At 39.6% G+C, this 144,179-nt stretch overlaps 3 long non-coding RNA genes across 9 annotated transcripts; all 3 read right to left on the bottom strand.

Moving 5' to 3' along the window:
• Positions 1-4,306: 4,306 nt before the first annotated feature.
• LOC115607386 lies at positions 4,307-7,608 on the bottom strand. Its single transcript, XR_003991223.1, has 3 exons — positions 7,491-7,608; positions 6,531-6,799; positions 4,307-5,359 (listed from the first exon to the last, which is right to left on the bottom strand). It is a non-coding gene; the product is annotated as an uncharacterized LOC115607386 (long non-coding RNA).
• Positions 7,609-12,347: 4,739 nt separating this feature from the next.
• Positions 12,348-80,524, bottom strand: LOC115607385. 7 transcript variants are annotated; one of them, XR_003991222.1, is made up of 10 exons: positions 76,736-80,524; positions 74,678-74,817; positions 73,940-74,117; positions 59,578-59,629; positions 55,726-55,805; positions 20,807-21,011; positions 20,134-20,169; positions 19,387-19,466; positions 14,702-14,809; positions 12,348-13,411 (listed from the first exon to the last, which is right to left on the bottom strand). It is a non-coding gene; the product is annotated as an uncharacterized LOC115607385 (long non-coding RNA). The 7 variants fall into 7 exon arrangements; XR_003991218.1 differs by lacking the exon at positions 20,134-20,169; XR_003991219.1 differs by lacking the exons at positions 55,726-55,805; positions 59,578-59,629.
• Positions 80,525-80,655: 131 nt separating this feature from the next.
• Positions 80,656-106,861, bottom strand: LOC115606771. Its single transcript, XR_003990997.1, has 6 exons — positions 106,614-106,861; positions 105,025-105,168; positions 87,196-87,361; positions 86,714-86,884; positions 84,965-85,079; positions 80,656-82,982 (listed from the first exon to the last, which is right to left on the bottom strand). It is a non-coding gene; the product is annotated as an uncharacterized LOC115606771 (long non-coding RNA).
• Between the last annotated feature and the right edge of the window lie 37,318 nt (positions 106,862-144,179).

Here is a 144,179-nt window from a genome sequence, read left to right on the forward strand (position 1 = left end):
TGATCTCTTCTTGAAATGTCTTTTCTGTCCTTAACAAAAGCAAAACTATGCTAAGTATCCAGGTAGGTGATTGGTGAATTTTCAGTACGCTGCTTCCTCTGTTAAACCTCCACAGGTTAAACCTCCAGATCTGTAACCTTAGATTCTCTCCTTATATTAACATTTCTAGGTATGTGGCATAATCCACTACTCATCTTTTCATTTAATAGTGTCACTCTATATCCCTGTTAAAAAGGTTTCACCTAAAAGACATGCATACACAGAAAACTACATAGACATCCATTTATCTGTTTCAGGAGGATGAAGCTCCAAGAAAATGATGACAGAATATGAGTCAGTACCTCCATATTGGCTGAGTATTTCAAATCTGAAAGGCAAGTGCCAATCCTTTTATTCAGAAGATAACCTGTGCATTGCATTTGGGCTGTAGGTTTTGCTTTTATCCTCCGCTGCACAGAAAATAGAATTGGATGCAAAACTGAATATTTTTTAACCAAGCTTTTATAAGAAACTGCACATAAGAATTTGAGAATTGTTTTTCCCTGATAACACAGCAGTCAAGAACATACACACCCTGCATCTCAACTCTCCTGCCAATTCTTCCATCCTTTGCAAGAGACCTGTGACACTGAGGCAACATAAAGGGGTTGTATGAAACACCCAAGAGGAGAAAACTCTCCAGTGGGCAGGAAACACCCTTTCAGCTCCAACCATCAAAAGCTGACTCCTGTCCTGTACCTCTCCCCTGGTCTGGGAGAGGTGCTATCACAGGGCCAGAGCCTGTGACAGAGAGGGGTTACACTAAGAATTTTTGTTGGCACAGAGCCCATGAAAAGATTTCAGCTAAGCAGGTAACTGACATCTGAATTTGGGCTGGCCCTGCTCATAAGTGAAACATAAATAGGCTTATCAACATTGCAGTAAGATTACAGAAGGTGGGTCCCATGAACATACCTTGATGTGTCAAAGGAAATCCCTCGATTTCCATTTATTGCCCAGTTTTTATCAGTATTTATAAACAATCCCATTCTTATTCTAAAATAGAGACATATATGGTCAAGCCGCTTCTGTTCTCCTCCACACCTCCCTACATTTTCCTGGAGCAAGATACCCTCACATGGGTATGAGAACAGAGAACATGGATATGAGAACAGGCTGTGAATTACAGGACAGTTTCAAAAAAAAAAAAAAACCAAAAAAAAAGTAGAAAAAGAAAAGGAAACAAAAGAAGATGTTTTCAGCTAGATTTTGTCATTCTTATTCTGGAAATGTATGCATGGTCAAGAATTACTAGAAACAAGGCATAGATCCTGAGTGAAAAAAAAACAAACAACCCAGCTTACATGTATATATATATAGGTGTGTTTATATATATGTGTGTGTGTACATTTATATCACAAGCAAAGCTGCCATTGTTTGCACTACCCACAGCCATTCTGAGTAGAGGTCCAACCTATGGCCAGTCCCACTCCAGGACAAGCTGCAGCTATTACCACCTTGAGAAATTACCAGTGCCACAACCACTAACACATTTTTCCAATTAGTTTGAGGGAGGAAATGAGACATTTTTCTTCGTTAATGCCTCTCCCTTTTCCTCTCTTTGCCCATCCATTTTATGTTTCCTGATGGTGCTCGGGAGGCTGTTGGGTTCCCTCCAGCACACTTCCTGCTTCCACCCAGCAGGAATTAACTGTTACCGCTTTGTTTGAAGTGATTCCTAAGAAGTCTGATTCCTCTCACCAAAATGTGAATAATTGTAGCATTTGACTCTCGGCTTCCTCCTTGGGGATCTTTCTGAGTTAAAGAGTTATTGAATTTATCCTGACAGGGATTGCCAAAGAAAACTTTATTTGAAGGACAGAGGGCAGAACAAACTGTTTGCTGAACTGAAAAAAGTTTGAAATACTATAAAGGGAGAGAAAAAGTCCCATAATGGAAGGTGGAAATCTGCGGCAGACAAATCAGGCCATAAAATGTACGACCAACACAGCAGTGGGAAGCAGGAAAGCATATCCAGAGCCAAACATACCAAACGAGACTATTACACTGATCTCAGATGTCATATACAACATGCATCTGCAAACCTCCTCATACTTCAAAGTACCACATTACACTAAGCTTGACAAGTCCACGCTGGAAAGGAAGAGGGCCTGAGTCAACACTGTTATGTGTTCAGTGTATGAATCTTAGGTATAGACATCTTCAACCTCATATATCCAGTCTTTCATTTCTAAAGTCTACTGCTTTTCCCATTTTAAACAGCTAGGACATGATTCTAAGTCAGGAAAATGGGGTCATCTTACTCAACACATCTGCTTAATGCATGCCTGTCAATCACACATCCAGTTCAATGAGAAGGCAGAAAAGCATGGCAGAAAGAGCACAGCTGTAAGAAAGAGAGCTTAACTCTCTTTTGGCCCACGCATCAAGTATTAGCAAGGTTCCTTGAATAACACTAAAGTGAAAGTGCTAGTGAGCTCCATGAAGACAGGTGACTTTAAATTTCACCCTCACTTACATGTGCAAAGCCCAGATGTGATTTTCATCCCTTCTGGTTTCCATCTGAACAAGACAAGCACAAGTACTTGAGAGAAAGTTGCTCTCCAGGTGTTCTAGCAACCATTGTTGGTAAAAGGTGTCAGAGATTTTACAACAAAGCCTGCTTTCTGTTAGATTATTAGCTTAGCTGTGAAATTGGTAGGTGGTCACCTACACTGAGTAGTAATATCACACTTCGACTTGCACATAAACCGAGTGTCACCTGCCAATGGTAATGGTGCAGTAGGAAAAATCTAATAGAAGATCCCTTCCAATGGAACTATTATGTTCTGTTCTGTTCTATTTTTTCAAGTGAGCTGGTCAAATGATAGCAGATAACATGCAGTTCTCTTGACTTGGAAGCGCAAGACTTTCAGCTTTATCTCAGCAGCCCATCTTTCCAGGTGTTTCCCCATGGTTACAAAATGCACATATGTGCAACAGTGGGCTGGAAGACTTTTCTCTGCTTTTGCAGGAACACCACAATGCTTATACACATTAGCATGTAATGAACTACTTCAGACCTGCATTGCCACAGAACCTGAATGGCTCACAAACTGATTGAAGTGTGTATCCTCACAATTCTTTAGTGATGTAAAGAAACACTGCTGACACCCTGGAACTTAGCATAATGAGAGGCAAAAAATGCATCATCAGGCATGGGCCCTGTCACCTGCCTTATTCTATATACTAGAACATCAGAGGTGTCCCTCATAGCCCATCTGCAAGCACTGAGAAGAACCCTGACCAACAACAGCTATTGTCTCCCTTGGCAGTCCGGTGCTTTCTGCAGTGAGAACCAAAGCTGTGTCATGGTCACTAGGAAAGCAGTCAACATGAGCACTGCCCTGCTCCACACTCATGGTTTTTCGGACTCCCTGACTGGGCCAGTAGCTTCAATCCAATGTCCTTTCCTCTACACTCACAAGTTATTTTCCTCTATTACAAGAACTAGTAATGGCACCCCAAAGCATTTTGCAGACAAAATCTTCCATTTTTCCCCAGAATTTTCTGCACCAGCTGACACAGCTCATGAGAACTCACAGATTCCTTCAGAGGCAACAGTGAGAGCATGGTGGTGGGGAGATCCACCCCTGCTGACAGATCCGCTTTGCTGTATAAACCCACCATAAGGCAGAAGGAGGGCAATGTAGGAACCAAGATGTGTATGACAGAGCTACTATAGCCTGGAGGTGTCTTGTGTCTTCCCCAAAGTTTAGCTAACTAGTAGGAATGCCAAATCCTACAGAAAACAGTGGCAAACATTGTTAGCTCTGCTGACCTTTCTTTTCACACTTACCTATAGTGCCCTGGTATTTCACTTAGAGAGTCACACCCTACCTTGTCTTTCATGTGTTACCTCTCCTGTTAAGGAACACTCAGCACAGTGGGTAGACCCTGAAAAACCTCCTCCATTAGGAATAACTAGAAATGTCAGCAGTGATGTCTGATCTGAGAGAAACACAGACCTCTGAGGAAAGAGAAAGTGTAGGAGTAACAATTTTACTGAGACTAGAGATACGAAGATTTGACAGTCAAGCCCACAGAACCTGAAATTTCTTCCTACCTCTTGGAACTATTTCTTCCCACTTCTTGAAGTTATTTCTTTCTACCAAGATGTGACCATATATACAATATATATACATTATATATTATGTAGACAATATCTTTTATATATTAAATTCAATATATACATCTTTCTAACAAGATGTAACCAGGTTGCAAATAACTGTAAATAGTTGGACATTATAGCAAACAGAGTTCAAAGTTCTGTTCTGTGGCACATATTGTCATTTAAAAAAATATTTTCACTAGGATTTCAAGGGATCTCTATGAAGAATTATATTTGTGCATGAGGAACACTGGTTATGGTGGTTAGGAAATGGAGGCCTTTAGGTTACTAGGGGAAGAAAGGGTGGTGACAAGATGTTAGACCAGATATTGTCAGTCTGGTGGTAGGAGTCACATGTGAAATACAAAACCCAGATCAAGATCAGACACATTTTCAAAAAAATTATTTCACTACATACAAAGGTATAGTCCACTGATAATCAGGTCCTTTCCACAGAATACTCTTCCATTATCTCTTATAATTTGGAGTTTTCTTTCCATGATCATCTGGGAGAACGAATGAAAGTGCCAAGGTGGCCAGAGGCAAGGGCATGGGTCCAGTCTGTGTCCATGGTGAGTTTAGAGAATTCACATGTTAGGGACCACCATCTCACCTCCCAAAATATCCATGAACCAGAAGCAGAAATATGAGGCCATCTCCTGAACTGGTGACTTGCTGGAGCAATGGAGTGACAATACAAGAACAGAATGGCCATAGCTGCTGTCCCCCTACACCACAGCACTTTCATGTTGACCATTACTTTGCCAAATACGAAGTGCTTTTTCAGCAAAAGCCATTCAAAACCAGTCCTTTTTCTATTGCAGAGCAATTAGTACACAAAAATGTAAGAGCAGTCATGCTAGATCAGATGAAAGGTCCCTCTCTGCTGATACGTAGGGAGGAGAGTAAGGATCCAGCAAACGTGATTTCCTCAGCGTCTCTTGCAAGCTTTAGTAATGTGAGACTCAGATACCTCTGAAGCCAATATGGCTTTTATGAATACAGTGACTCTCAATCGGCTTCTCTTCCAAGAACTTATCCCATCTTATATTGAACCTATACCAGTTTTCAGCCTGTGGCAAGGATCTCTGTGCTCCAAGGATTCAAGACCCAACTCTGATCTGTCACAGTTGTGTCATCTTGGCTTAAAGTTCTCAGGAAATCACTTACCTCTGAAAAACAGCTGTGAGAATGTCTGCCTTGAGAGGCCTGCAAGATAAGAAAGGAAAAATTACAGAGGTAGGATTGCTGGGCCAGGGACTACAGGTAGCGCAGAGATTCAAGACAATAAACACTAAAATGGTATAAAATGGTATAAAATATAAGGCGAAAAAAACAGGGAGATAGCACCTCATCAACGTAAAGGATTGACTTGAGGGTAGCAACAGGGATCAACCCTTTCCTTCCTGGCCAGGAAAGACTCTTTGGGTACTTTATCAGGGTGATGAGCCTGCCAACATTTAGCCTAGCAGCTCTGCAAACCCCTTCTCTCTTATGTGTGTTATCCAATTAATAGTTTTTTTATGCTGTTAAGTTCTGCTTGCAGAGTCTTTTTGATTACAACTAAGGTGCCAAAATAGTGTCTCAGAGAAGGAGGGTTGTACTGCTCAATGTAGAAGTAAGGTGCTCAGAGATACATGCAGCAAATTAGCAGACATATGGAAGTGAGCCAGGCTTTAGCACTTGAGACTTCTAAGTGAATAACGGCAATAACATCTTCCTAATCCAGGATTCTTAGACAGTATTTCATCTTTTTCTGTTTGTACAGTCAGTGTGCATAAATAACAGCCATATTCCTGGAGCACTATCAAGACTGACAAAAAAGATTCACAATCCATGCAGATTTTAAGGTCAAAATCTGTTTGGTGGAAACCAATACTGTTGTGGAAGCAAATACAGTATTTTTGAGAATGAACACTACTTCCTAAGAAAGAAAAAAAAGAGCAACTGTCACTGTAATGTACCCACATTCATCAGATGGAATTATCTCAGTCATTTGAGATAACATCATAACACAGCACTGTCAGAGGATCAGTGTCTCCTGCTCTGACAAATAAATGTTTTGGCTGTTATGTAGCAGCAGGAGATGACCTCGAATGCATTAATGCATTAGTCCATTCTCAATATCCCTCAACTCATAAAAACATTAGAGCTCTCTTCATGGTGAAAGTTCTACTGAAGTATCCGTGGGAGATAAAGATATGTATGGGGCATGGTGGCAGAGAGAGGGAAGGCACTGTTTCGTATGCCAGCAGGGAAATTATTTAGTCATGCCTCATGCATGTGGTAAATGTTGCTATAAAATTTCCTTCCAGATAATAATTAATATTCTAAAGACAAACATGTTCTCTTCTCACAAGAGAAAAGACACTGCACTCACCAGAAACCTCTTGCCTGCTCAAAGTTTCCCTTTACCCCTTTTGTAAATCGTGTCCACTGGAATTCTCTTGTAGCAGTACCCTTCAAACAAATATCCCTGTGCTGCAGTTGTCCCTGTGTACAGGTTGGATCTCAACCAGCTGTTAGCCATGGAGGGCATGTGTCACGTAGGGTAGGCATATAAACACTTGCCAGTTCATTATTGTATCTGCTAGCTTGCTTTTATATAATTCTCCAAAAACGATTCTTCAGTATGCGCCCGGACAATCACTGTGTACAGAAACATTAAATGTTAGCTTCCATAAAGGCTTGAAAACATTGTTACTATCAGTAAATGTTGTTAGTAGTTCCAGCAATAAAAGAAGGAAAATCAACATGGTATTTAATTAGTTTTTGCTTTGTTATAGATTATAGGAATGCAGTTACTGGGCATGGAGATGTATGTGAGACAAGGCACCAGCCTGCAAGGTCATAGCATCCCACCTGGGGTTTCTCACTTTGATAGAAAGTAATGACAGTTTGGCAGCTTTGGCCAAGTATTCAAGTGCTCTTGTAATTTCTTCACAGTCCCCCAGTCAATCTGCCACAAATGTGTGTTTGGGATAGCAGAGTCCCAGAGCTAAAGCAGCAGGGTTGAGGTTAAGTCAAAATTGACTTTCACAGCTTCTGGCTACAGTGGCCCTCATTCTTGCAGCCAAGACTCAACACCTTACCAATAAAAGGTACTAAAATTCATCTTCGAGGTGCTAATACAAACTCAGGGGAAAATGCCCGCACAGTAGACTCTCAGCACTTTAAGTGCACATGAACTTCCTTGATAGACTCCATGTACTTCAGCTAGTGATCTCTTAATAGTCATTTTCCTGTCTGTATGTTACAGAAACCATAGTCCAAATATAAGGGGTTGGACTTCATAAGAGTTGTTTTGAGTTCAACAGTTCAATTTAGAGATTTGACTTACTTTATGTGAAGCATCTAGGTGTCCTCTGGATTGCTCAGTCTGAAGCAATGTGGAGTCAAGACTTCTTGGCAGTAGTCGATGCCTCCTCCTAGAATGATGAACTGAAGCATGACCAAGACACTTCCTTTACAAAGAGGGATGGAGATGATGAGATCAGATAATGTTGAGATTTAGACTGAGATGAGAAAACTGTGATGGTAAATGGGAGATAGGAGACTGAGGCTTGCTGTTCCTCTGGGGCCATGGCTTGATCATGTTGCTGAGGGGACCACCAGCATACCAGTGGCCATCCTGTCTCACTCAGCAGCAATCTTTTCAGGAATCAAGCACAGAGAACACAGGCAGCTAGGCTGTGTTGCTGTCAACTGCTGCTTTCGCAATTGCCTGCTTTGTCTGTTCCTCCTTTTGACCCTTTGTGTTTCCGACTCCTCCAAAAGGACTGTGTAGAAGTTATTGAATATTATTTCAGGCTCATCTAATATCACTGAGCTATCAGGTTTTGTTGCCATATGAGGATGCCTAAGTTAATGACAGGAACAAAGGCTGCCTAAAGTGCAGACGTAAAATCCTAGCAGACAGCTACACTTGCTTATTCGGGGTCCCTACAGTTCACAAATTGTAAGTTATCCTGGTTTGAAAATTAATTTCTATTTTTTAAGATTAATTTTCAGTCAGATCAGTTTCCTGAATTGGTTCTCTAAGAAAACTAAACACCAGGAAAAGGGAAAGGCAGGAACATGTGCAGCAGCCCAGGCTTGTATCAGCTTAGGCTGCCATAGAGACACACATGTGGTTGTATACACAGCTTCACATAATTGCTGGATTATGGTCTTAGACCAAATCTAAAAACACGCTCCACTAAAGTGGAAATCACCCTACTGCTCATCAGCACCATCAAGCTTCAGACTGCCCAACAGCGTACACGTCCTTTAGAGAAATGAAAACATTAATACACTCTTGATCAACAGTTGGTGAAATGGCAAATGTAGCCCTTTCAACTCTTGGTGTCATTTAGATTTCAGCGTTTTATTAAGAGATTTTTTTTCACATGAATGCAGAAAAAGCGATGTTCCAAATTTGGTTGATAGATGAAGGTATCTGAGCCCGTCATAGGTATTCAGCCTGTGTGCTCTGCTCTTGGTGCACTTCGTGCCCAAATAATTGGAAAAACACAACTTCATAGATTTTTTTCATGACAGGAGAACGAGACAACTGAATTCCAGACTTTTTAATAGGAAGAATTATTGAGAAAAAGAAAGAAGACTGAAACACAGGCACATTCCTCCAAGGAAGCTGCTTTTCAACAATAGTAAAATAGTACATATGATTTGTAAAGCCTTTGAATATTTTGGAATTTAAGATGCTATTCTCTGTGGGGATCATCATGTTGTTTTTCTTTCTGATTATAGGTTTTATGATCTTTTTCAATTTCCATTTTTTTTATTTAAAAAGAGAGCAAAAGGTTTATCAGCTTTTTATTCATCCAAACCAAGCAATCACTTATATACACTAACTGGCTAAGGTAAGAACTTCTTTTTAAACTGATCTTGATTTCCATAGGTAAATCTGTGCCTATGAATTGTACGTAAATTTACCTTCATGCTAGTCATTCACAGGGTATGGTGGATAACTTGATGGCATCCTTTCTGATTCCCAGCTGAGTGAAACTGTTTAAATACATGAATAAGGGATACTGAAACATTTCTATGCACACACACGCTCTTGTTCACAACCCAATATCATCTTAGGAGCAGGCTTTCTTTAGACATCCAGTTGCCTGAATATTCATGAATAGCAAGAAGTGGTGTGAGTGAGCTAACCCACCACCATGAATTTGTGACCCAGCTGCTTTGACTGGGTCTCCGTTGTCTCTTTGACAGCCTTTCCATCTCTGCATTTTCTAATATCCTCATCACTCTGACATGGAGCGCATTTTTGGCTTGCTGCATTGCTGTGGAGGGGGTACATTTCTTGTTATGACAGCCTTGCTGACATTTATGGTTTTGCATTGAGTAGAATAAGCAGGCATATTACTAGCCATATCCCAGTCAGGACACAAGAAGAGAGGAAATCTAACTCTCTCTTCTCACAGTGTTCAGCTCTCTGGGGATCCATTTATTTCATCCAAACCTAAGCTGAAGCCCAAGCAGCTACTTGAGGCTTGTAACACAGATAGTTTGCAAGTAATGAGCCAGTCTCTCCATTTTCAACTTTTGGACCAAGTGTAAGTGGGAGTGAATGTTGTTTTCCACCTCTTTTGGCATAGCATGGCACCACAAATCATAACTTACCCACTTACTCCCAGTTTAAGCTCTCATGTAGGCTGCTGGCAACAGAAATAAGAATCCTAAGGCTCTTTACATAATTTCTCACAATGTTAAAAAAGCATTAACAGAGACAGGAATCGTAATGGACTATTCTTTTCCAGCTGTGCCTGAAGCCTATATGTTCTCTTGATGCATTAACAGTGGAGCACGAGAATACTAAAGAAATCCATGGATTACAACTGTCAAAATGAAGCTGCTTTTAGGAAATGAAATGGAAGATCACTAAAAGTGGCCATACTAGTTAGGCCAAGAGAAAAAATTACTCAAACTTTCTTCTGAAACCAACTGGGATACTCAAAGGGCTTTAGCAGGTTGGCAGATGTTAGAAAGGGAAGGTGCATTAGGGATGCCAATGCATTGCAGCTTCCATGGCTCCAGCAAGATTGCTCCCTACACAAGACTTCCTAGTACATCTAGAAGCCCAGTTTTAAATGGGCCAAGTGAGGGGTCTGTTGCAGCAACTTTCTTACGGGAAATGATTTCACAAACCCAGGAAATTTCACCATTAAGAATGCTTCCTGACCTTCACAGTAAATTTTCATGGGCCTTGATCTTCATATATAGAAGCAAATTCACTTAGCCTTTTTTCTTTCATTTCTTTGATGCAGAGACTATAAAATCATTATAGGAAAGGTATCAGATTTTTTACTCTAATCCCACGAAAATGGTGGAATCGTGTCTCTTTGACCAGCTCCACTCCATCACCTCTGCCTTGAAAGTTCAGCAAAACTATCACATTTTACCCCATTTTCTGAGTGATGCTGCTGTCATCAGCCTTTTACTTCTTTAAGCCACTATTACCTACATAGCTTGGCTTTAATACCTAAATAACTTTTCATTCCCAATGCTCTGGGCCTTCATCAAATAACATTCAAATCTTTCTTAAAGACTCATTTCCTTGTAAGATCATAAACCTTAATATTCATCAGTGTATGGCATGGACATAATTTGATGTGACACACAGATAGATAGATAGACAGCATCCCAAGTTAACACCTTTCCAGAGACCTCCCCATACAGTTTTCATTTTTGGATGTATTGACTTTAAATCTCTCCTCTTGGTACAGCCTCCCATTATTTGCTCCTTTCAGGGGGGCAACCCTTTGTTTACTAGACATTAAATAACATCATTAATGCAGACAACAAAGACTCTTAAAGAAAACAGATGCAACCAAATTGCTGTGGCTGCAACCTGTATTTGTCATGGGTGTTATATGTCTGTCTCATTCCTTCTTTGTTCCAGGAGGGCAAAAGTCAACAGCAACAACAAAACCAGACATTTTAGTTGTCTGGTACTAAAGTCTTTGTATTTCATTGTCTATGCCTCTCTTCCCTTGGGTTATTAACAATATAAAAGGCAATATCATGTTTGTTGGGGAATATTGAACCAATGTCACCCAAAAGATCCTGGTCTTACCTGTGTACAATTACTTCCCATTTTTATCTTCTCTCTTTGCACCCAAGCAATGTGCTTTGTGACTCTAGTCAAGTGAAATCCAGAATGTCAGGTGGAGGGAGCGATAGGAACAACACCACCACCTACTCAGAAAGGCATATTTGAGCTCTAATTTAAACTTGTCAACAAACATAAAAGCACAAAATCTTCTCCATCATTTTGCAACTTTTCTTCCTGTAATTTTCTCAGTTACCTCATTCTGCTCTTTTTATGCACCCCTCTTCTTTCAGTGAAATTAGCAATGGCTTAAAATAAATAAATAAATAAAAGGCTATTTGATGTTTTGGGCTGCTGAAACACGAGAGCGGGTGGTAGCAGAGACTAACAAGAGACCTCTGCAGACAGCCCAGGAAAAAAAAAGGAAGGGCAAAAAATGTTTAAACCACCAGTGTTAACAGAAGAAAGAAAGAAAGAGAAAGAAAGAGAGAGAAGGAGAGAAAGAGAGAAAGAGAGAAAGAGAGAAAGAGAGAAGTTCCTATAATCTGCCTCGAAAATAAGCTGTTCACTCTAGAAACATATGTTTATATTTATTACCAGTAATTTTATGGTGGGCAAAGCTAAATGATCTCAGATTTGACATAGGCTAAAAGCAAGAGTTACCATGGGTCAGCTGACTTCAGGAGATTGTTCAGCTGCGCTAAATCATAAATTTAAGATCCAACACAGATTAGTTAATCCAATGCAATACCCTCTTGACCTCTATGGCTGATAACTCACTAACATCTTTAAAATTGTCTGCCCAATTTTCTGAACAATACAGCTCACAAATCTTTAACTCCAAGACAGATTCCCATTACCTGAGTCCTGCACAAAAATACTATTAGTAGAGGAAAAAGATAGAAAAAGATATCTATTTTCTAAAAAAAAAAATAAAAAAATAAAAATTTACATTTGCACTATATATTGTCTGATCGTTCTTCCTGCATACCCAGGCTTATCTCTGCCATATTCTAAAGTGACTTCTTATCCATATTTTGAGTTACAAATATCATTTTAGACTTGAAAAACTTCTCCTTACAATTTTCATTGAATAAGATAACTTTTTATGAGAATGTTTATCTCAAAGAATAAGCATTTACTGACCAACAGAAGAGCTTTATTGGATCACCTCTATATTAGTTTCATATTTTTCCATCCTCAAATTGTGACAAAGCAACATACCAGATCTTACACTGTGGAAAAACATACAGCTGTGCATATCAGGAAGAGCAAAAAAATTCAGAAACTGACAACAAGGGACTAGCTCTCACTCTGTCTCTGTTATGAGGCCACGACGTGTATGAAGTACCATAACATGTAGACTTTTTCTTTCCATCTTTGGAGTGACCTACAAGAATGAAACCCTGATACATCATTCAATTGTATTATTATTTCTTCAATTTCCACAGAAGTTATTTTGCAGAAGAAATTTGATCACATACAATGATCCAGGTTGCTTTCTCCATTTTCAATCCCTGTCAACTTCTAATCTGCACTCCTATTACCAATAAGTACAACTAATTGTACCTGGGCAGAAGAGAAGAATTATGCTTCAGCTTCTCAAAGATCACTTTCTTTGAACCTTGCTAACAAAACCCCAAAAAAACAAACACATAACCCCCAAATTCTAAGAGGTGACTCATGAACATGTAACCTCCAGGCATCTAATGATTTCCAGGTGCACATCACCAACTAGCTCATGCTTAATTATTTAGCCAGCTGGCCTGGTTTGTCCGCAGTGGTGTACACACAGCTTCAGGGTGGGATGTGTAGTTGGACTTGAAGCTTTATCTGCAATCAGAGAAAGCAGGCAAACTCCTGCTATGGAAAGAGTGTTTCCTATAAGTAAAGGCATGTCAAAAATCCAGTTATATAACAAATCCAGTGTTGTCCTTGAAAAGTACAGCAGTAGTCTTGGATAAAGACAAATGCATCACTTTCATCTTCTCATCTCAGTAATCAGATCAAGGAACATAGAAATTGCAATAGGAATATCTGAATATCTTCTAGGGTAAAATAAACACCCTGCAGCAGACAACTTACTTTTCGTTAGAATGTGACTAATGAGAACATTTGCTGAGTGTCTTCCTTATTCAGTTTGTTTTTCTTTAGTTTTACATCTTCATGTCTCTATTTATACATCATGATACAAGCTGAAGCTAGAAGGAAATGATTAACATTTGTATTAGAGATGAACCACAAAGAAAAAGGGCAATATTACAAATCCTCAAGAAGATGTTTTTGATGATCCATTGGAGCATGAGCGTCTGAACTTAATATAGAGAAGGGGAAGTGCAATGATTATTTTTGAGCAATCAGATCTACGTTCATTACTCGATAGAGGGTACGTTGTTTAGAATTATCAGGCACTGGATACCAGTGATTTACCCCAACCACAAATGAGAAACAATGCCGGACCAGTCATTTAGTGAAAGAGTTTGCTTAACTGCAGAGGATGCAGCTGGGTAGCATTTTGAAATCAGCAAATTCAAACCAGTCATGTTGCATCACGTTTGATACAAAAAAATTTAAATGTGAGAGCTGGGAACATCCTTACATTATTTAACCCTTTAGGGATTTATTTTTTTTAGTTACTCATTGGGAGATAAACACGGACTTTGCGATAAAAGAACATACGACAACTGTTTTGTGTTTTTACCAGAACAAAACCCCAAAGTGAGACCTGGTTGTTCTGGAATTTCCAGGGGTTCAGTTACCAATAAAGCAAATATCCCTTGCTACTTCTGGTTTTATTTTGATCTGGGCTGGAATGGATCCCAACAGCTTCTCTTTAACGAAAGTACATTTTTGCTAAAGAATCATTTCAGGAAGGAATATAGTCTTGCTTTTGAGACATCAAGGAACAGAGAATCCACCACTGTCCTTGTTTATTTTTCTCTACTGCTCAAATTTTTCTTCATATCTAATTTGATCTGCTTGCTTCCCCCCCCCTCCCGCTTACCCCCCCCAGCTTCAGTTTATACATTCTGACTTTCATGACATTTCCCTCCACTAGAATAAAGAACCCTTTACCACTAGGCATTTTTTTCTTGGGAAGGTACACACTGCAATCAAGTCACTCCTGTAGGAAAAAATAAAGAGATCGAGCTCTTTGTCTCTCAGTATAACATTTTTCTCTAGCACTTTAATTATTTTTTCAACATTCTGTTTAAAATGTAGACACTTTGGCTGGACTCAATATCCTGGTATTGGCTCTCACTATACTGTGTACAGTGTAAATCCCTTCCTAATCCTACTTGTTACTCCTTCTTACATTTTGATGGACTGAGCATTTTTGTTGTTTGGTTTTTTTCCCCACAGGAGTGTTCTGGGAATCTCATGTCACATTGATTTTCAGCTATCCCGGGAACAGGGCCTGGTTCTGTAACCCCTGCATGCATTCAGTTTTCTAGACATACAGCTCTGATTTAGCTTATTTGAACTTTTACCTCTCTCATGAATGGGCCTTATTTTCCAGGTAATTTAGATCACTTCTCATGACTGCCTTCTTCTCACTGGTGTTTACCGTCAGTCAATTCTTTGTGACATCTTCAAATCTGAAATCATGAAGGATTTCATATTTACTGCTTGAATACATCAAAAAATGCAACTGGCTTGCATCTAATACTGATCATCACACAATCCCACCACAATAATTGTAGGCAATGACTGGAAACATAAAAGTTACCATCACCTCTTTAGAACGAGAAAGTGTGTATCTTCCATCAGTCATGAGGCTCTGCAACTCAAAGGTGATTCTTAACGGAACTGGCTTGAAATTGAAGATAATTTTGTATGAAACTGACATGCTTTTGGGAAAAAAAAAAGTCTCAATTCACAGTGAAGATTTTGTAACTCCTTCTCTTGTCATAGTTGTAAAAAAATAGAATTTCATGTAGAAGCAACCAAAAAAGAGTCTTCTGGCTTGTCAGCTGTTTATCTAGGAAGAATTTTCAATACCAGAGAAAATAAAACTGGCTCTTGCCTGGTAACTCTATTGAAGAAAATGTGGGGTCCTGGGTTTACCCTTCATCCATCTTCCGTGGTAAGCCAGAAAGAAAGAGCTTAAGACTCCTTCAGTCAGGCAGCTGACATCGAGCTCTTAAACCAGTGCTGGTATACATTCTCAAGAGGCAGCTCTTGTTCCTTCCTCAAGAATATCTTCCATAGTAAACTCATCCGTTTTTATTCTAAATTATCTACCACTATGGAATAACAGAACAGGAAATATTTTCACTGGCTCTGGGAAGAAGATTAAAACCTCGTATTTTAATGGAGACCTATCACTCATGTTGGTAATTAGGCAGCTTAATGCAAAATTATTGAAAGACTGAATCTGGCAAATGCAGATGCAGATTCAATCTCCTAGAGAGTCTTGAAAGGGATTTCTGGCTCTGAGAGTAAATGAAAGATACTTCAATAAAATCACAAGGGGTGGAAATCCAGGAGATCTCAGTCCAGTTTACTTTGAAATTATTTCTTACTGTTCACATATGTATCTCCAGTATCAAAGAAAACACCTTTGTCACTAAGCTTTTTTTCAGAGATTTTGAGTATACTCAGTCTTGGCAGCCTCTCTTTAAAATAAAAATCTGTGAGGCTGATTTTCAAGGATGGGTTCCAATTCCAGATGCATCAATTTCAGCTGGGAAAAAAAAAAATAAATGTCCACTGCGTTCCTGGAGAGAATATCCTTAACTTCTGCTGTAGCTGTGTATGATCAGTAGTCCTGAAAATCTGTCACTGAATACTCTGAAGATGAGCACCCAAAACTGAAACATTTGTGTCCTCATTTGAAATATTTTGCCTAAGTTTTCCTGTGTCTTCCCTTACACTCACATCTCCCAGCTTGGCATAACCTATTATTAATGTGAATAAATTATTTAAGTCTAAGATCCCAGGGAAATGTACTGATTTGCTATGCAAACAACAGGTTTTGTGTGTCATCATGAAATGCCTGAAAAAGACTTAGAAATATCACCAAACCATTATTCTAGCCATGTCCTACTAAGAAGGTATTCTACTGCTACCTGTAGGAGCAGTTATGTGAAATTGATGGCTACAGTTCAACTTACTTTCAACTCTTAACATCTCTGGTTTAGTTTAAATGTTTAGCTTTCAAAGCTTCTGAGCAGGATGAGAAGTAATTTCCTTGCTTATATTTGTTAGGGTATTATACTGTTTGAAAGCAGAAAGAAGAATAAAATGGGCCAGAAGAATAAAAATGGCTCATAGATTCCATAGTGTTGACACAACTGAAGAATGCTCTAAACTGAAGAATGGCCCATTATCATTTAAAACTATTTTTTCCTGTGATTCTAGCAGATTTTGAAAAAATACAAATGAAAAAAGATCCATGCTGCTGTTCACCTTTCCTGTGGTTTTGCTTTGTTTGATTTAAGTTTCACCTGGTTTTCATGCAACATTGACATCACCATCAACAATGCAGGTGGCAAGTATACCAAAGCTGTGTTGTACATATTCTTGCAAATGAAATTTCCTTGTGCTTACACTGCTGTTTGTTCATGGTTTTCTTCCTGAATATGTAATAGCATGGCAATACTCACAAGGATCCCATCTTCCAAGATTTTCCTTGCTCTTAAAGTCATCTGGACATCTGCATTCATTGATAGCTCAGCAACTCATTGTGTGCTCTGCCAAAGTTTGCAAATAACAGCAGAGGAAGGTGGAATTTCTGTACATTTTTCAGGCTGAACCACATGACATTACAGGTAAACACCACGATGGAAGGGTGCTATTTGCCCACCTAACCATGAAGTTTATTTTCAACACTTGATTTAGTTCCTGTTCATGTTTCTAGTCCACATCAGCTCCACATGATCCAACCGTGGGTTTTTTGTCTTCTTCAGCATATGCTCTATGTAGACCATTGACTATATAGAAAGCTAAGGCTCCTTATTTAAGCTTTCAAGTTATACATAAGCATAAATTAATCAGATCAAATCTCAACCTCTCCCAATCAGCCAATTTCTTTAAAAGTAACCAAATCCCGCAGTGGGATTTTTAGCCATTTCATCAGGTTTGGAAATTAGCCTGCAGTCAATCAGAAATAGTTTTTCATGCCTTTTTCCAATATGCCATTTTGTCATCAGAGCCTGGCAAGTCCTAAAGATCCCTGGCTTAGCCAGTAGGAGAAGTCCCCCACATGAAATCCTCACAGCATAACCTTAAAACCCTTCCTGAAACTTGAGATTTGGATAAAACCATTTTCAACTCTGCTAGCAAGGGACACTGCAAAACAATCTCCCTCAAAACATTTTGCGGGGATATGTGTATGAGTGCCTGCTTGTAAAGCGCTCTCAGCCCTGGGGAGAAGGAAGTGAACAGGAACTATACTTTAATATCAGGCAGAGTAAAAAATGTATGTCACGTTTCACGCAGATTGTATTTTCCTGTCTTGTTTAATCTCCATTGAGGGGGAGAATGGAGATTTGTGCCTTGATTGTTTGCTTTTCTCTTTGTCATTACCCATATAACAGCTTAAACTCTCCCCTTCTAAATCTGAGGTGACTTTTAGAGGTTCCCTATCAAACACAGAGACTATACAACACTGTATTAGATTACACACTTTGTCAGAAAATCGGCATTTTACATACTAAACAATAGCCTGTGCTCTGCAACCATGCTATCATTCTTGCTCTAAGATCTTGCCAGAGCCTATAAATTAAGCAGGATATGGCCCTGGAGTTACATGAAAGGAAGGGCTGTAAGCAACAGGAAGATGCTGCCTCAAGTCTCAGGACTTGAATAAAATCCTCTTCTATCTGACCCAGGACAGGACTACAACCCCAGCACAGGCTGTCCATTTTAACCTATGCATTACTGAATGAGCAGCAGCATTAGGATGTTACCTAATGCTATTTCCTGAAGACTCTACATCATGGGTGTCTCCATTCATAGGATCTGCATCTCTTATCATACTGCTATGGCATCCAAGCTATAAGAGATGTTATGGCAGCCAAGCTGTAACAGCTGCTGCCCGAGTATGCACTAACTCTGAAACGATAGCTCTGACAACAGCTTATCTCCACAAGGGAGTAGGTCATTACTCTGACAATCTGAGCCAACATTGCCGAGTAACAGCATGAGTTACTGCAAAAAAAGGAAGATATAGCCAGCCGGCTCACACCTCTGCCACATTCCCATGTATGTTTTAACCCCAGGGATGAGAATTGAGGAACCCTTACACTTCAGCCCCTTGCTAGTCTGCTACTGAGATGGAAAAAGCCCTTTGGCACTGCCTATAACTACGAGAAAGACTCAGTGAGAAAATGAACAAAAATATGATGCTCTGGTGTGGCATTCCTGGGATCTCCAACACTACTTTGATTCAGTGATGAATATCCCACAGCAATTCGGCATGAAACTAAGGATGAATATAAAAGGTCTGGCAGCCTTCCCAGAAGGAGTACCTAAATGCTGTCTTCATATCTGCAGGTATGTTTACCTCAGGGACAGGACCTGCACAGGACATCTACAAGGTTCTTTGCTATCCCTAAAAAAGGAGACATCTGATTTCAAAGTCATTATTAGGCTTGCATGGTGCAGTGGTTTCAGTGCATGCAAACCACATGAAGGATCACAGAACACCTCATTGTTATTATTTGTTTTGAGTTACAAACACCTTGTAGAGGACAGGGAACAGGGTGTCAAAGCTTTCTGGTTTGGGGCAGCCGCTGCATTGCCCTTTCTTCTGGTGGTTGAGCAACAGTGAGGGATAGCACTCTGGCAACAGAATGAAAGCAGTGCCACTTTCCCAGCCCCCAGCAAGATGCATTCAAGCTGTACATACACCTCAAGTTCAAGGTTAATGCAAAGGGCTGTGCAAGTGGCCGGTTGCCCTTTGAAAAGGTGGAGCTCCCCTTGCCCAGCACTTGCGAGGGTGCGACTCAGCCCCGGTCATCATGGATTCACAGAGCACAAAACGGTAAAGCCGTCACAGAGCGGTCTTGCTCAGGGTCTCCTTTAAGAACCCTCCTGCCGCTGCCAGCTGGAAGGGAAAGCTGGTGAAAGGACCAGGCACCAGCAGGCAGCACCTGCCCTGGAAGCCCGCTCGGCTGGCTCCAGCACATAGTTCCAGTGCTCTCTGGTGGTAGATGAAATCCTTACCCACCTTCACAGCCTGAAAAGAAAGGGGTGGATGTGCTGAATTTCAAGCCCCTCTTCTTCTGTGCGAGTACAAGGTGATGAAGTCTAGGAGCATAAGCAAATATACAGACAATCACAGACATGCAATTTAAAATCCATTGAAGAGTTGGGCAGATACAACTCCAACTAAAATTCTCAGCACAGTAACAGTTTATTTTTAATAACTTTGTGAAAAGCAAAGGCTTTTCTGCTCTGTCATGGGCACATTTGTTATATGGAAATGGATGCCACAAGCAAAAAAGAAATACTTTCTTGACTCTAAGTGAATGTCCGCGTGCCAGTTTCAGCAGCACGAAAACTCTTGTATTTTCATTTCTCAGTGTCTGCTCCGGCACCTCTGCCAGGGATTTGGTGGCAGACCTGAGCCTGCACTGAGTGTGTACTGAATCAAGCAGAGTCAAGCTGGGCCATAAGCAGAGACTGCAGCTCAACACAACATCAGCAAGCAGGATACTGCTGCAGAAATGTGACCTATGATATTGCTGGTTTGGAGGGCAGGCAGGCAGAACCTGTTGTAAGACTTCGGCCTATACTGAATATAGAATTAGACATTTTAAAATAAAGAAAACTCTATTAGGACACAGCCAACTACCAATTATTGAATTCAGTCATGTACATTTTACACCAGAGAAATTCAGCTAAAAACATGAGAAAAGCAATAGGCATCATCTGGATTCACAAATGTCTGACTCAGTGCAGAACTTGCTCTCACCTGTGAGGGTGAGACTGAAACAAGCTGGCTGGAGAGCTAAAATAAGAGGAAGAAGAAAAAGAAAAAAGTTGAAGGTACTTTCTGAAGCCCTTTTCTAGCCCAATCCTAGAGTTGTATCTAAAGAGTTAGACACCAAGTCAGTTCAGAGTTAAGCTGCCACACAGCACCTGAGTCTCACTTGATGTTCAGCTACAGGCTTTCAGCTCAAGGCAAGTGCAAGGGAGCTCAACTTACCTCCCAGTCAAAAATATTTAAGTTACACTGAAACATTTTGTGTTTGCTGTAGGCTAAAAGAGTACCTAGCCCAGCTGAGTTTTGGTAACCTTTGCATAGATGTGATTTTTTTCCCGCATCAGGTCAGTCACATTCCTACTGAACTCTCTGAAGGGGATCCAGTTTCATTCTCCACAAAATACACACACTTCTTCAAGCATTTGTGTGGTTTGCTTTGAATACTCAATATTAAAAATTAAACATTTCACACGGATGTCTTTTAAATAAGTCATAGAAAAAATCCATAGCCAATGCATGAGGAATCAGAAAAAATGAAAACATAATAAAATTGAAATATAACCTATTTGTCAGAATCTGTTCACTTGCTTTTACATTGAGCTCTCTAGTATCAATCTGGGAGAGATGGGGCAGGGGGAACAACATCACACAGAAGAATTACCCTTGACTGACTCCTTGATCCCCAGAAGCAGACATCTGCAACACTTCATGCTGTAAGACTCACAGCAGGTTCTACTGTTGCTATGGTTATTCAAAATCTTCTTTTCAACAGACGAGAAAGAAATTCTCCAGGTCTCTGCAACGCATAGTAACACAGGCATCTCACTGTCCACATGGCGGTGGGCTTCAACAGCATCACCCTAAATCTAAAGATTGAATTAAAGTCACTTAAATAGGAAGGAAGGCAGGAAGGCAGGAAAGCAGGAAGGCAGGAAGGAAAGAAGCCCACATCTTTGTAAAGTGTCCTTTTCCCAATTTTGCAAGTGTAGCCCCAAAACACTGAGTGGGATACAGATCTCAGGAGGTACAGAAATACATTTGAGTTCTATCACTAACCATAGTGTTTTCTTCAGCATCTAGATTGTAAATTCAATAGAAGTGCTAGCATCTGAATGGAAGTATTAACCAGGAAAGTCAGTGCTGAGTAGGAAAAGGCTTACAATACGTTTGTTATCCCCTCAGGTGGCTGATTAGCAGTGTAATGTGATGAATTATTTAACTGATGCATTATTTTCTTCCCCACCCATTTCTTTCTATATTCTTACCCACTCCTTCAAGCAGGCAATGGGCTTGAGTTTTCTAGAATATGGATCAAATCATGAGCCATGATTTCACCACTTCTATTATTCAGCAACATTGTATCAGACGCTGGACAGTTCTGTTCATTATTCCCTAGCTGAGACTGACACTTCAGTGCAAAAACATGGAGCGACTTGGATGCTACCATTTAAATGCAGATTATATCATGTCAAGGAAGGCTGAAACTCTAACAGATCCCTGGTGACAGAGAATTTCCTCAGGTGTCTTCACTTCAGCGTACCGTGTCAGAGGGCTGTACTGTGCACTGTTTTCACCTCCTACAGTGTAGGTTCAACTCCCAATCAGGGATGCATTTAATGGTCTTATTCAAGACACCGTAAGAGTACACCACTATGTAGAGCCTGCTTTCCTGCTCCTATTCAATAATTTTCTGCTTATTCATCTGAGGTCACATTAGTTTTCAGCAACAGCCTCCCACTGAGAAATCTTGTTCAGCCAATTAACCACTCCGACTTCTGACTCCTTTCAGGGTCACCGTTTCCCTGGAAGCAAGCACTGGCTCTGCATGTGTATCCTATTGTCCTTGTTCCCAGACACATGACCTTGCAGTTGGCTACATCAACATTTGTGCTGGTTAAACTAGACTCACTTCCCAAATGAACTAGATTGATTTGTCAAACTGATTCAGCTTTACCACTGTTTACTCTTATTAATACCGTACCCTCTTCAAATTGTACAGGCACTATTTCCTCATTTCTGAACCATAAATAAAATCACTGAATTGTACTAGGCTGGGAAAGATCCCTGTGGAACTGTACTGGAAATACCTTCTGTGGACTATGAGTCCTCATTTACAATTCTTTTTTTGAAATTCATCAGACAATTATAACCTATTTATTATGCGCTACATTATTTTGCATAGTTTTAATTTTTTAATTGGAATGTCATGTGGTATGAAGACAAATGCTTTTGAGAAGTGCAGGCAGATATCAGCACAGCTCCTCTTACCAGCCAACCTTGTCATAGTTGTGTTTGCTTAAGCAGATCTCTTCTCCACAAAGAGAGATGTACAACAGTTGCTGCTTAGGACTGTTGTTTGGAACAAAATGCTGCATCTGGACACTAAATGAGCAATGAGGAACTGTAGAAGCAAGATTTTGAATGGGAAGCAGAGCAGTTGTATTTTCTCACTGCCAAGCCCAAAGGTTTTCAATCACCATTCACTGCATTTACTTGTAATACACACTACGTTAAAAAGTGTATTGGAGAAAGGACATTGCACATCACTCAGCACTTCAAGCCACAAACACTTACCTTCCCCTCTGGTATAAGGAAATGAACTGAACAGCACATTTTCTTACTCCCTTCTCATTCTGGTTCACTAGCTCCTATCTGTCTCCTCTAAGGAGACCTTGTGGAAGAGTCTATCATCTCAGCTTTTATCTCTGTAGAGATACATGTCCTGGGAGAAGCAAAGAGAGTGTCATGGCTTGATGACACTTAATGAGAAATCTAGAAGATAGCTTTCAGCTTAAGGGCATAACTGAATTACTGTTTGAGAAACCCAGGGGCAGGACCTTCACTGATCAGCTGATCTCTGAAGCTATAGAGGGCTGTCTCATCAGTTTCTGAGTAACCTTCTAGAAGAACAGGTAGATTACACAACATCTTCTGTACAGTCTGATACTCTCACAGAAGTCCTAGCCACTCAAAAAATAGTTACTTGACATGGGGTGTCAGGACCACTCCAAGCTGCAAGAGCGGGCTTCCTCTCTTTCTCCTTATTCCCATCCGCCCATACACACCCCAAAGCAGTGCTTGCTGGACTCACAAGAAGATGATTTAGTTTTCAAGATTGTGAGACAACTAACCTACAGAAAAGTGCTAGCAAGTTGGATTACCTCAGTAAAGCACTGGACAGAGGGAAACAATTGGACTGCATGACAGCGAAGGTGAAGGTGAAGAGATAAACAGAAGAGTAGAAAAAGGGAGACACATTTTCCTTCAGTGTTAATGAACTACTAAAGCCAGATGCTGCTGATGGGCAACAGTTTGCAATACAACTTGGAATGCTTTCTCTGAAATTGCTAGGCAGTCCAGCTGTGGAATATCAGGGAGTGACAATAATAATAAATCAGCACATAAGAATTTACGTAAAATTAATTTTTTCAACCATAATTTATAAATACTCTTCTAAAATACCAAATTTTTTTCAGTTGTTCATTATAACAACAATTTTTTCCTTTTTTTTTTCCATGGAGAATGCATATTTTCTAACCCCAAAGTCAACACAAAGCAAATAGACAAAAAGCACTGTATATTATCTGGGCACAGAAATGAAATTGTTGCTAGGATCCAATTCTGAACCCCCAGCTTGTAGTATTGAATACCTCAGGTTTAATACCATGTGGTTCTACATGCTATCAGTAACCAAAGAATCCACATAAAAAATACAGTACTTCTCTTGATGAATAAGAAGTATCTGTTACTTTGAATCTTTCTGTGTGACTTACCATGTGCAATTACAGTCATATTTATGCAATCTCATTGAAATCAGTATAGTAACAGTCACCATATAAAAGATATCATTGGCAGGCACTGTGCATAAACTTGAAACAGATATCTGTAATGCAGGACAGATTGATCTAATACTGGAAGTCTCTCCTTCTAAATTTAATACCAGACCTGACTTTGATTTGCTTTAGTTCTCTTGGATATAATAGCAGCCTTGTGATCTCTTGCTCATGATGCTATTAACTCACTTAATACAGTTTTACTCACTTTTAAGAATTGGTAATAGCTCTCTGTGGTCATTTTGGTCACCTCTTAAAATCGAGGTCTCTCTGGACATTCCTTCAAGTAATTTATGAATGGGTCAATGAAACTGTTAATAATTCCAGCTGTCTTCTCTCACTCTCCTCATGTTTCAAAGCAGGGAGTTTTACTCCCTTCTAACGTAGATAGCAATGTTTCTTGCTTGGCTTAAGGTGGGTAACTGCCGTTGTTTCTGAACTATTGTACAAATAAAATGTGGATTTGGAACAGACTTTTCTAACATCCTACAACATACTATTTAAGAGGACAGGAAGTGGAGGAAACACTTAATGTTGCATAATTCACTGAAATGCAACCCTGTACCACTGCACATGCCTGTATTAATGAGCTTTAGAAGCAAATGGTTTAACTCCCTGTTAATGCCGTGCTAACATAGCTACAGTCATTGTCAAAAGCTGCTTCTATAGATTACAGAGTCTATAGTATTGCATTTGCTAACCATTGACAGGACCTGCAAAATACTAGATGTGTACTGCTATAAAGAAACTGGTATTTGTGATGGCTGGTCTTTAACTAGCTGCTGTATTAACTCAGTTCACAAAATGACTGTTCAGACAGTAATGCTGCACATCAGTTCTGTGAGCTGTGAAGCTGTCTGAACTACTGAGAAAACTCACCCTCACTGCTTGGTTTGCCTTTTGAGAACTTGTGAAAGCGGTGATGAGCACCTATAAGGCTGCAAAACATGCATTGTCTGGAGAATGTATGCACAGCAGGGAAAACATACAGAAAAACAAACTGTAACAGCTTGTCAACAAAGGTAGTTGTCCAAGCTAGCCCACTGTAACTGTACAATGACCTGGGCTTGCCTGCTGATGCATTGTTGAGCTTGTAAGCGCAACAGTTTCAAAAACAGGACCAGGAAAATTCATGGCTTAGAGTTGGAACATTAAACTCTTTCAAGCTGAGTTAGAACTTAAACCCTAGGTTTCCTCTCAGACAATAAGCAGATATGTATGTCTACAGCCATATTATTTGATATTCTGACCAGGTTTACTTACTCTAAATCTAAGATGCGTTGACTTGAAACAGAGGTATTAAGATTAGCACAAACTAGGCATGAATGGAAATGAATGTGTGCAAGCACCAGAAGAAACAGTAGAAGTGTTTAAAAAAATATAAGGATTCTGTTCCCAAAAATAGAAATGAGAAGAGCGCTGTTCGTGTCAAGACCAGAAAGCCTGCACTCTGATAAGACCATAGCACAGATGAGTCATCAGGGGGAGATCCTATCCTTTGCCAACAGGAAGATGGCATCAAGGTCACGGCCCACCACATATGCCATTCCTTTTCTTCTTAGCCCACAAGGAAAACACAGATGTGTATATATTCCAAACATATGTTACAAACAAGACAAAACGGACAATTAGCAGTAACCTTGCCTAGGATTTATGGAGACTTCTGCAAGATTCCAAATCAGAGGACACCCCCATAATAATGAGTGATGCCTAATGACTTTAAAAGACCAGCCCCAAGACTAATTCAGCATCATCAAACAATAACTCCAGAATATGATGAGTGCTCAATAGCTGGCATGTCTCATCTTCCATGTGGCACAAAATTGATCTTGGGCATGCACATCCTAGAATTTGTGAGTATGTGGGTGTGACAGTGTGAGTGGGTTAAATCAACTTAAATAGGTTGATTTACAAATCAACTTATTTGTTCAGAAACAAATAAGTGTTTCTGAAAAGAAGTAGCAACTTCCCTTTCCATATGTTTTTTGACAGTAAAGTGTGGATAAACTGCTTCTTGTACTGGCTATGCACACTTCATTGTACCATACAGATATGTCCTCTAGGGCAGCAGCTCCTGATGGTTTAAACAGGAAATAGAAGAAGATAGCATTTAGGGAACACTTAAATGCTATCCTTAGGTTAGTCTCAGACATCTTAAATTTGATGTTGGCTTCTTCAGAGAAACAGAGAACAAAGCAGAGTAGAAATGGGGAAGAAAACAGATGTATAAGCAGCCTGAAAACAGGCTGAGAAAGTTGTGGCTGTTCAGCCTGGAGAAGAGAAGGCTGTGTGGAGACCTCATAGCAGCCTTCCAGTATCTGAAGGGGGCCTACAAGAATGCTGGAGAGGGACTCTTTATTAGGGACTGTAGTGATAGGAGAAGGGGTAATGAGTTCAAACTTAAACAGGGGAAGTACAGGTTAGATATAAGGAAGAAGTTCTTTACTGTGAGGGTGGTGAGGCACTGGAACAGGCTGCCCAAAGAAGTGGTAAATGCTCCATCCCTGGCAGTGTTCAAGGCCAGGTTGGATGGAGTCTTGGGCGATATGGTCTAGGGTGAGGCGTCCCCTCCGCTGGCAGGGGGGTTGAAACTAGATGATCTTAAGGTCCTTTCCAACCCTAACTGTTCTATGATTCTATGAGTCTATGATTCTACGACTGAGACTGTCCCCCATCTAATCTTTCAGTACCTGATTATGGTTTCAGACGTCCTCTTTAGATAATCATGTTTTTCTATTGTATGGACATTTGGCAATTATCACTACAGCTGCTTGTTCAAAAAAAAAAAAAAAAAGAGGAATAAGAAATAGATAGAAGGCTTAGGATAACGAAATATATCATCCACCCATTATCCCTTCAAAGTATGCAGCCTGCTGGCATGGTTCAGAGTTAATTTACATGATAGATGCTTCTGCTTCAGCCTGAAACAAGGCTGGTCTGCATGCCATTTCCTGTCAGGAGTTGTTGAACCTCAATTACTTATTTGAGATAAATGATGTAATAAAAACACACTTTACAGTCCAAAAAGCCACCTCCATCTACTGTACGATGCTGGTTTTCTGTTTGATTTCCTGTCCTGTCCCCCCCTCAAGACACTAGCCACAGTAAAAAAAATTACTCTAGTATCTAAGCAACACAACACCCCCTTGTTTTGTTCCTTGTAAATGACCAAGCTGCCTCAGCCATCACAGTTGCTTTCCTGTTCACTCCCAACTGTCCTTACAAAATGTAAGATAAAGAAGAAGAGAATGGTAACTTGTAAATGCTTTGGCCAATCCACTAGCTGAAGCTTCAGGAGCTAAAACTGGTTAGGCCTTCTTTACCTGGCCCATGTTACATATATTTCTCTGCAGATTGGACAGCAACTTAAGAAAGAGAGAGGAAAGGGGGTAGAAAAAGAGTTATTTCATGACAGTGCCAACTTCTTTACCTTTCTTACTTTATCCAACCTGCCTGTGAAGTAACTGAGGGTTCCCAGTGCTGGCTGAATTCAGTAAGAAGTTAAAATCACCAGAAAGCAGTTATTCCTGTCATAGAGCAGTTCTCAATGAGATCACAAGCTGTTATAAGAACAAATTAAATTATAGTCTATCTATCTCCTCTGTGAGCAATTTCTCAGTTTACATATATAGGAAATGCAAAAGAAAATACTTCATGGGGTGTGGCAAAGATCAGTCCACTAATGTGTTGCATTTGAAAATGCTAGACTGATTATTTTAATTGGCACTGTTTTCACACTCTTTGCAATTCTATGGCTACAAAAGTAGCTGTGGAATTATATTCCAAGTATACAGAATCTCTACCACTCAACTCATACTTTGTCATTATCACAGCATCCAAATGCTTAAAATGAAATCTCTATGCTATCACATTTCTTCTTCTGCAGGGCCCAGACTGGCATTGTCAGATAGCCAATTGAACATATGAGACATTCTTGATGTATTCAGTCTTGATACTCTTGTATAAAAGCCAGATTTGGAGGGGCATGGTAAATGTAGGTTTTTTAATTTTCCTCAGAGAGATGCGGTAACTGATCTATAGAAAGTGATAAAGCAAGCTTTAGATGGAAGGCTTTCAGCTCTGAAAAAACAAAAATTTGCACACTTTATCTTTTTCATTTACATGTTAACACTTTAAAAATAAAGAGGATTAAATGTTTTATTAATTATACACACTGAATACCTTTTAAGTAACCTTAAAAAGAAGAGCAGGTAGGTAGTACAGAACTCAACAGAGGTTTAGCAAGAAATCTGATAGTGCTTGCTAAAGAACTAGCACAGAGGTGCTAAGGAATTCTGTGATAATCTGCATCACACCCTGAATTTCCTCTGGTGTTGCTCTACTCTGCTAAACGGCTCAGGAACATGCTCCTGTTGGTTTGTTACAGCTGTGGTAGCTCTTGACCTTGACACTAGAGGGTTATGTTACTCTTTATAAAGCAGTCTACTGATCAAAAGTCAGCCCCCTCTCTTTCTTTTTGTTACTTTATACCATGGAGCCAGAGGTTCACCCATTACCAAGTTCATCTCTGATTCAGCTGATAGTGGCCAGAATGCCACCTGCCATGATGGACAGCTGGGCACCTGCACCAACTCCTTCCATAATGCCCAGCTCCTGCCTTTAGTGGGGAGCTACAGGGGAGAGGGAAAGAAAGTCAAGGATGAATTAACAACCAACCAAACTACTGCCACACCGACAGTCGCAGAGTGCCATGTTTACAGAGGAAGTAAAGCCCTGGCAGGAGTACAAAATCCAGACCTAGCCCACATCGGTGTGGGCAAATAAAAGGGGAACCAGGGTGCCAAAGAAATGCAAGATTTTTTCCCTTCCCTTCCTTTCCTTTCCTTTCCTTTCCTTTCCTTTCCTTTCCTTTCCTTTCCTTTCCTTTCCTTTCCTTTCCTTTCCTTTCCTTTCCTTTCCTTTCCTTTCCTTTCCTATCTCCAGAGTTTAAGTCCTTTTACTATACAGACACATATATCAAGAAGGCTGGAGATTTCTGGCCAAAAATGTATAGAAATTAATTTGGACCTGAATTTACATTTGCAAATCTTCATAGGAAGCAGCCTGTGTAACTTCCATGAATTTAACACACTATAGTCAAACCCGTTGTCATCAGTGGGGGATTAATGCCCAACTAGAAAGAAGATGTCTGAAAGAAAGCCGAGCCATCATTAAGCCAGTGTTCTGTGCCAAGATTATTGCCATTACAGGCCTTTTTAAGAGCACTGAGGAAAATAAACATTTGAGAGCAAGCAATTTCTTATATTGAGCCAATACTCCTCCTATGGGTTTTTGCAGTTTTGAAGGGTGCTGCTTTTACTTTTGACATACATTTTTCCAAAAGTCTTTAGGAACCAATGCTTGGATTGCCTCATATTTTATGTTATCTGGGGCACAGTCATGAACTTGCCATCTCTTCCAGAAATGTTGAAAGAAAAGCTCCAGAAATGAGCCAGCAGTTGTTCTGCTTGAGATGGACCACTGTAAATTATGGTCAATAGGTAATGGTTGGAAAAGCACCATCTCTTACACCCACTTTCTCATGCCCAAATGGATTATTGCAGTCTAGAAAGTCTGTTTCTTGTTTGGAATGATTTCTAGGAAGGCTGTGGGTTTGTGTAAAATTTACTGAAGCTATAAATGCTGAAAGGCCAAGCTTTTGTAAGTGGCCGTATCTTGGCTGTATGGACAAGAGCTGGATGACTAAAAGGAAAATACGTAGTGATGTCAAGTTGCAAAAGACATGATCAGAGAATGATACATCAGCTTTCCACTGGCATAAATCTAAGATAATTACTGCTTTTTTAGACCAATACAAGTGAGAAAAAACATAGGTTCTTGTATATTCAGACTATTTTTTTTTAAACTATTTGTAACTCTTTATGTAATCATTTTTATCTGTCTCCAGCTGTAAAATGATGCAATCCATTCTTACTAAACTAGCATGTTGTAAGTACCTCACTATGTTATGTTCCCTCTGTTACCCACTCTGAAGCAATTATTACAGCCCCTGCTTTGCTGTGCCATTGTAACTTTCTGAACTTAATCATATCTGAACAAAACCAAGATTACATGAGAATATGCCAGTGGTGATTGCACAGTATCAAATCCAAATCATAAAATTGGGATCCATATATCATAAATCAAGTAATGCAAATACTTAGATTAAAAAAAAAATCAGGTAGGGATAAAAATCAAAATCCATATAGCAGTCCAAAACATTGAGCCTGACTGAGAAATGTGCAGCAATTTTAAGGATGGGCGTCCATTATAGGCTTGCACATTTTCCTACAGTATACCTAGATGTTAATCTATAAAAGGGCTTTATTTTGCATTCTGAAAAGATTAGTAAACACACAGAATTTAACTGAATCTTTACAGATTAATTTTAACTTTACTTTTTCTTCATACATGCAACCTTCTCCCCAAGTTCCCTATTGTCCTTTTACCTATTGTCCATGTAATTCTCCCATACCTAGACAAGGTTAGAAGAAAACATGCCTCAGTAATGGGTGACATGGCAAGACTCACAGCAAAGCAAGAGTTAACACATGCTACTCTCTTCTAAGCAGATAAAGCCATATCAGAATGAGAACATTTTATCTAGAGAAAGCCTTCTCATCCATGGTTAAATCAACTTAATAATTGAAGAACACAACTTAGGTCTTTGATGTGGGAGAGAAAACATTTGACATGCGGCCTCATCAGACTGAAAAAGACACTTTTATTTCTGCTTTTGGGTCTTCTGGCAGTTGCTTAATTATCTGCAGCACCTCAGCTGTTGGCCGCTACAAATTTCCCCAGCACTATTCACATAAGGAATAAAAACCTAGTTTTAATTCGGAATAGAGCCAATTCCAAAGCTACCACTAGCATTTTCCCACCACTTCTTCACCTATATGCAGTCACACTCCACTTATAAGCAAAGCTTCTGGAGCCCGCTGAGGACAAGAGTGAAAAAATAAAAAGTTATTCACTAGAGAGCTTTTGAGCTTCCCCCACTCTTTTTTTTTCTTCCTTTTTTTTTTTTTTTTAAATATTATTTTTATGTTGTAAGGCTTGAAATGTGCAGGGATAGGAGATGAATCAGATGGGATTTCTTAACTGGGATTTCTTCTGTCTGGAATATAATCCGGAGATTATTTTCCAGAGGAATCAAAGTAAAAGACTGAATAGAAGGTGAGTTCAAGTTAAAGCACAGTTTGTGTTTCTAGAGGAAATCTACAAGCTTGCGGTACTTCGCTTTTTTTTTCCAAGCCCTTCATTGGACATGTTAGCTGGTATATTCTTGTATAATATTAATATACTGTAGTCCCCTTCACTTTGTTTTACACATATGAAGAAAAAACGGGTACCTCATTAATCAGCTTCAGTCCAGGAACCAGTAAGGCAGGAATTTCACTGACTAGATTGTATCATATTAGCTGGGGAAAAAAAGATCTAAAGCTAAGCAAAACTGAAAGGGAATTAAACCACATGATGTATAATTCCTCCCAGTATGGGTAACTAATTAGTTTTAATCATTACTAATTACAATTCAGCCTTGTTTTCCTTCTACATAACCAATATTTTCCAGTCTTGTAGAACTTCTATCTTTTGAAAATAAAAGGGATTTCACATCCAGTCAAGGTATGCTCATGTTGACAAGCGATAGGCAGAAATTCTGTAACAATAACAAAAAACAAGGGGAAGGAAAAATCAAGGTTTGGGAAGTTCTAGCTGGCAGTTGAAACTCAAAGAACTGCACTAACAAAGTGGCAGAATTAATCCCATACTACCTGTTTACTTTGCTTAAATCAGCTGCTGGAAGAAATCACTGCTGATGCCTATGGGCAAATAAAAAATGTTCATAATGGCTAATTTCTGAAAGACAGTCACAGCAATCACAATATTCACAAAAATAATTCGAATATTTTTCTGGGAATATTCTTTTTGCAGATTTTTTTTTTCATCTTGAATTAGATGTGGTTGTCATGACACAGAAACTTAAAATACCTGCTGATGGACTGGGCAAGTTATAAAAATGAAATGTTTAAATAAACAGCTTTTACTAACATAGGGTCTTGCGGCAAGATCATCCTATGCAGCTGGAAACTGGTGGGTTCTTCAAAGACCGGGAAGATTACACTGTTGTAGAAATGATGCAATTACATTTTCCCAGAAGGTTTACCAAGCCAAAATGTATCTGTTTGCAGATCAGTACTGGCATCAGCTAGAAAAGACAATTATTTTTAATTATATTTTCACTTTCTTGTATCTCTCTGACAGGGTATATCTCCTGCTGGCTACAACCCTATGAAGTAGGTAAGTGTCATCAACCCTAATTTCCAGACAGGGAAAATAAGGCACAGAGATGGGATAGCAAGTGAGAGAAAGACATATAGTGAGCCAGTAGCTAAACAAGAACAAAGCAACTTCTACTCCTATTCTGCCATTCCAGCCACTGGTAAATACACCTTATTTCTTGATTAAACACACATGCTACAGCTTCTGCCACCAAGGGAAATGTGAAAGGGTAACCGTTAAGAGGCAATCAGAACAGCATAGTTACTCAATAAATACTACATAGCTACTGCACAGTCTATGACTTCAACTTCCATTCTGTAAGACCTCTGCTTTCATTTCCCCTACTCCTCTCTCTCTGCACTCACTGAGTCTGCATGCAAATCTATGCATATCTATTTAACTTGCTTCTGATTCCTAATCTTCTATTGGAAAGATTTGCTAGTTGACATTAGTGCAACTTCTTTCAATGTAAACTTCTGTCATTACAGAATAATAATACAATCATTATATTATAGAAAAATAACATCAGTAGCAATCCAGAAGTATAAGCCTTTCAATGTTTTTCATGTCCCTCATTTTTTTCACATTCTTTTCTATTATTTTCTTTTCCATTATTTTCTTTTCCCATGGTGTGTCTACTAAGAATCTCATCTAGTTCTATTTTAAATATATCACTGATCCTAGCTCCAGTCACCTCCCTTCTCAACATTTTTTCATATGTTTATTACTGTTTTACATGAAATCGCATTCTCTGAAAGTCTGTTCCCAAGTTGCTCATTTTCAGGTGATTTTTTCCATGCTTCCTGCCAGTAACAGAAAATTGTGTTCCTTATGTTATGTACTGGAGTACGCACTCCATAATTTAAGTCAGTTCAAGCAGGGGTCACCTCAAAATTCTCATTGTTCCAATTGGAAAAGAGACTAGAGCTGATCACACCTCCTCTGTATTACGCATGCCTTTGTGATTTGGTGTCACTATCAAACCCTCCTATTGTAAATTGCCTGCTAGAGCAATTTCTTCCTGCTCTAGCTGTGTAATCTTTTGCCATCCTATACTAAGTAATATTGATAACATTGTTCACCTGGGGGAAAATTTGAGATTTCCTATCTGGAGGAAAAGCTCTCACAGAAACAGAGACAAATTCTCTTGACAGCGCTTATATAAAGTCATCTAAAACATACATCAAAGAAACAAAAGAAAGCAGAGTCGAGTTCTTCTTTACTGTGCCACAAGTCAGACTGAAGAGGTATTATGGGCTTTCCTAGCCCTTGTGAAATGGAAAGTGAACACACTGTGTTGTAGGAAAAAAAGGAGAATATGTGGGATTTCTGGGGCTAATTATAGGATAAATTTCGTCCAGGCATGAAAAAGTTTGCTATTTTACTTTTTCTAGTTCACTAATTCTGAAAGCCTCTTACACCTCAAGGCCTTTTGGAAATAGGTATGCATTGGAGAGCATCACTGGAGGTGAAAACATGGACAAAAACAATAGATACGAATGAACAAAACCAATAGATATGAACACTTCCATATGACAGTGTAGTTTGCCTGTGACTTTAAACTTTGAAACATACATTTCATCTTTGCACTCTTGTCAACAGGAACCTTCTCTCTCACAGCTTTTCCTTCCAGAAGCAACCTATCCATAGGGCAGAAAGGTAGGTTATGAGTGCTGTACCTCCCTTAAGAATAAAGGCAAATGTTAAATATATCTTCACAGCCTATAGCCTCTCAAATTTTATTACAGGAGAATTAGCAAAAGTGGCTGAACTGCTCTAGTCTGTATCCTACAGCCAAGTTTGAATGCTTCTGCAAATAGTATAAAAACTGGTCTTACTGGACATCTGGAACTAATGGAGAAGCATCGTGAAAATCCTGCAGAGCAATAAAAGGTGATTCAGCTGTAGAAGAATCTTATCCAATGGCATGAGATTTTCCCAGTAATCATTCAGATTCAGATATAAGCCATAAACATGGTAGTGGACCATATCAAGCAGATTATAGTCCAGAACTGGGCAGAGGGGAGTTGAAATGCATCACTTTAAGGAGGGAATGGAGCCAAAGCATATAACATATCCAAGCAATGGTATTCTTTTGATTAGTTCATAGAGACTTGTCATTCACTGACACAAGGTAGAGCTGCCAAAGCAGAACTATTGTTTAAACCAAATTGTCACTCATATCTCTCACGTTTGAATACAAAATGGAGATAATGAGATTGCTTTAGTATCTGATGGCTTTTAGGATATTTGCACTACCATTCAGGTGACCCACAGTCTGTAAGACACACAGAATATTAAAATAACCAATTAAGAGAAGTATGAACTTTTTTATTATTTCTTTGCTTTCGTTTATTTTAATACGTAGAGTGATAAAACACACTGCAAGGGGACAGTGAGGTACACATAATGTTTTAATGTTTATATACAGTAAATATTGTCTGAAATTTATCTCCACTAGACATAAAATAATAACTCATGACAACTCATAATTTCAAAAGAAAAATGTCATATCAAATTTGAGCTATTTTATATATTCCCTAATAGATTACAAGGAGAAAAGAGATATCACAAGGAGAAACCTTCTACAAGTGAAGGCTAATCCTCTCAAAGCTAACTGATCAAAACATTTTTAAATTAGGGTGAGACTTCTTTTTAATCTCAAGAGACCAGAGGAAGTAGAAAAGGAACAATGACTGTTTCCTTATATAAGAGCTATAAAAATTTCCTTTTGTGCTTTTCTAATTTTTATGTTGAAGAGTATATGTAAAACACTGAACAAAAATAGCTAGAGAGTCACTTCCTTGGCCAAACGCACTTTACAAAGAAAGTTTGCCAGCACAGCTGAATCACTACAGTGAAGTGAGGTAATTCTTTGTGGAAAACATCAAATCCAACCTTTATGCTTTTCACAAAATGTCCTTGACCCATCACCTCTCTCTTTTTTTCTGAATAAATGTGTAGGCTGGCATATGGATACTAATCATCAGAGAGAACAGCGAGGTTCTGCAACGATATTAAAGACAGAAGTACCATTAAAAAACACAAAAAGCTACTTCTAAGCAGCAGTTGGTAAACACTTGAAATGGTAGTGGATTGCAGTAGGTACCCTCCACCCACAATGTAAGTTCCAGTCTCATATTCTTGTATGTTCACCTCTAGCATATCTACCAGCCATCAGATGTTTTTTAGTCCTGCATAGAAATCTAAATAGCATATGGTCCCTGCTTAACAAGGAGAACCACATTAGTATAAATCCTGTGTAGAATATCAGTACTTAGAGTTGTTGATATCTTTAATAAATTCTTTCCACTTAAGAAGAATATTATTCCACAAATCAGTCCGAAATGTAATACCAAAGAAGAAATATGTCAACAGACCACCTACAGTTCTCTGTGGTGTACTCTGCATTTTTTTCTCATGCATTTCCTGAAGTTAATGAAAATCCTAGGGGGAAAAAACCAAAATATTTTTCAGAAGCCCAGAAGGCAGATAAGGGAAAACTAGTCTCCACAATTCTAAGCAAATTTATTTATTTTGTAAACCAGTTCCAGGGTTTTTGTGCCATGCTCTTAAAGCCTTAGTGGGTGAAAAATTCTGTAGACTTTACCAGAAGTTTACCTTACTACATAAGGATTTCAGATCCTGATTCTGAAGGATTGCAAAATATTTTCTCTTTTCATTTTATAATGGTCTCCTGAACTTTGACACTGCATTCACATGATAACCTCTTATTTAGGTGTTGAACTGGCAACTCCCAGTGTCTGTGAAACGTTCTTTAGTTATCATAGTCAAAGGATGCAAAAATTTAAAGGTTAATTTGATTTAACAGATGAAAATATCTTTGAATCAAGAAGTGCTTGTCAACATATACAACAATAATGTCTTAAAATATTTCATTATTCTTCATGTGTTGATTTAGGAGATTAATGAGGTGATTCTAAATTGACACTGAGATTCTGCCAAATATCAGAGCCTAGAAAAAGGACAAAACATAAGCTATTAAGTGAACAAGTCAGCCAGAGGCCAGTCAAATAATCTCTTTCCAATACAGTTTTTAAAAACTTGGACAGTATTGTTTCTTTTCAGTCCTTGGTGATATCAGGTAGCAGGTATTTCAAGAAGAGAGATTTCTCCAATCTTCTTTGATATTGACTATGGTAACTTCTAGGCTTTGTTGGCTGGCTTGCTTGTATGAAATCAACAATATTGCTCACAGCTGAACAGCTTTTAAGCTCTAGAGATTTTTTCCCAGTCCACATAACTAACAGCCTTTCTTAGTATAAGGTCTGTTGGTTACCTGGTGGGTCCAACAAACTGAAGAAAATTCTGCACTGATTGTCACTTTGTTGAGTATGTTACAAATTCAGAAGTGAATTAATGGTTCAAACTCAACAATCCTCTCCTTGAAGGAAACTTAATCTTTGACTGAAAGGAATAATATCATTACAAAGACTATGTCTTTTGTAGGTTTGGGTCGGGTTTTTTCACTTAGAAGAGTGAGACAGTTTGAGCAAGCAGTTTCCACTGTCATACTCAGAGATACAGTCTACCAGGCTCTGACTCTAAAATTTCAAACTTGAAGACAACTGGAGAAATGTTTGGACTGTTCATCATCTCTGTATGGCACTTACTCAGATATGAAAAACAAAACAGGAAGTAGAAAGAAATATCAGTGATAGTTTAATGTAACTTAGAAACTTGGAGAAATCTAGAAGTTTAGACAAATAATTATGAGCTTCATTATTAAATGAAACAGTACGTCAAGCTAACGGCTTCATGAATAAAAATGAAGCACTAAAGATACACTGTATAGGAAATAACTAGACAGGAACCAGTGCTATTTTCATACCTACATATTGAAATCCTTTGATGAACGTGTATTTCTGACATTCAAGACACTGGAAGCAGGTGGCCTTTTTGAGTGATTATTTACATATGTAGACCATGGACTCCAATACTGCAGGCTTGGATGTTACAAGGACGTATTTCCCACTTGGCATCAGAAGTGACCAGTTTATATCTGACTTGGTTCTTGTTTTACCTTCAAGCACACAGGACTGGCCTCCAGCACAAGCAAAATAACTAGTGAGTACTATAGCCATTCTGCAGAGTGCCTGCAAGCCCTCATGAACTACAAGAGAGTGGGCACCTTGGGGTGTAATCCATTAGCTTGACAGCAGCAGAAAGTACTGAACACAAACCAGGCAGGTCTGCTGTCCTCATACGGGTGATCTGTAAATCAAAGATTTCAAGCTTTCTGAGCTTATTTTGTTGATAAACTAAAAGAAACAAACAAAAAACAAAAGCAAAGCCAAACAAATAAAATCCTACCACAAAACCAAAGCAAAAAACAAAAGCATAAAAACCAAAGCTGAGCAAACACACAGTTAAAAAGTACCCCAACCCCCCACAGCTGAAAGTACCAAGAATACATAGAAAATGCTGCTGTAATGTCTCATGAAGTCTTACTAGTTTTCATACCCCAAGTTTCTAAGGCTGGAGATTTTTCACAATGTAACACAATCTCAACTTTTCAAGAAGGAAAAAAGAGCCTTACGGCAAGTAATAGCTGTAGGAAATACAGTCCGGGAGTACAATTTTTTTTATTTTTTTCTCCTAGAATGTGGAAAATATTCTTCATGGGGGAAAAAAATGCAGTTACATTCAATTTTCTTGTTCAAAAGACAAAATATAAGCTATTTTAACATCAGCTTTGTTGTCAGCTGAAAGGTCCTGTGTGGCCTAAGCCAAGCCTATGAGCAATCAAGAAATCATTTGCATTCTCTAAAAGGATGATGTCCTAATTAATGGAATTTTTTTATCATTTTCATCCTAGTTTTCTGAACAAAAGAATGCTGTAGTCTTCCACAGGTACAGCCACAGCTAAATAAATTTGTCTACAATACAGGGGAACTACAGTCTTGAAACATGCAAACCTGATGCTTGTCCATTTTTTAATACTAGTTCATTCTGAACAAAACTTTGAAGCCTTGTGAAAGAGAATAAAAAGCTTCTGAAGTCATAGAATCATAGAGTCATAGAATGGTTTGGGTTGGAAAGGACCTTAAGATCATCTAGTTTCAACCCCCCTGCCATGGGAGGGGACGCCTCACCCTAGACCATAACATCCAAGGCTCTGTCAGCCTGGCCTTGAACACTGCCAGGGATGGAACACTTACCACTTCTTTGGGCAGCCTGTTCCAGTGCCTCACTACCCTCACAGTAAAGAACTACTTCCTTATATCTAACCTGAACTTCCCCTGTTTAAGTTTGAACCCATTACCCCTTGTCCTATCGTTACAGTCCCTAACAAAGAGTCCCTCCCCAGCATCCTTGTAGGCCCCCTTCAGATATTGAAAGGCTGCTATGAGGTCTCCACACAGCCTCCAGGCTGAACAGCCACAACTTTCTCAGCATGTCTTCATATGGGAGGTGCTCCAGCCCCCTTATCATCCTCATGGCTGTCCTCTGGACTTGCTCAAAGAGCTCCATGTCCTTATGTCGATGACAACAGAACTGCACAGTACTGCAAGTGAGGTCTCCCAAAACCAGAACAGAGTCAACTGGTTTGTGTTGAGAAAAACCTTGCAAATGGAAAAACCTTGCAAACGTCAGCTCAGTTCTGCCTCAATGTACCGTATAATTACAGTCTCTTCTCCTCCCCCTACGATTAATATAATCAACATCTACATATTTTCTTGTTGCTTTTATTAGTGTTATTAAACAAAATAATACTCAGAGCTGGTATTCCAAAACTGATCTAAGAACATTAAACAGCACTTGTGACCATTAAGGACTGATATGGATGATATTATGGTGCTCATATTTGTTATCAGTGTATGAAAGTTATTATAGTAATAAACCTACATAGTTTTGCAAGTGATTCCATTTAATCTCAGCACAAACAAATAAATTGTCTCTCAGAGTACTTTACATTATTAACCCACTGCCGGTGGAAAGTCAGAAAAGCTGTAACTGTCATTCCTCATTTACTCCTTTGTGCAGACAGACTGCCATTCTCCGCTTGGAAAACTGGCAGTCAACAAGCCCCAGCAGGCCTGGAGGACCACACAGACAGCAGTCAGGTGCTCAGATCATATGAAAGCATTCTTCTGAAAAGAGAAGAATGTCTCCTTTCTGAAAAGAGAATTGCAGAATAAGTGGGCCATGAGAACTGGGATGACAGTTCAATGATTGCATGTAAGCAGTGCCAAGGATAAACAACAAGGTGGTACAACAATCTTACAAATACCATTTTTCTGATTATACAGGGAGGGAAACTGAGGCATGGCTTCTTACACTCTTGGTCTTGCATTTTGTAGCAAGTCTGAACTACGATAGGAGCTTTCTACACTCGAAAAACAACTTTCTGTGTCCAGCACAGTGGTATGTGAATTCAATACCAAGACATCATTACAAAGTAATTTTATCATTATCATATAGCTTGTCCCAAGCTGTGTACTTTCTTGTGCTCCTTTAAAGCAGAGAGCAAAAGAAAGAGCAAAACCTAGACCTCCTAGAAATTCTTCTGTGCCCCAGCATACTTCATATTTATGAAACCATATGCCTGATTTGCTCTATACCATACTGTTCACAACTTGGGATTCACTGTCTAGTTCAGTGTTGATCACTTGTATGATAAGCATACCTATAATAAAATGGGGAGAATTGTATCATATAAATAGACTTAAAAGTATTATTAGTATCTATGTTTAATCCAGGATGGTGTTTTGGAATTAATGTGCTTGGAAAGAAGTATCTTTAAAAGGCTCCTCACCTATTATATGATGAAAAAAGTTTTAAAGAAAAGACTTGTTTCATTTCTGAGCCAAAGCCTATGGGTAACCATAGCCTGATTTAAGCTGGAAAATATATTTGAACTGTACAATTTTGCACAGCTTTTCTTTTAAGATAATAAACTAGGCCTTTCACTTTGCATGGAAGCGTGACTTTGATTTTTCAGGCACCCATACTGTTCATTATGTAGAAGGACCGCATGAGATTCTCTCCAAAGGCTATCCCTGAGGAGCTTCTGAAGAAGTGAGTTTTTGAGAAGCAGCACTATTTCTGGGGAGAAATTACTTGCTTTAAGGTCACGTGCCAACTCAGTAGCAGAAAGAACATGTGAGTATTAAGAATTTCTCCCTGGTCCTGTGCGGCCTACGGTCCTGTTAGACCATAGTCCAGTTTTCTGCAAGTCAGTTAGTCCCTGTCTGTCACAAGTACTTTCGTCTTTTTATGAACTGATATCTCGTTCCTACACTAATAAGCACAGACAGAGTAGAGTTAGTAATTGAAATTTATGACTTGTGTACCCTATTTTAACACTTTTCCAAAGACTCATTAAATCTCTTTTATATGTATTTTTCCCTGCCTCATACTTTCATTAACTGGAAAAAAGAGAATAAAGTCCCATTTACAACACGACTGCAGCCATACAGGGTCCTTGCTTGACTGATGTTCTTCTAATGACTTATGTATTGTAAACAAGTACTGCAAACTAGACCAAGGTCTTCTCCATTAATTTTTCATTAATGAAATGCACCACTTAGCTTGTTTGACACTTAAGTGATTCCCATAAATTTAAAATAGAGGTCACCATAAGGAAAGCATTTGAAAGTGTCATTGAGGGAACAAGCTAATGAACTATTCACCTTCCCCAAACACTTTTAAAATCACAGGCTAGTCAGCTGTAAAATTTGAAAACCAGTAATATTTTAATTCTTAAATTAGCTGCCAAGATTTAATGAAAAAATACTCTAAAATTGAGCTTTTGCTCAGGGGCATTTTCTTTTCTTCTGCTTTCTGCTTTTCTCTCCTTTTACATTCTATGTCGGGAAAGTTCTTCTGCCTTATTTAGCTTAGTATATCATGAAAAAAGAATACTTATATGAGACAGGCAAAGGAAAAAGTGGGGTTAATCCTTGACATCCTGTTTAGGTGGATTGTAATTGATGGTGGGGCATGTGAGACCATATTAATAGACAATCTCTCTTCCATGTTCCAGATAGAGGAAAGCTCAGCCATAATCTTTGACACTACCATCTCCCAGGAAAACTGCAATACAAGCCTTGATCTGGCCATCATTTTCTGCTAGTCAGCAATGTAAATGCTAAACAATAGTTTACCCTAGCTATATCAGGAAGGTCACTTTGTGATCTAGTTACAACTCTACAATTAGGTAATAGAGCAGAATCGTATGCCCCTGGGCCTGCAAATGAAGCTGAGGTATTGATATTTCCCTCCAGACCAAAATCTGTTTTGACAGCCTAATAAATAAATAAATAAATAAATAAATATAGAAGAAGAAGAAGAAAGGGAGAAGAACACCACAAGTAACCAGAAACCTTCTTTTGGACAGATAGAATGTGAAAGCCTGTCTGCTTGGTTAGGCCCTAGATGACTTCATTTTTTGTGAAGTTTGGTGTGTCAGAGTACAGCCAGCCAACAGGCAGTCTGAAACTGCCTCTGAAACAAGCTCTGTGCATTAAAGATTGCTTTGCTTCAACCATGCTACTCTCTCAGCAACTCCATGCTGCAGCGGCCATGCAGAGATCTCCCCCAGGAGGCAGAGAGGACCATTTCACCAGGAATAGTTTCAGTTGGTTGGATGGGTCCTACAACAGTCTTTACTCTCTCAGTAAATAAATGTTTCCTCTCGTCCAGTCTGAACCTCCCCTGATGCAGCTTTGATCCATTCCCACATGTCCTGTTGCAAGATGCCAGGGAGAAGAGATCAGTACCTGTACTTCTCTCTCCACATCCCTCCTCAGGAAGCTGTAGAAACAATGAGGTCACCCCACAGCCTCCTTGTTACCAAACTAGACAACCAGTGTCCTCAGCTGCTCCTCACAGGACATGCCTTCTAGCCCTTTCATCAGCTTTGTTGCCCTCCTCTGGACACATTCAAGGGCCTCCACATCCTTCTTAAATTGTGGGACCAAGCAGTAATCAAGGTGAGGCCACACCGATGATGAATACAGTGGGATAATCACCTCTTTTGACCATCTGTTGATATTGTATTTAATGTACCCCAAAACTCAGTTTGCCCACTTGGCTGCCAGTCTCATAAATAAAAGAAGACAAACAAATATAGTAACCCTATTTCTAATGTTGTACAACACTAAAAGTTACTGAAGAAATTGCAAAATTAATACTTTAGTAATAATAGCACATATTAAGTGCTATTAACGTTGGCAATGTTAAATTTAAAAAATAAATAGAGATCTGTGGTGTCCCTGACCCCACCGGCAGTATTGTGTTCAGCTCTGGGGCCCCCAACACAAGAGGGACATGGACCTGCTTGAGCAAGTCCAGAGGAGAGCCACAAACACGATCAGAGGGCTGGAGCACCTCTCCTATGAAGACAGGCTGAGAGAGTTGGACTTGTTCAGCCTGAAGAAGAGAAGGCTTCTAGAAAACCTTACAGTAGTTTTCCAGTACATAAAGGGGGCCTACAGGAAAGCTGGAGAAAGACTTTCTACAACAGCATGTGATGACAGGACAAGGGGGAATGGCTTTAAGCTGAAAGAGGGTAGATTTAGATTAGGTATATGGAAGAAATTCTTTGTTATGAGGGTGATGAGGCACCTAGAGAATTTGTGGATGCCCCATCCCTGGCAGTGTTCAAGGCCAGGCTGGATGAGGCTTTGAGCAACCCAGTCTAGCGCAAACTGCCTCTGCCCATGGCAGGAGGGTTGGAACTATATGATGTTTAAGGTCCCTTCCAACCCTAACCTTTCTATGATTCTATGATTTATATTGTCTTGTATAACTACTGTATTTAAGAGGCACTGAATTGTTGGAAGCATTCCTTATCAAGTGTTGTGAAATCAAGATCTTAAAACACTTGAAACATAGATGTACTGTAGATTGTATTCTAATTTGTGCAAAGAATAATGTTACTTTAAGCATCCCAATAAAACACAGCCTACACAAAAACCCCTAGACTACTTGTTTTTCTTACTATTCTCAAATTCTTCAATCCCGACGCAAAACTTGTTTTTTGTATTGCCGCTGAGCATTGGCCATTTTTTCTCATCTTCCATCACAAACAATTCTATATTGATGCACATTTTAATTAATAGTAGTGAGATTTAAGAATAGTGAGAATAATATGTAAGGTGTATCAGTTACAACATAATCTACAAATTAAGGAAAGAAGTTTCAATGAACGCTTATCCAAATCTGATTCAATTCATATGGTTTATTTCAGGTGTATTCACAAGAATTGCAGTTCAAACATGACTAATATGCTTCCCCTACAATTTGGAACTGCTCCCCTCTTTTTTAGTGTGTGAAATACTGGGAGATAAGAAAGATCAGAAAAAAAATCTGCTCTCACTCATACTCAAGTTTTCAAGATATAACACTATCCAAAGGCAGAGATTATTAGCAACCAAAAAGGAATGTCTCAAAAGGTTTGCATACAAAAAGGGTCATAAACACATAAAGTGATGACATTGCTTTTGCCACAAAAGCAAGATAGTAAAAGTGCAGTCAGCTCTCTAGGGAGGCATAAATTCCATCTAACAGTAAAGTCTGAAACGTGAGAGCAAGACAATATACAAAGAAATAGAGTAGCAATGATTGCCTCTCACATTTAGTTGCCACAAATGAATCTATCTTAGGCCATTTGTAAAAAATGATTGAAATACAGTAAAATCATGGCTAAATTCAGTGACCCGCACAAAAGCAGCTCCTTGGTCATGGCTCATTTGCTTTGGACAGGTGTCCACCAGCACAGAAACCCATGACTGTGTTAATTAGCTCTCTTTCCAGCAATCTCAGGAAGTCTTGAAATAAATGCATCAGAAAATGAAAGATGTCCAATCAAAGCATTCTCACTTTCAACCCTTCAGTGTAGGACTGAGGCTTACTGATTACATGGATGGTGGTAATACAGTCTTTGCTCATGCTGTCTTTCTTCTAGGGTTAATAAATGAAAGTGTTTATAGCCCTGAGGGGCACTTTTGCACCAGCAATAAATGCTGCAGGCTGTGTAGAGGTGGCAGTGAATATTATGCCTTTCATTCTCACTGTAAATATAGAGAGGGACAGTGGAGGCTAATCATCATTTGCTGTCATCATCTGCTAGTAGCCCAATGTCCTGTGTGAAATGTGCAGGTATGTCTTGACCTCCCTGAGGGTTGAACAGATGAGTCCATAAGAAAACAGATCACAGCCAGTCAGCACTAACTGGCTCCCTCGTTGGCACTTTTAGTAAAGAGACCAACTAATGAGCTGGAATTAATGCTGATCTCCCTAAACACAGCTGCCTGCTAAGGCATAGGTATGAACAACAGATATGGAGCATACAGAAACAACTTGCCCTGCTGCTTTCTGTACTGAGTCTACTCTGATTATAAACAAATTACTCTCCTCTTTAGGGATCCCCTCATTAACATGAAAGGATTTTTAACTGAAACTACTCAATAACAAGATTGGAGGACAGCTATGTGCCTCCCATCATTGCAGCTAGGTTGCTGCATGTCCACACTGTGAAAGCTTAGAAATATCAGTGTTTGCTTATGGAATGTCCCATTCAGTACTAATCTCTGCAGAAAGGAGAGCTATCTGCTGGCATTCAAACAGACTGATTATTTTTCTGTCTCCTGAGTTTAGTAGGTTTGGAAGTGGTGATGCTGATGGTACGCAGAAATAAAGGTGGAAAAGCTTGTTTTAAGTTGCACCTTAATGCAACTGGGGATATAAAGAAATAATACTACCTTTTTAAAGTATGTATACTGTCTCTACCCATTTACCTCAGAGTTCTATAATACATCTTTCATCACTGTATGATGTCTGTTTACATTATTCTAAATTTACAAACTTAAAAGCAACATTACCTTGGGAAAACATGCAATATAAATCACAGTATTCCCTCCCACAGCTCATTGCACCAACTTAAAGAGAGACATCTCTTGGTGAATGCCTCATATTACTTCGTTTAAAGTTAATGAGATTCTGTCTGCATATTTGACAGAAGGCTACAGAGCAACAGATGACTTCAGCAAATGCTATTGGCATATGAAACCTTGCACATTACATGTCTAACAAAGTGCGCACAGCCAGCTGGAATTAAAGATGGCTGCCATACAATGTAAGTTAGGCAGTTTTAATACTGAGTGGCAGTATCTTCAATCAGACTAACTGATACAGTAGAAAAAAGCAGATAAGTTTCTGGTACAAAAGTGTTCCCCTTGGGTTGTTTGCTGCATGTACAGTCTTCACTATTGTGTCTGTAAAATAGCAATTACTATTTACTAAACTGCTTTGGCAGGTTTTCACCAGCTTTTGCATTCATCTCCCCCTAAAATACACCAACTCAAGACATGACAAAAGAAAACCAAACACTCAGTGTTTCATCTTCGCCCCCCCCCAAAGTGGGATATATATTAACAGAGAGGGGTTATGCTGGTAAGGCAGAAAAACAGTTTAAAGATCACATGTTCAAAACTTATTTTTAAAGCAGGTCTTAATCAAGACTTAAGTAGCTGCTTTGTGAGTTTTCCCTATGAGAAGAAGCGTGTGAAGCCTGTATACTGTATACTTGTTCCAGCTGTTCCTCATTTGTGAAGAAAGGACTTTCATCTTCAAGGCATTCAATTCAACATCCTTCTGCCAAATTCAAACTCACCACCATTAGAAGATCTATTTTCTGTATTAAAAAGAGAGGTCTATTCCCTATAGATTTGGGAACAATGTGGAGGAGCTGAAAGGTAGTGCATCCTCCAGCATCACATTGAAGATAAAGAATAAGGTGTATAATATGGAACTTTTCACACTGGAAGGAGCACCCACTTGCGTGTTATAGTGGATCATGCATCAAAGCAGCTGACAATGCCTGTGAAAGCTAGAGGGATTACCCTTAGTACTTGAAAGCAATACAACTAGGCTGACTACAAAGAGGATAAAAAGCATCGACAGAGCTGAGAGGTAAGATCTGAGTCTAAACATAAAATATTTCAGCCTACAGACTTCATTGAAACAAGCTTCTCCCTCAGCAAGGTACAAAAGGCAGTCAACAATAAGCACTTTACTGGAAGGAGAGCCAGTGTATACATTTTAATGAAATTCATTTCATTCTGTAATTGGGTCACGTCAGTAAAAATGTATGCAAATTTATGGGCTTACAATGAGTTTAGCAGTTACGAATGCCTAATAAATCATACGTGAAAAACTGTGGTTTTGCATTCTCACCCCAAACCCCCATTCAACCCTACAAATGCCCTGCTGAGGTCTGGTATCATGTATGCAGAGCACAAATGCACAGAAAGCAGGATGTAGCTCAAGATTTGTTTTTCTTTGAGCAACCTGCATTGATGGGAGGAGGTGAGCACATAAACTCTTAATTTAAAAGGTAACAAAATGAGTACTTGAGAAATTAGTGCTTTGGTGGGTCGTTGGCATTCAGTAGAAAACTCCACTGTAAAGCAAGGGATGATGATGTGGGGTTTGATTCGTCTAACACAGCACTGTAAAAAGATGCCCTGGTCCCAGTCACCATTTCACAAAGAGGAAGAAATCATCCAAAAGCCTTTCAAAAGCATTTTTTTTAACAACCAGATAGGAAGCCATTTTCTAGAAAGAATTTGGAATGTAGGTCTTGATGAAGCAGAAAGTGTTTTCCGAAATGACTGAATTACTTACAAAGAAGTTGTGTGTTAATTTAACAGGATTAAAAGCACTTATTGTGGAAGTCTCCTGCTCTGCCATGCTTGTAAATAGAAGCTGAACTCCATGTTTGGATTTATTCCACCAGAGACCACTATTTCTTGGAAGGTTCCAGTGTTTTCATTAGCACACTGTTTTCCTATCAATCTAACCATTTCTAACAAGCGCACAAAGCCTGGATCAAGCAGCTGGGTAAGGATAACACTCCCTGCTGAGGAACTTGCAGCAGTATGAGGCTGCTGTACTCTGACTAATGGTGACCTTGGCCAGCCTCTTCTCCACATACCTTGCCAGGGAATTTAGATCAAATCAAGTTCCAGTGTGGACACTGTACAGGTGCCCTTTACTCATATAACCTATTCTCATTCTCAGACAAATAACTGCATTTATCCTAGAGGGTTGGGCACTGAATTAGAACCAAGATCTGGATGTACCCTGGGCTACACCAACTGGCTTTGTAGATGTCAACTCATTTCAGTGACCCTTGGTCCATGCTTCAGTGACCCTTGGTCACATTGTCACAGACACAGTGACAATGGTGACTTCCTTTCTAAACCTGCAGCAAAAAAACTCAAATGCATGCTAAGACATAAATATTACCATGATTTAAGAGAACAACTCACATGCAGATTCAAAATAGAAGTTGAGCAGTAAGTTCAGTAAAAGTACTTTTAACAATGGTATAAATGCTCCACATTTGGATATTGTGCTACTTTCGGCACTGTCAGTTAAGATCAGGCAACTTAAGCTATAGAGTGATGAATGACAGGATTTTTTCTAATTCATTTATATGTATTGATGGATATATATAGCTTTATTCATTTAACAGCAAAACTAGCTGTAACACATGATGTGTATGCACATGCATGCACAGTCATTCCTATGCCTCCATTTCTACTTCAGTGAGTTTTCCTGAGGATTTTAAGGATGTCCTGATTTAGGATGGGAGAAGGGGGAAGAATTGTATTTGCAGAATTAGAAGTATCCTTCCAATATATCATTTGTAATACAATCAGAAGTAAACTTTTACCAATTATAATGCGTTTGTTCATGGCATAGATGGAAATTTTGTGAATAGTAATAACAGTACATGGTAAAAATACATAGCAATTGTCAACAGCTTTCTCTTGAAATGTATGTCTGCGTCTGTGTAGTTTTGGTAACCTTTCTCCTGTGACCTTCCAATCATGATCCATGATGGGGGTGTCAGGAAGGACCCTGCAATCAATCTCAGCGTATTTGTAAAAATGTTACAAACAAGGAGTCAAAGCCCTATTTTCATGAGTTAGCCTAGCTAACTCTCCTTGCTGTCAAAATCCACCTTTTAGCTCTAAATTAGCCATTCAAGATGAACCTATGCAAACAAGAAGCAAAACAATTCAAACGCATGTTGATAAAGAGAGGATGTTCATGAAGGGAAGCTTAAAGAATGACAGTATTTAATGTCAAGATCTAAGATGGAGAAATAGGTGAATGGGCTTAAGAAAAAGTTTTACATATAGACAGTGTGCAAACAATCCATATAGTCTACAGTTCTGACAGTTCTATAAAGTTGTGAGTTACATGCACACAGAAGTTTATATATATGTACATGTGTGTATATATATGTATATATAAAAATGTACTCATTTAGCCCAATCTGAACAACTTCAACAGGAAAGGATAAGCAAGTCCCGTTTGAGAACACTTTAAATTTTATGATCAGTGTATTTAGGAAGAAACTAGACCTAGTGTCAGTTCTCTTCTTTAGAGCACATAAGGAAGAATGGATTGAGCTTGGGTGTCCCATACCTGAGACAAGTTCCCTAAACACGATTCTGTTAGTTGTGCAGTTATTTATGCTGTTGAGTATAGCATGCATAGGGACCTAGCTATCAGGCTGAATACCAATCCATGGGATGAGGTCTGTGAAAACCTGTTGGCTCAGATCCTGAGATGACAAAGGGCATGTTCTCGTATCATCAAAGCTATGACACTGTCTCCATTATGAAGTGGAAACTTGCACCAATATATTTATTTCATTTTTTTGGAAACCTCATCAGCTCAAGCCAGGAACAGATTGAGTCCACTAATTGGCAGGTAGTAGTCAATTAACTTCAGAAAGTGATAAAGGCTGGTAAAAAAAGCCAGAATTACAGTTCAGAGGAAACAATGCAAGTTCATTATGCACCTTCCCCCTGGGAAAGGCCAGAAAATTCAAAGGCTTACAGTGTGTTTCAAATTAATACAAATTTGGTAGCTCATGCAGAGACTACACTGTTAGGCATGGTTTCAACTAAACAAGTCATTTAACTTTCTGTTCTCATTGAGCTTTCTTATTTCTTTTTTTCTGTATTCATACACATGCCCATCCAACTTCCCAACATGACCAAACTGAGAAACACTAAAAATATAACATGAAAAGCTGAATCTCAACTATTTGCTTTATAGAGAAAAAATGTCCTGGGGATTCCCTAGGAAACTTCCAATGCCAACTTAAGAGAAATTAAGTCAAGTCCCCTAATATTGCCATAAAACACATTTCAAGAACCACTTACACTGGCTCTGGGGAAAAAAAGTCTCTTAATTGGTTTCACTTTAAAGATTCAGATTAAGAAAATAATATACTAGAGACATGAAAAGGGCATGGAGAGCTAGATTCTTCGAGCATCAAGAAATATGGGACTTCAGAGCAGCCAGTTCTCTCCAGCTGCAGATATTCTTAAAGCAATATTAGTCCTGCTGCTGCACCTACAACACGCTTGCAGAAGTGGATGGCAGGGGACTGGTAGCATCATTCTGTACTGCTAATGTGAAATGAGTTCTATGATGCATTACTCTGCATTTATTGCTCAATCTGTACAACACAAATTCATTATATCACAATAACATTTTGTTATCCCAAACTTTCCATATAAATAAATATTTACATATCTTATTTACTTTGCTATGAACTGCATGGTTGTAATACATATTTTCCACTGTTCCAGCAGAGTGACATCCAAGTAGGGCATTGGGGTTGTGCTCCCTGCTCTAGCCCTGACTTGCTGCGTCACTGGGGACTAGTCGTTTAACCTTTCTGTGTCTGTGTTTAATGTAAATATAAAATGAACTGCTATTATAAACTCACCTGAAGTGTTTCCATCCCAGGTGTGTTGTAAGGCTTAATTAATTAGTGTCTGTGAAGCACTTTCAGGTCTTCATGTGAAAGACAGTATATACTGAGGTACTATGATTGCTTATTGTGTTTATTAATGCTTCATGGCATCACAAATCCATTTTTAACAAATGTTTCTCATATACTCTGGAATCTTATTAGGGAGAATTAACATAGGCAAATCTATGAATGTAATGCTAATTCACACTCTTCAGATCTCTGTCTCAGCTCTGGAAGACCTCCTTCTACTTCTGGGCTCCTCATATGGCTCTCCCGAATCCCATATGCGTCTGAAAACTCCTAGTACTTGAGTCTAAGTGGAATCAAGGGGCAGTATACAGTCAAATCTCCAGGCATTCTCATGGGAAAATATCTAGATCCCCTGGAAAGGCACTAACCCCCAGGGCTTTTGCTATGTAAGGGCATTTGCTTTGAATTCACAGACTTGCATGTCAGGGTATGAAGATGGACTGCTGCAACATGTACCACTCCAACATTCCAAAGCGTTTAAAAACAAAAAGTTACTGCTAGAGAAAACAATCTTCCATGGAATCCTTTGTTTCACTAATGCAATAGCATTCACAGGTCTCAAAAAAACATCATTTTTCACCAAGGGGCAGTCAATTAGTACAATAGATTGTGCAGAAATGTTCTTCAGTGTCTGTCCACAGCAGTTTTCCAAAACAGATTGGAAAAAACCGTGAGTAATCTGGTCTGACTTCTTGCCCAAGTTTCATGCGTATTGATTCATGATTAGGCATTCCCTTATGCCATTCATGGTAATTTTCTATCTATCTGCCTCACTGGGGACTGGAAACTCCCCAGTATACCTATTTTTCAGTCACTGTAGTCAACATTACTTTCTAGCTCCAGACTGGCAGAGATGTTCTGAACTCCCCAGCAGAGGATGATTTCACATCATCAGAGAAAAATTCCATGGCACATTTTTATAAATGACTACAAAAAATCTACCGGAATTTATAAGAGGTGCATAGGCTTCCTCAAATCATTTCAGCCCTATCATAATGTCTTCAGATAGCAGAAACACAAAACTTGCATTACTGAGCTTCCTGTTCCCTAATCTGTTCTATGGATCATATAATTTTACTCAGCAGAGTAAACAAACTTAGAAGAACAAAGAATATTAAAGTACATAAAATTAGGTCATAAACTATGGAGCACTACAATGGCAGGTTGCAGTTCTATGCTCTGAAGAATCAGAGATTTAAACATGTAATAATTGTTATGCAGTATATATTGATTTAAAAAAATATTTCACACAGACCTACTGTCTGCAATCATTAAATATCCACTAGACACCTATATATTCTAGAACTGCAGAAAACTTTAAGGAGTTTATAAATTTTTACAAAAAATATGATACATATGATACCACTTTTTAAGAAAAGACAACGGCACCCAAGAAGAAAAAGCGAAGTTGAAATTCTAATCATTGCTACAAAGCTAAAAAGTTTCATCTCCCAAATATGGAGTTACAGAGCATCTCAATAACTTCACTCTTCTATTTTGGAGTAAATGAGAATTCATATGTGAGCATGTGTTTATCCCAGTGTAATCAGGTCAGGGCAGATTTGGAAAAAGTGAAAAGCCACTTGGAACTGCCTATCTCCACTGTGTGCATTTCACCTAAAATTGATACGACTTTGCTCCAATAGTTAATGAGTATTTTGACTATTATCTTCAGCAGTAACTCATTCTTTTCAATGATATATGATTAGATTAAAAGCTCCCCAAAATTATTTACAATTCTGAGTATGAAAAATACTTTCAAAATGGTTTAGCCAATTTTAATGGGGACATTTCTTTTTGTTTTCTTCAAAACCTCAAATAAGATGAATATTTGCTATGTTAAAAGGACCATGTATCTGCAGCCATTTAACAAACAGTAACAGCAATTCATCGCCTGTGATTATATACGTGTATGTATATGCACAAACATACGTTTGACATGGTGACAAGTTGACATGCACTGGTGTACCGGTGCCTAAGCCATGAAAGAAGCCTGATCTGCAATTCCTACTCCAAGCACAAACAAAACTAATCCTGGTAAATCATTAAACAACTTTTGAAGGTCACTGTTTTAAACATCACCCAATTATCCTATTAATAGGGGTTTATTTATATGACCGCTTCCTCTGAGATATTCAAAATTAGCCTGGATAAAACACTAGCAAACATACAGCAGTTGAACACACAGTGTTAACATTGAATGACTTGTGAACACATTTTTTTAGATAAAACTAATTCTAAAAGTGCAATCAAACTTCAGAGGTGCTAGAAATGTTACAGTAAGTCCTATAGAAAGGGAAAAAGCAGTGTACTTCTAGGTTTAAGGTTTTAATTGGATTTTTTCTTTGTTTTTGAGAAATATGTAAAATAAAAGGGTTTTCTTTTTTACTGGATACCAGTCTGGCCTCCTGTGACCATTCCAACTCCCATTCTGTACTACAACAGCAATTCCCATCAGAGGTGGTATTAAAGATCTTCTGTTCCCTGTGTCAAATCAGGATTCCTGTGTGATATTTGGACTCCTGCTCCTTAGGCTAAGACACTTAACTCCCATGCTTCCACCGCAAAAATAAAGTTAACTCAAAAATCAAGATGAGAATCTCTATTGACAGAAAAGATACTTTGCTGTGGAAGTGGATAGCATGAATCAGTTAATACTGACATGTTCAAATCAAAGTTGCCAGCGCTGATGCCAAATACGATCTGTAGTGTTTTTATTAATACCATCTAATGAAGACTGGCGTTTTAAAAAACAGGTTTTGCTATTTTTACAGTTAAGCTACCACTGTGATTGTCTAAGAGAAACAAAGCTAAGGGCATAGGAACCTCAGAGCTAGCCAGTATACACAGCATAACAAATGATTCAAAGAATTACTACAAAATAATTCCACTAGGAAGTTTAGGTGACATCTTTAACCATACAGAACTCCACCTACACAAGTTTCTAAATATTTATAACGACCCAAGTAGGAAATTAATGCTATGCAAATCTCTGCAGAATATTTATTTTACTAGAAATTATTATATTGGAATAAGGAATTCTAGTTCTGCAATGTGAATATATGAAAATGAAAGCATTATTCACACAAATAAAATGAGAAAATTAATACAGAGTGTATACTACAGTTCCAATACGATATAACCTGATCCCCTCCTCCACATGCAAAATAGTCATACAAAAGTCAAATTTTTTCAAGCGGTGAAAATTTTCTCAATGATGCAGGACTTGGATGTAGGGTGTCATCAACCCAAAGCTGTTCATTTTGTGCATAGTAATGTAAAAGACCAAGCAACTACCATTCCTCCTGGTCCTTATCCTGCTAATTAGAGGTTTATTTGAAAAGCCTGACTCAAATGTAACATTTTACAAGAAACCAAGATTCGCAATATTACCAAAGCTTGCAGTTTTAACACAGACTCCAGTAGCATTTCTCTATAAGCTGAAGCATCCAGAAAGCACATAATCGCATGAGAATTTTCAAGCTTAAAAGGAAAAAAAACCTAAAAGGATAGATTTCTATTCTTGGTAAGAAAGAGAAAAAAAAAAAAATACCAGTTATGCAGCTAAAAGCAAGAAAAACATACATGAAAGTCATTTCCTTTTCCCTTGAACAACAGAAACCCAAGAATGATCCTTAGTCCTAGCACCAATTTTGAGTGGTTTATACTTCTGTCTACCACAGTGAGTCAAGCAACTTGGACAATTGCCTTAGACTCCATGTTAGCTTCATTAGGCAACACTGCAAATCATTAGTGAGTACGTAGAAAGAGAAGGGGCTCCCAACAGAGGATTTTATCTTTATGGTGATTGCGTTCTCATGGCCCCGTAAGGGTTAGAAGCAATGCTCTGGAAAAACATTTTCTCTTATTGTTTCAATTGCTAGGCAGGTTCAGAACAAAATTACTAATGCTGTCCTGAAAATAGTGCCTTTTACTAAACTGTCCCTGCAATATCAGCTGTGTTTTAAAGAACTGACTCATATAGCAAGCTGTGCAGTGAGTCTGCATGCAAGACCAAATCTCTTGCTGGCTCTGTATTCCCATCCAGTCACGTGGAAAGGGAAGAGCACTGAACCAGTGATTCAGGAATACCATGTCTGAAGTTGACCACATCCTATGCAGCCCTCCACCACTCACAACTGACTTCTCACCCACTGCTGTCATATCCATATGTTATTTCCAACACATTTACCTTTGCTCCACTGGAACAACATTTCACAGGGCACCAGTGATGCCCAGGATGTCCTAGGAGTGACCCAGGTGGCACATTCAGCATTGAGAGCTGTTATTGTCTTAAATGGATTGTGGCTAAGACCTGTTTGGTTCTGTTACAGCAGGTCCCCTTAGCTGGAAATGATACCAAGTTTGCCAACAGCAAGGACTGAGGTGAGAAAGTATGGCTGTATGAGGAATAGACTTGTCCCTCCCTTCTGAATTTGCAAATGTTGGCCAACACTGCTTACCATGCACAGTGCTCCATCACAACTCAGCTGCCACCCATCTGCTCTAGGTAGAGAGATCTATACCTCCTGAAAGGATTACTACTAACAGCACATTTCCTTTTCTAGAATTGGGCTTACTATCCAAATAGCAGTATTGCTTAAACTGACATTAGTACCCTCTGCTTTTCCTCTTGTCCCCGAATCATCCTGCAGGTAGTGGTGGTAAAACATTTATGTAATCAGGTTGCAAAACAGAGCAGGAATCTCGTCCAGCTGATCGAGTTGGAAATCATCATTTTAGTATTATTAGTGCTACTGTTTCTCAAGTGGAACATTTTTCCCAACCCAGTTCACAGAATGGCTGCACCAACATATAGAGAGAGCTAGCACAGGGCCAGTAAAGCACAGCAGAGTAACAACTACTCAAGGCAAAACTATGGTTGAAAAGCAGATCATTAGACTGCCCTCTTGCTTGAAAGGTTGCAGTCTGGAAGCCATAGGATACATATGAATACAATGCCTTCTAACGTAGCATGGTCAAAAACTCTCAGAAAAACATCTAGTTGAGCTTGCTGACATTCATGCTCTATTCACCATTACATTGAAGCTTAAGACAACAGAGAAAATATGCGTGATTTAAATACTTCTTGTTATTCACTATGCGCTCCCTGTTTAGTAAGAAAAAAAAAAAGTGTGGGGCATGAAGAGACAAGGAACAATCTTTCTAACTTTTGTCCTCATTTGTTTGCAGGGGGTTAAAATTATTTTACCCTTTGCACATGGCTGGGAATTTCAGCTAAGGGAGCTGTACATCTTGCACTGCACTAAGACATTAATTGTTCTTAACAATTTAAGACCATATTTAAGACCACAATACTTAACAATTTAAGTATTGTGGGCCCTCAGTAAATGCAGGGAATTACAGTCCTTTTGGCTGTGCAACTGCATGCTAAGTAAGTCTCCAATTAGTTGAGCTGTTAATTTTTTTGTTTTCTATATCTTGCCTCTATTAAACTGCTTTGTTCAATCATGCTGCACAGTCACCTCTCGCCTGTGTTCTAAAGTGTCATGTTTGCCTTGGACAGTGATTTCTTTGTCACACTTTGTTCACAGCATTTCTAACAATGGGGTACATTTTCCTTTATGACATTTTTACTTGCTTCTAGAAATACACCTGAAATTGTTGGATGAACAGTTTCCAGCTCTCTTCTGGGTTCCCTCCAGACTCTTGTGCTGCTCCCAGATGAAAAGGACCTTGGTGGAAAAACCATATAAAATTGAATAGAAATTAAACTCTCTCTTTGATCTAACCTGTTAACCTGTAGCGCTACCTGTTGTAAACATTTTCTTTCCAATAGGCTTTAGATCAGGCCATGAAAAGAGATATATCTCTATACGAGTATGTTTGAGACAGTTCCTCCTTTGGGGCCAGAAATATTTCAGTGTAAATAAACAGAGTTACATTAAATTTAAACAAGTCTGGTAGGATGATATTGTCCAGGGCAAAACATTTGCAAAAAATCCAAGTGCACATATTTGCTTATCTTCTAAAAGCTTATAGAGCTCCTTATATCATCAAAGACTTTAGCAAAATGGCACTGTGACCAGAAAGAAAAATAAAACAGGGCAATTTTCACCTCAGTTCTTGAAACGCAACCACCCACACAGATAAGTATGTATTAAGAAGAACACGAATCACAAAAAGTATACTGCTATGGAAGTGACCAGCCTCCACTAAATCTGTTGGTATCCTTCATCGGTCATCAACATTGACAAAATTCACTGTATTCCCCTGGAAGTACTGACCACCAATAAGCAAAGTACAAGCAATATAACTGGCATTATTTTAATCACTGAAGGAGCTCATATTTGATATAACATTTGCTTTATAAAGGAGACATAACCAAGTCTCACTATCTCACACAAACAGTCTGATATTTGAATCTTTTACTTGTCAGACTAAGGCTTTTCTGACATTTAAGACACATGCATAAGCCTATCCCTATTTGCTAAGCAGGTACTTACCCACAGATTTCCAGGCATTACACATAATCTTCAGGTCATAGCTAAATGTCTGACTTTCACCTAGAAATTCAGTCCTTACACAAACTGGTGCCTCACTTCTGCTGACCTCCACATTCTTCACTTTCTTGCATAAGCTTTTCATGTGATTCATTACTACAAACTCACCAGTACCCTATCGTAAAAACTGTGTACTATATATGATTAGACCTTTTTCAAGGAGTTCATCCTGTAATGTTGTGATGAACTTTATCAAAGTCTAGCTCAGATATAGCTGATCCATTCATGAAGTTGCTGCCGTTCTCCCGTCCCATGCGTACCCTTGGCAAGGCTACAACTGGCTAGAACTTCCACTTGACTTATCTTTCATCACTCAATGCCACAACTGCCATGTCATTCCTCTCCCTTACATACCCTCACACAACTTTGAAAAATTCCTTTCCCTACCTGACTTGTCCACCTGTCCAATCCTCACATTTGCTCAATAATGCATGTGGAAGTGCAGGGTCTTCTGATAATGGTTTACCACATTTACTTTCCGGGGAATGTCAGCTTCCATCAAGCAATGCACAAAATGCATATTAATCAAATCCTGTGCCTATAGGATGTCTATGGTCTGAAGGTACCTACTTCATGAGTATGCATGCAGCTCTGTTTCTTTCAGTAAGACATAAACATATTTCATGTTAGATAGGAAGTACTGTTATGTGCATATATTTTCTTCTCTCTCATTCTTTTTGCATAAAGCAGATGAGATTCAGTGCTTGTCAGAACAGACATAATTTTTCCAGGGTACAACAGTACCTTAGTGCTGGACGATAAAAGCTTTGCCTACCATCCATATAATGCAATTGCAGTTTGAGTGTTCCTGGTTCCTGTATTTCTGTGTTGCATTTCACAAGCACAATGCTGAAATCACAGGCAGGGTGATAAATGTTAATAATTTATTCAGCATTTGAAAATACTGAGAATAAGCATTCTCCCTTGGTCTGCTTTCACTCAAATGTTTAAGATCAGAAAGGACTATCAGATCCCCTTGTCTGACCTCCTGTGTAATACATGCCCTTAAATTTCATCACCTGTGTATTGAGCTTGGCAATTTTTTTCTTCTTTTTACTAAAATATATCTTCTAAAAATATGCTTTTCATTGCTCTGTCTTCATTTGGAGGCCTCAAGAAATAAGGACTCTATGTCCCTTAATAGTTATTCTAGTGGTTAATCAATCTCAATCTTAGAAATAAGGCACCAATTCTTAATCTGAATGTGTCTGGATGAAACATTCAGCTATTAACTTTTTTCGTATCTTTCCCTGCTAGATTAAAGAGGCCTTTATCGTTTAGTAGTTTTGACTTTTGAAAGTACTGATGTCTTGTATTCAAGTATCTGCTCAGTCTATTTTCTGATAGGCTAAACAGACCTACCTTTTCCAGCTCTTTCTGTAATGAATTTGCCTGCCTTTGAACCTTATTGTAAAGATTTCTCTTTTACGGTGTCTTAACTAGGCAGTTAATCCTTTAAAAATAGTTGTCTTGTAACATGCCATGTGTCCTCCTACCTTGATTACACATGTATTCTGAGTTAAAGTCTTATTTATGTGCACGATTATGTGCACTCTGTACAGACATGAAGGAGCAGAGATTGCAGTTTTAGGAGTAATTCTTTAGTTGTAAACACTGATAAGACATTCATATTGTATCATGCATTCATTACATAAATCAAAGCTGACTGTAGACAGAAAGTGAAGATCAAAAGAATGAAGTATCTTTTCCAAGTTATGAGTCAAAGCTCGGGAGAAATAGTGTTAGGACACTATAGCTTCCAGTACTGTAAGCTACCTGCCTTTCCCAAACCCCATCTGCTCTTTCAATAAAGACTTTAAATGCACTTAGTGATAGAAAAGATCCTGGAATCTGAAGTATCCTTCTAGTATTTAACATTCACAGACCTGGCACAAAAAGGGTTAAAATACTGTAAAAATCTGCAAACGTTCTGCAATCATCTCCTAGTGTCCAGAGTCCCAAAGAGAGAATTTCCTAAAAGCCTTATTCTTCTTACACTATTCAGTCCTTACCATCTTTAACTGAGATATTGCCAAAGTGGGCAATATTTAATGCCATTCCTTATATCAAACAATACATTGCTAACATCATTGCTATGAACTAAAATTCACTTCCACTATTCATGAGCTGACCATGTCAGAAAATATGTTCAACTAATAATTGTGATGGAAATGCTCCTTATTGGATGCATGTTTTTTCCTACTGGAAAACAAAATCCTGAATTAAAAGAGGATATATATTTTATTTCTTTATTTTGCTGGTTGAAGCCAAACTCCATGGATAAAAACAGAGCTCAAAATTAAATTCTTATACAGACCTAAGCCAATAAAGTGGTTTAGATTTGATCTGATCCAGACCAAAGAAATTCCATAATGGATAACTAACAAACAAAAGCATTCTGACAGCAAACCTGACCTCAGGTCTTGTATCTGCTTGCCACATTTTGCTAAGCAGGCTGGGAAGCAGTTTTGTTTATTTGTTATTTTCTTTAATTAAGGGCCTTGATCCTTGACAGAGAGTGTTCAAATGAACCCTAATGTTATACCAAAGCACATACAAGACACCTTTTTAGCTTGTGGGGTTCAAGTAGTGTCCTTTGGTATTGTCCTTTGGCGTTGTCCTTTGGCAGATTCAGAGACCAAAGAGTGGCTATATGGTAAAACCCACCTTTCCTCTGTACTGCGTTCAGACAACTGAATAGCTCTGTTTTCTCGTTTTTCAAACTTTGTACTATTTAAGCACATTTAGTTTCACTGGCTTTGCACTATATAATGCTACTATCATCAAAGAGAAGAGTTGTAAAATAAGTCTTCATCTCACTAGGTGAATTTATTGCTGTCATAAAAATAAAGGCCCCCAAGGTTCACTGCATCCACTGTACTGAACACTCAGAATGCAAGCTTGGGGAATTTACTGTAGTATACAACTGTGTCATTGTACCTACCTGAAAACTTGGCCCAGCTGACATCTGGAAGCATTAATAAAGAAAATGCAACCTAAGGGGAAAGAACCAAGGATGTTTGATTTGTTGAAAGAAAAATGTACATTATTACAGAGTCAGAAAGCAAGTTATAAGCCAGAGTTTGTACTTCACACAGTGAAGATGTTAGCTGAGCTTTATTAATGTTTTCATAAATTATTTGCTGAAACAGAGCTCCTTGCACAAACTGCATACTTATTTATCTGGTTTGAGCGTTTTTTCCCTACGGGAAACACTGCCATTTGGGCAGGAATTTTCAAATGGTTCCACAGCTTGTTTATTAATGGTTGTTATCCTGAAAGTTCCAGGAAAAACTGTTTTCTCCCAGAAGCCCATGAGAGAGAGAGACAGGAATCCTGAATTATAGGTACCAAGAGAATGAGCTGGAGAACAGAATGCATCAGATAAGGAGGCAGTAGGTAGTAAAGACCTTTAGCATTTCCAGCAAAAAGTCGTTCGAGTTGTTAAAAGACTGGAGAGGTTCCCTTAGGAAAACAGGTTTGCAAGAAACACTGCCCTTGTTACTCTGTGGATAACGTAGGTTATAAGAGGGCCCAATAGAAGACAAGACACAACTACACAACTTGCTGTACAATCTCAGATACAATTGCAGCCCTGAAGAGACTGTAGCCTAAAGAAAATGGGAAGGAATTTTAGGAAGTAAACAGGGTAAACTGAGTCTCCCATAATTTTACAAGAGGCTAGTGGTAGAGCTCACAAAAAACAAACAAACAAACAAAACCCAATTAAACAAACAACAAAAACTCCACACAAATCAAAGGCAAATCTAAATCCACAGCCTGTAAAATACAACACTGTATTCAATATCAGCAAGTCTCCTCTGGAGGATTAATCCCCAGTTTGAGGATTCACCTCACCTAATTTAAAGACCCACTTCTGAAAGACTTAGCTAGACTGTCTTTATAAAGAAAGGAGAATTATCAACAGAATGTCTCCTAGTTATTATGTGTGTGTGTTTGCCTAGGAGAAATCTTAAGATGGAAGTCTCCAGGGTTTTCTAAATACAGTGCAAAGAGTCTCACCCAACATGATTAGGACAATCATTACTGGAATCCTTTGATTCAAGTTAAAGAAAAACCCCAACTGATTCCAGAATTAAAAAAGGCTAAGAAGAAATGCTTTAAAGTAAAAACAAAGTATTGTGCTGACAGCAAATGAAATTGCACAAGCTGTCCAGAGAAAAGCTCCATTTCTCAATGGTTTCACACAATTACATGTACTATTCAACAAACAAAAATGAAGGGCTCTCACTGAAGTTCCTGGGAAACTTCCCTGGTGGTTCTAATGTAAACACAGTCCTACTGTATATTCTGAAAATAAACCTACAACTAACAGATCATACCACAGAAGAACATAGCTTTTAAAAGTCTAACAGTTCCAGACATTTCTGGCATGAGAGACTGCTGGGATGGCAGTAGGGATATGGCTTGGCCATTGTTCTGAACTTGTTGCAGAAACATAGCCTAGCCAGAGATACAATTGTACAATATCTTGTGTTGCGAATATATGAGATATATATCCTCTTCCACTGTATTGGAATCTGTATTAAGAACTTACATCACTTTTTTAAAAATTAGATAATTTACGACCTTGAACACACACTGATTTGCTTGTTCTCAAGACACCTTTCTCCTTTCCCCCCTCTTATTGTCCATCTCTAAAGAAGGAAGCTTTCTACATTATTCCATATCTTAAAGCCACTACCTTGAAATCTTCAAATAAAACAAACATAAATGTTCAAATACAGAACAAGATTCATAGATCCCTTCTGTTAAAAGACTGCCAATGTCTGAAACACATAGACAGTGCCATGCTACATAGATGAACATCTGCGGAAAGCATGCACATGTGTGATATCACTTGATGGGAATGTTTACATTATGTCTTTCCATTATTCTCTAGCCGTAAATGGTGAGCCCAGCTGTCGTATGAAAAATCCCACAGCCAAAGCAGGTCAGCTTTGCCATCCCACTGCAAAAAGCCTGTGGGTTTCTAGAGGAAAAGTAGCTGCACACATTGTTCAGCATTTCACTGAAGCTGAGGAATGGGCCAGAAGCACAAGAAGGAAAGCCTCATGGGAGCTGTGACAGGTCTGGATACTTGGCCATCTTTTCCTAGAACAGAAATGAGCTAAAGTGACTGATTTCAAGGCAACATAACTGATAAATCACTTGAAAAGCTTCAGTTGTTAAACATATGTCTTCATAAAGATACTTTAATTTGATGTGAAGTATTGGAGAAGTAGCCTCATAACACCCAGAGAGAAATTCAAAGTATATGTTGTCACCTGAATTTTTATTGCTACTTTGGTGATAAATCAGAAGTCCATATCAATTCAGCTGCATATGTCACAAACCAGCAGGATTGAGATTACCATTGTGCTCTCATGCTGCGGATCAGACATCAAATTTTGTGCTTCCCCTCCCCTCCATTTGGTCAGGACAGAAACATCTCAGACTGGGCTTTGAAGTCTGGGGTGCTATAAAAACAAGTTATAATGAATACCACAGAAAACAGGAGAGGACAGGAAGACAGTAATCTGAAATTTTTCAGCGTTAGTCAGTAAAAAGCAGTGAGGAACTTCGTGGCTAGAAAGGTAATACTGAAGCGCCTGTCAGAAGTAAGTCATGAAGCCTTTTTCTAATAAAAATCGGTTCTTCAAAGTGCTCAAAAATCTGCATGCTTTCTTAAAAAGCACCTACATTAGTGCTTCAGGTTCAGCTCAGACATAGCTTTGATTCAGCTCTGCCACCTTCCTGCCAGCTGTCTCCATTTGCCTGTCATAGATCTCCATTTCTGAGTTGTTTTGGTGCTTGCACGCAAAATTCCTGTCAGAAGAAACTAAATGAACAGCTGCGCTCCACATGTACTTCATCATTTAATGGACACAGAGGGTTGTGAATCCACCTGTGGGCTACAATACCACAAGATACCCCTCAGTGGTTTCCTAATAATCATCTACCACTGAAATGTGCTTGAACCATGAAAAGATCCTGTGACAATCTGCAGCAGATCACATTTTGCAAAGTACCAAGTGCACTGTTTCCGCCTGGCTTCAACTGATCTACTAGTTCCAAATACGACACATTTTAAACCTTTGCCTGTCTTTTACCTGGTCTACATTTTGCTGCCTTACTGCTTTTTGAATCTTTATATTTTTTACTCCCCTTCACCCCTGCTTTTTGATTTCTTTAAATTCTCTCAGCATGTTAGTACCTAGTCCTTTCTCCCAGCAGAAAATTGAAAGTGGTGCAATTTGACAAATGAAGGAAATGCGCTTACTCACAAAATTTGCTTGAAGGCTGGCAAGATTTTCTTAAAAGTCAGGGCTATATGGTGGCAACATCAGAACACTGAAGACCTCTTTTTCACTGCTAGCTGAGACAAATGGTGGTCAATACTCATTCATGTTTGGAAATAAAGAGAAGGCATTTTGCAGAAAGACAAGAGACACAACACACTTCAAGGTAACAAATTGTGTGCTCATTTGTTGGGAGCACTGTGTTGAAATTGCACCTCGACTGGATTTTTTGTTCTCTGCTTTCCCAACTGATCCCACAGCACCATCACCAAGAGTCAGCCATCAGCACTGCTCTGGCCTCCCCATCCTTGTGCCCCATAGAAAATACTTGCAAGGACACAGCCTGGGATGCTGCTTTACCCCTCCCAAACTCCCTCTGCGATACCTTTACCAGCTCGCAATACCAAACCAGTCAGATGGAAAAGCAGCACTGATTTTCTGTTCACATTTAGTCCAGGCTGGGTAGGTGGAGAGAGGATGATTGAGGTTTCTTGTAAAATAATAGCATTGTGCTCAGAAATGCAGAGAAGTGCTATAGATCACAAAGAAAGTGATGGCAAGGGCTTTCATGTTTGTGAAAGCAATTCTCCCAAAGCCACAGAGCAGCTACCTGTGTCAAAAACTACCCACCCACTTCTCACCCTTTTTGAATGCCAAGCTGAGCTTCATCATCAAAAAGAGCCACGAATGTGGTCTGCCATGATAAAACAGCCCTGTTAGACTTCCACAATAACCTCACACAGTGAATGCCCTGTCCCTCACAGGAAGCAGTGGGAGAGTACTGTTAAAGGCAATGTTAAACTGCAATGGCTTGTCCCTTAACCAGGATCAAGCAAGAGCTATAAGCAGGCTTAAGGGGACATGGAACTTGCTACTGCTCCTGAATGCCTGCTGTGTGCATGCAGGGCATTCACATCTTATCCGAGAGCAGGTTGCAAGCATTATGAGTTTTCCCAAGCACATTCAGTTATTTTCCTTGATTTTTATTTCTTCAGTTGGGCAAATACAATGTTTTTTTTGAAGTAGAGCCCTGCTAGTTTTTTCAGCCAATGGAAAAGGGGCTGATTTATCTGAAAACAGAGTGAGTTGCACAGTCTTTGAAAACACGTGAAGATGACTGATCATATGATGAGGCAGAATACAGCACAAATTGTAAGAGCCCACAATGGGTCTCCAAATCCCAATTGCCATGTTCCTAGGCCCCTGCAACCGCAGGACAAGGTACTATTTCCCATTCAGAGGTCTGCTGGACCACATTAAGAATGCTGACTGAGGGTGGTTTGCACTGGTAATCTGGAAGACAGCTATGGTAATGTGAATGTGTGTCCATGATCAAGGCATAGCAGGACCAGCACATCACCCTGTGTCACAGCCATGGCTCTGACAGCCTTCTCCAGATAGAACCTGCGTCATTCACTACTTCTTCACTTAACAGAGGTATCCTAATACAGACAAGTGAGACATCATCCAGCTATCCCCTAGTAACTATTGCCAGCTTCAGGAACAGAGTTAAGATATTTTAACTGTATCTATCTCCTGAACGTCAAGAGTTTGTGGCTGAAAGTATCTTTAGTTTGTTTCCTGATTTTCATAGGTGTAGATTTTGCTGAATCTGACATTTTAGAAGTCCATACTACTTAGGAACTATACCCTTACACTGATAACTAGCTTCAGCAATGTGTAGACAGACATAGAAACCGCAATAGAGGAACTCATAACTAGCAATAACTCCACTGAGCTCTGTGCATTTGGTCATTATCAGTACTACTAATCATCTGGACTGCTAACAGAGAAAAGGGGTTTATGCTATAGGCCTAGGCTCTCAGCACAAAAATTTTCTAAGAAACAGAGGTAGCCCACAGGTCTAGATAGGTATATGCAGCAGTGGTAAGTGCTTCTGAAACTGTGAAAGGATTAAAAAAAAAAAATAGACGAGATATTCAGTCTTAGTAAATACTCTGATGTCACACAGCTGTAGGGTTTAAGCAGGTATAATATGACATACAAACATAAAAGAAAGCATTTTAAAAGGTACAAAGAACACTGGCAGATGGAGTTTCATTAACTAGATTTAAAAAAGACATGAAAGCAAAACAAAAAGTAAGGATAAGAAACAAAAGATCGAGCTGCTCAGACCTTTCCAAGGAGCACTGAGGGTTTTGAAGTATATCCATTTAGCACACCTTGCAGGATGGAAGTGCAGAAAAGAAGAAGGATAAAATGAAATGAAGGCATTGTGGAAAGATTACCTTATAAACGAAGAAAGGGAAGAGGGATTTGTCACAACCAAAAGTCAGGTGCCTGCAAGCAGCAGGGGGAAATGATAATACAAAAAGAACTCTGATCATTTCTGAACAACCAGAGAGGACTTTCGATTTAATAAAGACAGCAGCACCTAAAGATACCAAGACGTTCTGCAGCCCTAGCAAGCATCTAGCAGCAATTCCATTACATTTGAGAAAGGAACCAAATATATTACAATACTAATAACGGCTGTTGCATACATTAGGAGACAAGGGGCTAACAGAGGTTCACATCACACCAAGGTGTTTTGACAATGATTGAGTTTCAGAAATCAAACCACTCTATATAAAAATAAAAACCCCAGGCAGGTTAATATCCCAGGCAGAGGATCAGTGTAAACCATATCTTCACCAGTTTTTAAGGAAGAAATACAGCACTTTTAGGTGGCATGTGACGATAGAAAACAGAGCATTAAAAACAGGGCATAGTGTCCTGGGTTCAGCTATAGCAGTCATTTTTCTCCTGCTTAGTAGCTGGTGCAGTGCTGTGTTTTTTAACTTTCAGCCTGGGAACAACGCTGATAACACCGATGTTTTTAGTTGTTGCTAAGTAATGTTTATTCCAACCAAGGACTTTCTCAGTCTCCTGCTTTGCCAGGGAGGAGGGGAAGCCGGGAGGAAGCAGAGACAGGACACCTGACCCAAACTAGCCAAAGGGGTATTCCATACCACAGCACGTCATGCCCAGTATATAAACCGGGGGGAGTTACCCGGAAGGCCCAGATCACTGCTCGGGTCGGGCTGGGTATCGGTCGGCGGGTGGTGAGCAATTGTATCCTCTCCCCTTGTTATTTCACTAATCGTTATTATCATTGGTGGTAGCAGTAGTGGTTTTGTGTTATACCATAGTTGCGGGACTGCTCTTATCTCAACCCGTGGGAGTTACATTCTTCCCATTCTCCTCCCCATCCCTCCGGGAGCGGGGGGAGGAAGAAGGCGGGGGGGGGAGTGAGCGAGTGGCTGTGTGGTTCTGAGTTACCGGCTGGGCTCAAACCACGACAGTTCTTTTTGGCGCCCAACGTGGGGCTCGAAAGATTGAGATAACGACAGATCTGACCAGAGTGTGTTTAATCATATTTGTGATAAGCATTCATTGTTACTACTCGTCACAATGGTGATTATTTGGCTCTCAGACGTGTTGCGCTTGATCTCAGAGTTTCAGCATGTTGTACCTTACTTACAGCCACTATTTGCTGTTTTAGTGTTTACCGGCTGGGGGGCCTGGGCTAAGGTTCTTGTTTCACTGTACTTCATGGTAATGACTTGTAATACAATAGACTCATTGATCATGAAACTGGTCTGGTTTGTGCTTCCAGCGTGGCCATCACCACTATACATTGGGAGGTATATAATGAAATATTTTAGCAATTGCATATCTTTTTTTTTCTCCTCGGGGGGTAAACTTACGAAGGAAGCATTCTCTTTCACCCCCCGTTCCCCCACCAGCCTATTTGCAACAGCAATTGAGAGTTCTGAAGGTTTTAGATGGCCTTTGAGTACCCTTGAAACCTGCCTGCTGATTGTGCTGGGGATCAGCATGTTGGCAAACATACGGAGTGTGTTTTACCCACGGCCATCCCGTCGTAGGAACATCCTATTTCGTTTAATGTCAAAAATTCAGCAGTATCAGGTTCGAATCTGGTCTAGGGTTAGACGACGATATAGGAGGACCACCAGGAGATTTTCCCTGAGGCTGGACAGTTATGAGTGGCAGGGTGTGTGGGATAGTATGGGCAAGTACCTAGGCCAGTGGGCCCCTCCAGTGCTTTGGAACTTCACCACTGAACAAGTGCAACATCCGGAAAAACTAGTAAAACACTTAAACGAGGTGTGCTGTCGTCCTGGTTATACCAGAGAGGGACAAATTTTGGCAACGTGCTGGGGCTTGGCCTATGCCTACAGAGCCCTGCTCAACACTATCCAGCACCTTCAAAGGGAAAAAAATGTCTCTGGATCTGATGGCAAAGCAACAGACAACGCAGCTATGCCAACTACAAGCACAGCAGCTACTCAGACCCTGACCACAACAGTCAACACAGCTACTCCAAGTACAGCAGCTACATCAACCCCAGTGACAAGCACAACAGCTACTCAAACCCTGACCACAACAGACAACGCAACTACTCCAACTTCAAATACAGCAGTTACACCAACCCCAGTGACAAGCACAACAGCTACTCAAACCCCGACAGCAACAGACAATGTGGCTACTCCAAGCACCGCAGCCACACCAACCCCAGTGACAAGCACAGTAGCTACTCAAACCCGGACAGCAACAGACAATATAGCTACTCCAAGCACCACAGCTACACCAACCCCAGTGACATGCACAGTAGCTATTCAAACCCTGACAGCAACAGACAATATGGCTACTCCAAGCACTGCAGCTACACCAACCCCAGTGACAAGCACAGTAGCTACTCAAACCCCGACAGCAACAGATAATGCAGCTGTTGGTGTTACTCAACTCCCAAGCACAACAGCTGCACCAACCCCAGCAATAGACATTGCAACCACTCCAATCCTAGTGGCAGACACTGCAGCCACTCCAACCACAGTGACAAACACTGCAGCTAAACCAAATGTCCAGTTTGTGACAATGTCTGTTGCCCCTGTAAGCAAAAGCAGACGAAAGGCACAAAGAGCAACCCGCGAAGCGAAGAAAGATGAAGACCCAGTGCCATTACTATATGCAACAGCACCTGAACAAGAGTTACTACTACGTGGGTCAGAGGAAGAGGAAGAAGAAGAAGAGGTCACTTCTCGACCCCGGACCTCAACCGAACTAGGGAATATGCGAAAAGATTTCACCCGTCTTCCAGGGGAGCACATTGTCACCTGGTTGCTCCGGTGCTGGGACAATGGGGCCGACGGTCATGAACTAGAAGGTAGGGAAGCCAAGCAGCTGGGATCACTTGCTAAGGAAGGAGGAATTGACAAAGCGATTGCAAGAGAGAAGCGAGCCCTCAGTCTTTGGAGGCGGCTCCTGGCAGCTGTGAAGGAAAGGTTTCCCTACAAAGATGATATTACGAATCGCTCAGCCAACTGGACCACGATAGAGAAAGGCATCCAGTCCCTGAGGGAATCAGCCATTCTAGAGATGATCTATCGTAGGCCGGATTCCAGGAACACATACGTAGACCCAGATGAAGTCGAATGTACACGACCCATGTGGCGGAAACTTACACGAAGTGCGCCATCATCATATGCCCACACATTGGCATCAATGACCTGGAATGACGGAGTATCACCAACAGTGGATTGCCTGATTCGTCAACTCCGAGAGTTCGAAGACAATCTCACCCCTTCCATCATTTCAGCTGTGGAAAAACTGTCCCAGGAGTTCAAACAATTGAGAGACGATTTATCCGATCTATCCAGCTCTCCACGCGTACCAACCCATGTCTCAGCTATCAACAGAAGGCGCTCTACTGCTCGAGAAAGAAAATATAGGAGGTACACGCCACGGGCCACCCTATGGTTTTACCTGCGGGATCATGGAGAAGACATGAGAAAGTGGGATGGAAAACCTACTTCAGCTCTGGAGCAATGGGTGCGTGAACTGAAGAGGAGAACAATGGTCAAGGATGATCCTCCCAGGAAAGCTGCTGCTCCAGTCTCTGGCGAGCAGTTTCCTAGATGGAGCGAAAGAGCTGATTTTACTCCAGCTCCTGTGATAAGGAATACTAATCCCTTTCTACAAGACAGAAGTGGAGAATTTTGTGATCACTATTAGAGGGGCCCTGCCTCCAGCCAGGTGGAGGAGAGGGATAATCGGGTTTACTGGACTGTGTGGATCAGATGGCCTGGCACATCAGTCCCACAGAAGTATAAGGCTCTAGTAGATACCGGTGCACAGTGTACTCTGATGCCATCAAGGTATCAAGGGGTGAAACCCATTTCTATTTCTGGAGTGACAGGAGGATCCCAAGCGTTAACTATGCTGGAAGCTGAAATCAGCCTGACTGGGAGGAAGTGGCAAAAGCACCCCATTGTAACTGGTCCAGGGGCTCCATGCATCCTTGGCATAGACTATCTCAGGAGAGGGTATTTCAAAGACCCAAAAGGGTATAGATGGGCTTTTGGTATCGCTGCCTTGGAGACAGAGGAAATTAAGCAGCTGTCCACCTTACCTGGTCTCTCAGAGGATCCTTCTGTTGTGGGGTTGCTGAAGGTCGAAGAACAACAAGTGCCAATTGCGACCACAACAGTGCACCGGCGGCAATATCGCACCAACCGAGACTCCTTGATTTCCATCCATAAGCTGATCCGCAGACTGGAGAGCCAAGGAGTGATCAGCAGGACCCGCTCACCCTTTAATAGCCCCATATGGCCAGTGCAAAAGTCTAATGGAGAGTGGAGATTAACAGTAGACTATCGTGGCCTGAACGAAGTCACACCACCATTGAGTGCTGCCGTACCGGACATGTTAGAACTTCAGTATGAACTGGAGTCAAAGGCAGCCAAGTGGTATGCCACAATTGACATTGCCAATGCATTTTTCTCAATCCCTTTGGCAGCAGAATGCAGGCCACAGTTTGCTTTCACTTGGAGGGGCGTCCAGTACACTTGGAACCGACTGCCCCAGGGGTGGAAACACAGCCCTACCATCTGCCATGGATTGATCCAGACTGCACTGGAACAGGGGCAAGCTCCAGAACACCTGCAATACATTGATGACATCATCGTGTGGGGTGATACAGCGGAAGAAGTTTTTGAGAAAGGGAGGAAAATAATCCAAATCCTGCTGAAGGCCGGTTTTGCCATAAAACGGAATAAGGTCAAGGGACCTGCACAGGAGATCCAATTTTTGGGAATAAAATGGCAAGATGGACGCCGCCAGATCCCCACAGACGTGATCAACAAGATAACAGCAATGTCTCCACCAACTAACAAGAAAGAAGCACAAGCTTTCTTAGGTGTTGTGGGGTTCTGGAGAATGCACATCCCAAATTACAGTCTGATTGTAAGCCCTCTCTACCACGTGACCCGGAAGAAGAATGATTTCAAATGGGGCCCTGAGCAACAACAAGCCTTTGAACAAATTAAACGAGAAATAGTTCATGCAGTAGCCCTTGGACCAGTACGGGCCGGGCCAGATGTGAAAAATGTGCTCTATACCGCAGCTGGGGAGAATGGTCCTACCTGGAGCCTCTGGCAGAAAGCTCCAGGGGAGACTCGAGGTCGACCCCTTGGCTTTTGGAGTCGGGGATATAAAGGATCCGAGGCCAGCTACACTCCCACTGAAAAAGAGATACTGGCAGCCTATGAAGGGGTTCGAGCTGCCTCAGAAGTGATTGGAACTGAAGCGCAGCTCCTCCTGGCACCCCGGTTGCCTGTGCTGGGCTGGATGTTCAAAGGCAGGGTCTCCTCTACACATCATGCAACTGATGCTACATGGAGTAAGTGGGCCGCACTAATTACACAACGAGCTCGAATAGGAAATCCCAGTCGTCCAGGAATTCTAGAAGTCATCATGGACTGGCCAGAGGGCAAAGATTTTGGGATGTCACCAGAAGAGGAGGTGACGCGTGCTGAAGAGGCCCCACCATATAATGAACTGTCAGAGAGTGAAAAGCAATATGCCTTGTTTACTGATGGGTCCTGCTGTATAGTGGGAAAGCATCGGAGATGGAAGGCAGCTGTGTGGAGTCCCCTGTGACAAGTTGCAGAAACTGCTGAGGGAGAGGGTGAATCGAGTCAATTTGCAGAGGTGAAAGCCATCCAGCTGGCCTTGGACATTGCTGAACGAGAAAAATGGCCAGTACTTTATCTCTATACTGACTCATGGATGGTGGCAAATGCCCTGTGGGGGTGGTTGCAGCAATGGAAGCAGAGCAACTGGCAACGCAGAAGTAAACCCATCTGGGCTGCTGCATTGTGGCAAGATATCGCTGCTCGGGTGCAGAACCTGGTGGTGAAGGTACGCCACGTAGATGCTCATGTACCCAAGAGTCGGGCCACTGAGGAACACCAGAATAACCAGCAAGTGGATAAAGCTGCTAAGATTAAAGTGGCTCAGATGGACTTGGATTGGCAACATAAGGGTGAATTATTTTTAGCCCGGTGGGCCCATGACACCTCAGGCCATCAAGGCAGAGATGCAACATATAGATGGGCTCGTGATCGAGGGGTGGACTTAACAATGGACACTATTGCCCAGGTTATTCACGAATGTGAAACGTGCTGCAATTAAGCAAGCCAAGCGGTTAAAGCCTCTCTGGTATGGAGGACGATGGCTGAAGTACAAATATGGGGAGGCCTGGCAGATTGACTATATCACACTCCCACCAACCCGCCAGGGCAAGCGCTATGTGCTTACCATGGTGGAAGCAACCACTGGCTGGCTGGAAACATATGCTGTGTCCCATGCCACTGCCCGGAACACTATCCTGGGCCTTGAGAAACAAGTCTTGTGGCGACACGGCACCCCAGAGAGAATTGAGTCAGACAATGGGACTCATTTCCGGAACAACCTCATAGACACTTGGGCCAAAGAGCATGGCATTGAGTGGGTATACCACATCCCCTACCATGCACCAGCCTCTGGGAAAATCGAATGGTACAATGGGCTGTTAAAAACTACACTGAGAGCAATGGGTGGTGGGACTTTCAAACACTGGGATACACATTTACCAAAAGCCACCTGGTTGGTCAACAGTAGGGGATCTGCCAACAGGGCTGGCCCAGCCCAATCAGAACTTTTACGTACCATAGAGGGGGATAAAGTTCCTGTGGTGCACATAAAGAATTTGTTGGGGAAGACAGTCTGGGTTATTCCTGCTTCAGGTAAAGGCAAACCCACTCGTGGGGTTGCTTTTGCTCAGGGACCTGGATATACTTGGTGGGTAATGCGGGAAGATGGGGAAGTCCGATGTGTACCTCAAGGGGATTTGATTTTGGGGGAAAACAGCCAATGAACTCAATTGTACGCTGTTGCCTGCTCTATAACACTTTTATAGCCCACCAGCTAGATATCTTCAGGTCACCAGCCATTGACCCTGACTTCCCTCCGATCATCACCTCAACAAAGAATGAATTTTGAGGAAACCAGACGAGCTCAGCAGTGACCAGATGAGTTTGGCGGTATCATCAGCAGGCAACAACCCAACACTATGTACCGTCCCTCCTGCCCTGAAAGACTATTACAAGAGATGGAGCCTGACATCATGGACTGGATGAGTTCAGCAATTTTACAGGGATTGGTCCATGGACTAGGGAACGATATCTTTCTCTGTGTGTGGGTGTGGGTGTATATATATGTGTATATATGGGACAGGGGTGATGGTGTGCTGAGAGATGTGGGATCTGAGCATGACGTGAATGGTATGGAATAAGGGGTGGATACTGTCCTGGGTTCAGCTATAGCAGTCATTTTTCTCCTGCTTAGTAGCTGGTGCAGTGCTGTGTTTTTTAACTTTCAGCCTGGGAACAACGCTGATAACACCGATGTTTTTAGTTGTTGCTAAGTAATGTTTATTCCAACCAAGGACTTTCTCAGTCTCATGCTTTGCCAGGGAGGAGGGGAAGCCGGGAGGAAGCAGAGACAGGACACCTGACCCAAACTAGCCAAAGGGGTATTCCATACCACAGCACGTCATGCCCAGTATATAAACTGGGGGGGAGTTACCCAGAAGGCCCAGATCACTGCTCGGGTCGGGCTGGGTATCGGTCGGCGGGTGGTGAGCAATTGTATCCTCTCCCCTTGTTATTTCACTAATCGTTATTATCATTGGTGGTAGCAGTAGTGGTTTTGTGTTATACCTTAGTTGCGGGACTGCTCTTATCTCAACCCGTGGGAGTTACATTCTTCCCATTCTCCTCCCCATCCCTCCGGGAGCGGGGGGAGGAAGAAGGCGGGTGGGGGGGAGTGAGCGAGTGGCTGTGTGGTTCTGAGTTACCGGCTGGGCTCAAACCACGACACATAGAAAGCAGGGCACATTTTGTGCCAAGCATGGTCATCTGAGGTCCACAGTAGGGAAGCTGTCTTAGTTCACTGACTCCTCTTGTTCATTCCGCTCCTTAAATTTCATCCTACAAGCTTCCTCTAATATTGACTTCAGGGAGAGCAGAGTCTACCTTAAAGGAATGAACGCTAGCAGAAAAGTCCAGAGGATCTGAACTAATCAGCATGCAAAATTGGCTTCTTAAGAAAGGGTTCTCACCTGAGAGCTCTAATAAATGATTACAGCATTTAGGAACAATTTAGGAGAGAAAAAGTATATTCTTTTAGCATTAACATACAAGGAGTAAGATGCATGTCATTGATAAGCAAGACAGGAAGGCTGTACTAGAACTGCAGCACTGCAGATGTAATCTTTGCCTCGCCAAGCTGCTTTTGTTCTTTTCCCCCCAACTGTCACTGATTCAATGGTGTTATCTATTCAAAGCATTCAATTCATATTAAAGCATATGTTTTCATCTACTGCAAATTCTATTTGCACATGTACAGTGTGTAATCAGAAGCAGTATAGATGAAGCTAGCATTTAAAAACCTTAAAAAAGTGAGCTAGCATTGGCTTTTGAGGCTGGACCTGATTAGCAATGTATCCCTATATGTACTTTGGCAATTAGAAAACATTTTCTCCCTACTCCAGCAAAACAAGCAATCACACATTTTCTCCTTCCCATGTTCAAGGCCATTTTTGGGAGGGAAATATTGAAAATGCAGCAACAGGCATGTGGCTAGCCAGGTACTCACATGATACTGCAGCCTGTAACATTAAACAGGTAGGATAATTATTGCAGAACTGCTTCTCAATTCTTTTGCCAAGACTACTGGTAAAGTTGACAGCTTTCTTGTTCAGGTAGCCCAGGGTTGCTGTGGTACTTCAAAAATACATGCAGTAACAGTGCCTTTCTTCTCCTAAAAGACAAAGCTGAGAAAAAAAAAAAATTTCCTTCTCTTTCCAGGAACTCTGTATATTCCTTAATCCAACACAGAATTGTTTGCACTCAGTCCAGGACAAGCTAGTTGTGTATTTATTTGCTGGTGGACTTAGGAGCAAGCCCAAGGTTTATGAAGGGAAGAACTCAGTAAAATTCCAGATTTAAGCTAGGGAAAAACAATCGAAGGTTTAGTTACTAACATGAGCTCCTCACTTAAATTTTCTACATGAGAGTAGACATGCCTCAAGAAGTGATAACTTTTCCATAAGAAGTTTTCTTGCATTCCCATTTGTTATGACCCAAAAATACAAGTCACCTTAAAGGTCTGCCTTTTCATTTAAAAACTGAATAAAAATTCTTCAAAATCCTCTAATGATTTTTCACTTTCATTTTTACATACTTTTACCAGAAATTTAGTACTATTTACTATCAGTCTCCTTTGACAACTCTTAGCAGTGTTTAAGACATATTACAGGAAGTTTGCTTATTACACTAAACATGGAAGTTAACAAAAGCTGCCATATAAACCAGTGCTAAGGGCAATACTCACCTTGCACTGAACACAGGCACTCCTTTGGAATGATCTTTTACCACAGGAAAAAGAAATTCTTCTTTACAGCATCGAACAAACTTGTGAAATTCCCACATACGACTCTTGTTGATACAATGACACACTCATCCTAAACTGCTCTGAAAAAAAAAGACCCTTGAAACAGGCAACCTCCTTCCTTGTCATGTAGCCAAGCATGAGTAACAAAAGGTCCTTCTCACTAGAACACCTCAGTCATGCCAGCCTTGATCCAACAGCAGACTCTATTGCTCTCCTTGAAGTGCCCCTAAACCTTGGTACAGGTTTAATGCATCTTTAGTCACAGATTTAAGTAGTTGAAGGCTTCAGAAGCTGTTAAAACCTGTTTACAGATCTAGATTTTACAGTACACCCATGCAAATCCAAACTGATTTTTAATGATTTCCTCACTGATGTAAAGCCAACGAAATAATGCCTGATTTGTAGCCCTCTTACCACAAAGAAACACAAGGTTGGGAATGCGACCTTCCATTGAAATCTGCATCTTGTTTATAAAGGGTATAAGGAGCGAAGTAGAGGTTGACCTTTTTGATTGGCATTAAGTTCTCAGCTGGGCTTTCTGCTAAATGGCACTTCTAATAGTTGTGATACTGATATCAGCCTACTAGTTCTGGTTCTCACCCAAGCCACTTCTTTCATATAGGTCACTGAAAGGCTGTCATGTAGCAATATTTGATCACAGAAGTGGATACATAGAAGCAACCCATAGTCTGAAGAACTTCATATTCCATTTCCAAACTAGTGGGCCCAGTGGGGCATGTTATATTTCACATTTGTCATACATGTGATATGGCAGAAAGCAAAAAACTCAGAAAGTGATGAATCTCAATAAAAATGCTAAAGTGTCATTTCTGATAAACTTGACTGTTTTATCAAGGCTGGAAATGGGAATGAAACTGTCCATGACAAATTTAATAAGACCACATTTCAGTTCTTACAATCTGGCTCATTCAGATAATTTTACAGACTATTTTGTCTTTTCATCTTGGTGACTCTACGCAAACTATGGTTGGAGACATGAGTGAAAAAGAATTTTGTGATCTGATTTCTAATAGTGACTATGTCACTGATAAGCTCTGCTTAGCAGTTGAAGGTGTGGGTAAACCACATACAGAAGAGCTCATCCAACCTTGTGTAACAGTAAGTAAGGTAAGAAAACTACTTCTTACAATCAGGTTCCAAAGACACATTAAGATAATTCAATAGACTTGTTAAGAGCAACAACATGGATTAGTATGGATTAGACGACAAAATTAAACCTGCTTATTCAGAGTTTGTAAAACCATCAGTCTTTTTCGCACATCCTAAACTAACACATATTAAAGATAAGCCAGTACAAAAGCAATGGGGCAAACATCACATTCCTGAACCTCCAGAAAAGCTCCCATTAAATGAGAAATGGGTGCAAGATTCTGACTTTATAGGTCTCAGTATGTTAAATTAAATATTTGGTGCTGGGACAGCTGGAGTCTGCATTTTTGCAGTAAAAGGGTAGCTTGATCAATTTTTTTTTCCCCTTTTACAAAGGCTAGGAGCTTTGAATCTGAATAAGATTCAAGTTGGTTAACTATTAGCACCCCAATTTAGAGAAAACCAGCATAGTAACAGGAAGACAAGAATATGTTTTTCTTAGGCAAACACCTCACCCTGAGGTCATTCAGGTTTGCTTTTGCTTTCACACTTTTCGAGAATAGCCTCAAAAGCTCTCTTAAGCATCTCTGAGGCAAAATGGCACATTTGCCTGAAATCTCTTCAACTCAAACTTGAGGAGCTGACTGTTCCTTTGGGGCTACTAGAATCATTCTGCATTTCACTGCATAAGCTGATTATTGCTACAAACTCCAGCAGACATTGAAAGAAGACAGCAGAAGGAATGGCTGAGTACAACACAATAGGAAGCAGCAGGATGCAGAGAAGTGATGCAGGGCTTGGTGTGAGTCAGCAATTGAAAACAGAGAAAACATACTATTTGAAAGTAGAAAAGGATACATGTCAGAATTCAGGTTTCATCTTTCTTACCTTTTCATGTCTGCTTCACTACTTGATTTACCATGACTTCAATATGAAGGGATAGTAAAGTAGTCAAAACCAAGTTGCAAAAATAGCAGGCGTTTCCTCAGAGCAAGAGGGACAGAGTAGGAAAGAAAAAAAACAAAATTACTATTACTTGCATTTGTGTCGGAGCAACCCACACAGTAATTACTGGACATTATCTACATAATATGCTGAAGAAACATACCTATTTTGTAAGTTGATTATTGAGCAAATTACACAGGGAACTCTAAACCAGGTGCTGTGTGGTAAAGAGTCATCATAAACAAACGCAATCAACCAATGCTCAGCAAGAAAACCTCCCATAAACAAGAAAAAAAGCCATAGGGAAATGAAAAGCAAATTTCAAGGACATCTTAATGAAAGTAGTTCAGGGCCAGTGAACCTCTAAACATATATGAGGTGATGGCAAGGACCCTCAAGAAGACAAGCTATTGGTGGACTAAAGCATACAGTCCCAGTCTGGGATGTTTGGACCCAGGATCGCAAATACTGGTCCAGTGCTGTTCCAGTGAAGCTCTTTTTTTCGTGACAAATTGACATTCGTCACCCAGGACTCAACTGAGATATTCTGGATCTGTAATTTCAGATGTGCCTCCTCTTTCCCTCTGACTATGTCTAGCATAAAAAGGCACAAATCATTACAGATTAAGGCTCTTTTTTCAATGCTGCCTTCTTATCATTTTTGCCACCAGGTCTGTAGTGCTCCAGAGCAGAAGGCAACTGTAATGAATTCTAGTGGCTCCTGCATTTGACTTTCAGAAACAGGAAGGTGAGTGGGCACACAGACGTATTTTCCGACCAGGTAACACTATGGAGCCTTTGACAATGGCACTGTGCACCTAAAACACACAAAATTCAGAACTGATCATCACAGCATCTAGTCTGTCCTCCACAGTTATCTCCCCTTTCAGTCAGGCAGCTGACTACACTCTCAGACCCTTTGGGACTGCAGGGACTACCTGGAGCAGCATAGTTACTGCCAACCGCCACATCATTTAGGACTGTATCGGTTATCTGGCATCTGGCACAATGCACGGTGGTGATATTTAAAGCTCACACAGCCTGCAATGCACTGGTGGGAAGAAGATTCACCTCTGGCCTTATAAAAGTATACTAGTAGCGTGGGTGCTGTCAGTGTAGCAAACGTACACGTGTCCTGGGGAGACCGCCATAGGAGGTCTCTGTCAGCTTTCACGTCTTAATAATCATTGACAATTTGGCCATGGGTACATGATCTGATTAAGTGCCTCAAAGATTCTGGCTAGTTATCAGTAAAAATCAGCAGTATTTTTCAATTTTCAACGGAAATTGAAATAAATGTTCAATTTTAGAGTAGCAAGTTTTGACAAAACTGATTTTTTTTGCTTCTTCCATATGAAATTTCAAGCACTGGAACTTGTTGATGAATGGGCACTTGCCAGAAGAAACACATCCAGTTATGTACAACTGAGGTCAGTTTAACACGGACATACCTAAAGATAGCCATGAAATTTACCCTTCCTAGACTGCCAGATGACAAATGTTTATTCACGAAAAAAAAAAAAACAATTTCTTGGCCTATGGCCCTCATTGCTGAGTCAGAAGTAACAGATATTATGTTATTGCCTGGTGAGCTGATCAAAAAGTGTTGTCACTGCACCTTAAATCTGAAAAAAGACAGTGAAGGCAGCAACTGCCCTTTCAGCCAAGGACAGCAAAAGTGAGACTTTGCAATATATATGGGCAAAATAGTGGATAACTTTACCATAATTAGTTTTTTCCCTTGAATTCATTCAGTCAGTTTTTCTTTATTTTATTTTTGTTGTTGAATAGAACAATAAAGAATGTGGTACACATAATACGAGACTAAGAGGTACACATAATACGAGTTATTAATGATCTGTGCTGGTTCTATCAAGGAGACCCTGACAGCTGTCAGGTTTCAGACACATCAGACACCTATTGTGAAATGTAGCGAGAATATCCGAGGTCTGTTATAATTCTTAGCGTTGCATATGCTTGGCCTTGGGTAGTCTGACAAGCCCTTTGGAATTATGCATCCTGCATTAATATGACAGAATTTTTATAGACAGGGAAAGATTGTCTTATTGTGGGATTTGCATCCTTTCTGGCTGTGCAGCCCTCAGTTTTATGGTGATCATGTCTTTGCACAGTTTTCCACTGGGATACTGGGGTAAGGCATCCTCCAGGATCCAAATTTAGGGTATTTATGATCCATTCAGCCAAAATTTAAGGACATTATCTACCCATCTGGTAGAATGAAGTATGAGAGCACAAGGAATGCATAAACAAGCATCAAAGGACCTGATTCTGCAAAATTTTCTTGTCTGTGGAAAGTAGCAAGTACTGTAAAACTTCCATTTATTTCAGAATTGCTTAAGCACCAGGCTCCTACCTCATGCAGGATGCACCAGGATAAACACAATAGAAGTAAAAGGGCTCTTAAGTTCATAGTGCAGGAAACTATGGGATAGACCTCAAAGCAAGCACATGCATACTTTCAAATGGGTAGGAAAAAAAAAAAAGGCAGAACTGTGCTTCAGATTGAGGTAATAGTAGGATCATTTTTGCTTGGAATATATTTTGGGCACATTTGGGATTGGCAAGGAGATATGAGACTTCAAATCCCAGCCAAGCCATCACGTTGATCAAGGGCCAAATTCTAAAGTTCATTCTTAACACCCTGCCTCAGTGACAGTTGAGAGAAATGGAGAGAGTAGGATTTGATGTGTAAGAAATGCATGTACTAATCCAACAAAATTCAGAGATGTGGAGTTTCTACATGCTATGACAGAGTCAGCCAACAGTTCCCTCTCATCACTGATCTCTCTCTGTTTTGATCATGCCAGGCATTGCAGACTGCACTCACCGCTTTCAGTATCCTTCAGAACTATTTGTCAATATACTTCCAATGCTGCCACAATTGCATTACGAAGGAAGCTGCTAGGCTGTTGTGAACTGATCCTTGTGACTACTGTTCTCTGTTCAATGTTCTCTTCCAAAAAAGCACAGAAAGGCAAGGTCTTCCACCATGCTAGTGCAACAGTGAACTGATAGAAACAAAATCAGCAAGGACAGACCAGTCTGGGGAAGCACTCTACCTGAAGGACTTGCTACAAAACCATTTGTTCCACTGCTGGAACAAGCTATTAGTGGGGCAGGGTTCCTGGCACAGTCACATATCCACATCAGCTCATCATCAAACCACTTTTAGTACTTGTTTCATACCCTGCATACCTATAAGAGCTGCTAGGAAACAAAAATAGTTTCAGTTACAAAGTTCTTAAAACACTCTGCCGTTGTGAATCTGTCCATGATGAAATCTCAAACTCCAAGTTTTGTCAAAAGCTCAGTGCAGTATTTTTAAATAATCCATGGAAAATATCTATTTTTAAACAAGTCATTGAAATTCACTGCTGTGCTTCCAAGCTAAGCATTGCAGCATAGGTTGATAACTGAAGACTTGAAGGTGACAGTGAAAAATCTAAATGCAATTTTGTCCTGTGTACTGCACCGCATGTAATATAACTCTGGTCAGTGTCTCCAGCTTCATGACAACAACAAAAGGTACTAAAAGATAGGAAACCCTAGGGAAAAGTGAGACTTCTGCTTCCTCTGATCAAATAGAGTAATCTGTAAAAATTAAAAGGACCATTTCTATTGGTAAAAAACAAATTAGATTATTAAAAGCTGAAAACAGCAATCTAAGTGACTGTATGTAGCCTAAGGAAAGAAATTTCAAATATATATGATTTTAACTTCATGACTAACTTAGGCTATAGCAAAACACTTCTGTTCATGTAGGAAATACCAGAGTATGTCACAGGAGTATTAATGTATTTGTTTACAATATATATCTGAAAGATTAATTATGTATGCTTGTTTGTATGAAAAAGACTAACACAGATCTTTGTTTAAAACAAATGTTGTAGTTACAAAGTGCCATAGCAAATGTATTTACCAAAGTGCCTTTAAATATAAATGAATTAATGAGCATGCTTCAAAGATAAACTGAATTACAATAAAGATATATTTTGAGGATCTTCTCAGAAAGCATTGGGAAATGGAAGTTCCAGTTGTTACAGTTAGGGTGTTCCCACTGGATACATGAAAGACTAGATTCTTTGGTAGTAAAACCACAACTAAGACTTGATCATATAGAACACATACTGAAATTTGTGTTCTTCTCAGACATGTAAACAGGAAGAATGTTACTAAAAGTGTCACAATGTCAAGGTGAAGTCTTGTCTTCAGCATTTCAATTGACTTGTGGTGGAATAAGATTTCACCTCCCTGAGTGTCCTGTAGTCACAATGGTCAAAGACACCTCAATGAAGCTGAGTGAGACTGGAAGAGCTTTTTTTTGAAATTAAACAAGAAGAATATAATGAAGATTGTGTGGCAAATTACAACAGAAAACAAATGGCCATGTACTAGTACCAAATCAAATATGGCTCAGTCACATGCTAAAAAGCAAAGACCAAGAAGTCTAGTGTAGGACGTGTTTGTCTTAGCCTGGGAACATCCTTGACAAGAAGGAGGTAAGATGAGTGAGAAATGAGGTGGGTAAGAATGTACAATGAAAGGAAACAGATGGGATTTAGAGATAATGTCCTGAACGGAACAATGTCCCAGAGTAGAGTAATCCTCATCATCTCATTTTAGAACACATCTGTAGGAAACTGCTGTCATCAGTATATGGACTAGGCCATGCCAGCCTGGCCCCTTCCTCTCCAGAAGAGAATCAGATTAAATAGCGCTGATATCTACTTGTTCTACAGGTAGTACAATTGCAGACTTAACCCACCCTTGCAATTGCAGCAACTGGGGACCTACTGCTACCTTTGCATCTACTTGCAAGTACCATATTTATGGTGAAATCAGATTGATTTTCTCTGCCCTTTTAATTGTTTCATTTAGAGGGAAATAGCCTGAAATGGATGAAAATATGTCCTTTCTACCACCACAGAATTCCCCACAGCTAGTGCATCAGATGCTTGCCTTAAGGATAAGACAAGCTCAAGTCTATTCAGGCCAAAGTGGGACAAAAATAGATTTCCCCGTGATGGGCAAGTACTTTTGCCACAGAGCTGCTGTATGAACTTTCTCCTCAAATGTCATGTGCAGAGTCCAGTACCTGAGTTTAGATATGCTCCCAGCTAAGCAATCCAGTAAGACAGGAGAAGTACCCATAACCTGAAGAACCTCAGAGGGGGAACACGTATAAAGAATACTGTAAGTTCTTGTCATGGCTGAGATACTTCATGATATGAGGAGTTCTGTTAAAGAACAAATACTTTCAAGAAACCCGCAAAGAGTTAGATGCACTCAAGGTTAGGTAGAAGTTTGCTGATATTTCTGATACTTAAATTTTGTACTGTTAACTAACAGTGCTGGGCAACTCATTCCTGAACCAACTCCTCTGCAGACTAATCACGCACTGGAGATTATAGAGGACGAGTCCCACAGACTGAAATGGGATATGGGAGGCTAATGCTCATAAGCATTTTTGAAAATCAACCCACTGGTTTTGCAAACACTGGCCAGAGTTTTTTACTTACTGATGTTGGATCACAACAATTTCTTTATCCATCAAATCAAAAGCATATCAGCATCCACTCCATTTCTGCCTCCAGATAGCAAGACAAAAGCAGCAATCTTAATTAGTTAAATCAGAATAGCAAAACATATACGATCATCCCTTTTTAGACCTAACCAGCTCCTAAAATGACAACTGATGCAAAAATAATTAAAGCAAGACATATGTGGGGGGGGAAAAGGAGAAATAACGTATTTAAAATTTGAAGAGAAGTAATTAGTTTTGGCAGGTTATTTATTTATATAAATTGAAAAATTAGCTGTAGCGGGCACAGGCAGCAGATACAGTAGAGAGCCTGCTTTGCTCTCTACTGACATCAAAAGAAGAAAAAAGTTGTGGTGAAATAGCCCACTGGATTTCAAAGTATGTGTACTTCTTCAGAGAATACATAGGAGAGTATTTTCCATAATGAAACATCCCTGGCCAACCATAGACAGAAGACAGTATGCCCTAAAATAGTAATCTTAAGGTTTAGGGGATTTTTTGTTTGGCTTTTGGTTTTGTTTTGTTGGTTTTTTTTTTACCAGAGACACTTGCCTGAATTTCATTTATTGTAGCAGTTTTTCAGTTCTTGAATTTCCACTGCAGAACTCATAGTCTTCTCTAAATTTCCTACAGTTCAGAAAATAAATTGAAGTGTGGCTCAGTAATACAGTTCAGTGACTGGATTAGTACTGCTATCTGGAGAAAAATACATGGTTTTAAGGCACACTGTTTTAAGGTTTAATGATGCTATAGTCTTATTCTTATACCTCCCATCCCCTTTGATTAATGTGTCCTCTGGAGACACCACTGAAGCCAAAATGATAAAATTATTTAACTTCTTGGTGTCAGGTGCAACTCTGTGTTTAGAAAGGCACAGCATAATTTTACCTAACACTAATATGCAACACTGGAGAGGCTGTTGTTAAACCAACACACAATCATTCTGTGGACACCACCACTATCAGAAGGCATTGTGACCCTCTGTACAGAGGTTAAGGCACCATCTCCCATGATTAAGGCAAGATCAAATTCCAAGAATGATCCTGTCCCTTTTTCAACAGATGGTGCCTTTGTCTTCAGACTGTTTGACTAACCACTAAGCGTCAAATTTAGTTTTGAGTAGCAGTCTTCTAGTACCTTCAAATTTACAAGATTAAACCAGAACTGTTTGAACAGCACCTTCAGACAGATTTCAGTTCTGCTTTAAGCACCACATTCTGGTAGGGGATAGAGCCTGTCACCTCAGCACCTCCATTTCCTGATTTGCAGACTTACAAAATATGCATGCTGCAAGGCAAGCTTAACATCTGCTTTCCCCAGAGAGATCAGCAGCCCACAGGCAAAGCTCTAAGTACAAGGTAACAAAAAAGAATAGTTATTACTGTTATTCACATTCACTGCCTTTGACCCAGAAAGCCTTTCAACCTTTGAAGCACCCTTGAGTTGCACTTTAAGTCATTGCAGTCCACTCTTTCTGCTCACAAGCACAAAATAACAGGCAGCAGAAGGATTATAAATTGCTTTACGGATTCTATAAACACAAATAACCCTCACCCATAAAGTTGCATTGGCATTACAAAGACATAGTCATTTATTTAATGCATGACACTGCCAGTCTGCAGCACTTGGAGGAGACAGATGATCATGCTGTCACAGAGATTCCATCTTTAGCATGTGAAATGTCCCTCTGGCTCACATAACATGTGAGAGAAAAATATGCTGTGAATGTAGGTACCTCCGGTACACAATAGCCTTAGAAACACAATAGCCTTAGAATCATAAGAAGCAATAAAGAGTACTCCTACATGTCAGCACTGAACCAGGATAGCTGCATCATATGATTTGTAACCTATCCCAAATAACTTCTGAAGAGAAATAGAATCATGAAGAAAAAAATTGAATCATGAAGAAGAAAAATCCTGAAAGAATTTAGTAACTCTTCCAGAGGCTTCAGCTTTGCGAAGTACCAAAGATCTGACAGCCCCACTTCAGGAAGAAGCTGTGAAGCCTTCTACTTTTTCCTTCACCAGCCTTCATACCCATGTGTGTATTCATTCAAAAAAATAGAGATGGCTTTTAAACTAAATTGTACTGTTAAAATAATTCTATTTTGGTATAAATCTCTGCTTTGTTACTGCATAGTCAGATTAAGATAATCCAAGACTTCTTGGTGCAACACAGAATGAGATTCCTCTTCCATTTGGAGAAAAATGACATAGCAATTCTCAGATGAGATATATCCTGTATCTGCCTGACAGCAATAGAGAGTTATCATAAATCATACCTGTATGTCTATGTTTTGAGTGTGGAAAGCAGTAAAAAGATCTCTGACATTGGTTTATCTGTTAATCTGGATGCATATTCAGCTCCCAGTAGAATAGTCTCCATTCTCACCTTTCTAGTCCACATTCTTTCATGATTGCAACATATGCTTTACTTATTCTTCCAAATTAGCATAACCTCCACTCCTGCAAAAACATGTCTCCAGACATCAGGACTAGATTTAAAATGTTCGTGCGGAACTAATATGATGGCAAATGAATATTGTTTAAATGAACAACATACTTCCTGGTCTTCAAAAACCTAAGGTTACTACAGGTAGGAATTACCTTGTTTACTCTCAGTTCTCATTTTCCTTGACAAGCCAGATATTTCATCCTACTTGTCAATTCAGAGGAAGGTCTTTCACATCTCTCGCAACAGTAGCCTCTTTCTTCTGGGTAGCTAGGTAAAAGTCAATGTTTAAGAGTTAGTACTAGAAATTGCGTTACCTTAGGAGACTGAATAGTAAGAGCTGTCACAAGTGAATGCTAGCCTTTTTTTGGCTCAAGACTGACAGCTTGGGCAAAATGGGTGGTATAACATCATGGTTTTAGAAGGAGATTGCCAGCCAGCATATGTGACCCCCATATGTAATAACACGTCACTTATAGATGGTCACAGGGAAATCATTCTTTGAAGAAAAGACACTCTCCTTTGGTTTCCCCACTGTAAAAATTACTATAAGGCTTAATTATTTTGCAGTTGAAAGGAGTTTTAAAAAAAGGTCCAAACAAAGGAATTCTGGCTGGGATTAGGAATTAGACATTTAACTGCTATTTAGACGCTTAGGCACTTGCTGGATCTGACTCTCTACTGATGCCTCGCGTTTATACAGGATGAAATGCTTTTTAATGCTTCCAGTTAATATCAGCTAAAAAAGGGTTTGGTCCAAGATTAAGGGCTTTAAATCAGTACTTAACTGCCTTTGTGTTATCCACCATTTTGTCTGGATCTTCGCTATAGTCTACTTAGTGTGTAATCAGATAAAAGTCAGACAACAGTTGAAAAAAAGCAATTTGTAGAATTGAAATATCATGCTAATAACTTACATGATTCCTGTGGAAACTTAGTGAAGTCATCATTAAGGTTTTGGGACAAGTTGTAGCAATACTGTCACAAAGAGTTGCACATATACACACAGCAATTCTACTAGGACTCATCACTGGTATATTGCAATGTTTGCTAGAGTATATAATTTGTTTGATTTACTGATTAATTAAACAAACCTGAAAGACTTTGATAAGTGTTATGACAGAAATAAAAACATTTAAATGGACGTGTTTGTCCTGTAACATTATCTTCACAGTCCTAGTGCTGCACATAGCTAGTGATATGCCTGATTAGGCCAACAGTTGCTAAGACATCACAAGGAATATATACACAGAGCTGCTGCTTTGCCTTCAAACTTCCCTGAGGAGAGCCAAATCAATCTACAAGCAACAGCACAAGAGTGGATGGAGAGCAGTAGCTTTTGGAATGCTGCTGGCTCTAGCTGAGCTTCCCGAGTTGGCCTAGGCCCACTGCATCCTGTGAGAACTCAGCATCTTCACTGCTTGCTTTTATGAACAATCAAGTCCATCAGAGGTGGAGTCTTGAAAAGAGAAAATAATATTCCCATTGAAACTCTATCAGTCCTGAGCCTGTGAACTCAGCAACTTTCTTTAGGGGATTTTGTCTATTTTTTAAATTGTTTTAAGTTATCTTTAGCCTCCAGGGAACCTAAATTAGGCAAGAATTAAATACAACCTGACTCTAAAAAGAGTCCTTTTAAAATCACTAAAAGTAAGCAATGGGAGAACTGCCCAAAACAATTCAGAGTGATTCATTTAACTGGGTTCTCAAAATGAAGAACTGCCTAATTAACCACCTATTCCCACTTGTGAATGAAAAAACAACTTCAGCATTTAAAGAGGCAGCATAAGGAATATAGACTGAGAGAGAAAATGTTCCCTATATTCCTGTGGTTAAGGTAGTCCTGTGGCTGATGAAGTTACTAACTAAAAGATGAGCACGGACAGTGTCATCCAGGTATCTACCTCATTTCATGGCTCTTGCCTCTGGTATGCTACAGTGTTCATTTGGTATTTAGTGCTTATTCAATATTCAGTCATGAATATTCTCCTAGTAGAGTTTCCTTAGTCCTTTCTTGAAACCTGTCATTCAACCACTCTTCTGTGAAATTACGGAGAGTCTTCAATCAAGGCATTCTGAAAGCAAAATAAACCCATTTTTTCATTAATCAGGTGAAAGTAATTTGCTTTGCATCACCTAGAAAGACAGGAACACTTCCACAGATAGAACTCAATCACCATAACCAAGAAATTATGCTTTCTTTTATTGCTGTCTCCTCTCTCATTTGCCCATGACCTCCCAGTATCTTCAAGGTTTTACAATATTGTGTTCTGAAAGAGACAGAAACCTTACTACCAAAAAAGTGTTTAGGATCATGCCTCTGATACTGAAATGCATCTAACCAGAGGGAATTAATTGCATGGACAACTTTAATTGCCTTACTCACCAGTTCTTTATTGACTGCCAGCCTTCAAGTTGACAGCCTCTTCAACCTAGAGCAGACACTGGTTGCAGCATTTCAAAGTTACAATCATAGATGAGGTTCTGATCATCTCTCACAGGGGTACTCTCACTGTGGATACAGAATTCAGCTGCAAATTTCTAGGCAGAATCTGTAGAAGATATGTAAACATATTTCCAAAGACTTTCTCAGGAAGTCAAACGTTAACTTCTTCCTCCAAAGCAGGATAGCATTTAAAACAACTAAACAAAAAACTTTTTCCCTATTTTCATTGCCAAAAACACCCTTTTAGGACAGCATATTCAAAAAAGAGTATCTATCTGCCTCAAGCTGACATTCAGCATGGGTATTGTTCGGGCCATGTCATCAAGTCTCGCAACTGAAAAAACGGACCTTTTAAAGGAATTGACCTTTAAAAATGTATGGTTCTCAACCTTAACTGTTGTGGAGCTGCTAGAATTGGCAGTCTAAGCAGGTCCACCCACAGTAGCTGGAGTGTTAACATTTAATATAAAGTGGTGACAATTAGCTCTCTCCCTTGCTTTCTATGTCAATATGATTTAGACAATTATCACTCGAACAGAGCACTGGATATTAAAAAATAAGCAAACTTGAATATTAAATATTAGTAAGAAAGTGAGACATGAATAAGCCAGTCATAATGAAGCCCGTATGTCCCCTGTAAGCTACTGCAAAAGGTCAATTTGTCTCTAGGCTACCTCTACCAGTCTTTATATAAGAAGACTGATGATTTGATGAGCAGTAACATGCTGCTGACTACAAATTATTGCTGCTCCAAAGGGTGATGCCATACTTTTTATCCCATTTTTTAACAATTACACAGAGGGAGAGAGCTTTCATGGAGTGGTTACCCTACATTTGGATAATTTCTGAGGTTTGAGGCAATTTTTAAAATGCTATCTGGTGATTTCTCTCCATCTCTAGGGAGCATTACCTTAATGTGTCTTCCTAAGAGATCATTTGAATAAAGTAAATAATAGAGACAGCAAGTTGGTTAGAAAAGGTTTTTAAAGGGGTTGGAAATTCAAGCCAGGACTTATACCCAGGCCCTGTCAGGATCCAGATTTACTGAGTGTTGTTCAGTCAAACATGCATACAGCAGTTATTGTCATGAAAGGCCAGATCACCTGCTAAGGTAGGAACACAGGTACTGAGACACAAAATATGGTTGTAAGGGATGATGAAAGAGGAAGAGTTGTTCAGAAGGATGTACTGCTTTCTATGGCATGGGGTTTACCGAGCCTTTAGCAAGCTAAACTCTAGTCACAAGCTGAGAATCTCAGCTCTGATGGTTTTAATCTGTAAAAAGGTGTAAAGGGATCCTAGTAACTGTAGTTCCAGACAGAGAAAAATGTCTGTAGTACAGCTGCCTGATGTCCTATTAGAACACTGTAGCAGATCATGTTAGGTTTAGGCTTGGAAAAAAGCTTGTTTCCTAGGCAGAAACTCCATGCTTACAAAGCAGTGCTAGAAAGCTTGCAGAGGAGTAAGCTGTTCTCCAGGAAGTATTTTTTATCTTCTCAAAACCAAGAAGATAAAAACAGGGGAACGGGAGTTTAAAGTAAGCATGAATAACCCCACAGTGTTGACACATCAGCATGTGTGCTGGCTTTATTAGCAGAAGTCACTGCACTGCATGATGCACATGCAGCTGCCTTTCTCCAGAGCAGCCATGGCTGCAATGCCAGGCTTTGCTGCAAGTCAGGACGGAACTGGACATTCCCCCACCTGAAACACCAGGTCGAGAATTTGATGCCTGAACCCAGGCCTGCTGGAAGAGCAGCACAACACATCTCAGTCTCACAGGCGCTAATCATCTTCCTCCACACCTCTAGCCCAGGGAGAACGCCTTCCCCTTAATATCTCTCTAGCATAACAATTTATAAAACACCACTGAGAGATGAAGCTCCAAACACCAAAAAGCTGTTATAGGGGAATTGTAATGCATTAAATGTAACTCAGGACTGCAAAGCTCTTAAACGATAGTAGCATTTGTTTTGGGACATTTGCCTGGAAATGTTAGGAGAACTTTTAATAAATGTGCTAAATAAGATGCATAACTTAGCTGCTTCTCAGCAGAACACTGGCCAGCTGCCAGATCCAGTCTCAGGCTTGACTCAGTGTCAGGGCTACCTGCTGGCCCAGTACAAATAGACTCATTAAAAAATGCTTGCTGCTGTGTGTTCAGACTCTGTTTCTACCTCCAATAGCTCAGTTTATGTCTCTCCTTCTTGAACAAATAGATGAGCAGCCTTCAGAGAGGACAATATTCTCCTGTACACACCTTCCACACATATGAATGCAGGCAACCTGCTGGGACATGAAGGAAAGCAGAAGAGAAATGGCTGCCCCCATGCAGGAAAGGGAAGACACTCAAGCCAGTTGTATCACATAGTACGGATGCTGAGTGATTGTGACACTTACTTACTAATTGTGCTAGAAAATTGTGCTATTCATTGTGCTAGACATACTCAGATCCATAGGCAGAGCCCAACATCGGAGCAAGCAGCCCAGACAAAACTGGGAGAAGAAAAAGTTGCTGAAGGAGGCACCTACCCAAGGACAACACTCACATGCCTCTATTTTCAAGTCCCATTAAGCCTTGTTTCTTCACTGGATTCAAGTGGGTTTGTCACTATTGCTGCTTCTCAGTAGTAAATTGTTTTCAGATTTGGTCTACAAAATTTCCTTTCAGATTTGCTTTCTGGTTGTTAGTAAAAACAGTGGCATAGGTAAAACAGGCTGTTTGACTCATTTGTATTAGAAGAGCAAGAACATCCCACTTCATATTCTACCTGGAGCTCTGGCAATGTCTAATAACACTATTGTGTTTCTTTGACTTAAAGCTTTTGTTTTGTTTCAAGGACTGACAAAAGGCTGATCTTTGCACAACATCAGAGGACATTAGCAACATATATTATCAGCGGTGGCATATAACACAAAGTAGTTTAAAAATGGGTGTAAATGGAAAGGCTTAAAAGTCTCAAAACACCTCTGTCTCCTCATCAAAACTAAAGACGCATAACAGCCCAGAATGATGTTTCTGTTAACAATATGGGCATTGATAATTCCTGAAATGGCCTTAAAACAATGAATTTAAAACTTGGGCTAAGAGAAATTAAAAGTCTCCCAACTTAAACACTGTCAAGACTGAAGTGCTACTATCAGTCACTATTTATTTTTTTGTGGGACTCATGTGCAGGTACCAGATAAATGAAGGCACTGCACATCCACATAGCAAAATAATGTTCCCACATTTAACTCAGTGGCTGTATTTCACAAGTTGAGATCAGGTCTCTAACTGTGAAGCTAGAAAACATCACCATCACCATCCCACCCACCTCTGGCCCACCAAACCATGTCTTCTCTCCTCCACAATGTCTTCACAGTCAGCAGCACCTGCTGTGCCTTCCCACATTTCTATGTCCTGGAGTAGCCCATATCTCCACACTTCCTCCACTAGACTAGTTCAAAGAAAAGGCAGGCACACGAAATAAAAACTGTTGTATTTTTGAGCAGTATAGCAGGCACTTCTCTCAGGTAAGAATTCTGAAGCAGAAACTCAGATAACCAGCCCTCACCTTTTGGGCACACCCTTATATTTAGTGCTTTCTACTTATTCACTCTGGACTATGCTCTGAGGTGCCTGTCTTTGAGACTCTGCAAAGAATCCAGACACCCGAACCAGGCATCTGTCAGAACCCACAATACCTGTAGGTTCTCAGTGTTATTTATACAGCAACACCTAGAATCAGCAGCAGAACAAACATACTCCTTCATGCTTAAGCTCTCTTGCTCTGCTCAAACCCGCGATGATACTCCACAGCACGCCGAATTTCAGAGCTGTAGTCTTTTAATCTATCTTACAAAATTTGCACATAACTTTGAAAAGCACTAGAGTTTAAGTCTAGTATACATGAATCAGCACCCTATTAACTCTGCCCTGAGAGCATTACAACCCTGCTGAGATAAGTTAACACCAGGCTGAAAGAGCCTGTAGATTTTTAGGTTATTTCTTCTGCAATTATACACCTCCCAAGCATACACTGTTTATTTACAATCAAACTTGAGGTCTCTTGGTAGCCTATTAGCAATTGTTTTTCATTCCTTTTCCCAGGGCTCCATTTCCTCACTCACAGAGCTTAACCTTTGCTGAAAACATACTCCTTAATACTGCTTCTGTATTTTCTTACCATAAAAAGGCCCTACTTTAGCTTTCAAAAGAAGCTGAACTTACACACCTGCTAACCATTAGTATCTTTCAATTACACCTGACCTTCTCCTTTTAAAGGACCTCCTCTTGGCCCCATCTAGCCTATTAAAAAAAAAAACCAACCACAAACAAAATAAACACCACATGTTATTGGGGTAGTTATAGGCAATGGTTATGCAGAGGTCATTAAGACAGTTATGTAGTTTTTCTAGGTGTTTTTGATTTAAAACATGTAATGGTAAAAAGTACAGTCGTGAAGACTTACAAATGTCTTGTTTATGTACTTTGAGCAACTTGGTCTAGTGGAAGGTGTCCCTGCCTGTGCCAGGGGGATTGGAACTAGGTGATCTGTAAGGTCCCTTCCAACTCTAACCATTCTGTGATTCTATGATTTTATGATAAACATATATGGGGTGACAGAGAGGTGGATATGTAGCAGGGAATAAATGTTCTGCAACTTGTTCACCGTATATTGGAACAGCTTTGTCAGTTCTACGCAGCTAAACAAGAAAAACTTGAAAAATAGAAAACTTTTGAGCTGCAGTACTGATTTATTAGAACCAGTTGGCTATCTCAGTGAATCTAAGACACCTAGATGAAGTATAGCTTAAGGATGCTGTCTCTCAAAATACACTGTTATGAACTCTTCAGATAGTCTATTTCAGTCCTATAGAACAGGCCTGCTTGGATCCCAGTCTTTGTGTAATTGTCTAAACTAATTTAACCTTCTCTACATATGCCAAAATGTTCAAAACTTTTATCAATTCTGTATTTGTTTCCTGTATAGCTCAAGTAAGACTAAATTCTGTGCTGACTGGAGTTCTGCCATCACAAATGTTTGCCTGTGTACTGCCAGGTACCAGTTCTTCATTTTAAGAATATATAGTACGTTGTTTCCCAGTTAGATGCCATACCAAAATCAATGGAGTCCTCCTTTGCAGCAAGATAGCAAAGCAGAGTTCCAAAGCCTTATTGATTTTAAGAGGGCTTTGCTAGGACAGAAAGACCTATTTATGTGAAATATTTTGCTGGAATGGAGGCTGGAGTTTTGAAAAAGCCTAAAAGGAAACGGCTTTCCTGAAAGGGTTATATGCATTTGTGAGGACTACGAAGGCTGCTTGGTAGTTCGAGTATTACTGTTGCAGCTATCTTATCCCATTTGTCACTGAGAATTACAAGCCTTATTGACACAAATATACAGTCTTTCATAACTGTGATTTCAAGGCTGAGCATACAAAGGAAAGTCAAGCTTATCTGATATGTGTCCAAATGTTCCCAACTCCCAACATTCTAAACTTGTTTCCTTCACTCCTTCCTCCAAGGGATGTAATTTTTGAGCCATGTTGTAGAAAATTCCCTCTATTCCAAGTTGCATCAAATTATCCACAGTGATTCTGAAGGGAAAAAATTATACTTCTGCTGTGCCAGCATCTGGAAAGCAGCCTGGCTGGCAAGACTAAAGAGCAGTCTTTCTAATTGCATGTTCAAACATTTCAACTCTGCCCTTCCATATGGAGTAATCATTCGATTAAGAACAGCAAAAATTCCCCATGACAGAGGTGTTTGTTAGAAAGATCACCCGACACCAATGTTAGGATGTCCAGGGTAAAAACTGTATAGATTTGAAAGCCTGTAACGTTACAAAGCTTTCAGATTCGAAGAGGTCGAGTTTGAACAAGAAGAGACAGACACATTGCAAAGCTGAGCAAATTATTTAATAAGCTATATGTGCTTGCACTGATTAGCTGAATAGACCAAGCAGTTACAATGAACATAATGTTATGTACTCCAATATTCACAGAAATAATTCATATCCGCAAAACCTATTAAGTCTTTTTCATTACAAGGGCATCCTGGGACGAGTCCAAAGAGGAGTGAGCAACAGCAAGGCACTTTATTTTGCCAAATACTATAGCATAGTCATAGGAAATACAGAGTTGTATAACATAAACATCCCTCAAGCGTACCCTGGTCTCTGATTAGTAGGAAATGAATGACAGCAGTGGAGCTACTCAGTCTAATTATCAGTTTTGCTGCATTTCTAATAAGCTCTTAAAATCTAATTTTGGAAGCAGGAGTTTTGTCTCCTGCAGGGAATGGTTGATAGAAATGAGCAAGATTTCAGTTTGCCAAGCTTGGTCATTTCTCTGGCAGTTAAATTCTCAGTGAATAGATAGGTGAGGGGCAGAGCAGGATATGTGTAAATTCTAATCCACTTTACCGCTATTATTACATACTTTTCTACGGATGCTAACCGTTTCCACATTCAGACATGGTCCTACCAATTCCAAGCTCCCCTGCTAAGGTCAGGGTATTAATGAGAATGACTCCATGATTTCATACATGCCTGTCTGTTAGGAGATAGACTGGCCATCAATTAATTTCAGACAGCCACTGTGCGGTAATGGTTTTCAGTCAATGACTGTGTTGTGAGGATCAGAGCTTGCGACTTAGATACCAATCAATGTTTCATTAAGCTACAGGAACCATTCAGTCACTATTTTAAGTACACATTCATAATTACACTTGCTGTAGCAACAGGAATTAGACTTTTGGCTGCTCTCAGCTCTAACTCCCCTACCCTCGGGGTCTACTTACTTTATCACTATGCTAGCAAGAAAAAGCATCAAGCCCTCTCCTCTGGCCAGCTAGGGGTCTTGGGAAGACATGTGTGAGGATACAGACCAGTTAATGACTCCTGATATGGCCTAATTTCTGAAGGGTATTTGCAAAAGTCATTCACTATTAAAAGTCAGAGTTTATAACAAGGAAAGCTGAGATTCTATGACCAAAGGTGAGATCAGGTGACTGGCTCTTTCCAGTGCATATATATCTTCTTTGTCTTATTAGATCACAGGAGATCAGTGAAATAGCTGTTGGATTAAAGCTCTGTGACTGTTATTCAAATCCAAACTAAAGAAAGGCATGGGAAGGAAGGAAAGGGAGTAAGGAACTCCTCAAAATCTCCCCTTTCTTTTTCCATGTTTTGTAAAGCTGTCTAGCCTACAAGGCAGGGTTCTGAGATGGCAGTCCTGAGGTTAAGGAGAACGGTAGAAGAGGATGAAGAACCTACACGTCAGTGAAGGCCGTTTATCAATCTAAATTGGCAACTTATGGGAAGCCTGAACTGTTAAGTATTAATGGAGAAAGAATAATTAAAAAAACCTGTATGCAATAGGTCGTGTTTACATTGTTGAAGGCCCTTCTGAAAAGGAATGACATTAGACTAATAAGAAAATAAACCTGACAAGAAGAGGTATGACCAGTGCATCAGATCCACTGAGGAACATTTTCATTGGCAACTGCTAATGTTGCCTCGTTTCAGGGAATAACCTTACTCATGGGTTCACTGTGTGCAGAAGACAAGCCACGCCAGGCTGTCCTTGATGTCCTACTGTAAGTTTTGGATGAAGGACATTGCCAGGCTGCAGAACCTTGATGAAAAATGAACTGATGTTTAAGTTTGACTAAATACATTTTCCCTGTTGATGAGAGTAATTACCTTTTATATATAAGTAGGAGTGAGTAGGCAGAGGGATTGCAACCCAGAAAAAAAATGTTTTCTCTTCCAAAAAAAAGCTATTTTCTCTTCCAAAATATTTCAGTTTGGTAATTGCAAATTATCGGGTTTTGATACTTTACTATAATTATAATTGAAATTTACAAGTGGAATAAGCATTTAAAAAGTAAAACAGAAACCTTTTCATCTGAAAATACTGAATGAGGTATTTAAAGTTTTTTAGAAATAAAGGAACCAGAGCAGACAATTTCCTTCTTTTCAGTCTCAAAAAATTCCTGTTTTAAGAATGTCTCCATTCTTACAGGTACAGGGCAAAAGCATGGATAGAGAGCAGAAGACTTCAAACCACCTCAAGAAAACATTTTCAAAACCAATCTTGATGATATGTGTCTTCCCACACAGGAGGCAGAGAGCATATATAGGAGTCTCTTCCTTCAGCACATGGCCATTTTGAGGTCAGTGTCAGATAGTGGGTGTTGCTTTGGGGTCAGTCTGTACCTTTCGAGGCTCAAGAGCTAAGTACCTTTTATTACTCTCTTGCTATACTTTTGTAGCCATGAGAAGCTGTGTGATTACATCCTCTTTGTTCCTCAGGGATGTATCTGATTCTCTCCTGGTGGGATTAGTCTGATATATCCAGTCCACAGACAGTAGCTAAAGCAAAGCTGTAGTAAAGACTCTTGGTGAGGAGGACCTGTTAGACTACTGAAAATTAGGTTTTCATTTCATATGTTTGTTTGTTTGTTTTTCCCCCGGCTACTGCATCTAGAAGCAGAGGTGTGTCAGTTCCTAGGCCATGTTGCACTGGTAACTTCTAAAACAGCCTTGTCTAATTATACTGCCTCTAAAGAAGTTCAGACTTTTAGGTGCTTCCTTGAACCAAAGTTCCATACCATTCAGGCTTCACCTTTGGCTAATTTCATTCTTTCAAAGCAGTGAAAGCACTTTGGTATTATTTTATTTAGTCTTCTAAAGTTGTAGAAGCTAAAGCACTGTGATGCTTTGATGATACTAAAAGCTTTGAAGTTGTTTCCCATTACTGCTGTCTTCCCTTCGCTCCAGTCTCACAGCCCAGCTAGTTGTTGTTCATTTCACTTTGAAATATGGCAGTCACTGAAGAGCACAAGCACCAGCTGATGACTTCTCTTAACAGAAATGAAAGAAATATGGAATCAGGGCAGAATAAAAAGTGATAATTTCCCATTTTTTAGACTGTTCTAGACTTGCAGCATATTTAAAAATAAAGTTGTGTGGCTACACAGGAAAACTTCCTGCCTCTCTTCTCCTCTTTTTTAATCATACATATTTTCACAGAATTTGGAAGTATTATTGATGAAATATTTAAAACTCTAAACTAAACTGGGAAATAACAGTTGTTAGCAGCGCTAGAAATAAACAAAGTGGCTGAATAACTTGGGAAAAAAAAAATTAAAGGGAAGTGTGATGAATTATGAGGCTGAAACTCCTATATTTACTCTGTACCTTTTTTTTCTATAAGATACAGGTTAGTAGTTCAGGTATTTATCTTTGCTTTTCTCAATACCTGTATTTGATCATTCTTCTGGCAGATCCAAAAAGGGACAGTGGTGTTAAAGTCCTACCAGTTATTTCTTTCTTAGAAGTCTGGCTCCCACTGGGAATCCAGAACTTCATTTTTAGTACCTGCCACTCTCTAAACATTTCATGTGGAACCCTGGGCACTTGGTGTGGTCAAACACATGCCAAACAGGACAGCCATTCAAAAATCAGCTTTTCTCCCATTTGACATGAAAGCATGACTCCTGTTCTGTTTACGTTAAGCATGCCTGAGAATGCCCATCAAAGCCAAACACTAAAGTGGTGCCTCCCTCCTGAAGCTTGACTAGACTTAGTTTCAATTTGTTCATTTCACTCATGACCAGTGCATTTTAAGAGGAATATCAGATGCCTCAGCAATTGAGAAGCAGAATACTTTGGGAGTTCAGAGACTTCTGAGATTAAATGGCAGTTGAATGGGATTTTCAGGATAGCAAGCCTGAGCTTCAGTGTAGGATCTTGTATTTCATTTTGATTCCTAAATCCTATTCTGGATATTGATACCTGAAAATATAAATTTCTATTTACAAAATAGTGGATGGCAAACAGATGCTATAAGGATGACAGCACTAAATTTAGTAAACGGAGGAAGGGATGGAAGCAGCCACGATATCTTTGTTTAAAACTACTTCTGCCTGTACAGCCAAATTGATTAATGTACTTCTCAGGTGAGCTGGAAGCAATGCATATATCTAAAATACAAATTAATCAGCACAGCGCCACAGTTCTCTATGCCATATTGATTAATTATACTACATAACTAATGCAGGTTTAATCACTCTATCTGATGGATTTTGGTAAGCATGGCAGTACTGACAAGCCATGTTTTAGAAAATTTATAAATGTTCTACAATCATTTAAACTGTTAAAAGATTCCAAAGGATACTTTTTCTGACAGATATTAGGAAAAGTCTTCACCAATAATTAGCAAGTTTGTGTGTGTCCTCACTGATTTGTTTCAATGCCGTATTTTCAGTAGGTTTAGTTAGTTGTTAGTATTATAACTGATACGTTAAAATACACTGTGAGATGTCTCCTAAGAGAAAAAGAGATCTTTGCCTAGATCTGTCAAATTGTTGACCCTGATTCATTATAAAATTGATTTTATTCCAGACTGTTCAGGGAAAATAGAAAGATTTCAACAAAAGCCACTTGAAAAGCCTAAGGTTTTCTTGTCCCTTATATGAGTACCCAGGCTTCTTAACAGGATCTTACCTTTGGAACCCCATACATTGGTCCACAAAATGAACTGTCACTTAAAAGTGAATTTGAGTTTCACTTGCGAGGCAATTAGTGGTTTTTCAGACAATAGATCAAAATTAATGTTTTTCTATTTTACTAGAACTCCCATTTTACTAGAACTCTATTTTAGGAACTCCCAACCTGGCCAGACAGCAGTCTATAGGCTGTTCTTTAGGGAATTAAATAAAGGGATATGATGAAAAGGAGGTAATGTAAGTATCAAGATCTTTGTTTAATTAAGATTTGTAACAATCATTTTCTGACTGATGTAAGAAACAAAAAATATCATGGACAGTTCAGTAAGTAAAATAATGGGAGGAATCAGAATTCCAAGTACCATTCCAAGTATCTCCACCTATGAAAAGTGCTACACATTGAAAGGAGTACAGCAAAATCCTTTTCTAGACCTGCATGGTAGCTCTCAGTTCTTTTACCTTGTTCTCATTCCAGTCTTATTCCCTACTCCATACTGATTTCTTTGATAGAGGAGTAGGAGTACTAGGTTAACAGTCAATAATTTGTAATTTTTACATATTGCTCCATTTTTTCTCTTATATGCAACAACTCCATGACTAGCTAGTTGGTACCAAGTAGCACAGTAGTCATTTCTTGCTTCACAATGACATGTTTAGTTCAGTTCCTCCTGTTTCAGCAAATCAATTTCATATCCCTTGGACTCAAATTCTGCTTCCTAACAGAAGTTTTGGAAACACACAGCTTTTTTGATCAAATAAAAGCATCAGTGGTGATAGACTTGCATTTAAATGTACACATTCTCTCCAGTTAGGCCTTTAGAAAATATCCTTTAGAAAACAAAGGGAGTTTAGAATATCAGATACATTCAAGAGCGATGGATTTTTGTTCAAATCTTTTTTCTGGTCTCTGTGTGGCTGAGAAAGCTTCTCATTATACTATTGAGTAATGAGAGAGTCTTCGAAACAGTTCCTAAACTACATTCTGAAGGTGGCAAGCTGCAATGAATTTCACTGAATAGCTGAAAATGAGCCCCTAATGATTTGGAAATACATTTTCCCATAGAAGGTTCTGTCTTCATTTGCTGCCACTGAATACAGTCTGCAGTTGTAGCAGCTGAAATGAAAAACAAGAATGTAGGAAAGGAAAGGATACATATGCAGAAGTTTTGTATTATAGAGCAAGAGTTAATAGCTTCTTTCTCTGCTGTTTCAGTGGAATTACTTTGAGGATACAGCACTTAGTCCCAGACTGCTTACTAATATGAAATAACTGAAAGAACAAAGAGAACCCAGGAAAAGATGAAAACTAAACATATGGAGAGACTGATTTAAATACAATGATATGATGAATGGACCAGTATCGGTGTTAGAATTCTTAGAACTACTTAATTATGTACCAGTCACAGGCAAAAATGCTCCAAAGAATATGCTGACAAGTCCTCCTTTTTTCCCCATTTCTGACTTGACAAGCAGATCATGATTTTGTTGAATTAATTTGCTATTCAAACTTATTTCCCAGATAAATTTAGTGGCTCATCCATGAGTATTTAGCTGTAAGGATTTGCTTTTTGAAATTCCAGCTGTGCTGTTCTGATTTGGTAGGCTACAGCAAACACATGGCATGTGTTTGTTCCCAGGAGGATGCCTGTAACATCTTTGCTGGCAAGCTTGCCTATCAGAATATTTTTGAAAGGCAGGCACAAAAGGGGCAATAACAGTGCCAGAACATTGTGTTCAGACATGCAGGGCATATTTTCAGTGGATGGTTCTGTGTCAGGACCCCATCTTCAAGAAAACATCTTTTAGGTCAGGAGAATGCCAACCAGCCAGCACACTAAGAACAGAAGAATCTGAATGCGAGCCTGCTAGCAATAGAAAAGCCCATATGGCCATGATGTCAAGTGTGACAGGTACTGATCATAGAGTTGTCAGCCATGTAGCAACTGAAGCTGATGAGAGACACTAAATGAAAATCAATAATAAACACTAAATGTATCAAGGTAAGGACTCATTTGCAGGATAGAAATAAAAAGTAAATTTAAGCAAAGGAAAACTAAACGAGATAGCAGGAAGAGTGTACCAACCTGCTATGTACTGGTTGACGGAATTAGTATTTTGAGGAAAAAAGATGTAAGTGGCATCACTTCAGAAATTAAGAGCAAACATACATACTGCAAGGAAATACGTCTATTTTCATCATTGTGAGAGAGATGGGCAAAAGATAATGAAATATCTTTGTACCAGAGAGGCATTCAAGTATACAGAGGAATCAATATTTACAGGTTTCGTTTTCAGACTCCTGCACCCTCTTTACAGAGAGAGTGGAATTTGCATGCAGCGAACGCATCTGAATGACTTGCAGCTCATTTGCATTTAGAATGTCTGTTTAAATACTGATTTGACCTCTGGCTGTCTTTGGTGGTGGTAATACATGTAAAATGGTCACCAAGATCGTGTATGAAGCACAAGTTGAAAGGAACACACCGTATGTTCTTAGCTTTTTTTGCCTGCTTGTTGTATTTTCTCCTTCAGGATGTCAAAGGAAGGGAGGACATAGGCAACATATCAATAAGGCAAAGAAGAATCAGGATATTTGCATCAGGGAAAGGAAAGCTGGGTGCCTCTCATTTCATCATGTAAAAAATGTGCTTTATGATCACCCTCTTAGAACCTAAAGCGCAATACTCTAGTTGGTGCTCAGATACAGTGCTAATGAGTTTCAAATACTTGGCTTGATAAAGCACATAGATTCTTAAGTAGCTCAGCATTAAATTAAGTTATGTTGAAAAATTGAAGATTTACTATGAGCAAATATGATGTACTGTTTCTTTTATCATTTTTTATAATTGAGCTTTGGAAAAGTTCTTCTGTTTTCTTTGATGTTGACTTCCTATGTAATACTGGAAAGCAGAATATCACAGGAGGGAATGAGAAGTGATTATGCCCATATATAAAAAGTGAAATTCTGTGAGCCATGTACCTTATGCAAAGTAAAGAGTATTTTCTCCTTTTTTTATTTTCTTCCAATTTTTAAAATTCTCCTTACTTTAAATTGCTCACTTTTTTATATGAGCCATAGAGGATGTGCATATAAGCTGTATTCATAATTATCTTGCAGTATCATGGTAAATATGTAACACCGTCTCTGTGCTGCCCAGTGTTAAATACAGCATTGTATAACACAGAAAAAGGAGATTCTCACTTGAGTTTACATTCTAAATATTCCAATGCTGTGCACATCTCTGAGTCTTTACAATTTAAAATTTAGTTGAGCCATAAAGGTTTTTTTGCCCACAGGAATCAACACCTTCATTTAAAATTAGAACTAAATTACAAATTTTCCTATTTGAGGCAAGTCATTAACCTTTGCCAAATCATTACCTTCAGAGATAATTAACAGTGATCTTGCAGAAAACCTAACTAATAAAGTAAGCTCTTGAAAAATGGTATGAAGAACAAATGTGCTCTGCCTCCCAGCCGAGGGACTCACATCTCTGGAGAAAGCAAGTTTATATGGACTTAAAAGAAGGGCAGGTGAAGAAAAAGATGACTATTTTAATCCAATAAACCCCCAAGCACTGCTGATCTTAAAATCAGCAGTGATGTTAGAGTAGACAATATATCTTGATATCAAATAAACTCCAGGTTACATTAATTAGACCATAATTCAATTAAACAATAATAAAACTTTTCGCCAATTACTAAGTAACTAACCTGTCCTGAACCTGATGAAATATGAATTTGCCTAGTTACATAAGAAAGTTAAAGGCTTAACATGGGAAGCCAAGGACTCTGTCTTGTCTATTGAATTCAGTGCTCACTTCATCTGATTTTCTCTCTTATCAATCTCTACAACATCTACAAAAATATTGAATTAGTTTAATTGTGAAGATAGAATTGTGGGAGAATTGTGACGATAAATACATAGAGTATAGCCCACCAGGTATAGCACACATTAAGTTCTTTCACCTCCTGTCAGTTGCATGATCTTTATGAAGTTGTAGGAAAAATCACTGTCATGTTATCATTCTGTGTAATTCTTCTATAAATTATTTATAAGAATCTAGTAATATGTCACATTGATTCATGTTATAACCCTATAAATAATTAAAAAAAAATATATGTGCATCAGAATCAAGCAAATTAAAATTAATAAGCTACTGTCACAAAGGCTTAAGCAACTAATTTTTTACAATAGATTAGGAGACCTGGCTTCAGAACAGGGTCATAAGAGCCTTTACCTCCTAATGAATTAACTCAAAGAATAGGGACTATGGCATCAGGAAAGACCAACAGCCTATCTTTTTATTACGGGATGTTGTGTTACTGCATCTGTCAGTTCCTGAGAGGAAAAATAAGGGGAAATTAGGCCATTCATACAAGATAGGTCAATACTTCCCATTAATTCCTCATTCTGTTATTGGATCCTTTGGGGAGCAGTATGAAACTTCTCACACGGTCTATCTACTTGATGAATCTGTCCTTCCTGTATTTGGAGCCAGTCACATTTTGAGTACACAGCTGACTGCAGCAAAGGGATTAGCTGGGCATCTATAGCATCTCTTCTCAATACAGAGTGTGTACTGCAATGCTCAGCGCAATATTAATGAGGCTAGGGAAGAAAGAGCCATCTTCCACATGGGCTCATACTTCAGTGAAGCCATGCCAATAGAGAACAGCAACAGCCAGTAATACGCTGTGCATTTATAGGAAACCAGGATTGTATTTTAACATAAAGATAAGTACTTAGGCCTCTGCCATTTCTGTTTTAAGCAGATCGTCTTCAGTAGGTATTAGCAAGTCCATCTCTTCCACAATCAGAAATAGCAAACCTCACTTATAAAACATGCATGATACAAAATAATGCTCTGCTAATGACCCAAGCCTAAGAAATGTGTTCTCCAGCTTTTCTGCCACTGATTCTTCTGTCTTGACTAAGACCCTGGCATACTGGTTTTTCTCCATTTTGTGCACGGCTGCCTCAGTGAGACCTTTTATAGATTTAGGCTTCTTTCCTCCATTTATTACAATAGGGAAATATTTCCTTATGCTGCCTTTTTGTATTGTTGGGCAGTTGGGCCTCTCCACAGATAAGTCAAAAAAACCCCACGGAAATGAGTGCTTTACTACTGTAACCTCTCTTGCTAACAGAAAGCAGCGACCATGAAGTCACAGCTCTATTGATTCTGTTAAAAAAACATCTGTGTAATCAATAACTGTAGAACTTTGAAGCTCCTTAAACTGGGCTGAGTAGTTTTCTGTATTTTGGTATTTTCTATAATTGCAAATCAGAAAAGTACCAAAGCAATTTAATAGATTTTTGTATTTGGCATTATTCACATGTACAAAGGGTTAAGCTGGGGCTTACTGAACTGCTGACTAGCTAATTTTTCTGATAAATTACATGAGATCTTTATTCCCAGACTGAATAAATGCTTACATACTGCTGGGTCAAAAGATTTGCATTAACAAATTTAGTATTAATTTTTTTCTAAAGCTTGTACATGTAATACAACAGCACTTTCATGCCAGTCAGCTGAATCTTTAGGATATTCCCAGAAAGCTATGCAAGAGGTATGTAAGCCTGTGAAAAGGTAGTGCACTGCTCTTAAGCATATGGTAGAAAACGATGTACTTGGGAGAACAGTAGGGGGAGAGCACAAGGAGAAATCAAATATCAAATGCTGGAAAGTCACATTAATATGTGACTTAATAAATGCCCTGACCTTAACAAATAAGCCTAACAGTCAGATGGGGATGCACACTTTTACAGAACTCTTAAAGTTAGAGCAGAACAACTAAAGCAAATTTAAAAATCCAGGAAACTCTTTCCGAAAAATTTTAGCTGATGGTAACCTGTGGAGGTGGCCTTAAAATTTGCAACACTAAATTTGCAACTGTTCTAAATAATGTTGCATGTGTAGTCCCTTCCATGTAAGTGTCCCTCCCCTTTACCTACAAAATTATTTTATTTTACTCTCAGAATTTGATTCAATGCTACATCAACAGGTAATACATAATTAAGAGTGCAATCAATGTCAATATTGAAATATATAAACTCATTAATGATAAAGAGCAGCTAATGGTATGAATATGAGATTAGGAAGGAAATTAATACATTCAATAGGATTTAAGAGATGGTTATAGAAAAACAGGGCTGGAAGGAAGCTCCAGGGGCCAGCTATTCTGTCCATGGTAACATGAAGAATCCTGTCATGGTCACTGTTTGGCCTCCACAGAAAAGAAACTTTTTTCCACTCAAAATTTTGTAAGAATTTTTGAAGTTAACTTTTAATTCTATATAGTGATATCATAAGGATCTTCAAAATTCTCTCCAGCAAGAAAAACTAAGATTTGCTGAGCTGAGAAAGATATAATTTCAGCCATTTGTTCACATTCTGATTAATGATTCATTTGGAACAGATCTTCATCAAGTTGTCCTGTTTAGCTCTGGTTAATTCCCTCATTACTGAGCCATAATATTGAAGATGTTCACCTCTCCTTTTTATATTTTTTTTACACACTGTAGAACAGCTCCAACACAATAATGTGACTCAGTCCTGGCACAAAATAAACTGATGTTTTAGGAAGTCACTGAGTATTGGAATGTATAGAATTATTGGTCTGAAACAAGTAGAGACAAGGCTCAAACATGATTTCCTTCTTTCTGTTTCCCACAGAAATTCACTCTGTACTCAGGAACACTTTTCCTAATCTAACTTTCATCTGGCCATCTATGTTTCAAAGTGAAAATGCATGTATTTACCAAAGAACATTTCTCTGATTATGAAGTTTCACCAAAAGCATCTTGAACTCCATTGCATCTATGTGTTACAAGCAGTTATCAAACCTGAAATATGTCTTCCCCAAGTCATTAGAACTACCATCATCCCAGAGAAAGAACCTCCCGGCATTTTTTAAATTCAGCATCTTTTAGTGGTTCTTTTCATGTCATCTGCATAGGTATATATTTTACTGTCGTACTGCATTTTTCTCTTTCTAAAAAATGATAGCTATTAAAGTTTTAAGGTACACAGAACTGTCTATCTGTTCTAACGAAACAGACCAGCTCTGCATTGATGTTTTCAGGAATGAACAGTCAAACCAAGGTGAAATTTATTTTCTCTAGATGGAAAAAGATACAAAACAACTATGAAATTACCAGAAAAGATGTTTTAAGAATAATAATAATTAAAAAAAAAAAAAATAACACCACAGACTATGTTGCAAGGAAATCAGTTTAGTAGAAATATCTGTAAAAATCCTACCTATTTGCCTTCCAAAGCAGCCTCTAAAAAAATCCTCCAACAGGATCAGCATCTCTGCTCCATGGTTCTTGCTCAACGCTCATACTAGGGACAAGGCAGACTTGGTTTGCAGTCATGTTCTCCTTTCTGTTCCTGGCTCCAATGCTGGGTGTAGCAATAGAAACAGAGACCTAAGGCTTACTTCTTAGGTTACAGAAGGAGCTTATTAGATGACAACTTTCCTGTAGAGATTAATTCAGACCACACACTCATATGGAATACAGTAGCTCCTGAGTCTTCCAGGAGCCATGACTGCAATGAGTACAGGGTAGCTGAACTACCAGATAGAGTCACTACATCACCAATAGAAAATCCCGTTGACTTCAGATACTATCAGGGATATAGAGATATATAGCAGCTTTCAAGAGCTATTGCATTCTGTCATGGGGTTTCAAGTAGTTTGGTTTCAAGTAGGAAACTAAGTAAGCCTTGGGGAGTGTTTTTTCACTTCCAAGACATCTCACAATTTTGGATATCATTGGGATTTCATTGAAGCTCCTGTATTTGTAAGTATAGAAGGTGAAGACCAGCGAAATAATAATAGAAATGAAACAAACAAAACAAAAGGAAAGAAACATGATCCTCTGTCCTACATGCCAAATTGTAGGACACGGGGGCTTTTTTTATTTTTAGAGTTAAAATGCACTGGGACATTTGGTAATAAGGAAAAAGAATGACACAAGACAAGCACTGTAAAGTGGAAATTAGTAGTTGGACTGCAGAAATGGTTCACATCCACCAACACCCCAACTTTGCATATGTTTAATTCAGTTCTCAAATTTTTGTAGTTTGGGCCCAGATACTTAAATTCTGGTACAGATCCTGAGAAAATTTAATTAGATATTGAATCTGACTTGATGAAATGAAATAAGTCAAGTTTTTCTAGTCCCTGAAGATTCAAGAGGAAAAGCTTGAGAGACTTATAAGGGATTTTATACTTCATGTTTGCTAAATACCAGCATGTTAAATATTAGTTAACCACTGGATAGAACCATCCTCCCAGCTGCTGCTGGAATGAGAAAAGGTAAAATACACATATTAATTCACCAACATCAGTGTTCCAGAATTAATGGTCAACATAAAAACAATGTTGTACAAAATAGACAAACCATCCTAAACATTGCAGACAGGAGTGCACTTGTCTGGAGAAGTGCACTCCTATCTGCAACAGGTTAGGCTGGTCATACACTTGACCAACCTAAAGGTAACCTCTACCCATCAAAACCGTGCCTCTATCAAACAAATTACTTCTTTGAAGAAACTTGTTAGGCACATATAATTGTATTATAAACCACATAAACGTTTTCTACCCTGGGAGGTATATATGGAAAGTCAATTTTCAAACTATAAACTATTCTGGAAGGAAGTCATAACTTGAATTCCTCTTTCAAATTCCCTTTTCTCCTCTTCAAATAAAGCTTCAAATAAAGCTTCCTTTCCAAAATTCTCAGACACAAATTTCTGTACACCCACACACCCCAGATAGAGTCAGACTGTGTCTAAGCAACAAATGCATTTCTCACACCCACAACCAAGCATGTTCAACTCACCCTGTCGTGGTTTGAACCCAGCCGGTAACACAGTCCAGTAAACCCGATTATCCCTCTCCTCCACCTGGCTGGAGGCAGGGCCCCTCTAACAGTGATCACAAAATTCTCCACTTCTGTCTTGTAGAAAGGGATTAGTATTCCTTATCACAGGAGCTGGAGTAAAATCAGCTCTTCCACTCCATCTGGGAAACTGCTCACCAGAGACTGGAGCAGCAGCTTTCATGGGACGATCATCCTTGACCATTGTTCTTCTCCTCAGTTCACGCACCCGTTGCTCCAGAGCTGAAGTAGGTTTTCCATCCCACTTTCTCATGTCTTCTCTGTGATCCCGCAGGTAAAACCATAGGGTGGTCCATGGCGTGTACCTCCTATATTTTCTCTCTCAAGCAGTAGGGCATCTTCTGTTAATAGTTGAGACATGGGTTGGTACACGTGGGGATCTGGATAGATTGGATAAATCGTCTCTCAATTGTTTGAACTCCTGGGACGGTTTTTCCACAGCTGAAAGGATGGAAGGAGTGAGATTGTTTTCAAACTCTCGGAGCTGACGAATCAGTTCATCCACTGTTGGTGGTGTTACATCATTCCAGGTTATTGATGCCAATGAGTGGGCACATGACGATGGCCCACTCCGTGTAAATTTCCGCCGTACATTCGACTTCATCTGGATCTACAGATGTGTTCCTGGCATCCGGCCTACGATAGATCATCTCTAGAATGGCTGATTCCCTCAGGGACTGGATGCCTTTCTCTATCCTGGTCCACTTGGCTGAGTGACTCATAATATCGTCCTTGTAGGGAAACCTTTCCTTCACAGCTGCCAGGAGCCGCCTCCAAAGGCTGAGGGCTCGCTTCTCTCTGGCAATCGCTTTGTCAATTCCTCCTTCCCTAGCAAGTGATCCCAGCTGCTTGGCTTCCCTACCTTCTAGTTCGTGACCATCGGCCCCATTGTCCCAGCATCAGAGCAACCAGGTGACAATGTGCTCCCCCGGAAGACGGCTGAAATCTTTCCGCATATTCCGTAGCTCGGTTGAGGTCCGGGGTCAAGAAGTCATCTCTTCTTCTTCTTCCTCTTCCTCTGTTCCATGTAGTAGCAACTCTAGTTCAGATCCTGTTCCCTGTAGTAATTGCATTGGGACTTCATCTTTCTTCACTGCAGGGGTTGCTCTGTGTGCCTCTCGTTTGCTTTTGCTTACAGGGGCAACAGATATTGCCACAAATTGGCCATTTGGTTTAGCTGCAGTGTTTATCACTGTGGTCGGAGTGGCTGCAGTGTCTGCCACTAGGGTTGGAGTGGCTGCAGTGTCTGTTGCCGGGGTTGGTGCAGCTGTTGTGCCTGCGGTTGAGTAACATCAACAGCTGCATTGTCTGTTGCTGTCGGGGTTTGAGTAGCTGCTGCGTTTGTCACTGGAGTTGGTGTAGCTGTTGTATTTGGAGTTGGAGTAGTTGCGTTGTCTGTTGTGGTCAGGGTTTGAGTAGCTGTGTGCTTGCCACTGGGGTTGGCGTAGCTGCTGTACTTGGAGTAGCTGAGTTGTCTGTTGTGGTCAGGGTTTGAGTAGCCGCTGTGCTTGTCACTGGGGTTGGTGTAGCTGCTGTGCTTGGAGTTGGAGTAGCTGCGTTGTTTGTTGCTTTGCCACCAGATCCAGAGACATTTTTTTCCCTTTGAAGGTGCTGGATAGTGTTGACCAGGGCTTTGTAGGCGTAGGCCAAGCCCCTGCATGTTGCAGCGAGTTGTTCCTCTCTGGTATAAACGGTACAACAGCACACCTCATTTAAGTGTTTTACTAGTTTTTCCGGTTGTTGCACTTGTTCAGTGGTGAAGTTCCAAAGCACTGGAGGGGCCCCCTGGCCTAGATACTTGCCCATACTATCCCACACACCCTGCCACTCATGACTGTCCAGCCTCAGGGAAAATCTCTTGGTGGTCCTCCTATATTGTTGTCTAACCCTAGACCAGATTTGAACCCGATACTGCTTAACTTTCGAGATCAGATGAAATAGGGTGTTCCCAGGGCCGGATGGCTGTGGGTAAAACACACTTCGTATGTTTGCCAACATGATGATCCCCAGCACAATCAGCAGGCAGGTCTCAAGGGTATTCAAAGGCCATCCAAAACTTTCAGAACTCTCAAATGCTGTTGTAAATAGGCTGGTGGGGGAGTGGGGGGTGTAAGGGAGTGTCTCCTTTGTAGGTTGACAACCTGGAGGAGAAAAAAAAATATATGTAATTGCTAAAAAAATTCATTATATACCTCTCAAAGTATAGAGGTGATAGCCATGCCAGGAGTGCAAGCCAGATCAGTTTCATGATCAATGAGTCTATTGTATTACAAGTCATCACCATGAAGTACAGTGAAACAATAACCTTAGCCCAGGCCCCCCAGCCGATAAACACTAAAACAGCAAATACTGTCTGTAAGTAAGGTACGACATGCTGAAACTCTGAGATCAAGTGCAACGACTCTGAAAGCAAGTAAATCAACATTGTGAAGAGTAGTAACAATGAATGCTTATCACAAATATGATTAGACACACTTTGGTCAGATCTATCGTTATCTCAACCCTTCGTGCCCCACGTTGGGCGCCACAAAGAACTGTCGTGGTTTGACCCTGGCCAGTAACTCGGAACCACACAGCTGCTCGCTCACTCCCCTGCCACTTCTTCCTCCCCCCCGCTCCCAGAGGGATGGGGAGGAGAATCGGAAGAATGTAACTCCCACGGATTGAGATAAGAGCAGTCCCGCAACTAAGGTACAATACAAAACCACTACTGCTACCATCAATGATAATAATGATAAGGGAAATAACAAGGGGAGAGGATACAAATGCTCACCACCCGCCGACTGATACCCAGCCCGACCTGAGCAGTGATCTGGGCCTTCCAGGTAACTCCCCCCGGTTTATATACTGGGCATGACGTGCTGTGGTATGGAATACCCCTTTGGCTAGTTTGGGTCAGGTGTCCTGTCTCTGCTTCCTCCCGGCTTCCCCTACTCCCTGGCAAAGCATGAGACTGAGAAAGCCCTTGGTCGGAGTAAACATTACTTAGCAACAACTAAAAACATCGGTGTTATCAGCGTTGTTCCCAGGCTGAAAGTTAAAAAACACAGCACTGTGTTTTTAAAAAAAAAACAGCTACCAAGGAGGAGAAAAATGACTGCTATAGCTGAACCCAGGACACACCCCCATCTCAAAGCTCTCCCAGAATGTAACCTACTTCAGTGCACTACATGCCATCACAGAAGCTCTTTGGATGAAATCAAACAACTGTTTATATGGCAGAGTAAACTCTCAGAGCAATCAGTAAGTCAGAAATACCCGTTTACAAGGAGGATAATACTCTTCATAAACCAATCATCTCATCTGACCTGTCAATCTCTGACCTTTCAGCCCAGATCTACAAAAGAAATCTACAAAACACCCTCAAAATACAAGACTGGGAATAAAAATCCATGACTACTGACACATATACTATGGTTTTAAACTGTGGTTTTAAGCTGTCGGCCAATATCAACTTCTGGGTGCAGGTGATATTGTACGTACTGATATTGAAAACTGAGCTAGTTCCATCCTGATATTAGAGTGACAGGATATGATATTTATCATCTACAACAAAGGCATCATCGGCTCAAACAAAACATTCACAAATTGACTGACCTGGACAGCTTTCCATACCCAAGAGTTTTCAGGGAGCAGCATTGGCCAGCTGCTCCACAAGGAAAGGTGAGCCAGCAGCCAAGTGTGATAGTAAAGTATGTGGGAGCAGTGTCCTAACCAACAAGGCAGGATGCAGAGCAGTGATTTCAGGTCAGAAAAGACAGTGATCGAGACTGATCTGGGTCACCACAGCACAGTGGCTATCCAGCAAGTCTGCAGTGGTGAGGCAGGCCTGAGGCCAAGCCAGAAAGCCAAACCAGTGGGTCCAGGTCAGACTCACAGAGGTGGAAGATAAGGCACAGATGTTGCTGCTACACAGCTGTGGTGTGGCATGGGCAGGAGCAGTGCTAAAGTCTCAGCCAAAAGCAGCTCTGAAGCAAAAGAAGGGGCCAGGCCCTCACTTCTGGCTCTATTCAAAATAGCTCTTATCAGCAAAGGAGCTGATCTTGGACTCAGCCAGCTGACCTTCTAGAAGTGGGATACTCTCCAGGACCTGACAACAGTCTTACCAGAATCAGTACGAAGTGCTTTCTAAACTGTAAATGCCAACTGGTAACCATTTCTGAGAGTTGGGGAAGTGTCAAATGATGTAGAACTGCAACTAAAATCTCAATACTCTGAAAGGGATATCTTGACCAGGAAGCCTCAGACATTCTCAGTGAAACATTAGAACATTAGAACATTAGATGTAAAAATATCTTAACAAAAGTGTGGAGTGTTTCGGGGAAGACAGAAAGAATTCATTAGATAAAACTTCTGCTTCCTGTAAACTTTACTAGGTTGGTTGTTGAAAGGCAAATGAATTGATATCAGATATATATGGATTATTCCACAGGCCTTGATTTGGCATTGAAAGAAATTTTGATTTAATGTTTATTTTCTAAACCTCCCTTTCTGAAGCAAACTTAACATTGTAAAGTCTTAAATGTGAGCTTAAATAATCTTAAAGAAACAAATATAAGCAAAAAATCTAACCCTAAGAGACCTGGATTTGCCTGTGATACCTTTAAGAGAAAGAAGTGCAAAAATGTACTTAGCAGAGAAGATAGAAATACATGAAGCACCTTGACTAATGCTCCTTGGTTAAAAACTTAAAAAAAGGATTTTTTTCGTTTCCTTCTTTCTTTTTGAAAGATGATGCATTTTTCTTTTTCAGTTTCATTTATTTCACAGTTTTTTAGATGGACATATGATATAGTCACCTCACTGTGACTTTCTTATTTTAACACAAGCTACAGTCTGGCAGGTGTTCACCACAGGCATGCAACAGAGATATTCATTTTCAGAGCATTCCTCTGAGACATTCAGACTGCAGCCATGTACAGTATAATATCGTAATGTATCCACTGCATATCATAACACTCAGGGAGGCTAGAATTCAAGGTAATAAGAGTAGTTGCAGTAAATATTTTGCAGTAAACATTTCCAGAGCAGGAGAAGGTTAGCACTGTTGAGCGAGAAAGAGGTAAAAAAAAAAGCCATGCTCATTCAATCAATAAATGAGGTCATGGAAGGGAGTTAAGCTGTGTCTCACCAGTGGTCTACCTAGTTCAATATCCTGCTTCTGGAAAGAGCCCACACTCAGTACTTGAAGAGAATGAAAAGCTACTGACAGAGCCCATCACTATCTGACAGAAGATGCTTGTCTGACCTGTATAAACAACATACTTACAGATGCATGCTGATCTCAGCATGAGTGAAGGTCAAGGTTCAAAATGTTTCAGAAGTTACTTGTTCCAACTGAATGAAACCATTCTACTATATGTTTTCTCTTCTTACCATTTTTCAAATACTTACGAGCTCATAATATGAGACATTGCAGCAAATAACTGTAGCTCTGACTGCAAAAAGCAGTGAGTGTCAGCAATAAGAAGTCTTAAAGGCTAGTTCCTCTTCTCTGCTTTTAGCCATATTCCTCTTGGCACACGAGTTATCATACTTTAAACTGCAATCTTGGTCTTGCCAATATGTCAAACTAGAGTGCTAATCATTAATAACTCATTCTGAGATAATATTGACAGCTGCTTTTCTTTATTATCAATGCCATCTGTGCCCAGCAATCCATCTTCGCCTTTCTACTACTCCTAAGCTTGCACTCTAAATGTGTTTCAGGCTGCAACAAGCAGAATGGAAATAACAGCTTGAGCTTCTTAAGCAGTATCACCAGCCAACTCAGCGAGCCCCGAAGAGAAGGAATAATATGATTGTAGAGTCCCACAGAGTTTTCAGCAAAGTCAGCTTCATGAATAACACGCTGCCAGATGTCATTTCCCAGTAGTGATCACCTCCCCTGTTTCCAAAGAGCAATGTCACACATGTAAGATGATCAACTGGTCTCATTCTATTTCGAGCAGCACTAAAGCCTTGATAAGACTGATTATCAGATAACACTATCTGGAGCATTTCGGAGTCACCTTATTATATTAATAATAATACTATTGCTTTGATCACAAGCTTCTTTCACTCACCCAAGACTGAAGTGAACAAATACTATAAAAAGGCAGCTCCCAACCTTCTGCTGTGCCACTTGAAGATTTTTCATTTTTGAGTTTCCAAGGTGTTTGCACTTCAGTACAAAATTGATAATGAGAAAAACACTTGTCCTTGCTAAATAAACCTCATTCATGTGAACAAATGAAAAACTTCAGTCTTCAGAAGTAAATTTAGCATAATCCATCAGACAACTCAATTTTAAACTAAAAGCTACCTAGCTAGATTATTTTAAAAATTCTAATGAAAATGGACTGAGAATGTTCACTCAAGACTCTTAAGAGTGGATCAGCTTGATTGTGATGAAAATGCTGAGATAAAATGTATAAAAAGACAGATATTTGATTGTTCCCTGCTAACATTTTTGGAAGAAGAAAGGAAAAACAAAGATTTTCAAAAAAGCCATAGAAGAGCCTTTAAGTGTGGACGGCTTTTTAAATTACATGCATTTTTTATTTTTCAATAACACTATTTTGGGCAGAGGTGAAACAAGCCCGGAGGTCTACCATTTCCCTTGGAAAAACTGTCTTGTTTCTAAGTGAATTTGAACACTTGCAATTTTTAATTCAGGGGAAAGAAAATGATAAATTGTGCTTTCTTCATATGGGTTCATTCTGAATGCAAATGCAAATATTCAAATGCAAATTCAGTCCAAAGCAGAAAGGTCTGGAACATATGGCAGAAAATCTTTTGAATGTCAGTTGAAAAGAGGCTGTCACTAGCAGACAATGATACCTTCAGCAAATAATAAACGAAAAACTCTACAATGAAGGAGGGGTTTAGGTAGCTTGTTAAGAGTACTTGTCAGGAAAAGACAGGAGTGAGTGTTTCCTGGATTCCTGGCTGAAGAAGATACACTTCTAATGATCCAAGGAAGGGACTGGGAGCTCAGAAAGCTTGTCTGCTTTTCCCATCCTCATCACTGACCTAATAAAATACACTATCTCTGCAAAACTTGACTCTATTATGTATTTAGAAATCATAGGTTCAGCAAGCTCACCACTACCATGCAAGAGACACACTTCACCCTGAGGAGAGGGGAGAACATTGATTAGAGGCTGTGACTTCAAGGCAAGGGTTTGGCAGGCCTATGGTAGCCAGGCTGAAAAAGATGAGGAAGGTCAGTAATTAGCGCAAGTTCAGTGTATGCAATTACCTCACACGGATGACTTGCCAGGGCTGATAACATGCTGGCAAATCCAACACGGAAACTTTTTTAGCTTGAATAGTGAAGGTTGGCATCTGTGGTCTTCAGTTCTCAATGAATGACCATGATTTCTGTTTAGTTAGTGTATTGTTCACAGTGCTTCCTCAGCACATTTGACCCTTGACTTTATCCATTAGCAGTCAGCAGAAAGAAAACCGATTGCAGCAACCCTGCCTCCTGTGGTATCACAGACCCAGCCTCAATAGAAACAGGACCTGCTAGGGGAATATAATGCTTTGAAAACTGGATTTCGTGTCTACCCATCTGTAACAACACTGAATCCTGCAAAATCAATGTCTGTTTTATGTAACCCACACTTTCTGGACGACAATAGGAGACATAATGAAGACAAGACACATAAGGAGAAGCCGGGCTGATGAAAGCAAATAGCCTACCAGGGCACAAAGCATGCCCAGGAGCTACTCCCCTCCAACCCTGATTCAGGAGTCTGCAGGAGACTGCAGCTGCTTGCAAACAGTGTGAGACCTGACAGGTCCACTTTGAAAATGGAGTAGAAGAAAGGCACTTCTTTCTTTGGTCATTACTCTGTCTGTCGAACTGTAAAACACTGTCCCCCTAGATCATGTTTTCAATACCACACACAAAGTCATCGATAGTTCCTGTTAGTTTTTACAGGTTAGGCAGAGGGAACATTTGATCTTATGTCTCAATTCTCCATTCCTTTTTGCCATTCACAGCACTAAAATTTTAAAAGCCAGCTCAGCCTTCCTCCAGCAACTAAAAACATAACAACAAATCTAATTTATTATTTCAATCATACTGAAAACACTCAGGAATAAGGACTGAAAAATCTCTCATTAACTACAATTCTAATTAAGACAGTGATTTACATGTTAACGACCAGGTGGAAATCTTAAGGATTGGATTTGGGGTTTGTTGTTTTTTTTTTTATTGTTATCATTGCTTGGGTCTATTTTAAATAAGAAGAGATTTATTTATAAATTCTAGTAGCCTCTGATACGCACACATTTAGTTATGTCTTCACTAAAGCTATCCCTTTATTCCAAGACATTTGCAGTCTCAGATAGAATGATTCTCTTCCTTCAGGCACACTTTTAATGTCAAAATAAAAGGCTTTAGTGATAGTCTTTAAAACTTCAAACGTGAATCTAGGCCTTTGAAATCATACTGGATGCCACATATAGAAAAAAGAATGTTGACTATGTCTGTATGTAGTCTAGCCCAAATGGTGTGGTAAGGATGTGTTTATTGAACTTCAAATTTGCCAAAGCACAGACTGACATAAGATCCAACACCAGGTGTCAAATAGAACAAACTCAACTGCAAAGATGGAAAAGGGAATTTCTTTCTCTCCTCATTTTAGTAAAAACCCCAAAGCTCTTTGAGCTCAGAAACAGCAACTGAAGGAATTGCCAGTTTTTACTGGAAGATACCTAAGGAGGTCAGTGAAAGTCAGTATGTCTTGGTTAACAAAATTCAGATCAAATATTGACTGAACCATCTCCAAGTCACTATGAAGGATCTGTTTCATGTAAAGTTGAATGTAGATGAATTGACCCCTTACCAGTACCCGATAGACTTGATATTTATTCGACCTTTCTGTCCCAGGGAACTCTCCAGACCTGGCATTTTAAATCTCTACTATCCTAGAGGCTACTTGAACCTGGTCTGTGCTCAGAGTGCTTAGAAACTCCTCCTACCCTTGTAGCAGCTGATGCTTGAGACTCTTCTAGGAAAGTGCTCAGTGCCATCTGGCCTGCTGGCCATCAGCCATGTAATACCTCTATGAGAGCAGAAGGATTAGACGGAAGCTGGTCATCTAGGCAGAGTCCTGGAGTTTATGTGTATAACAGCCAAGAGCATCCTTGAGTGGTGTGCCCTGGGAGTTTGCTCTGGCTTGCTCAAGAGGCAGCCCTTACAGCACACCCAGCAACAAATTCAGAAACAAATTATCTGAACAGTTGGTGGATACGACTGTGAGCTTGGCCTTAAGGCTGGAAAAGCGTAAAGGCAGTGACTCAGGCTGCAAAGAAGGCACACCAAATTCTCCCAGCAGTTTTGGACTTGCTGAAATCTCCTGGGCTGTGTCATGTAGATGGATGAAATGACCAGAATGGTAGAAAACAGGTCTGGAAGGGACCCCAGAAAGGGCTCTAATCCAAGGCTGGACCAACTAATGTTTCCAGTTCTAAAGATTTCACAGTAATTTTTCCAGTGCCTCACTTTCCATTACTCTTAGAAGTAGAAAGGCTCTCCTACTGCTCCTACAAAGACAAATTCTTTGTCCCTTCTCAGCATAAATTTTGCTCGTCATCACCTGACTATTTTTTTAAAACTCTATGGAAGTAGACTTTTAAAAAATTAAAGTTTTTTTCATTTTCTCAAGTGGACTTTCCAACTAGAATCTTTTGGTCAAGTGACTGAAAAGGGCAAGAAAGGGTAAATTCGCTCCACATCTAAGAACAATAGATGAGTATCATGAGAAGGGACAAGAGGAATAACCAAAGGTCACCTATCACATTTTTTTGTGCCTCAGCTGTAATAAAGATTTCTGTGGAATCCTACTGATTACAGCCATGGCACGTAAATCCTCCCTACACGGTACGCAGCTCTGTTGCATGCAAGTATTCTAATGGCTTGCTCTCTGTCCCAGTTATCCAGTGCACCTCTGATTTGTAATTCCTCTTGCAAGGGCTCCGAAATTTCTTATCTAGAAAAGGTTTTATGACCATCTTTCCCATAATCAATGCTACTAAAATGTCTATCACTGAATTGCCATTTAAAAATAAGACTAACACAAATGCTTACATTTTGCAATATATTGTGAGATACTGCATAGAAAAAAAAAGACTATAAAGGACAAGATGCCTGATAAGTTACTAACTTACAGGTTTTGGTATTTAAATGTTGTACATCAACATATTTCACTACATATATCTAAAACTCCATATCTTTAATCCCCACTCCAACTTCTTGAGTTGTTTTAATAAGAAGACTAATTATTAGCAATATCCACAACACTAAGTCTACTAAAATCTACAAAGCAGTGAATGGCAAGCTTTGGTTTCTGTTCACTCTTTGGAAAAGGTAAAAGCCAATATCAAGCTTTTGAAAGATTGAAAGCAATTATTTATTTAAACTTGCAAATCATTAAAATATTTAGGAAAGAAAGACTATTAGCACAAGGTAGGGCAGTCAGGTAAACAAATTTCTCTTACATTTCCTTTAACTGACACCTCTGTCAGTGTATTCAGATTAAGTATGTCAGAACAACCTGATGTTTTGGTGGTGAATCTTCTAAATAGTTTCTCAGTCCCGCATCTGTGCCTCAGAGGGTCTAGTTCAATCTAGAGTATTACCTTACACTGTCAGGAAAAGTCCGTTGCTTTCCTCTCAGTAATAGTAGCAGGAACATGTACTGGACAAGTATCTCATGGAATATAATATTTAATGCAAACATACTGTGACATACTCAGAACTGACCAGAAGCAGTGGCAGCACACCTTTCATTCAGATTACCCCTTTTACAACCTTTTCCTCAAGAAACTAGTATAACAGAGCAATTAACTATCTATCTGGGACAGAGTGCAGTCTCAATTCTCATTCAAGCTTTTGTTTAGTGGCTGATATCACTCAAGATTTCTTGTTCTAGACCAGCTGCTAGTCTTAGAAGAAAAGTGGGCTCTACTTATAACCAGACTTAATGATGAGGACATGACTATATTACTAATATTACTAGGCCCTTCTAACTCCATTCAACTTTGCTACCATTTGATTACTGGTTGGTGCTGAAACCACTGGGCACTGCTGAGGCTGGATACATTTAAGCAGGAAACATAGGAACACACAACTCCAGGTACCAAGCTCTTGGGCTATTCCCAAGCATATATCCACCTGCAGAAGTGAATCAATTCTCTGCACTAAGACTTCAATTAAAAAAAAAATTAAAAAAAAAAAAATAAAATCTATGCCTATCATGAAAGTAAATCATCCCAAGCAAAACTTAATCATTATTGTGAATCTGCTGTTGAGTGAAAGGAAACACATTAATCTTTTTTCATTTCAGAACAGAAACTGTACACAGAAAGCTGGAAAAATGACTACATGGAACCAGTTCCATGCCAAGTTCTTCCACTTATTTCCACTACCATAATAGCCTTTCTGGTCAGGATGCCAAGTTGGCTATAATCAGCAGAGTCAAGGGCTCTCCACACTTCAAAAGATTGGGCCCTAATTGCTGCAAATTTAGTTAATGCTAAGGGAGAAACACAGGCATCAGGATTTGGGCCTTTGCCCCAAAAAAGCAATACAAATAACATTCATATTCATTAGAGAGTTGACAGGAGAGTGCTGAGAACTGGGCTGTACAGCAGTCTGCCTGCAAATTTGATGAACTAAAAAAATTAATGAGCTTTGGGTTCAAAACGTTTCCTTTAATGTGCAGCAAGCATTTTCATGAAACACAAGTAACTACACAAATTTGCTATTTAGCAATAATGGGTCATGTCAGAGCTGGATATCTCTTAATCTCCCGTTGAGATGACAGCATGCACCACACAACAGTCTTCTGCCAACACGAAATGAGTGTTAGCAGATTTACCCTTAATGAGCTCATCACACTGAAGTACCAGTTAAAGGGAGCAGGTCACAGATTCTGTTTGTTTAGTGGCCCTGATGTGTCTCACTTGTTAACTCAACATGCAAATGCAGTGTTGTAGATAGGAAGCACCCCCAATCCACTGTGCCTGACCAACCTCTGCACTGACATTTATTAGCTTTCTCTCTGCCTGAACCAGGGTAAATCAGCGCAACCCCAGGGTCTATAGTTGAACAGATTTGATCTATGCCAGCTTTGGATCTGACCCTGCACACATGCACTTTCTCCTCTCACTATCTTTTCTGGCCTCTTTTGCTACTGAAAAATGTTAAGCGAATTCTGGAGTAGGGGGACAGTTTCAAGCCCTACTACAGCAGTACTTTCAGATCATATTTCTGTTCATGCATTTACCCTTCTCTTGCATGTTTGTATGTGGTAAGCCTCACTAATGCAACACCTTTGGATTCAAAGATGATTAGAGCATGAGAGGGAGATTAGGAATGAAAGGAGACAGCCCTATGATGCAGAGATAACACAAAATCTGCTGAAAAACACACACTATGTTCTCTTCAATGTGCATGAGAAATCTGGGATCAGCCAGTGAGTATTACTTCAGCACTTAATAGCAGATGAGCAGATACTAATGTATAGAGAACACCACAATCCTTCATTTCATCATGCACAAGTCTACCTGGACTTGTGCAAAGCGTTCGACACTGTCCCGCACGACATCCTTGTCTCTAAATTGGAGAGACATCAATTTGATAGATGGACCACTCGGTGGATAAAAAACTGGCTCGATGGCCGCACGCAAAGAGTTGTGGTAAATGGCTCGATGTCCAGTTGGAAACCTGTAACGAGTGGTGTCCCTCAGGGATCGGTGTTGGGACCGGTCTTGTTCAACATCTTTGTCGGCGACATGGACAGTGGGATTGAGTGCGCCCTCAGCAAGTTTGCCGACGACACCAAGCTGTGTGGTTCGGTTGATACGCTGGAGGGAAGGGATGCCATCCAGAGGGACCTTGACACGCTTGTGAGGTGGGCCGATGCCAACCTTATGAAGTTTAACCAAGCCAAGTGTAAGGTCCTACACCTGGGTCGGGGCAATCCCAGGCACTGCTACAGGCTGGGCAGAGAAGAGATTCAGAGCAGCCCTGCAGAAAAGGACTTGGGGGTGTTGGTTGACGAGAAGCTTAACATGAGCTGGCAGTGTGCGCTTGCAGCCCAGAAAGCCAGCCGTATCCTGGGCTGCATTAAAAGAAGCGTGACCAGCAGGTCGAAGGAGGTGATCCTGCCCCTCTACTCTGCTCTTGTGAGACCTCACTTGGAGTACTGTGTACAGTTCTGGTGTCCTCAACATAAAAAGGACATGGAGCTGTTGGAGCGAGTCCAGAGGAGGGCCACGAGGATGATAAGAGGGCTGGAGCACCTCCCGTATGAAGACAGGCTGAGAGAGTTGGGGCTGTTCAGCCTGGAGAAGAGAAGGCTGCGTGGTGACCTCATAGCAGCCTTCCAGTATCTGAAGGGGGTCTACAAGGATGCTGGGGAGGGACCCTTCCTTAGGGACTGTAGTGGTAGGACAAGGGGTAATGGGTTCAAACTTAAACAGGGGAAGTTTAGACTAGATATAAGGAAGAAGTTCTTTACAGTGAGGGTGGTGAAGCACTGGAATGGGTTGCCCAGGGAGGTTGTGGATGCTCCATCCCTGGCGGTGTTCAAGGCCAGGTTGGACAGAGCCTTGAACCACGTGGTTTAGGGCAAGGTGTCCCTGCCCATGGCAGGGGGGTTGGAACTAGATGATCTTAAGGTCCTTTCCAACCCTTACGATTCTATGATTCTATGATTTTCTCCCCCCCCATGATGAACCCATGCCTACCTACCTTTTGTTGTAATGCCTTTCTGCACTACGGAACATCCTTTATGTGAAAGTAGGGGACTTGGCAGAGGAAGATCTTTAAGCCCTAGAATCTCTGCTGAATTTTTAGATTTTATGGTGTGTGGGAACTATGTTGATTGTTTATTCCATGACTTCATTTTTCTGTTAGAAAATGCTTGAGATTTCATGTGAACTCTTTATCCCTTTTTCATGTATAGGAAGACAGTATCTAGTGCCCTATTAGGAAGGAATGACATATATCAAGATAAAATAACCTTCTATAACTGTATACATACCAGTATATTATGTTTTTTGCAGCTGCATCATCTCTCTTGATATTCTTCTAATATCAACCTCATTTTAAATATTCTGTCTTGGATTTTGTACAAGCAGCAGTATGTGACAGTGCTGTATGAACATTTAACAGCAAATGCTATTTTCACTGAAATCAATTTTGTGTCATTTTGCCCATTTGGTATTTCAAGGCAATGCAACATTTGAAACTGCAAAAACTTTAATAGGTCACATTGATTACACAGTAGAATCTTCTCATCATGATATGCTTAAACTGTGACTTTTATGGTGAAGATAACTAAAAAGGCTCCTATTCCTCCCTTCTCTTCAGTTTTGTTCACAGAGCTATTTGGGAAACCACATTACAAACTGCTATTTGAAATAACAGCTTAAAGATTACCCTTTCTCTCTTTTGCTGAAGAGGGGCTGAAACCACAACAGTGTTAATAACCATACTAACAGTTGTACTGGCACAAAGAAGGGACAACACAGCATTGCATGAGAGCATTAACGAGCAACAGACTGCAAGAGCTCTTTAAGCCATTTTCAGTGCTTGTAGTCAGCTGTACCAGCAATACCAACTACCAAGTGTTGCCTCTACTTCAAACAAGATTTCTGGATCCAAAGTGTCTGTAAGAAGTCTATATGCACTTTAGACACAACATAAGACTTCATTACCCACCTCCATAGTCTTCATTATGGCTAGCCCTCCAAGAATTTTCTTCCTTTCTTTCCCCAGAGTTGATTGGCTTGGCTCTAAGAAGACGTCTCTTTGGCAGCTATTAGTTTGTTCTTACCAAAAATCCTTTGCGCTGCTGCTTCAGGCACCAGAGTACATACCCTGTCATTAACTCACGTTTTTCGAGATGTCTTAGCTCTTCCGAGTTTATATTTCACTTAATTGCAGAGACTGAATTAAAAGAAAAGCATCCTCTGCTTTCTATCCCTCTGTGTACTTAACAGAAATATAAGCATCACTGCAGTATGAGCATGGAGGTTAAGTGTACGTTTAACAAGTAACTCTGCCAAAACTTGAGGTGTTTCTTCTGTCCTTACTCACACACAAATGAAAGGGAATTTGGCCAGCAGAAGTAAAAACAGGATTGAATTCTGCTTCACTCACTCAGTGCAGCACTTGACTCTGCCAGCAGTTCCATTTATTTTGAGCTATTACACAAGGGTACAAGAATACAGGACTCTGGATGCAGAAAAAATGGCAGATTTGGTTTACAACATATGAAGTTCCGTGGAGATCCATGAGAAATAAAGATCACTGAGAAATATGGGTATTATCTTGACATTAGTTGTATGTTTTAGCATCCCCAAATTGCCTGATACTACATAGTTTTTCATGTATTTATTTAAGGCAGCAACACTTAGAAGTATTTTTGCAAACATACATCCTCCTTAGCTTTTGCATACTTGTTACCTAAATCAATATTCAAGTAATTAATCCTGCAATCAAAGTCTTAGGCCTTCATACTGTCTTCTATCTGTAAACACACCTCCTGATCCTCTCCTTTCTTTAATTGCTTTAAAGGTCTCAAGAGACACATCATCCAGCTCTTTTCAATGCCCTTAATTTCTACTCAAACTGTGTCAGAAGTTATGTTGTTTCTCTTAAAGACTCAATAATCAGACCTCTCCAGATACACCATCCCTTCTGCTTTATTTTGTTTCTTGCTTTTGGCAGCTCCTATATTCTGTTAAGTCCCTTGATGTTTTCCAGGCCTGTATGTGATGCTATATAAATACTGTGTATCACTTGGAAACAAGTAACCCCTTAATTGTATAGGTTTGTGTTATATGCTTCAAGAATTTGTCTGGAATTTATTTACCTTGTACTTTGAAATCCCTCAGGTTTATAAGATACAAACTTAAATGCAGAGTTCAAGAACCTAAAACAAGAAAAATTTCCTATGTGGGAAAATATCAGGACTCTTGACCGAGATTTAGAAGACCTGGGATTGCTTCTTGACTCTCAAATTCTACATGTGATTGTCAGTTACAGCTACATCATTATAAAACAGAAGTCTCTAAAGGGATAATGAAGTTCTACCTCCACCCATCCCATCTTCAAATTACTGCCTCGGAGATGAATTGGAAAGACTCTGTATGCCCTATGGTATTAATGTATTGGCAGGATATTTGAACACCCAGATGTCTGAACACATTAGTCCTTGTGCGCTTTAGAAAATACAGCTTAGATTGATACATAGTCTGCATTTGCAAGTTTGCAATCTGTACTTACAGTCTGTTAGATCTTCCTTAACCAAGTGTAGATATAATGCTGTTCTTTTTATCTCTATTACTGGCCTTCAACATCTCTGTTCTTAATCTTTACTATCAAGATTATAGCTTGCTCTGGGCATAAAATGTTTAATGAGATAACAATTAGGGTATACGTGCAAGTAACACTAATTACAACTATGCACAATGTTCAGAGAAATGCCTTATATTCTGTACAAATTCAGTGACTAGCTTCAGTTTGAAAAAATCCAGGCGACTTTCACCTCTTAATATTTTCAGTACAAATTTACAGCATTTTGTGTTAAGCAGCCTTGTTGTTATGAAGATTCTTCACCTTTGTTTAAACAGAAGTATCGGGAAAGCTTTTGGGTTTTAAATTTCTCCAGTGCTGGAGCAATGCAATCCCAGAATGTTTTCAATTCACTTTAAAAGTAAAATGTCCCTGTAACACTTATGCCCCTGTAACAACATTCTTAACTGACATCAGTAGACTGCTTGGGGTCATTAGCAACTACTCTATGGCATCTCTGAGAAGTTTTCTTTACAATTTTACAGTATACTATTCAAACTCACTAAAGATTTTTAGAGCTGTGCTGATACCAGAAGGACCACTTACTTACAGTCTAAAAAGAGACTCGGTAACAAATGCAGACTACTTGGGACAGGCCTCAGGACACCAACACGGCAGGAGACATTCAAACAATAACTAAACTTACAACAGAGGTCTCTTAGTGGTACACGTTAGTATTCAATAAAAGTAAAACTAGGGTCTCTTTAGCCATTTCTTAATTCTGGTAAGCGGGGAATAGGATTGAGAAATATAAACAAGTCACTTCAGGCATTCCACAGTGTCTCAAGGTCTCTAGTAATTAACGCATTGTACCTGTGCCTTGGGAGACCTCCTCTCAGTGCCCATCAGACAGTCCACCACACTGTGCCCCGGTATCAAGGACACAGAGTTAAAGCAGGCAGCAGAATGTGAGTTACTGGAAATCATTTCACTAATCGATTTAATTAAATTGATTAATTTAATTAATTGTTTTAATTCATTTAAATGTCATTAATCACTTCACTTCTCCAATGACAGAATTACATTGGGAGCCAAAACAGCACAAAGCAAACAGAGGCAATCTGGAGATTCAAGTTAAATGCGAGGCGGTAAAAGCTAAATTAAAGGTGTTAACACAGCACATTGCTGTACTGCAAGGTCATGGCTGCCTAGTCAGACCAGGACTGCATCCACATTAGCCATGTCCAACATTTTATGAGGGATAAGTATTCTGAGGGGGTGAGAACCTGGCTACTCCTGGCTGCAATGCAAACACGTATTACGGCTGAATTTAACCAATAAATTCAAAACAAGAAATGCACATTCCAGCAGTGAGTACAGCTTTTCCCTGAAAGGGAAGAAGTGATACTTCCAAAGGACAGTTTAGCTCACAGTGGTCCTTCCTGTTCCTGCCTGACCTCCATGGCCCAACTCCATGGCCCTGCTATACCAGGATTGGGTCCTACCAGGATGTAGCTCCCTTTGTCTTGCTATGTGCCATACCAGGGATGTGCAGGTAGTAAAGAGGCAGGGTGATATCTGGGCATAGTCAAATCAGAGGGCACTGGGAATACACTGAGACTTCTTGATCCAGTTATATAACACTTCAGGTTGTTTCTCCTTTGTCAAGTCCATATAATCTATATAGGATTTCCCATTCCTAGTCTTCCAGTGACTAGATGACACTTAATTGTTTGCTGACAGGTGGACTATTGGAATCCCAGCAAATACAGGCCAGGATTATAGATTTAAACTAAGTTTTGGGAAGGTTGGGGTTTTATTTCCTCTAATAGGATGCCACCCCACAAATATTTGCAAAGCCACTGCCATCTTCTCACCTGTCATCTGAGTAACACAGTTATATCTAGGTGATACACTAGGTTCACAGGCAATGGAGTGGAAGTTCACAGAAAGGTCTGTGCTGAATCTGTTCAAACAGATCCAGTTTCCTTCAGATAGACACTTTTATTCCACCAGAGCTATCCATTCTCATAATCTGTTTCAGCTTACTTCTGAGACCTGGTCTGTTAATCCCACCACTCTATAAAAGAATGGCACCAACCAGTGTAGAAAAAAGAACATCTCCCCCACCGAACCAGGAACTAATCGGACTGTCAGGATGCCGCAGCTCCAGGGTGGTAGCTATCGCTATGAACTCTTTTATTCTTTTCTCTTACTTTCCTTCTTTTTTCTCTCTCTTTTTATCTCTCTATCTCTCTCTCTCTCTCCGGAATTTTTTGGTGGACAAATAAAGTTCCTTGGCACTTGACTCCGTTTTGAGTCTTAATTCTGTTCCCAAGAATACACGCAAAACTGCGCTCCGGCCTTTGACCGGCATGCGACATCATTTAAATATTTTTAAAAGATGTATGGACCATATCAGCCAAAGCAACTTGGTAATTGAGCTGATTTAAAGTCAGTCTCAGCACAGAGTTGCTCCATCTCTCTCCCCTCAAAAGTAATTTTCCAATAAAATAGAGACAATTACAACTGGATTTTTTTAAATACATGATACTATTTTCTCCTACTTCCCACATACCTTTGTCTCTTAATTACTATTACTAAGGTAATCATGTCTTCTTAATGCCTTGTGGATGCCACCAAAGCCCATTAATAAGTCATCTCAGAAGTCAGGTGCTTTGACTTTGAACACACACAAAGAGTAGATCTCTGAGGATTGTGCCATCATTCTTCAGCATAGAATCATACTTTGAAGCTTTGGACATATAGGGATTTATTTTTTTATTTATTTATTCCTAAAGCAGATAGCCAAAAATATCATGCTAAGTACTTATGCAGGACTGTGTTTTCCACATATTTTTTCATTCATTTGGGTTGAATTCCACTTCTGCCTTGAGAATCAAAAACAGTCCAGGAGCTACACTGCTCTGGAAAGAGGAGTCGTTGGTTCTTGTGTGGCCTGTAGCTTATACCCTTACACTAAATTTAATCATTTAAATAACTACATGGTAGTTTCTGCACTTCAGTGTCAGAACCATATTACTGTGCTACCTAATTTGATAGTACCACATAAAATAATAGCTGAAGCATTTTTTATTCTTCCTTCCCTTCCCACCAACCCATTCTTGGGTCAAAACTACACTACTTGCCTTAACTAGAGATTTGATGTGGGATAGCCAGCTTGAAATATAGGCTTGGATTTCCTTTAAGTGTAAATAAACCAAGAAAATTTTTAGAGATGTACTTGGCAGAAGTGGAAATGTATCTTAATTTCTCCAAAGTTAAAAGAAGGTTAAAATTTGGATGTGAAAACCAAGGAACATCTTCAGCACCTCGGTAAGTTCCAGACTTGGTTAGTCAACACTTCTGTTGGTCTTGATAACACTGTCTTCTGTCTCTAAAAGGACAACAAAATTGCAGTTGACAAAGTACATAGGTAGTGAGATCTTTAAGTCTCACTTATTAAAAAATTGAAGTCAAAGTACAGAGATACTTAACTTTCAAGACACCAAACTCTCTGTTCAAACATAATTCTGAACAGTGCATGTTGCCAGGGGCTACAGTCAACTGTGTGAAGGAAGCAAGGAACAGCCTTCTGTGAGGGCTTAAAATCTCCAGAACTGCAGAAAACTGGAAAATATCCAAACAGCTTTGTATGCTGTACCTGCAAGGAATACATGATACTAAAAACCAACATCATACGTCTTGTACTTGACAGTGAGTGATCCTTGAGTCGCTTGATGTGATTTAGCAGCTTCAGTTAATTCAAACTAAGTAGGCTATTTATGAAATCCTAATACAGAAACATGAATTCCAGGCAAAAAGAAAGAGAGGATACTAAACCAGCATGAGAGTACAGAGATTTTGCAACTAAGAGGAAGCCAAAGAACTGATCTTGTTGTTTCTGCAATTCAACACTAAGGAAAGATCAACTCACAACAGCAACCACACACCAACACAATCCTAAATGAGGCACAACCAACTGTTGACAAAGAAATAAGAATTTATCCAGTACAGACAGACATCTGTGGTTTAAGGTACAGTAGCATTCTGAAAATGTAGATATGAAAAAAACTTTCAAACAGAGACCAAGTGAGAAGCCAAGTAAGCACAGCACAATGAGCTGCACACATTAGTTGCAAAGATCAAGGTTTTCTTTTCCATCAAAGAACATCCCTTTTACAACTGAGTGGCTGTTAAATTGTCCACCTCACTGTACAGTAGAAATACAAAACAATTAAAAAAGGTCACGGGATGTTTCCATGTAACATAAGTAGTCTTACCAAATTCAGACTTTGTTAAAGAACTAGCATTTTTCATGTGTTTAAAAATCAAGCTCTTGTTAAAAATCTCCACTGAAATTCTCTAAGGCTTTAAAGAAATGATATCTGGGAGGCAAGTACAGGTACATAATAATAAAAAATCTCAATTATTATATCTTAAAAACTTATATTAAAGAATTATTTTATTATATCTTGAAACAATACATTCAATCCAACATAATGTGGGCAGTGTGTGCTTGCAGCCAGAAAGCCAACCATATCCTGGGCTGTGTCAAAAGGACCATGGCCAGCAGGTTGAGGGAGGTCATTCTCCCCCTCTACTCTGCTTTCGTGAGACCCCACTGCATTCAGCTCTGGGGTCCCCAACACAAGAGGCATGTGGACCTGCTCAAGTGAGTCCAGAGGAGGGCCACGAAGATGATCAGAGGGTTGGAGCACCTCTCTCATGAAGACAGGCTGAGACAGTTGGGCTTGTTTAGACTGGAAAACAAAAGGCTCCAGGAAGACCTTACAGTAGCCTTCCAGTACCTAAAGGGGGTCTACAAGGAAGCTGGAGAGGGACTTTTTACAAGGGCATGTAGTGACAGGGGGAATGGCTTTAAGCTGAAAGAGGGGAGATTTAGATTAGATATTAGGAAGAAATTCTTCACTATGAGGGTGGTGAGACATTGGAACAGGCTGCCCAGAGAAGCTGTGGATGTCCCATCCCTTGCAGTGTTCAAGGCCAGGTTGGATGAGGCTTTGAGCAACCTGGTCTAGTGGAAGGTGTCCCTGCCCATGGCAGGGGGGTTGGAACTATATGAGCTTTAAGGTCACTTCCAACCCAAACCATTCTATGAATCTATGATAACGGATAAAATAACTTATAAGTTAACAGAATACCAGTAACATCTTTAACGAACCAGGTGAAGAATCTACAAACACAGCTGAAAAATTGTGTGGCATGTTTCACCAGGATTGCTCATGAATATTTATGTCGCATATGTAGAGTAATGTAAAAGGCCACTGTCAAGCAAAAATCATGAGTCAGATCCCAAGAGCCCCTTCAAAATTCCAGACTGCTTTTTCATCTTTGGTACTGTTTACTTTGCACCTTTCAGTCATCTTGAAATACCACACCAGGCTCATATTGCTCTGCCCACAGTACAGATGGCCAGAATCAGCACCTAAAATTCAAATTACATTTGGTAAACACAGGATGGATTAGAGGTGATTAGGGCCTCCTTTTGCTGCAGTAATTATAATTCTGACATTCTAGAAAAGTCTATTGCTTTTAAAGTCATTTTTATTTCTAAAGGGAAAATAATCCTCACCCAATGATTTACCGATTTCTCTAACACTTCCACCTTGACTTACCCTGTTTTATGGTATTCCACCAAAAAAAAAAAAATTTGCATAATTCTGTATGTTCAAGATGGTGTTCATCTTGAGTACTGAAGTACGGAAGTGTTTGTTACAAAAAAGAGCTCATGACTCATGTCATTGCCCCAGAGATACTTGGCAAGAAAGACACTTGTGCAGTGATACACAGCTACAGAGAATTGAGCTGGGTAGGTTGTAAGTCTGGAGATAACCCCACTGATATCATTAAACAAATCCTTTCCTCCTACCTGTGCAAAGATAATTCTGGAGCAGAGAAGAAGAAAAGTTTAGAAACAGATCAACAGGGCAAAAGTCAGTCCTTACTGCTTTAGAAGGAGGAACTTAAAGGCATTTCTGTATAGCTACAGGGAATCACTGGCAGAACTTCTATTACTAACTCATTCAAACCCCTGCTTACGACAAAAGATAGCCAGCTGTTCCTCTTTATCTGAAGAATAATGCAGTGGCAAGCAGCAGGAATATCCAGTCAGATGATTATATGGAAACCATTTTGATCATAACAGTAAACACATACCAGCCAGTCTCCATGGAGGGACTTCCTGACATGGTTTCATAAGTTGATAGCGGCTGTGACCAAAGTGCAGGATCCAGCACTGAGCCTTGTTGAACCTCATACCATTGGCCACAGCAATCCAGGCCACCCAGACCCCTCTGCAGAGCCTTCCTATCCTCCAGCAGATCAACACTCCTGCCCAGCTCAGTGTCAGCTGCAAACTTATTGAGGGTGCACTCGATCCCCCTGTCCAGATTATTGATAAAGATATTGATCAGAACTGGTCCCAGTGCTGAGCCCTGAGGAACACCACTTGTGACTGATGACCAACAGGATTTAATTCCATTCACCACCACTCTTTTTGCGCCCAGCCATCCAGCCAGTTCTTTACCAAGCCATGAGCAGACTTCTATCATTATCTTTAAGAAAAGAAGATTAGCTCCTCTCTTCCCTTCTCCTTTCTGTACAATGATAGAGGTTAAGTACAGATAAGACAGTCAATTAAAATGGATCTGTCATGCATTTGTTATTCTGAGTGTCATGCTGTATCCCTTCTCTGCAGTAAGCTGACACTCTACCACAGCAATTGAAATTCTTCATTGTAGACAGCTCGTAACAAATACGGTGATTTTCATTACATGTTCCTCTGAATACAGCAAAGATGAATGAGTATTAAGCTAGAAAAACTGGCAGCTTCTTGGGCCAGGAGAAAACCATTGTTGGCTTAATTCAGCACCATCTTGGCTGTATGGCCATGTTTCACCAGGTGTTGCAAATTATTATTTATGTCCCATATGTAGAGTAATGTAAAAGGTCACTTTTTTGAGTCACTAGCATTACAAAATATAATAAGGAATCAAGGCCAAAATCCAATCAAAGTAACTGCTATTGTCTCCCAGGCACCTGCTAGCTACAGTAGGTCTGAGCAATCTCTCTTTAAAGCACAGCATGTGTTCTACATTGCTCTGACAAGAGACACTTTGTGCCATTCAGTTTCTCCAGAGGATCATCCAGTAAAGAAGTTCAAATGAAACCTAAATCTGCTTACATTATTCCATGCAATTTGGAAAGCCATGGAATACCCTTCAGGTGGAGGCCAAAACTTAAGAGGTAAAGGAGCTGCTCTACCACCATCCAAGCCTTGTGGTACAGAGGACACAAGCCTAGCCAGAAATTCAGAAAAGAAATTATAGTGAATAAAAAGGTGACAGAGCAAGGAAAGGGCAGGAACCTTTCACTGGATGTTGCATCCCATGTAAGCATTTCCCATAAGTGTAGTTATGGGTTGTTCACACTGTATTTGTGTTTCCCTGATGAAGCACAAAGAGAAGCAGAAAGGAAAGTATTTAGGATCATAGTTGTTCCAATGTGAGAGACTATGAAAAAGATGCAATGCTCCAGTCAATTTGCAGCTCCTGGCTCTTCAGAATCACAGTGAAAGTGTCTCTGCTGTTGCTTCCATGTGCCAATAAATGATCACTCATTTGGTTTTCCTAAAACTCTGCAATGTACATTATGGTGGCTGAGCCCCAATAGAATCAGGGAAGGACCAAAAGGGAAAAAATGCAGAGTTATGTGTTTAGGATTCAGTGTTACTATAATTCTTCCTAACTTACATTGCTTTTCTGAACAAAATTTGAAAAGCTGAAATTCAAATGCTGAATTTCTACTTCATTCTCACTATAAGGGTGGTAAGACAGTAGAACAGGTTGCCCAGAGAAGTGGTAAATGCTCCATCCCTGGCAGTGTTCAAGGCCAGGCTGGACAGAGCCTTGGGTGACACGTTCTAATGTGAGGTGTCCCTGCCTATGGCAGGGGGGTCAGAACTAGATGATCTTAAGGTCCTTTCCAACCCGAACCATTTTATGAATCTATGATTCCATGATTCTATGATTTCTTTCTTCCTAATAATGACATAGAGGGAAAGTAGCATCCTATGAATCAGCTGCAGTGTCAAAAAAATATGGAACAACTGTTTGCATTTTCACATTTCATTGATGTATAATAATGTGAAATGAAATGACAAATGCTTTCATGTAAAGCTCCACAAGGGAGAGACAGCATATAGATATATCCGAGACCGTCTTCTAAGTTACTGAATGGCCTCATTGATTCCAGGAACAGACTTCTTTATGATCTGATTTTGATTCACAAACGGAAATGCAAAGAGATTGGCTTTGTTTGGGTTTTTTTCTGAGTGTTTTTTACTGCATATGAACTTGATGCAATTTCTTTGCATCAAGTTATGAAGTTAGGAAGTTATGAAAACACAGTTATGAAGAAAGGCAGCTGCTGAACAAGCAGCATAGAACAGCTAGAACTTACAGAGAGGTACAAATCTGAGCCAGGTTTGCTATCTAACCTATTTTGCACAGTTCTGCAAAAATACACCAGACAATAGTGAGTTCAGTTCTCTGGGCCACTGTAAAGATAATGCCAAAAAAAACATTTTAAATCTTTTTATCTATAAATGGTTTACTTCTGTGGATTAACAGCCCTAGAAAGCAACAGCTTCTCTATACTGTAGAATAAACATCACCAGCCAAATACAACGTAGGGGAATCTCTTTCCTGGCCTGCAAGTATGCACAGATTTCTACTTGGAGATATCATTACATGCCAATAAACAGAATAATTTATTGGTGTTATTCTAAACATTTCTTTCCTAACACTCAAATGTAAATGATCCATTTGATCCCTCACAGCCTTTACAGTGATCTAAACAGACAACCCAAAGGGAAAAGGTTGCATAAATCTGACACAGACCTGTCTATTTTCAGTCAAAAGTACTCTGACATACTAGCATGGAGTGTTTTTCTGTATTTCACAGAGAAACATGATGTGCTTTTGGCAAATTATGGCTTGTACCCATCTGGCAAAACATGAATCACAGTCAGAAATGTAGACTAACTCTCGTTACAAATTTAGGACAAGTCAAAGCTACCGAATTAAACTATGCTTTCAGATTTCCCCCACTTGGTCTGGTCTCCTACAATTCAGGGTGTAAGTTCAAGCTCATGTTTACTATAGTTTGGCTTAAACACTACTAGTAAACATTGTGGCATTCTTGAGTTTTGAGCAGTTAGTAGAGATGAGTGACTACAGAAAGCAAAATGGAAAAATCATTGCCTCTGACTCTGCAGTAAGTGGAAGACTCATTTGTTTCTTTAAAGCCAAAACTGGCCATAAAATAATAGAATAATGTTTCAATGTTATCTATGGGGTTTATGGCTTGCAATTAGATTCAAATGTGAAAATCAATTACTTAAAATTAAGAGAAAATGTGCAGGTTCTGACTGGCTTTTTGATAAGGGTTTAACCAGAAGGAGTTAGCTACCACAACACATATCTGAGACAAGTAACAGCTGACCAGTATCTTCTTCAGCTATTCCGATCATGTAATGGGCTTGTAATATGTTTTTAAAGACTTTATATTCCATAAAAAGAGAGATTTTTTTTCCCTCTATATTATCTCCCTGGTTATTTCCATACATGATGATAATGGCAAACTCATCTTCTATTTGTCATTAGAGGTGGCAGGTTGATTTATACCAGAGAAAGAACTGGCTTAGTAAACACTGTATTAAAGAAAAAATAGGCCTATTACATTACTATATCATTTGCTTCATGATATAAATTTTATTTCAATCCAGTTGGAAAACTATGCTATGATGATTAAGCTAACAAAACAATTATCAGCCTGTATAGTGCTTCGGCACACAGTTTCAAATTTAAAAAAGTATTTCTCATTCAGAAAGTGCAAGCAAATATAGACAGTAAAAATTAAATACTTTTTGTTTGAGCTATGTATATTAGCACCACTCAGCAATGACATAGAGTCAAACAGCATTTATTACACAGTAATTACACATCCACAAATGTTTACATATTTTTTTTGACAACAGCAGGGATGCAACAAAAAAAGGGAAGCGGAGCATGCTAGTCAAATTCTGAATTTCCTTGATTCGGAGACTCAGGTTGAAACTGTATCCTACCCTTATCCCTATACAAACAGAACTACTATTTAATACAATCTGACAGCTAGTAATCTTTTAATGAAATAAGACTCAAGCCTAAACTGAAAGATCGAGATAGACTACCTTTGCATATTTAATAGGATATTTTCTCCAACTTAAAAGTAAGCCCTTACTGACAACAGGATTAGGCCCATTTAAAAAGGATCAGGACTGAGTCTTCAAAGTCTAAAATCAATAATTTGGAAGCCCAAACGAGTTCTGTGTATCACAACAGGAAGAGAAAGTTTGGTGCAGCCAGGATTCAGAGGCTGGTGATGTTCAGAAACTAATCAGTGAGAAATAAACATTATTTATATAGGTTAAACTAAATTCAAATATGTAAAATTCAGCAGAAAAGCATTGATAGCCTTGAACAGAAAAAAACGTTGGACTCCACAGAACATTGCAATTGGTACTTTTACACCCACGTGGACTGTAGTCTCTAGGTCTAGAGAAGTTAAGCCTATTCTTTACTTACTCAACTGGGCCTCTGAGGTAGAAAGAGTCAAATGAGAAGGTTCTTGCTTTCTTGTTAAGGACTGACACACTTTTTTTTCCCACAACAGGATTAAGATCACAGCTTAATCATGCTGTCCATACAGAAGTCTGTGAAGAGGTGAATTTATATGTGGATCCTCAATAACTAATGCTTCAATTTTACCCTTTTTCAATGAAATGGCTTATGCTTCATTTGAATATATTATTGCCATTATTCTTACCCATGTCTTATTTGCACTGTAACTTGGGTTTGATCCTAAATTCATTAATTTCCTAGGATTTTCTAACAATCTTACTCCCCAACCTCAAGGGCTGTATTTCTGAGAGTTTTAAAAGTGTGTTAAAACCAAAATAATTGGTTACTTTTAATATTAGAGTGTGCCTGTAGGTATAATCTGGTATAAGGTTCAAACCCCTAGGAATCATCCAAAGAAAAAAAATTTACAGCCTGCTAGTATCCTCCAAGCCCCTCCAAGTGTTATAAAACAAAGCTTTATGCTGCATCTTAGTACATATGACAATTAGCTGAACTTTCTTAACGTTTTGCCTGGAGATTTAAGAAAAATAGAAAAAAATACCCAGGAAGCAAGGAAGGGCTCCTGGAGTAGAGTCATAGCAAAACTACATCCTTTTAAAGCAATTGTCTTCAGCAAAGGAAGCCTAAAAGATAAATAGGAGCAAACAAAGCTGTTTCAACGTAAAGAAAGAGATCCATTAAATGCTTGAATGGCTCTTACTAATGAATAAAGCTCTCTGGGATGAAGCAGTGAGTCAGTAAAGCAGGTGCTATGCTGAAGGGCAGACACTGGAATGCAATTGCCAGTTAGGTTGCCTTTTTCTGCCCGTTCAAGATAATCACTTCAGTGCCTATAATGCATCTTTGTGGTAGTTATTGCCACAAATCAAGAGTTTTAAACCCTTTAGCAACAACTAAAATTGATCATTTTGGAGACAGGATGGAGAACACTGAGGAAATAGAAATAGCAGAACAGAGGCAATTCAGTTCTGTTACAGTCTTTGCAAGAAACAAATGGGTTGACCTGGATTAACAAAGCTAGTAATATTACACAGAGCTTCGTCCTTCTTCAGTAGTTTCCACCTGAGCCTCTCAGCATTTGCTTGAGGGAGGAAAGCATTTATTTCCCTTTGGTGTTTGGCGAGCTAAAGAACAAGAAATGAAAGTAATTTGTCCAAAGCTGCACAAGTTTCAAAATGAGCTGAATACATAACCCCCAAAACCAAGTTCCTTTTCTCTAAGCTTACCAGCAGTTGCAGAAAGGTAGCACTAGATACCAGATTTTTTTCATGCCACATGGACAGTTCAATTAAGAAAAAAAAAAATATAGATAAAAGGTTTATTGTTTTATTGTTTTAAGACTAAAAATAAAAAACTAAACCCACAAAAATTTGTCAGAAAGGAAGTGTCAATGAATCTATATGCACTCAATAAAACTAAATGACACCTTTAATTTCATATTGACATTTATGTGTAGAAGATTGATTTATTTGGGCACTTTTGTTGTTGTTCCGTGAGGTTTTTAATTGTTTAAACCAAAGAAATGAAAGCCGTTCTTTCCACTGAAAGAAAATGACAAATACTTTTTAATTAAAATCATACCTGGTGCATGAAAGTCATCACTTTTACATTTCCTGCCACAAAAAAAAAAACAAAAAAAAACAGCAACAACCCTGAGTAGCTCTCCGAAATTGATGCTATTGTGTTAAAAACTTGATTCAACTACAAACTTTTTTTCAACAGGAAAATTTGCAGCATAAAAGCTAATAGTGACTTGTACCATTCACTCTTTTGTTTGGATCCATGCTATAAGTAACTTGGTAACTTAGTAAAAGCACTATGACATTGCAGTTCAGCAAACAATGTCATCCTTGCTTTGAACATGAGAGAGCTACTGAGTGAGACTGGGAGTCCTTGCCATATACCTGGTAATTTCCAGAATGAATTCACCTTTAAAGAAAATTCTCCAGAACAAGGCTTCCACTGAAACAAAGCGTCCCTCATTCTATCGTGATATTAACCCTGTTCACAATGCCAGGGGAGCAAAAATGGTGAACTCAAAGCCACAGGACTTGTCTGACTTTCAAATAAACAAATACAGAGTGTTTTTCCACTGGGTTTGCTAAGGTTCTTAAAACCTCTGCCCTAATATGCAGTTTTCCTTTGAAATCATCTTAAAGCTAGCTGTTCATAATTTCATATTTTTTCTTTCTTAGTCTAAATTAATTTGAATCTGTGCAGATTAAAATGAAAAGTAGAAGTCTCTGATAACTCCTGGTAATGACATCAAGCAGGATTTAAATTCTGGCAGCAGGTTAATCCACTGAGAATAAATTCATACTTTTTTGGTTTGTTTTGTTTACATTAAGAATTGTTCAATTGCTGTTTCTTGGAGAGAGGAAAAAATTCTACTCCTCTAATACACATTAGGAGATGAACTGTAGAATAAGAACTCAGATTCTATTCCAGATCTTCTCTTACAATTTGGGCTAGATAATTTTACCCAGTATTTACATTTCTTTGTCTCTAAAATGCAAATAATAAATGTGACTATGTACCTTGCATGGATTTATCAGTATATAGGATGCTTTGGGGAACCCTACTGTAAGAACCTAGTATTAACACTTCACATCAACCTACTAAGCATTTATTTTGTTACTGCAGAAGAGCATGTACGCATTGGTATAAACTCTCTTTGACATGTGCACATCCCTACTGTGACTGATCAGATCACTGTACTTATGTGCTTTGTTGATTCCTGTCATTGTAGCTACAATTCAGCTAATCTGGACATTTTTTTAAACCACCATTTTCTCATTGGCTACTCCTATCTTATCTGGCATCCTGCTGTGTGCATACATGCTAATTACTGGTCTTCTGACTTGGCACCTCTGTACCTTTCAGACATGATGGAACATCTACTGTCCCACGTTTCTTTTCAAAGCACAAGGTGGCTATTTCATCACAGCTGAAATCTTTGAACATTCTTAAAAGTAAATAATATCCTTCACCCTTGGAAATGAAGAGAGTATGGCAATGATCAGTGATTCACAGTGTGGGATTTTTAAACACTTCATTTTCATCTTACTTAAAGTATTTTATGTCTTTGAAATAAAGACACTAACATGAGATGAATTGTCTTTCTGCCTAACAGCAGTGTCTTGCATTAATGATCAATTACACCTACATCCAAGAACAGACTTGTGCTAAGAAAAGTAATAGGATTTAAACTTGAAATTATGCTGAATAGAATTGTAGCACTTTTGCACTTCTTTTCACTTATATGAGAAGATCCCACAACTGACCTGATAATTCTATATTTAACATAAAGCAACATTTGTTAGGTTTATGGTTAGACTCAAACTAAACGATTCTATGATTTTTTCCAAGAAAAAATGTCACCTGGTATTTTTTTAAATCCATGACCAGTTAATTCTTGCTGGGCATCAAGCAGATAGCCCAACAAACTGAGCTTTGAGGCTTCTGAGTTCAGTTTTCCCTCAGCCTCATGTCAACTTCCTCATGTCACTTAGTTTGCCTCTCTTCTCCTCTGTAGAAAGAGGACACTATCATTGCCAACACTGGCACTGCAAAGCCTACTCAATAGTGTCAGTAAATCACTCTGCGTATCTTCAATTGCAAGGCACTCAAAATACTTTGGCCAATAGTTTGCTATTACACAGAAGAAATGCACACTGCACTTACAGCTATCCTTTAAGATGTACAGCCTTCAGTGATTTCTTTTCCCCCACTGAATCACTAAGTGTAATGCAGGCACAAACATTTTTGGAATAGTGTCTTTCTCTAAACAAATTTGGAGTCTTTATTTCCTTTCTAATGCAACATGTCCCTCGTTCAACAATAATTTGAACAAAAGCTGAAGATAGGTTTCTCTGAAAGGTACAGACACAAGGAAGTATTATAAAAACAAGTAGAGAACCAGGCAATAAAAGGTTTTCAGAGCAATTTTAAATGAAACTGAATATATTAATCACTTTTATTACTAGGATAATAAGAGTAATTTGATCGTTTCATGCAGATTCCTATAGGAAGATCGTACTTTTCACTGTAGGACTCTTTCAGTCTAATTCAGAAAGACAAGTCGAGAAGCAATTCCCGGAAATTAAAATCAAACTAAAATTAATAAAATAAGGAACATTTTTAAGCAGTGCAAATGGAAAAACAAAACCTTCAAACAAACTACCCAAAGAAGTAGCAAATTGCCAATTTCTTGAGGAACATCTTTTTAGTCCGATGCAAGGTGCTAGATTTAAAACCAGAAAAGCTGTATAAGTGTAATTGGCTCATGATATACACCAACAGTATTATCTCTGACAAGATTAAAATGCCTAGTCTGATTGTGAAACTAGATTTTCAAAATAGTATTTTCTAACACCAAAACACTCTTATGCATGTTTGTGTCAGCAGATGGAAAGCACATCTGTTTCAGTTCCATCAATGACCTTATTTTACAGCAATGAAATATTCCTGCATAATACATGTGATGCAAGCAGTGGAGCTACATGCAAGTGCACTGAAACCAGGAATTAAACCAGTGATTAATCAGCAAGCTGACTATTTCACTGCTAAAACTGAAAGATATAAAAGAAGGAAATAATTACTACAGAAGATGAACTTTTTAACCCGTTTCGATCACAAAATCACACATTATAACTTTGTAATGAATAAATATATCAATATAAGCTTGAATAAATCAATATAAACTTACAGAAATATTTCTTATAGCCTAAAGTGTTGCAACTTCACATGTGAAAATCTAAGCCTCAGTGGCACAAGCCAGAGTAGGAACAGCCTTCAGGGAACAGCCAGCCACAATTCTCATTCATGTTTTCTAAGAGTGTTAATTATTCTCCATGCACATGAAATGCTCAGGATTTGGTCCTGATAGAGTGTAATCCTTGTGATTTTATACCCTTTATAGAACAGAAGTTTATCATGTTGCCAATAAATCAACTACACAAACTTTGAGGAAGGGAGGTAAAATTTTATTCTTAGTCATAACAAGTGTTTATAAAGCAGCTAATAATACTGCCTACGAGGTAGACGGGCTAGAAAGAAAGACTCATGCAAGCAAATAATATCTTAGACTTTTAGTTTTTAATTTTGTCTTGCTTACCTGGGCCATTTTCCCACAATTAACACAAAAAGGATTAGCAATTCTTTTATTCTCTTGTTCTTATTACAACCTTTGTCTCTAAGACTAAAGAGGAATTTAGACAAGTTTTCAATATATTTAGTGGAGCACAATCCACCTCTTGAGATAATTAACAGTGCCACAAGTAATCTTTGTAAAAACAGATGCCTGCTTCTCATGCTGAATATACTTTTCCCTTAGTACACTTTTGCAAAGAGTGTGCTGAACATTAAATGAATTTTTGATCACCCAGAGCAAGGCCAGTGAGACTGTCACTGCTGTCCCAAGCAGAATAATGGAGCTATCAATTAACAGTTATATCAGGGTTAATAAGAGGAAGATAATGAGGGGGAATGGGAGGTCACATTGAAACACACTGCAAACTCCTTGGCTTACAAAGATGCTCTGTGGCAGAGCTGGCTCTTATTTCCACCTTGTCCACAGAACGAATCTATTTTTTACTACGCATTTAAACTGATTCAATCTTCATCAGATGTTCATTTTCCCATCAGCTTCAGGCAAATAAGGGCCAAATCCTGCTGCGCAATTGAGTTCCTGCAGCTCACAGAAAAATAAAAAACCCCAAAACCAAGATGAGGCCAGAACTGAGTGAGGAACATTATAGTACAAATATAGATAGCTTTGTCCCAAGTTCCACTGGTTAAGCACAATGAGATAAAAATATCTAGATTTATTTTTCCAGTGCATTACACAAAGACATATAGTTCACCCTCACAGCTCTGCAAAGATTGAGATTCAAGGGGTCTTGTTTGCCTTGCAGAGCATGCTAGACAAGGTCATGGCAGAGGTATCACCCTACAGTCTACCCATTTGTATAGCCCCAAAGCTATCACTTTTTTTTCTCCTTGAATACATGGTTGAATAAAACATTAGATTGTGCTTAACCTCTATATGTTCTTTTTGGAGAATACTTATTTCTTTGTACGAGAAATAAATATTCCCGAGTCTTATGTTCAAGAGCCTGGAGTATTTTCGCCTTTTCAGAGCCCAGCAGCCCAATCCAGCTCAAAAGCAGCATGACAATACCACTGCCTTGCAATTACTGACACTCAGGAAATACACATGCTGCTCTGCAAGAGCACAGGAAAAGACTGTGTGTGAGCCAAATATCCCACCTTTCAGTTCTGATCCAGCCCTTGGGCCTTGCCAGCAAGACCACTAGCTGTAACTATATCTGTAACTAAAAATTTTAGATGGACTGAAATGTTACAATACACTGCAGTCTGTTCTTGCATGAAAACTTTCTATAAAACATTTCCTTCAGCTTCTGAATGCTGACACCATTAATCTAACACAAACTACTGGGCTGACTTGGGCAAGCTTCAATGGGTTAATTCAATCCTCCTAGCAATTTACCTGCAGAGTATCTGTGGTCTCTGCCCAAAGCCATTTTGTGACCGTATGGTTTACGGTCTACCACTCTGTGGTAATTAAGACTGGCTACTGACCGAGCAGCAGCTCCACTTCACGAGTGTGAAATCCCACATAATGCAATGCATTAACACAAATCCGTGTCAAAGTCTGCAACCCACTGTGGAGATGACTAGCAACCAACTTCCCAGTCAGACACAGGCTGATGTGGCAATTGCCTTTCCTGCATGACTGGATGATGAAGGATTCCAAAAGCATTATAGGGCTGTAAGATAGGTCACAGTAAGGAAAAGACTGAGAACTGTTACAGCAGACCTTCCAATCTCTTATTGCAGAGGCTGACTTCTCAAACTCTACACATCTTGTCACCAATATTTGGACCTAAAACAAAAAAAAAATAAATAGCATCCTTTAAAACTGTCAGCACTTGATAATAGTGTACTTTAGTATCAGCATAGCATAACTGGACAGTATTCGAAACCTTATCCACACTCTGTCCCCTGGTTTGGTTTTATTTTGCTGTCTGGTGCAGCTAACTGCACCTCTTTATTCCGAACAATGTGGTTATGCTGAGGCCTGGAATTACTGCTGAGGTTGAATCAGACATATACATTTCAAAATGGCTTCAGTAAAAAGAGATGCATGCTGTAAAGATGCTGAGTGAAACAAAATGTTATAAAGCTATTTTTCACCTAAGGAATAAAAGAGTGTTATGAAAAATGGTCAATCTTGTCTCGTCTCACTGGCTACTTAGACTCACATGAATGAATATTTTACCACGCTTGACTACCACTGAGCAATTCTGATTTCCTACATTTCACCATGCACTGCAGCTTCAGCTAAACAGGGCTTCTTCCCCAACAACCCCCCACCACAACCTTTTTATTCTACTACTGTCACTGTCAGGATCAGGATTACCTAAGAGCTGCTCTTTGGATCTATGTCCTTCTGACCCCAGTTTATTTGGACAAAGAAACATCATGAAAGAGCAGACATGTACCACCTGCATGCCAGTCAATACAGAGACAACAGAGGCCCAGAAATAGAAATCAGGTTTGGCAGTTGATTTGTCGATGCAAAGGAGGAACAAGACCTAAGAAAGCAGTGAATGCCAAGAAAATATTACTCCCTTCCCCTTATGCATACATATTCACACACAAATCCACAGTTAGCATGTTGCTGCGTCTTGCACAAGCACAAATCAGCATCACCTTTGAGGAAGTGTTTTAATCAATGTGGGTATAATTTACTTCTTTGCAGAATTACTTGTAGTTTAGATAAAAGTGTATTTCCAGACATGTATTCAACTTGACCTAAACCTATTTGGTGAAGAGATTCTACTCACTTACATATTTTTCAGTCAGCCTTCCTGATTCTCTTGCATTCTTATAATCAGTCATGCAATGTACCACACCTGCCCTCCAGCTAAAACCTTACCCTCTCCTACTTCTATATTATGACACTCCCTGCTGGTTTCTTTGGAGGATAAGGGCACAAGTTTAGATGCACCAGCTGAATTTTTCAGGATCTATCTTCGGTAAAGTTTATACTCCCAGGAAAGATGTGGCTGGCTTACTAACTCTCAATAGTTCTCAAATTAAAATAACAAGTATTTCACAACTAAACAAACCAGGAAGAGAATCCTACATTATAACAAGGCCAATGTGGCAATGCAACTTCCAACAAAAATTCATGTCTAAATCTGCACAGAGCTGGCAACTATTTGGTGCGCTTATTAGCAGTCTCTTCAAAAAAAGAATTGATAAAGCTGCTTCAGACCTTGCTGTCTTCTTCTTGATGGTACAATACAATGAAACAAAGGAAGAAGCAGAGGAGACTTCATATATCTGTTCCCAGATCTGCAGTCTAGATGTGGCATACGAAAGGCACAGACTCAAAGCATCTTCATGCAGCGAATCACTTTATTGCCTATTGCTCTAGCTTTTATACCATTCTAGCAAAAGCTATCCTTAGCCTATTGCTCTAACTCTTATACCAAGCTATTTTATCACATCATGTTTAGTTTTTGGTTTACAGTTTTGTTTTTTCAACATTCTTCATCGTTTCACAAACAGTCCCAAAATAACCAGTTCCTTATCCTTCTATTCTCGTGCTTCTGTGCACCTGGGTTGCTCTGCTTGATCACACAGTGCACTTTGCTTCCTCTTTAACTCTTTCTTCTCCAGCCAAGCAGTTACCTCTCTTTGGCAATAATCAAATAGTTTCCATCCTCTCCCACATCTAGATAGTGATGTGGAAGGTCCATTGGATAGTCCACAATAAACAGGTAACTGGATAGACTTCATTTGTTGTCAGCACAGTATGTTTTATGCAAGTATTGTTGTTTCTTCTTTTCAGAGAGAAAGAATTAAAGTTTTAAAGTTTTACTTAATGTCTAAAGGAATTTTTCCTAAAAGAATAATGGCATGTGTGGTTACATTGCATCTCCTCCTTTCTTGAAAATATACTCTGACTACATTGCATCACCTTTTTTTTATAACACACTTGCATTTTAAAAGTCACAGGACTACTGATGGAGACCATATAAGCAGACACTTGCACATTTAGTCAAACACACAGCCACCAAAAGATACTCCTATGCTGAATATCATATGTTTGTTCACATGCTCTCTTTCATGTTTAGTTTTTTTTTTAATCTGGTATTTTAGCATTGCCAGAGGATTATAACATCCCCACCCTGATGCCACCCAACTCTGGGATTCTCTTCCACTCCACAAAAAGGTCACTCTGCAATATGCTGCTCTCTTCCATTTCACTCTGAAAGTGGATTTCCCTCAAAAGACATTTCCCTAACACGTGCGCTCTCTCACCTCAGGTGGCGTGATTCTTACACTGCATCGTCTTTGGCCTTACACCAGGCTTATTCAGATAATCAATGGACCTTTCAAACAGTCATCTTCTTCCTCTTTCCCACACTAGTCTGTCTGAATTAGAATGACAGCTTGCCTGCCACCAGGGAAATTAAACTGTCGATCCTAATCCTGTAGAGCTGTAAGAGGGCACTTCTCCACCAGCTCTCTCCCTAACACTGTCTACACAGCTGGAATCACTACTCAGAAGAGAGAGAAGAGCAATCAATAGTGTCTCTGAAGAAGATGCCATCACCAGCACAGTAGCACTTCAGCACTGCAGTGAACCACATGCTTCTGATTAAGATGCCCGGGCAGGGGGCAATTGATTTGTCTGTCTGTATAGCATACTAACCATGAGCTTCCCTGCCCTGTCACCCTCCTCCTTCCTCACACTTCTCAGAAAGGAGGGAGCATGTTGGTGAACATGGTGCTTAAATCCACAGATAGGAAGAAGAAATGCTGATAGCTGATTGTTATCTGTGAACTCAGCTACTGAAGTAATGAAGCACATGCCTACAACTTCTGCAGCTACCGAAGGAAGAGATAAAAATGGCCTGTTAGACTACATTTAGCCCATCTCCCTGGAGACTGGTACCAAACAGTGTATTCTTTAGGGCTGTGTTAAGTCCACTTTAAAGTGACTAGAGCAATTCCTTGAGAGACTATTCCAGAGCTCAGCAGGCTCCGCTGTTGGTAACAACACAGGGGATTTTTTTTCCTCAGTGCTATTCAATGCAATCTTTTCTGAGTTTTCACATGTCATTATTGCCATAAGATCCACTTCATTGAACCGCTCAAAGTCACTCTTTTTTTACATTCCTTGCTGGTGTTTGCAGTCTCAGACATTTGCCACAGGAATAATTCTTATTGCTATTACCTGTTTTCAAAACACTGCCACTGTATCATGAGCACTACATGAGCACAAATATAATCTTTATGGATTGCTCTCTAATCCAGCAATTTCAAGAAGAAATAGAAACAGATGTTAGGAGAAGCAGTAAGATAGAAAGGCTGGAGACACAGTACTGAAGAGAAGAGCCTGATGAGGAAACTGATGTGGCAAAGATGCTGTTTAGTTCTGGGAGGATATTTCCA

The sequence above is a fragment of the Strigops habroptila genome, chromosome 4 (assembly GCF_004027225.2).
Source record: "Strigops habroptila isolate Jane chromosome 4, bStrHab1.2.pri, whole genome shotgun sequence".
In the NCBI taxonomy this organism is placed as follows: Eukaryota; Metazoa; Chordata; class Aves; order Psittaciformes; family Psittacidae; genus Strigops; species Strigops habroptila.